The sequence below is a fragment of the Tachyglossus aculeatus genome, chromosome 24 (assembly GCF_015852505.1).
Source record: "Tachyglossus aculeatus isolate mTacAcu1 chromosome 24, mTacAcu1.pri, whole genome shotgun sequence".
NCBI lineage: Eukaryota > Metazoa > Chordata > Mammalia > Monotremata > Tachyglossidae > Tachyglossus > Tachyglossus aculeatus.
The window spans coordinates 13,431,541-13,575,719 of record NC_052089.1 but is presented as its reverse complement, the minus strand read 5'-3'; the positions used below and the strand labels follow the sequence as shown (position 1 = coordinate 13,575,719).

General features: G+C 38.8%; 1 long non-coding RNA gene across 1 annotated transcript; it reads right to left on the bottom strand.

The window, feature by feature from the left end:
- Nucleotides 1-61,208: 61,208 nt before the first annotated feature.
- LOC119945277 lies at nucleotides 61,209-143,065 on the bottom strand. Its single transcript, XR_005456163.1, has 4 exons — nucleotides 142,987-143,065; nucleotides 136,070-136,231; nucleotides 62,749-62,839; nucleotides 61,209-61,337 (listed from the first exon to the last, which is right to left on the bottom strand). It is a non-coding gene; the product is annotated as an uncharacterized LOC119945277 (long non-coding RNA).
- Nucleotides 143,066-144,179: the final 1,114 nt, after the last annotated feature.

The following is a 144,179-nucleotide window of genomic DNA, read 5'->3' as shown; positions in this document are numbered from 1 at the left end:
GAAGACACCTTTAAGGATGTTCTGAGGTTGACAGAGAAGAATAGAAGTAGAAAGAACCACTAAAGATAGCTTGATAAGGTATAACAGAAACATTTTAGGTTTATAGTGATGTGTGACCTCAGAAAATATGGCATAACAAGGGAGAATTTGGTGGAAGAGCAGCAACCTAACATACAGTGATCAAGAATCTGACAATTCTTTGAGAAGAGGATTCAAGAATATCAGCATTAGTGCCATCACTGCTGATAAAAAAAACATGCCTGTACAACAGGAGGTTGAAGGTAAATGTACCTTGTGTGGAAGGCCATGTTAGTCACACTTTGGCCACATATGGACGTGATTTTCCAGCAATCATTTAATCTTTGAATGTAAACTAGCTAGTACACTAATAAAGTTAGAAACCTTGAGTGCTAGAAGGTTTTGTTCAAATTAAATTATTTGATGAAAATTGCATGTTGTTCGGTAACCTAAAACTATTGTTCTTCTGAAGTATTAGGTATCTGCCATAGTGTAGGACATTGGGCTGTGGAAAGTTGTGGAAGTACACCTGTAGATCCTTCTTCTATTTACAAAAGGGAGAATGGAATAAAAAGAAGGGGAAGGTGAGTTTTCCCCTCTCAACTTTGCTCTTCTTCTCTGTGCTTTCCCTTTTTTTTTGAAGGGGAAATCAATTAAAGTAATGGAAGTATAGTCCATTTACACTTAAAGTTCTGCACGTGAGAGCTCTCCAGTGATCACAGGCTGCAATTTTACTTACTTCCCAAGTATAGCTTCCAACAAATGCTTCACATAGAAGTTCATTTTTGTCAAATACATTATTCTTCCCTAAGTGGTTTTTTTATGAGGCCGAAAAAGAAAAAAAATGAACAGAAGCCACTAAAAGGCAGAAAAATTACAAAGAGGATACCTAGGATGAATTTTTAAACAAATTATTCCAGGGAAAAAGAGGATCGTGAGTTCATTCCTATCAGTGACTTCTACTTTCGCCTCATCATGCCAGTCCTACCGTGGCTACATAATCTACTCCCTCTGCATCTACTCTTAGTACGGGGAGAGATTTTGAGGAAATTCATAATAATCAACGTAAAACTCATCCAACAGGTTTTTCCATCCTCTTTTGTCCCTTGCAATCTACTCTTTTAAATAGTGGTATTATACTAATAGTGGTATTGGCTGTGGTAAGTTTACAATTTGTATTCGGTTTGTCTCACTGATTAGATTGTAATGGACTGTGTCTTTTCATTTTCTCTATGTTAGCAAGCCCCTAGCACATAGCAGCATATAACAGTGGAAAGAGCATGGGCTTTAGGAGTCAGATGACATGGGTTCTAATCCTGGCTCTGTCACTTGTCTGCTGTGTGACCTTGGGAAAGCCACTTAACTTCTCTGTGACTCAGTTACCTATCTGTAGAATGGGGATTAAGACTGTAAGCCCTGCCTGGGACAACCTGATTACTTTGTATATACCCCAGCACTAGAACAGTGCTGGTACATAATAAGCACTTAACAAATACCATAATAATAATAATAATAATAATAATAACATAGCTCTGCCCACAAGAGATGTTTAGCACATATTGTTGTTATTGATAAAGATAATAAAACAATTCTCTGGGCAAGAAGAAGGCAATGACAGCTTTGGGGATAGGACTGAATATAGAATACAGAATACAGAATATAGAATCTCTCTGAATACAGAGAGATCTTCTGCTCACTCCCCCAACCCCAGCCCTATAATGTATAATAATAATAATGGTATTTGTTAAGTGCTTACTATGTGCCAGCTACTGTACTAAGTGCTGAGATGGATACAAGCAAATCGGGTTGGACACAGTCCCTGTCCCACGTGGGGTTCGCAGTCTCGATCCCCATTTTACAGATGAGGAAACTGAGGCAAAGAGAAGTGAAGTGACTTGCCCAAGGTCATACAGCAGACAAGTTGCGGAACCAGGATTAGTACTTATTACCTTCTACTCCCAGGCCTATGCTTTATCCACTGTGCCATGCTGCTTCTCGCTTCTGCCTCTGTATCCTGACTTACTTGCCTCAATAGCCAGTGGGGAAAGAAGGGACAGAAAGAACAGAAAGGATAAGGCCCCAGGCTCCAATCTGACTCCTTCAAAACAACCTTTCCCTCATATTTTACCACAGGTAATTCCAACTTCCTCCTTATCCTTCAGCTGTTTGGGCTTTGGTTTCTTATTTCTCCTCAGTGAACACTGCATCCTACCCCTTCTTTACAACAGGATTTTTATAATCTCTCCACAACCACAGCTATTTTAAACATATTCAGTTTTCCCCAAGGGATACAATGGGAACTTTCCTTCAATCTGTCATTTACGTCATTGACCTCTCTCCCTTCCAATCAATCCAAACTGATGCCACCGAAAAACAATTTATCTCTTTTCTTTTCCATCACTCTTTTTGACAGGATTCCTTAACCAGCCACCTTACACTGTAACAGTTTTCCCTCATTTTAGGACTCTTCACCATGCCATTATGGAATTGTGGGGCTAAGGTTGAAAAAATATGGAGACTTGAACTAAATGTCTCCATATTTTTTTTCAACCTGAGCCCCACAAAATCGTTACAGCGTAACAACCTTTCCTCATTTTAGGACTCTTCACCATGCCATTATGGGCATGTAGGGCTCAGGTTGAAAAAACATGGAGACATCTATGGAACACATACTCACTGTAATTCTGGAATCACTATAATCCTGGAATATTTAGAGTTATAGTTTATTAAGATATTTTAAATACTTACTTTATTATTTGGCCTGTCATGGCAAGAAGAAATTGTATGCATCAAATCATGCAAAAATACATACACAGGATAAAATTGATATTTAATTTGGTATGCATAATGAAATTCCATTTATGACAATGAAACCTCATGTTAATATTACATAAAAATAGTTTACAGAACATAGGCCTGTATACATCAATAAAAACCAGGAATTGCCTTGCTGCTTTTGTATTTTCTTAATCTTATAAATAGCTGCAAAGGAGTGAAATAAATTATATATCTCCTTCTAGAGCCTTTTTCCCTATGAACAACAGATGTTGTTTCCACAAATTAGTTTATAATTTCTTTCATAACTCAGTCAAAACAACCCTTCAATTTATAGTCAGGAAATAGATTTAGTGCTGCATATAATTCTTGTAATTATGTAACAAAACTGCACTTTGCTAGATGAAAACCTTGGCCATCAATCATTCAGTTTAGCGTTTGGGCAACTTAATCTTCTGTCACACCGGCTGTGCATGGTTAAACCACACTCACAGTGGATTTGCTAGATTTCCACAAGTGAAGCACAAACGATTAGCCTGAGAGATATCAGATTGCTCGGTCTCTAGCCAGCTACTTGGAGTTGATCTATATGACTGCAGCCATTATAAAAAGGCAAAAAAGTATTCTTTTTGTTTGGTATTCAAATATAAGGTAAAAGTGTAAATGATGGTAACAGAGATTCCTTTCCTTTCCTCTAACAGTGGGACCTATACTTAAAGGAATTTTAGAACTTGATAGGGAAAATCCTGAATTGTGCCTCAAAATAAAAGAGTAAATTTTCATGAGAGCAAATATTAAAAAAGAAATAATACTGAAAAAAAACTCAAGTACATCGTGGGAAAGATTAAATCAATCAGCAGACTATGAATTGTCCATCCAAAGAATCTTAAGTCTAATATTGGGACTGTTGGTTCTAATCTGTTTTTTCATATTCAGTCAGTCAACTTTACACTTCAATTTATGATAATATTAGTATGACTGAGATGTAGAGGTAGAGAATGATCTACATGTGCTTCATCAAGAAGCATGGAGAAGAAACATGGAAAAGCAACGTGGCCTAGTGGATAGAGCTTGGGCCTGGGAGTAAGAAGGACCTGGGTTCTAATGTGGCTCTGCCACTTGTCTGCTGTGTGATCTTGGGCAAGTCACTTCACTTCTCTATGCCTCATTTACCTCATATGTAGAACAGGGATTAAATCTGTGAAGCCCATGTGGTAAAGGGACTGTGTGCAACCTGATTACTTTGTTATCTACCCCAGTGCTTAACAGTGTTAAGCACATAGTGAGTGCTTAACAACAGCAACAACAAGCGAATAGAATGGATACATCCATCTCAGAGGATATGCAACAGCACACTACCATGGAAATGTCCACCCACTACCCATCTATTATATTTTAATACTAGCTTAGCATCTTGAATCTTGCTTAGAAAGAGCACTTTATTTGTAAATCACACTAATTCCTGCATTTCTCCACAGAGACAGCTAACCAGGTGCCAATTAGCATTTTAACAAGTAATGTCATAAAAGGTCACTATATTATGGGATTGCGGAAAATTCTGAAGACTTCATTAACACATGAACAATTATAAGAGGAACTTGATCTAAAGTTTAGTTCTCATCCTTGAAATACTGCGAGTTCTTGAACTTGGGAACCTGGTTAAGCTTCAGTCCTTACTAATAGTTGCACAATACTTTGGGGGGAAGATTGATGCTGTTAATAAACTAGTTTTCCATCATAGAGGATGAAAGAAAAATAAAGCATTGTGGATGTGTATTTCAGAATAAAGAAAGAAAAGCATGGAAACTGATTTACTTTGTATATATTATTCTCTGAATTGGGGAACAGCTCCATGTAGCCTACGTGGTGAAAGGGTAGATGCTGCCTTTTAGGCAACTACTGATCTGGGGTGTGTGTCAGAGCAAGACCTCTGACAGAGATTCTGTGGAAAATGATTCTAGAATTAAAGAACTATTTTTAGCACAGCAAGAAATGTATCATTAGCCTACTGCAGTTCTTTATGATTATAAAAAGATGAAGGCCTGCAAACATGTGCAACATACCATTCGATAGAGCTTGCAATTTGCAGTCAGTGTTTAAGCTACAAAAGCTTTGCAGAAATAAAGCATCTCAATTTATAGAATTAAATATGTCTCTATATAATCTCTTTGAACCACTAAATACTTAACACAGATATCTACAGGAGCATTTCCTCAACATCAAAACACAAAATAAATGTAACAGGACTTCAAAATATCATGATAATCATCATCTTCAAGAAGAAAGTGATAGCGTACTGGGGAGATTGCATCTTTCACTGATCTTGCTTGCCAGCAATGTTTTAGCCAGAGACCTCCTTCTAGAAAGGCTACTGAAAAGCCCTGCTGATCAATTCTTTCCTGGTTCAAAATATGGCTTCAAGCCATAATGCCAAAAACACAGAAGTGGGTCCGGGAGCAACACCAAGATCTCTATATGAATATAAAAATATGAATAATGCCATTTCTAGGTCAAACCAAAATGCAGTAAAAATGCCCGAGGATAGAGATGCTTCAGGAAACACTATGGAAGCTTTGCTCAGCAACCTCTAGAAATTATTTCTCTCCCTAAACTCCTCAAATCTCAGGCAGGACCAGTAGCAATTTCCATTTCTTTGAGTCCCCCTAACAACTATCTGGATTAGAAATTTCCACCAATTCATAAAATACCATAGATAACCATTCAATTCCCAGGGATGAAGCAGAGGGGTGTAATAAAACAAAAACCCTGCAGGATTGGTAAGGTTTTGTGCTTATTTGCCATGCTGTTACACGCCGTCAAATGATTAAACAATGGAACATGCTACCTAGAAATCTTTCAATAATAAGACTGAAGATAACTGACCATCTGTTCTGAAAACAGGAAATTAACCAGATTTATTTCTAGCTTTAAGATTTTGTGACGGTTGGTGTGGCTACACCAATCTTTCCCTTTTTGCTTTCAAAGACCACAGTGATTTCTGAAGCGATTCTTTGTTCTCCAGTCATCACACAGCAATGTTTGTGCCACCTACAGGCAAACGAGTTATGTATAAAACATAAAATTAGAAAGTATATCAGCTTACTTTCCCTGCAGGCTTTAAAGAACCTACAAGGTACTTTATTACATTTTCACCAAGTGATGGTAATATAATGAAAAACTAATCCTTTGTTATCTGCCAGCGGTAGACTACTCAATGGTCTCTTGAAAACTAGAGTGTTATGAGCTGTACGGCTATTTCAGCCTCTCACTTTTATGAAAGAATGTAATTACCTTGATTGTGCATAGTGGAATAATAAATGGGAAAAAAATAAATGGGAAAAGGCAAAAAAAGCAAAGCTTGGTACACCTGAATGAAAGTAATTTGCAGACCTTCTGTGATTTAAGTAAAACAAAATTGTGATATGGTTGACTTTTTTTGTTCTCCTATAATATGAAACTAAACTTCACACTTTTCAGGCTTCCAAAATTCCTTGAGTATAACAAATGTGGTTGAGTGTGTGTCAAGATACGGTTTGATCTGACAAGTTTTCAAATGTAAGCTATTATAAATTTCAAAGTAGGGGAAATGTATGAAAAAAATATATCTGCTCCTTGTTTAATCTAAATCAGACCAGGCAAGTTATAACTTGCTTGAACATTAAAATGCAAACTGTAGACCCTAATCCATGGTGTATTCTATTAAAAACAAGGAGAAAATTCTATTATGAGAAAGCCTGATTTTGAAGATTTAGTTTGACTTGAAATGGGATGAAACTCATAGATTGCTCCAGTTCTGTTCTCAAAGTTCTAATTACAAATAATAAAGCATCAGCCTATTAGTTAAACTTAAAATTTTAAGTAATACTAAAAGATAACTTCAGGGATGATTTTTTTTTTAAATCCATGTGCACAAGTTACATTGTAGTTACATGTGACTATACATCATGCACGCTTAGCCTTAAAAGGTCTCTGAAGTGATTTTCTCTTTTAATGAATGGGTCAGAATTCAATGTACAGTAATTTTATGGAGGTTTTACAGATAGGACTGTGTATGTGGTATATAATATTGCAATCTGCATTTTTTTTAAACAAATAAATTCTGCACAACTTCCTCATTGTTAAATGAGTCATAGATATTACTCAAACTCCTGTGAACAAAAGCTAAATGTGTGTCTCCCTCTAGAATATAAGCTCACGGTGGGCAGGAAACATGTCTACCAACTCAATCAATCACATTTATTGAGGGCTGTCTACAGAGCACTGTTCTAAGAACTAGAGAGAGTACAATATAATAAAGTAGGTCAAAACATTTCCTGCCCACAATGCGCTCACAGGTCTTTTATATGGTATTCTCCCAAGCACTTAGTACAGTGCTCTGCACATAGTAAGTGCTCAATAAATACCACTGATTGAACATACAGCTGAAAGGATGGTATCATAGAATTTCATTGTCATATACCCCATTTCCAAATTTATTCTTCAATATTTTTTATATGAGATTCCTTTCAATCTGTGGTTTTACCACATTAGAAATCTAAACAAGGAGTAGCTAGGCTTTGTAGATTTGATTCATTCCCTCACTCTCCAACCTACTTTACTACTCCAAACGTTTTATTATATTGTCAACTATCCATTAGATTCTGGTAGCCTACTTACCTCTGATAGATAATCCGAGAATGCAGTGAAAAGCGTACACCTATAGGGAATCCAAGGATTTTTTTTTCAGTCACAAAAAGCTTCCAAAAGGGGAATCCAGCTTTCTCTTGAGTTACGATACTTTTGGGGGTGAAGTTGAGTCTACATCTATGACACTTTGCTAGGGTTTCTCTTTTCTCTACCATCTCCTACTGCCTCTTACTTTAAAAATTCTACCAGTTTTTCTCTAGATTTCCTCCAGAGAGCTTGCTATGAAAATTTGAAAAAGTGTGAATTGCCATTTCTGGGTTAGACCAATGGTTCATGTAGCCTGCTATTTTTGAGAGTGGAAATGGTATGGTTGGAGGAAATCATCATCATCATCATCAATTGTATTTATTGAGTGCTTACTATGTGCAGAGCACTGTACTAAGCACTTGGGAAGTACAAATTGGCAACATATAGAGACAGTCCCTACCCAACAGTGAGCTCACAGTCTAAAAGGGGGAGACAGAGAACAAAACCAAACATACTAACAAAATAAAATAAATAGAATAGATATGTACAAATAAAATAAATAAATAAATAGAGTAATAAATATGTACAAACATATATACGTATATACAGGTGCTGTGGGGAAGGGAAGGAGGTAAGATGGGGGGATGGAGAGGGGGACGAGGGGAAGGGGGAAATGCATGCTGGTGACTTTTGTTGACATCTACTGATCTTAGTTGATACTAATTCCAATATAGGGAAATGTTCCCTCTAATATCTCTCTTTCCTTCTTATATCCTTACCTTTCTATCTACTAGTGAACTATGACTTTTTCCCACAGATTTATCCAAACCCTTTTAAACCTTGGCGATATAGTCAACACTGAAATTTTTATCTAGTGATAGAAGTAAACATGTTTGGAAATGATTGAGAGATGTTAGCTGATTTGGGAAGCATTTGGAACTAGAGTGAAACCAGAGACATTGAAGGTTTTCTTGCTACCAATTGAATTTATGAACCTTTCGCATGCTCAATTTGGAGGATCAAACCTCACAAGGCAAACTATTATGAAAAAGAAGTGCTACTTATGTGACAAAAACCTAATACTTTTTTGTCTTTCCATGCTGAACCATAACAAAGCAGTAGAAGTCAATCTTTCTAATATTACAAGATAAATTTAGATATTGATAAGACTAATGACCAAACAGAATCTAATATTTATCAACCCGATTTTAAGTTAGCTCCACATTCTTTGTCATTTGTAGTAAAAGGTAAAAGACAGTTTGGAAATTATGGCTTCTAAAACATCCATATATGGTCATTACAGTGATTCAATTTGAAAAAGGCTACTTTATATTAGATCACAATTCTTGTTAAAAGGACAGAATGTGGGATTTAAAGAAACCAAAAATAATGCCACTTTGAATGGAAAAAAAAAATTAAAAGCAATTTTTGATTATCAGTCATCTCACTTTTCCCTGGACTTGTTTTATTATTTAGATTGTTAGCCTATCCGGCAGGATCCATCTGTAAATCTATATTCCATTTTGTGTCTTGCATCTCCTCAGTGTTCAATAAAAATGCAGTTATGAAAACAATCAACACTGAAATTATTGAGAGACTAGAGTATCTAATAAGCATTTTAGTTCATGTGTGTATTGACCTGGCACTTATCACATTGACATATATATATATATATAGATATTTGACTGACAAATTCTAGGTGATAATTTTATGAATCCCACTATAGTGATAATGTAAGCAATAGTATTTATTGTGTACTGTATGCAGAACACTGTCTAAATACTGGGAGAAAATGAAAGGCCTAATAAATTCAGAGAGACCGTATTTTGACTATCATGCCCTTTGGGCCAAACACAGTGCATTACTCTCACCTATGTATTTCTCCCTAGCAGTTGGTACAGTGCTTGGTAATGAATATTCCTACTAGTTTTAGTTTACCTACTTTCAAAATGAAAGCCAATGAATTACAAATCAGCGCTGAGAAAAGGAACATAGGGAAACGGCTAAAATCTTGCCCTTCAGTTTTCTTTCACTTTACGGAGTCTCCCCAGCTAAGACTATGGTTTCAAAAATTCTGGGGCTTATACCATATTATGACCCTTTTAATTATTATCTTTAGTAGAAGATACATTGTCTTGAGAAGGAAATAAAAATAAAAAACCTATTCATTTAATGGCATTTTCTATTTTGTATTAATATTCCTATTTAGTTCAAGGGACCAAACACTAAATCATTTAGCATACTTCTAATTAGAGGAAGTCACTGTAGTTTGCATAAGCAAATGCTACAAATTTCCAGGGGCATCTGGAGATTCAGAGTCTACATATAGGATTAAACCTGTCAGATTTATTCTGAAAAGGAAAAAATCAGGATGGCAGTATGGCCTGAAACAAATATCAAGGAACAGGGAACCAGAGGACCTGGGTTCTAATCCTGGCTCCACCACTTGCCGGCTGGGAGGCCATGTTAAAATCATAACTTCACCTGCAAAATGAGAAATCAACTCCCCCTTCTAGACCGTGAGCCTGTTGTTGGGTAGGGACCGTCTCTATATGTTGCCAACTAGTACTTCCCAAGCGCTTAGTACAGTGCTCTGCACAGTAAGTGCTCAATAAATATGATTGAATGAATGAGTGAATGCATGTTTCTCTCTCACTTGGAACTAGAAATTCTATGTGATACAGGGACCGTGTACAACCTGGTTATCTTGTAACTACCCCAGCACTTAGCTTATAGTAAGCTCTTAACAAATAACACCATCATCACCATTATTATTATTATAAGAGTGTAAATTCCATCCTTCATACTCATCTGACATCTTTTATACAGCATGGCAGTGAATCTTCTTGTAATTTCAGGTACAGACCATTGTCTGTAAGTACTCCTATACTCTACTATTTCCCCTATCCCCAATCTTATTTGTCTCCCTATCCCTGTCTCCCCCAGTAGATTATAAACTCCTTGTGGTCAGGGATCAGGTCCATCAACTCTGTTGTATTGTGCTTCCCCAAGAGTAGAGTGAATTGCAGTGCACACAGTAAGCACTCAATAAATACAATTGATTGTTTAATGTGCCAGGTAGGGTCCTAGACACTGGGGTAAATGCAAATAGATTAGACACAGTCTCTGAACAACAAAAGGCTCAGTCTAAGGAGGAGGAAGAACAGATATTTTATTGCCATTCTACCGCTGAGGAATATAATAATAATAATAATGGCATTTATTAAGCGCTTACTATGTGCAAAGCACTGTTCTAAGAGCTGGAGCATGAAGTTCTTTAAGGGCAGGGATCACGTCTACTCATTCTTATTATGCGCTCCCAAATGTTTAGCAAAATGCCCTGCACACGGTAGCGTCTCAAAATATGGTTGATAGATTGCTTGATTAGCTAATATATCAGTTTTATGGATGTTTTTAATGAAATCAAAGTAATAATGGTAATAAATAGTTCTGCCATTTAAACATTACTTGAAATTTAATAGTGCCTAATGGTTCCCTGAATAAATGAACTAATAAGCACATATTACAATTTGATTTGAAACTTTCATTCAATATTATACAAGACATTCACTGCTCTGCTCTTTCATTTCTGCTGTGAACTACGAGATATATTAACATTTTAGGTAAATGAATGACAAATGTAATTAATAACACCAGTGCCATGACATTTCTTCAGAAGTGAAAATTTACCAACCAATTTGGAATCCAAAATGAAAGAGTTGGCAATTGTTAAACTAATACTGGCTTCCTTTAAAGTTGCCTGTTTAAGAATTTTGACTATTTCCTTTTTTCCTTAAAAAGGTTGTCAATGAAAAAATCTGCTGCTTTCTTTCATTTCAGTTTAACCATGTTACTATGCTAAACTGCATGTGAGTTTAAATGAAGGTCATCAATAAAAGCATAAGAGGTTTTCATGGTATATTTTGCTCTCCTAGAATGTGTTTGGATAATATTAATATCTAAATAATACTCCCCTAGGCTAGTTACAGAGCAAGAAGATTATCATATGTTATTTCTTGAGTAGGGGAGCTATAAATCTGAGAACATATCTTTGAGACTGATTTATCGAGTCCCACTGAGGAAAGAAACATACTTTACTAAATACATACTAGTACAAATGGAATCCATTCATTCTGAAGAAGGAGCAAATATAAAGCCCTCCTCCTACACTTCCTTCCTTCCATTGTCCCCAGCTCATATATGAAAATCTTCCAGAGGGGACTTGGCAAGGCAGACACAGATTGCCCTCCCATCGTCATTCCATACAGCCCAAAATTAGGCAGGGCTGACGAGCCCTGGGGAGCTTTCATGGTAGCAAATAGCAGTAGAGTCACTTCCCTCCCCTACAAACCCATTTGGTAGGCCAAAGGAAAGTCCATCCTCTGGGAAATGAGGCCTACAGAACGCGTGTGAGGGGGTGGGAGGAGGGAACGAGACTGTCCCTCCCTGCCCATGTATTGGCTACACGAGCTGAAAAAGGGAGGACAACACAGTACACACAGTTAATTCCCTTCCCTTCCTCTCCAATTCCCAGTTCAAGGAAGAATATAACCAATTATTTGTTGGCATAATAATGGCTGACCGCCACAAGCATCACATCTAATTTCATGTGTAGTTCCACCACTACCACCTTCATACAGCACTTAATATCAAATGCGAACTTAACAATACTTGACATCAAAGGGGAAGCAGCATTGTCTAATGGAAAGAGCATGGGTTTGGGAGTCAGAGGACCTGGGTTCTAATACCAGCTCTACAATTGCGCTTCTTCCCTTACTGTGTGATCTGCAGTGAAGTTGAGCCACATATGCTTCATTAATGATTATGCTGCAAGGCAGCAGCAGCCCACTGTTGGGTAGGGACTGTCTCTATATGTTGCCAACTTGTACTTCCCAAGCACTTAGTACAGTGCTCTGCACACAGTAAGCGCTCAATAAATATGATTGATTGACTGATTGATTATTTTCCAGCTCTTGTTCATTTAGGCCCAGGCCAGAATGCGGCTCCGTTCATCTCTGCTCTTTCTTGCTCTCCACCACCAACACCACCACCACGCCTTCTCGCACCAACCTACTACCACAGGAACACTTGCTGACTTTTCTGATTAAAGTAATTTTATTCTAATCTTCCACTCTTGCCCATACTATGTTTTTGATTTGCAGTTCTTCAGTACATAAGTCTTGGCCACCACTAGGTCAATAGTTCTTTTTATGAACTACAAGAAAGGTAGTTTTTTTCCTTGCCAATGAAAGAGAAACTGGGTAAAAATGGAGTGCTTCTGATAAAACTGATAAGAACCTCATTCCCAAAATGTATTTTTGGCATTTCTCTCTTCCAAATCTAAATGATCAGATATCACGTAGGCAAGCCCTTGAGGAGGCTATATTTAATTTTTTAGGTTTAACTTTAATTTGGATAAAGTAACTCTAACCTCTCTATCATGAGTGAAAATCTCAAAGAGACATGACTCCATTCCTATTCTCCCTCTTTACACTGGGAATACATACCGCAACAAAACCAATTTAAGCATTTTTCATTAGATTTTCACCTCAGGCCACACTCACTGTATCTGCGAAAAATACATTTTATATAAATATTGCCTCAAAACCAGCCGCTTTTCTTTACAGCAGAATGAATAGCAGGTGAACTCATTTGAGTTATTAATGGAGAAGTATCAAATAATTTTCTTGGCTTGCACTCAGAAGGGGAGCCCAAGATTTCTAATAGTTCTTTTGCAAAATCTGTAATAAATGACTCAATAGCAGATTTTATATAAAAGACATGTTCTCCCATGGGTCATTTTATAGGAATGCAATTCTCTCATTATTGTTTCTTTTGAAGACACTTTTGAGATTTATGTAGAGTTTCTTTGTTGAAAAGGTTTGGGGTTTCTGAGGCTTTGTTTCTTAATGGTTGTGTGCAATATAATTTGCTTTTCTCAAGTTTTGGAAATACTATCCAGTTTCTTAGAGTATTTTTCTGTATAAAAACAATAGTATAAATCAAAAACCATATCCCAGTGGTGCCTGCTTCATTTTTCTGAGCAAGTCTGATACCTCTTTTGCCTTCCTCCTTTTTTCTCTTTCCCTATACTGAGCCTCAGGGACTTCAACATTCACTACAGCCACCTAATTCTTCTCTTTACTGCAGACCTTTTGCTCCACCTCACCTCATTCACATACCAACCTGGAAATGTGCTAGTTTCATCATTAACTAGTCATTGTACCATTTCTAACTAACTGGCACCAATTCCAAAATAGGGTTTTCTCATCATAACCTCCTAACCTACCACTTCCCTAATCAATCAGTCATATTTATTGAACTTTTACCACATTTAGGCCACTGTACTAAACACATGGGAGAGTGAAGCCCACCAGGAGCTTACAGTCTAAAGTGATGAGGATAATAACATTCATTCATTCATTCAATCACATTTATATTAAATACATATTATACCTGTATGCAGAGCACTGTACTAAGTGCTTGGACAGTACAATATTTTTTAAGTGTTTATTAAGTGCCGAGCACTGGGGTAGACACAAGATAATCAGGTTGGACACAGTCCCTGTCCCAGTCGTGCAGTGTGGGTTATAACTGGGCTTAGCACTGGGGTAGATTTAATCAGATCAGATATAGTCTCTATCCCACATGGAGCTGCCAGTCTAAGGGACAGGCTTCTAATAATAATAATAATTATGGTATTTGTTAAATGCTTATGATGTGCCAAGCACTGTTCTAAGCACTGGGGTAGATACAGGGTAATCAGGTTGTCCCATGTGGGGCTCACATTTTGAATCCCCACTTTACAGATTAGGTAACTGAGGCACAGAGAAGTTATGTAACTTACCCAAGGTCACAAAGCAAACAAGTGGACGAGGTGGGATTAGAACCCATGTCCTTTGACTCCCTAGCCTGTGCTCTTTCCAGTAAGCCACACTACTTCATCAGCCTCCTGCAGACTCATGCTACATTTCCATGAAATTATTTTTCTTGTGAAAAATTTTCATAAAGATTATACAACTTTTTATTGCATTTTTCTTTATGAAATATACCTTAAACCTATAGGACTAACCTGGTCATTCCACCTGGCTTTATATGGAATTTTATGGCTTTCAGCCGGCCTATGTCCTGTCCTATACAGATATGGTAATGAATGGCTTCATTATAATAATAGTGATAAGTGTGGTACTTATGAACCACTTATTATGGGCTTCGTATTGGGATAGCTACAGGCCAACCAGATTGGACATGGTCCCTGACTCTGACAGGGCTCACACCCTAAGGAGGATAGATAATAGGTATCTAACCTCCACTTTATAAATGAGGAAATTGAGGTAACAAGAAGGTAAGTGACTTGCCCAAGGTCTTACAGCAGGCAAGTGACAGAAGTGAAATTAGAACCCAGTTCTCCTGACTTTCAGTCCTAGGTCACAAGAATTGTTATTTTAATAATAACAATTATGGTATTTGTTAAGTGCTTACAGTGTGCCTGGCACTGTAAGCTTAGTGGAAAGAGCTTGGCTTAGTGGAAAGAGCCCGGGCTTGGGAGTCAGTGGGCATGGGTTCTAATCCTGGCTCCGCCACTTCTCAGCTGTGTGACTTCGGGCAAGTCACTTCACTTCTCTGGGCCTCAGTTACCTCATCTGTAAAATGGGGATTGAGACTGTGAGCCCCACGTGGGACAACCTGATCACCTTGTATTCTCCCCAGCGCTTAGAACAGTGCTTTGCAATAGTAAGCGCTTAATAAATGCCATTATTATTATTATTATTATTATTCTCTGGGCCTCAGTTCCATCACCTGTAAATGTGGATGAAGACTGCCAGCCCCACGTGGGACAACCTGATTACCTTGTATCTACCCCAGTGCTTAGAACAGTGCTTGGCACATAGTAAGCACTTAACAAATACCATTATTATTATTATTATTATTATTATAATTAATAGGAGGGGAAACAAGTATTTAATCCTCATTTTACAGTTGCAGAACCTGAGACCCAGAAAAGTTAACTGACTTACCCAAGGTCAAACAGCAAGCAATTGGCAGAGCTGGGATAGAAACCCAGATCCTCTGCCTCTCAGAGGTCAATCTATCTACTAGGCTATGATTTTAGTAGAGCTTGGGAGATAGGGAAAGTGGGTATGAAGGAAGAGAGAGCTCCAGGCTGGAGCGAAGGATTGAGGAAAGGGCCAACAGGGAGAGATGCCAGAGCAAGACACAATTAGGTTGGTATTAGAGGAGTGACATATAGGGGCTCAGTTGTACTGAGAAAGGAGTGAAGAGATAGCTGATTGAGTGACTTTAAGGCTTAGGCGAGGAGGGTTTTTTTGTTTGTTTTTAATGGAGAGATGGGTGGACAACCACTGGAAGTTTTTGAGGAGTGGAACATATGCAGAACATATTTTTAGAAAAATTACCTTGGCAACAGTCCCGAGAGGGGAGAAGCAAGGAGGTCAGCAAGAAGGAGGCAGTAATCTAGATCGGATATTACAGAACTACTCGCCACAGTCTCTCCTGCCATTAGATGGAAAATTCCTCAATCTGCATTTCCCCCAGCACTTAGGAGTACACTCTGCTCAGTGTAGGTGGTGACAATACTCTCGGAACAGAGGTTGAAGTCTACTTATATATTGTATACAAAATGAAGAAGTTTTCCAAAATTCTCATCTGCTAAGGAGCTATCTCATTCTCCCTTAAAAATCCACCCCATCAAAATAATGGCCCTGAATTTTAGGATACCACATATCTTTCAAATTTTAATTAAAACAAGCTTGTGCTGGTGTAATGAGTCATTTCCCCCTAATCAAATTGCAAGCCTGGAAGTTTCAGGAATAGAGGGTGTTCTTAAAGATGTAAAGACATAATCTCTTCGGAGCTGTCATTTGTATTCTACAACATATAATCCTTTTCCTTTAAAGAAGATTAAGCATCTGGATTCTGTACAAAATGCAAAGTCTGGAAGCTGTTTCCCTTCTCCATATCATGCAATAGTTTGTCGTATATGGCACATTACCTTGATGTATTCACTGAGAAGGATGCAGACCTCATTTTTATCATTGTTTCTAAGAAAATGTATCTTATGCAGAAATGAATGGGACTAAAGGGAGTACAAGAGAATCAGGTTTGAGACCTACATAATTAGCAACCTACTTAACAATGTAAACTCTGAACAAAGTCGCTAAACAAATCCTTGATAGTGAGAACTATTTTGAGAAAAATACTGAGCAAAAGCCTTTGGTGAGGATAATGAATTTATGTCAAAATTGTTTTGGAAAAAATGAATTCAATAATATTTATTGAGCAACATCGTGCAGAGCACTGGACTAGGTTTTTGGGAGAGTACAATAAAAGAAAGACACACTGTTCTTACCTTTGAGGGACTAAGTCAGTTTTTGTCTATAGAAACTCCACAAAATCAGAATTTCATAACTTTTTTTCTCTCCTTATACTTTAACCCAAACTCACGTCCTGGTTAGTTAGAACATATCCAGATCACTGAAGGTCGTTCCAAACTGTTTTAGGAAACACACAAATATCTCGAGACTTTTTACCTTATCTTATACAAACTTCTAGCTGTTCTTGTTCACTTTATAACACGGTCCAAGAATTCTGGGATTTAGTAGTTCCCAAAGTATTCTGGGACCTATAGGACAGACACTGGGGAGCTGTACCCTTCAAGGTCACTCCCTATCAATCAATGGTATTTATTGAGCACTTACTTTGTGCAGGTCACTATACTAAGTGCTTGGGAGAGTCCAATACAACATAGTGGACACATTCCCTACCCACATAGTCAACCCAATCCTGTTGGCCCCTCCGACACAACATCGCTAAAATCTGCCCTTTCCTCTCCATCTAAACTACTACCACGTTAATGCAATCGCTCATCCTATCCTGCCTGGATTACTGCATCAGCCTCCTTGCTGACCTCCCAGCCTGCTGCCTCTCCCCCCTCCAGTCCATACCTCACTCTGCTGCCTGGATCATTTTTCTTCAGAAACATTCACGACATGTCACCCCACTCCTCAAAAAATTCCAGTGGTTGACCATCCATCTGTGCATTAATCAAAAACTCCTCACCACTGGCTTTAAAGCAGTCCATCACCTTGCCCCCTCCTACCTCTCCTCACTACTTGCCTAATATAAACCAGCCTGCACACTTCCCTCTAACGCTAAACTTTTCATTGTGCCTTGATCTCATCTATCTCACCACCGACCCCTTGCCCACAACCTCCCTCCTCAAATCTGACAATTACTCTCTCCCCCTTCAAAGCTTTATTGAAGACATAAGTCCTCCAGGAAGCCTTCCCTGATTTAACCCCCCTCCCTTCCTTTTCTCCCACTCCCTTCTGCATTGCCCTGATTTCCTCTCTTTGTTCTTCCCCCCTCCCAGCCCCACAGCACTCATGTACATATTCATTTATTTATTCATGTACATAATTCATTTATTTATATTAATGTCTGTCTCCCCCACTCTAGACTGTAAGCTCATTGAGGGCAGACAATGTGTCTGGTTATTTTCATATTGTACTCTCCCAAGTGCTTGGTGCAGTGCTCTGCACACAATAAATGCTCAATAAATATGACTGACAATGAATGAATGAACATGATTACAGTCGAGGTAGAAACAGATGTTAATATAAATAAGCAATTCATAATATATTTTCTCAGTTACTTGGGAAGGGGAAAAAATAATTTGGATGTTTCCTTGGGATGATGTCCCAACATCCCAACTGTGAAGAAAAATAATACATTTATCCTAGTAACTTCACTCTTTAGGCACATTACAAGCAGAACTCGTCATCTCATATTATTGTAATTTAAGGGAAAAAACAAATTTAAAGAGGATTACATTGTAGTGTTGCAAATTTTGAAGAAAAATCATGCTTGATCATTCTTTGTGCAGACTTGAAAGAAAACTTGCAGATGAAATAGTTCCATAAAAGGAAACTAATTGTCAGGAAAATGATTCATTATTCTAAATTAAACTCCCAGCTCTGGTAGAAATTATCATCTAACTGAAAGCATAAAAGTGGTGAAAGAGCACTGGAAGACACCCATAGCTAATTTCTAAGCATTTGGTTAAAAATAAACTTCAGTGCAAACAGTATTATCTATTCTATTTTTATTTACCTTTTATTCCGGTTGGAAACCGCAGCTTTTTTTGGCAATGAGTTCCTTTAAGTGATTTACATTACTCTTGAAAAATACCAACAAATCTTAAATCTGCAAATGCAAAATTGACTAAGAGAAGTGAAATATACAGAATTAAAAATTTAATTGAATTAGTCATCTTAGTTCAAACTCCGCAATCATCACTGAAAACTGTAGTAATACTGTTGAGTCCCTGGAGCTCTTAGAAGTCTAATATCTACTTTTTCAATCTTTCTATGAATACTCGGAGCCACTGTTCTTTGTGACGAAATCTTGCCAAAGGGCTTTGTAACCACATGCTTATTGAACCTTTCAAAGAGTTTCGGTAGATTAGTGTGGCCTATTTTCTTCTTCTATAAACATACCTTATTGATCCCTATGTTGAGATTTACTAAGTGTTCAGTGGTCTCATACTGAATCAAAGAGTCTACCAGTTGGCTAGTTTCTAATTCCCAAGTTCATCCCCTTAACAAACAAGAGTTATGGGGGTGATCCACCAGTCCTACTGTATGGATAGCATTAATAAATGATATGCTGCGCTCTCTTCTATGTTCGCTCAGAATCCTCAGATTCTGGCAAACAGCACTGAATTGCTTAAAAAGGCATTGGGAGGATTTGTATGAAGCAGAGGATACACACCCTGCAGGTATATGGATAGGGGAATTGTACTTTGGTGGGAAAATGATACCACTCCTGTCAAAAGAGCTCCACACCCTGCCCAGAGAAAACATGCATAACCTATAGAAATTAGTTTCTATAATTTATATTTCCCTATTAGTTGCAATATTTCTACCCTAGCATTTCTAACCAGGCTTCATTAAAGTGTAAAAGAGGGACTTCGTTGAACTGATATGTGGGTTGAGCAACCAATATACTGAAGGGGAAAAGCAGAGTTATTTTGTTTGGGTAAATTTTATTATGCTTCCCATCTGCTATAGTTAGTTAAAATGATCAGTTGTAGCAGTAACCTTAGTTAAGTGTAGGGGGGAAAGGAATGAAATTGTACTTCTGGAAATCTGAAGGAAAAGCCCAAATATACACAGTCCTTATTACTATGTTCTCTCAATAAAGAAACTTTCCCAATGTGGTCAAAGGGACTGTCTTAATCTAGGAAGAAGCATGGTCTAGTAGATAGAACACAAATCTGGGAGTTAGAAGGAACTGGGTTCTAGTCCTGGCTCTGCCACACCTGCTGTGTAACCTCTGGCAAGTCACTTCACTTCTCTGTGCCTTAGTTCCCTTGTCTGTAAAATGGGAATTAAGACAGTCTGCCCTATGTGGGACCGAGACTATGTCCAACCCAGTTTGTTGTATCTCTACCCTAGCACTTAGAACGGTGCCTGGTACACACTAAGCGCTTATCAGATACCCAATTATTATTATTATTATTATTTCACTTAATTAAATCATTAGCATTTCTTAACTACAGCTGGAACCACAACAGCTTGGACAAATAGCTAAAAAGATCAACGAGATTTACGTGGCTTCTCCACAATGTCCCAAGAAACTATATTGGTACAATAATATATAGATAAAACACAGCGCTCCAATAAACTTTTATCCAGGTTCTTTAGACTTTTGGCAGATTAGAATTGATAATTTTCTAGACTGCAAAAGATAGCACTAATTAGCTCAGTATATGCTATCTTAATTGGCCCTCCATCTCAGAGGCATTCAGGTATTCAAAAGGGTGTGTCTCAGATGCTCTTGTGGCTTTATAAACCACATTTAGATTAATTTCCTACATCCATGCAAAATGCACAGTTCTTTACCACAGGTCCTTCTCATCAACCTATTTCAATAGAGAAATCATTACTTAGCACTTCTAGTTCAAGTATGTAAAGTATGAAGTAGCACTCGGAGAAGCATGTAAATTCAACTAACTGCCCTAAAGAGAATTCCCTGTTTTGTGGCCTTGAACCCACACAAGGGTGAGAAAGTTCCATTATTCTCAAAGCTCGCCATGTTGAGAAGAGTTTTCTTCTTGAGGAATTCCTGAAGAGTATAATGCATACTTGGCCAACTCACAGCTAAATAGGCTGAATCAATTGCTTTCCCTTTCGTTTTAGGGCTATTTCCATAATCTGGAAATCTGAAACTGGTTTCCTAGACTTGTATCCTTCTCCCCACGAAGCAGTATGTTTCTCTATTTTGTGATAAATGGACTGAATCTATTTAACCAAAGAGGTGGGCAGAAGGAGCTGGAATTCAGGATTAAGGGGAAGGACCTCAACCCGCTTTTTGCTTGCTGAAATTTATTTGGATTTGCCTGACATAATTTTCCTGGAAAAATAATCACGAATAGAAACTGTAAAAAGCTACTGAAAATAAATATCTGTCAAAGTACATAAAATATTGAGCTAGGGTAATCTTTCTGATCAGCCTAATGTCAAGAGATCCCATGAGCCCTGCAGAATATAAATTGACAGCTGCATCAATATTTGACAAACAGCTTAGCTTGTGTGCTTTTTCACAAATGCAGTCTTGTAAAACAGTGGAATAGTCACCTTTAATCTAAGTGTCCCCTAAAGGAAAAGTAATTATACCCAAAGACTGCTTTTGAAACTTCAACGGAGCATTTGTTTTACTACTCCCATCAAATGGATAATTTTGGAATGATAAATTTAGGATTGACTTACTTAAATACATTCACCTTTTTAAAAATTTGTCATTATATTCTAGTTGGAGTACCCCAGGGGTCTCTGGACCTGTTGATATCCTTAACCCCTCAGAAAAATTTAGTTGTAAAGTTCCCTGGTGGCATTCTATCTCTTCTACTCTTTTGTTTTTTATTCTGAAATGAGTAAATCTTAATCCTTGTTTTCCAAGCTCAAAGAGGCCACTTTGCTATATACATTCTGGGCTTTCGAAGTAATCAGACTTCTGGAATTAATCATTTTAGCATACAATCTCATTTTAGGTCGGAAGAAGCCTCAAAAGATTTAACTTGGCATAGTTTATGTATTTATTTTTGGAGAAAATACACTTTCATAAGTGCATCACTAAATTCTAAGCTCAGTACAGCTGTCAGTCTTTGCCAGGGATTCCAAAACACAAATGAACTATGACAAGTCATTTACCTGGTAATTCAGTGTCAAAGTGTAGTAACATGACTGGGCTTTGCACACGAGTAGTTTTAAAGGCAATCAGAGTTAAAATGTAAATTCATAACATGTTTTGTATACCAGAATAAAATTGAGTGCAGCTATTGGCTTTTCCACTCATTTTTTACCTTTTCACTTGGAAAGAAAATAAAAGTCAAACATATGAGAATAAATGTTATGGTTGTGTAGTTAGAAATGAAAAACTGAAGAGGTGAACAGTAATGGGGTATTAAAAAACTGGACTTTTATTTGAGAAGCAGCATGACAAAGTGGATAGAGCACAGGCTTGGAAATGAGAAGATAATGGGTTCTAATGCCGTCTCTGTCACTTGTCTGCTGTGTGATCTTGGGCAAATCACTTCACTTCTCTGGTCCTCAGTTATCTCATCTGTAAAATGGGGACGGAGACTGTGAGCTTAGTAAAGCTCCTGGTGCATAATAAGCACTTAACAAATGCTATAATAATAATGTTAATAATGGTTTTAGGATATGACTGACCTTGTCTCAGTTTATTTTCTAATGAAAGCTTTTCTTAATTTAATAAGCTTTTTGCACTGGAACACTGGTTTTAGCTATTGCTTATTCAAAGCCTGAGTAGTAAATTTGCAGGCTAGTAACAAGAGCATTATGCACTAAGGAAACTGACAAGAAAACATTTTAATCCAAAGGTTAGTTGTTCCCAAAGTTAGGTGCCAGTGCACACCTGACAACTGATGAATGAACTGAAGCACTGCCAAACATTTTCACCAGCAACACAAAATTTAATTCTGTCTTTACATTCTGTTATTCATTCATTCATTCATTTAATCAAATTTATTGAGTGCTTACTGTGTGCAGAGCACTGTACTAAGCATTTGGGAAGTACAAGTTTGCAACATATAGAGACAGTCCCTACCCAACAGTGGGCTCAAATGTAGGCAGAACTATATCCAGAGATGCACAGATACACCCCATTGTGGGGTACGGACTGACTCTATATGTTGACAATCTGTACTTCCCAAGCACTTAGTACAGTGCTCTGCACACAGTAAGCGCTCAGTAAATGATAGAATGAATGAATGAATACACAAAATAGCAGAATAAAAAAATCACCAGGACCTTGGCTTGACAGGGTACAGTAACAACAGGCCATTGTTCCATATCAAGTTGAAAAGCAATAAAGCTATGTGGGGGTCCAACATTCTTCATGGCAGTGAGACAAACTTTCCATAGAAGATCCACTTAGCAGTTTTTGTCATTGGCATCTTTGAACCCTAGTCAATATCAGACAGCAGGAAAAATTGACCAAAAATATATTATAGTCTTCCTCTCTACTAGGAAAATGATGTTACTGACAGTGAACTTTATCTGAGAGCATGCAAGACGAAAAAGGCCAACATGGAGCCCATATTCCTGGACACACTACACACACAACAAAGGCTGCCCTTTCAGTCACATTTGATGGTCGATACTTACAATGCGTGGCACCTTTTGTGTTTTTGCCTCCTTATTTCTTGATTTTATGAAACTTCCAGTCCTCTGGACCTGATAGACTTGTAGCCTTTCTAAGATCTATAAATCCTACCTACAGGAATTCATTGATATTCCTCTTTTCTACCTTTATTTATTTTGTTCTGCACAAACCACACTCTTATACAGCTACCCTATCTTTCAGAGAGAAACTTTAAAGTAAATATTGAAATAAAACCCAGCAAGCAACACTATATAGGCAACTACACTTCTGTAGTTAGATCAACTGCTATTCTTCATTGCTGGTATATTCCAGAACCCCAGTGTTGAAATAGAATTGCTTAGTGTTTTGACCTTTTTATCCATAAACCATCGCTGATGTTTTAATCATGGTTTTCCTAGAGAGGCAATATCTAACTTGTTGGATGGAGTTAAAAGGAGAATATGAGAAACTTCTTTCATTTGTTCAGCTGACACTTTGCTAATTAGCTGATCAAGCATTGCTAATTTTATCCAAAGCAGAGATAACAAATGATGATTTTTTAAAATTGTACAAATAAGTAGAGTACCTGATTTCTTTATCAGGTATATATTCCGATTATAGTGTAGCTTCATCCTGTATTTTATAAAATGCTGAAATCCTAATGTCCCTAATATTATACAGCAAACCAGCTTTTTAACGTTCATTCCTGGGTTTGATCTTTGCCTTTGATTCCATAGTCTCTGGACTATGGAAAGAGTCACTCTAAAATAAAATTAGCATTTGTCAATTTTTTTTTCTTTTCATAATAAAAAGGATGTGAATCTTTAAAGTTATGAACACTAGAAATCTCCAAATAGCCATAAATGAAAGGTGGAATGTTTCCATTTTACATTTGTTAGTTTACTGAAGCATCCTAGACCCTATCCATAATTTTTACTTCCTCAACATATGGAAGATAACCCTAAAAAATACAATATAACATAGAGAGGAGTAAGCATCCTATAGAGAACAAATGTGCACAGGAAAACAGGATGTGCCTTTACCAACTCAATCTAATGTTTTTCAGTCTTCCCCTCCTAAATATACCCAAAACTAAATTAACTAAATTGAGGGAACTCTACTGAGAAACATGTGATACTGAATTTCACCTTTAAATTGTTGTTAAACTTTATCTGGGCCTACTGGCCCAGACCTGGGGATGAGGAGAAAATAATTCAAGACTTTATTTAGGGCTACTCCAGTAAATCAGGATACCAGATTCTAGGAGGGGCTGTCTTGTGTGGGATATATCCACAACTGTACAGCAGGAGTTGGGAACACACTCAGAATAGCTGCAGAATCTGTAAGATGTGACTTGAATGGCTGTTGGAATTAGCAAGCCATCTGATCTGCACACCTTTCCCTCTTTAGCCCTCTTTCTCAAGCTCCCATACTGGGACTTTATAGTTAATTTTTCAATATCAGTGCAAACCTGTCTGATCTCATCCTGAAATACAGCTAAAGTACAATGAACAATGCATGTCCACAACCACAATTCAGGATAACATCACTGAAATTATCATTGAAATATTATTGAAATGAAAGTGAGTCTATGAATGGAAAAGGTCAGCAAGCAATTGGAGATAACAGATAACTAAACTACACATATCCTAACTAAAGGAAATGTTTCAATCTGAAAATATTTTCTCAAACCTTGAGCAAATTCCAACTATTGATTTGGCATCAGTGTTTCTGACTGTCATTAATCGACTTATCCCAAACAACACACTTCTAAGATACACAAGTCCCTGCTAACGTAGTTTTTTAAACTATATTTGGAAGGGCTACAGAATGTTTTTGGGAATTGGTATCAAACGAGACATGTCATTATACTCTAAGGAAGGAATAATTAGTACTATTTCTGGAAGATCATTTTGTTCTCTGAAGCTTTTGCTAATAGTGCATTGCGCTTGCCTAATAAAGAAACATTTTTAGTCATCGTCTCTCTTCCATATGCCCTTTTTTCAAAAACCAACCTTGGTTTCAACGACAAATAAAATGCATTTTCCTCTTGTGATAGCCCATTGTAAAAGGAGGAGGAGCAGTCAGCTGTTGCATGGGGAGAGGCTATAACAAAAGTGCTAATTTTAGAATGAACTGTGGAAATCTCACCTTCACCCGCAAATTTCCAATGTCTTCTTCATAAGTGGCAAATTCATTGTCCTGGCAAGGAGCTTGGTTGACATTTTTGCTGCTATCATTGGCATGAAATCTCAGTCCCCTTTTTACAATGTAGAGTCAATTATTTTTTGAAATTCCTATAAAAAACTGCTTAAACTCAGTTCTTAGATGACAAGGTAAAGGGGAACCGTAGAAGGACAGTAAACGTAAAGCCTAAGAGGAGTATAAATTAAGATGTAACAATCTGACAGCAAATAATTAAATGAAAGTCATGGGTTAAGGCCAGGAGAGAATCTCAAGATAAATTTTAGTGAAAATATAGCATATCTATTGATTGGAAGAATTGACTTTGAGTCGTGTTGTTGAAAAATTCAGTTTTAACTTAACCTGCCTCACTGGCTATGACCAATCATTTCTTCTCTGGCTGAAACTAAGCCCCTTGGGGAAGGGTAGTAACTCTTACAGGTAAGATTTTCATGGGATTTTGTTAGTGAAAAAATTATCAAGGAATTTCTGTAAAACTTGAAAATTGGGCATATGGTTAACCTTTATACTACTGATGTTACCTACCAATTGTTTTTTCACTGCTGTGATACTGGAAAGTAAATAGTTCTTTGCCTCAAAATCATTTTGAGCCTGATTTAACAGTTGCAAGAACCTTGATAAGTTAATGTGAAATAGCAAATGATTGCATCATTTTTTTCCTCTTAAGAAAAGACATTTTTCTGGTTCCACATGTTGATTCCAATCATGACTAATAATGCCTCAGATATCTAAAATATTACTAATTCATTGGACATTTGCAGTTCTTGTTCTCTATGATTAGTGAGAGGCAGGTAGCAAGATCCCTGTTTCACAAAGATCTGCTTAGGAACTGCTTACAAGATGCTTACGTGATTCATTTTGAACTAGGGCTAAAACTCACAAAAAGTATGGACCATCCTGTGTTCAAATCAGCCAGGAACCCATTGCTAACTCTGCAAGAGCCTCAGTCACTATTGCTGAACTAGGCTTTCAAACAGGGTAATGGCTACAGTCAATGTTTCATCAACACTGAGTTAGAAAGAACTTTAAAAGAGGCTCATTTGATGCCACTGTAAATCTTGAGATAATTGCAGAAATACACAGAGCTATCTTGCTGCCCTGCCAGAACACATGATTTGAGGCTCTGCTTGGAAGAGTAGAAAAGCCTTAAAGGAAAATTATGCCAAACAAGCTTATCCTAGTGTCTCTTACCCCAGGCATATTTTGAGCAGAGACAAAATGACTCTTCCATATGGAAAATCTCTTCTAGCAGAGTCCCAGACAAGCAGGTCTCCTTCCACAGAGAAGGAGACCAGGAGAGGAGTCAGCAGGAGGGTTTATGAGAGTCCATCACTGAAAAATTTGCAGTTCCACTCAGGTTATGGTGGAGTGGAAAGTACCTTCTACAATGTCCCAGTGGCAGGGAAACAAGCCCCTTTAATCCTGGATCCTGTAATTTTTACTGACTTTCCAAAGCTTGTCTGAGAGGTATTCAAAGAACATTACTTTGGCTGTGACCTTGCCATCTAGTACTTTTATTTTAGTTTCTGTCTCTACTGCCTGATTTTAAGCCCCTTGAAGGTAGGGATCATGTCGACTAATTCTATTTAACTCCCTCAAGCACTTAATTACAGTGCTCTACCTACAGTATATGCTCAATAAGTATTATTTGTTGATTGATTGACAGGGGAACATCCAAAAGAAGAGTGAATAATTTACAATTATATCTAACTTCTACCTCCTAGAGCCTGTTGCTTTTAATATAGCACTTCAATACATGAAAAAAGATGATAGAAAAGATGACTCTTTTTAGAGAACACCTTGTCAAAGAACTACGCAGACAAAAAGAGTATCTTGAGTAATGTCCATATCCAGGCATCCCAATAATAGTTTCTAGCACTTCCTAGAAGCATCTTCTTTAACAGAGACATGATTAACAGAAATGATCTTATGACCAACCAGGAGAGCAATTTACCATAAAACAAGTAACCTGTAATTAAGAGGTTGTGATGGACCTTATTAAATACACATGTGGTTTATGCTTTTATAAACCAAATATATACAGTTTTAAAAATCAGGTTTTCCCAAAGCTCTAGAGAAGAGAAAAAGGAACCTTCTGAAAATTAAAAAATATGCACAATGTGAATATAAATACACCCAAGAGTTTCTACTTTTGGAGCACTAAAGTTTTAGAATTTGAAGCTGTGGCCCACAGATATTAATCTATAAAGTTGAATTGAATAGAAGATATTAAAATAGATTGAAGGGTCAGAATTGGAAAATATTTTTTTGTCTCTAATATAGTGTTTTTATTGACAAAGGATTGTGGACCCTAGGCTTCTTCCAGTTTACTGGCAGTGTCTGTGAAACAGCAGAGGTGCGGAGGGAAAGGGAAATGGGGAGGGAAAGGGAAATGGGGAGGGAAAGGGCAGAAAGGAATAAAGGGGATAATGCGGATGAGGGCAGAGATAAAGTTACTGTAAATTTATAAGTACGTGAGTTATATTGCAGCTAGTGAAGAAAACAAAATGAGGAGTGATGATCCTATACTAGGCACCACTGGTCTAGATTGGAAATTGACGAAGGCACGCTGACTATGGTAATTGGTGTGGCCTAAGTATATTCATAGAAATGTAACAATAACAATAGGAATATGGCTTAACTTGGGCAGGGAATGTGTCTACCAGCTCTGTTGTGTTGTATTTTCCCAAATGCACAGTACAGTGCACACAGTAAGCACTAAATACTTAATGTGCTTAAGCAGGAGAAAAATGCTTACAAATGTTTTAGCAAATAACTGAAAAGAGATGTCATGGGTATTTTTAGCTCACTGCTGTGTAATAATTGTCATTTTATTATTCATTTCACCAATCAGGGTTCCACCTATTAAGTTATCTTTCCTAAAAAGACTCTTGGAACCTCTAATATAGGTTAGAATGGATAGATTCTAGTAGACCAAGTTGACCTAACAGGGATCTGGGATAGTTTTGGAAACAGAGATTCTTTCTACAGTTTCCTATTTTATTGAAGAATTTGGATTGTCCCTTGGGAAATGTCCTCTCTTGTAATTGGCTACTGAATTATTCCCAGGTAAAAATTAAATCTGTGGATTTCTGTTTTTCAGAAGATGCTATTTATCTTTACCAATCAAAGAAGCATTTAATAATATTCATTGATTCCCATTTGTGTGCAGGCTATGCTAGATGTTTGGGAGTGTACAAGAGAAGTAAAATGCCTTATACTTGTCCTCAAGAAGCTTCCAATACATGAGGATCAAGAGATAAGTAAGCATACTCTGTGTTCCTTTTGTATTTCCTCAAGCACTTAATATAGTGCATCACACTCAATAAATGCCATTCCTATGAATGGTGAACTCAAACCCTTTTTTAAAATACTCAAAAGTCTAGGTTCTCCAATGCATATAAAATCTGGAGAAATAACTAGCATGGCATATTTCGTACAATAGTTTCACATGTATTGGAATTTCACAAGTCTTGGAGTTGAACCAATGTTAGTGATACTTCTGTTAAAGATATCACTTTGTCAGAGTCTAACATCTAGTACCTATTACCTTCATAGATGACTGAGTTGGCAAATTGAGGTCAGAAGTCTGGATTCTATTCCCATTCCCCTCTTGAATTCCTCAAACCACTATCACTTTTCACTTGAGATTATCAAAGCACTTTAGAAACATAAATGCATTAAACTTCCCAACAACAGGATAAAAGGCTATGGGTCCTGGAGCCACTGAACCCTTAGAGGAACTCTCATAATTGGTAGACATTTTAATCTGATGTGGAGCCAGAACATAGCTAGTTTTTCTGTGCTAGCACCTTCAGGAGCAGAGAGGATAGGTAGGATCGGCTGATGTAGGATAGAATAGATGGCATTAGCTCAGGGGCCTTCTATTAACTGCTTGTGCCCCTAGTCACAGATCACCTACTTACTCCTGGGAAAAGGAGTTCAGGATTAAGCCTTAGCTTATTTATCCTTTGGGCCTCAAGAGAAGGAGTCTGTAACTAGGTGTGGAATCTAGAAAAGGGGCAGAAAAGCCAATGGACGGCAGCAAAAAGCCATGTACAATAACACATTGTTTTCTCCTCATTTCACCTCAGGATTGCTCCCTCCAGACTTTGAGATTTGTTAGTAGGAAATGTAACATCCTTATGCTTCCTAGTTAAGGCTCCCAGCTCCAGGTCAGACCTGCTCTCTGGCAAGTGAATAAACTGAAAGAAGCAATGATCAAACAGGGCAAGATTTAGGAAAATATCATGTGTAATGAAGAGTAAAGGAATTACCCACTGGAGAAAAGAAATACATATTAACTCATAAATGAATCATGAGATATTTTAAATGTAATGAAGATCATTTCATAGCAATCAACAAGGAAAACACATGAGTAATGAATTCAGCAGAAGAAAAAAACAGTTTAAGGGGAAAAAATGATGAAATGGCCTATCAATAACCAGCAAATTCTGCCATGAGAGCCTGTTAAAATATTCAAGCCTAAATCTGATACCCAACTACCATAGATAATAGAATCAATCTGGCATTTAGATATGTAACAATGATCCACTGGAGCTCTTTTTCAACTTAAATAATCCCATTATTCCAAGAATAATCTATTTGTTTTAAGATGTTCAAAGAGAGAATGTCCACTTTTATGAAATCAAGAACCACAATGAAAATTAAAGTCACACATAATAATACAATCAAATCACAATGGGGATATGATTCAACATAATGATTACATTTTAGGAGAGTTTAAAGTTCCTGGTAGAAATTTTTCATAATAGCTTTTAAAAAAATAACCTGCAATTATAGGGAAGATCAAAGTGAATTCATCAGCTCTTAGAACAGTGCTTTGCACATAGTAAGTGCTTAATAAATGCCATTATTATTATTCATTCATTCATTCATTCAATCATATTTATTGAGTGCTTACTATGTGCAGAGCAGTGTACTAAGTGCTTGGGAAGTACAAGTTGGCAACATATATGCGGGGAATGGAAGCAAATTTAATTGCTTAAAATAGAATTCAATAAGATACTACCATAAACACCTTTGAAGTGATGATTTTCAATGAAGTTTCTAATAAACAATCCATAAAATGCTATTATCATTCAGTGATAATAGTTAAAACCTATTCCTTCAAATGCAAAATGAAATTTTTAGTAAAATACAAGTTTAACCTAAATTTATTCTGATTTTCATTTTGGGGATGAACTGAATCTCTCTCTCTCTCTCTCTCTCTCTTTATATATATATGTACAGTATATATATACTTGTATATATATATATATATATATATATACATATATACACACACAATCAAAATTCAAAAAAACTAGTACTCATGGACCAGAAATAGAATAGGTTTTGCTTAATTCTCAGACCAAGTTACAGCCCTGCTATTTTCAGCCTTGAGGGTACTTATTCAATTACTGCAGTTCTCAAACCAAGATACCACTTTCCCTCTTAGCACTTATACGTTCAATCCTAAGAAATGAGCAGGATCATGAATCCAATTTATTCATTGTGATTGAGACCCATACAGTGCTGGTGCCATTTACACACAGTAAAGAGAAAATAATTCCTGGTCTTCTTGAACATCATCTTGTAGCAACCAGATGACAGCAGTGTCATACAAATGCATGACAAATGTCCCTCTCATTAGATATACTGGCATTGAAAGACCAAAAAAAAGCATGCGGTCATCCTCTCCTGAATTGAAGAATTGGTAATTTGATATTTCAAATCTCAGTATATTGGAAAAATCTACCAGTTGAAAATAGGGATGGTATGCATTGTTTACAAATATACTACAGTGCCTATACTTATATAAGGATAATCTATTACCAACTATTTACATCTATAAATAAGTCCCAGTATTTATGAGTCATGAATTCTTCTTGTGGAATTATGCTCCCAGTTGGGATATAAAATGCTACAAGACTTGAGTATGAATCTGTGTGTGTTGCATTTAGAAAAGACCTGTTAGGCTTACAGAAACTATTTGACCCTTTCAGGTTTCCATTAAGACTGATGTTCTACAGGAAGAAAAAGGTGAAAATTCAGGGCAGCACTTGGGTTAGATAGGTGAAGTTAGACAAAAAATATTCAAATGAATTATTTTCATGGTAAAACATTTACCCTGGGTTTATCTTAATTAAGTCATTAAGCACTGGATTTTTCCTTCCTCGACTAAGCCATCATTTCTCCGCCTCCCTCACCTTTCTGCATCAACCTTCCACTTGGATTTGTATCCTCTGTTCACCTCCCCCTCAGTTCTTCACTCCATAGAAACCACCCTCTCAAAAGTCCTTGCCAAATCCAACAACCTATATTCTAACCTAATCCTCCTCAACCTCTCAGCTGTCTTCGACAATATCGACCCCACCCTTCTCCTGGAAACATTATCGAACCTCAGCTTCAATGACACTGTCTAGTCCTTGTTCTCCTCGTATCTCTGTGGCCGCCCAATCTCAGCCTCTTTTTCAGGACTTTCCTCTGACTCCCATCCTTTAACTGTGGGAGTCCTTCAAGACTCACTTCTGGTTCCCTTCTATTTGCCTTCTACACCTACTCCCTTGAAAAACTCATTTCATCATCATCATCACCAATCGTATTTATTGAGCGCTTACTGTGTGCAGAGCACTGTACTAAGCGCTTGGGAAGTACAAGTTTGCAACAATGGCTTTCATGGCTTCAACTACTACCTCTACTCAGATGATTCCCAATTTCACATCTCCAGTTCACCCCCCTCTCCTTCTTTATGGTCTCACATTTCCTCCTGCTTTCAAGACATCTCTACTGGGATGTCCCCCTGACACCTCAAAGTTAACACGACCAAAACAGAACTCCTTATCTTCCCACCCAAACCCTATCCTCCCCTTGATTTTCCTGTCACTGTAGATAGCACCACCATCCTTCCTGTTTCACAAGCCTGTAACTTTGGTGTTATCCTTGACTCTTCTCCCTCATTCAAACCACATATTCAGTCAATCACTAAATCCTGTCAGTTCAAACTTCACAACATCCTCCATCCAAACTGTTACATTAATCCAAGCACACACCCTAAGCCACCTTATTACCAAAGCAGCCTACTTGCTGACCTCCCTGCCTCCTGTTTCTTCCCCATTCCAGTCCTTATGTCACTCTGCTGCCCAGATCATTTTTCTACAGAAATATTCAGTCCATACTTCCCCACTCCTCAAGAACCTCCGATGGCTACCCATCCACTTCTTCATCAAACAGAAACTCCTCACCATAGACTTTGAAGAATTCAATCACCTTGCCCCCTCCTACCTTACCTTGCTGTACTCCTATTATATACTAGACCACACACTACGGTCCTCTAATGACAACCTACACACTGTACCTTGCTCTCATCAATCTCACTGATTACCTCTCACCCACTTCCTGCCTATGGCCTGGAACACCCTTCCACTTCATAGCCAACAGACCAATACCCTCTCCACCTTGGAACACTTATTGAAGGCATATCTTCTCCAAATGGCCTTTCCTAAGACCCCATTTCTTCTTTTCCCACTCCCTTCTACATCACCCTGATTAGTTCCCTTTATTCACCCCTCCCTCAGCCCCTCAGCACTTACACACATATCCATAATTTGTTCATATTAATGTCTGTCTCCCCCCTAGACTGTGAGCTTGTTGTGGACAGGGAATGTGTCTATCAACTGTTATATTGTACTCTCCCAAGAGCTTAGTACAGTGCTCTGTATACAGTAAGCACTCAGTAACTATGATTGATTGATTCTTATGTACATATGTGCAAGTTTTTTTTAATGTCTGTCTCCCCCTCTAGACTGAAAGCTCCTGGCGGGCAGGGAACTTTGGTGTATTGCACTCTTCCAGCTCTTACTACAGTGCTCTGCAGACAGTATGCCCTCAGATATGATTGATTGATTGATCACCACAAGAGAGCAAGGACAAAGTGGCAGCTTTCAGTATCCCATTCCTCCAAAACTAGAGTGTAAATCACACCACCCAGAAGACCATTTAACACTGGCATTCTCCTCAATTTAGAGTGCCCTCCTGTTCTCTCCAAAGCAATGAAGCAACAGCATGACTTCTGTAACTTTTATAACATGGGGATTCTGGTACCAATGGCTGTTGTAACTCTGAACAGCCTTGTGCAGGTGACAAGGAATGTGAAACTGTAACACTATGGAATTTTTAATGATTCTTTCTGTTTCACCTTTCCTCTGTGTGTGTGTGTGTGTGTGTGTGTGTGTGTGTGTGTGCGTGTGAATAGTCCAACCACCCTTGTTCTTAGATTGTGAGACTCTTGAACACCAAGGACATTGTCTATTTTTAACCTGTGAACTTTTTTCTAGCCCTTAGTAAGCATAGTAATAATGATGGCATTTGTTAAGCGCTTACTATGTGCCAAGCACTGTTCTAAGTGCTGGGGGAGAAAGAAAGTTACCAGGTTGCCCCAGATGGGGCTCACAGTCTTAATCCCCATTTTCCAGATTGAGGTAACAGGCACAGAGAAGTGACGAGACTTACCCAAAGTCACACAGCTGACAAGTGGCGAAACTGGGATTAGAACCGAAGACCTCTGGCTCCCAAGCCCAGGCTTTTTCCACTAAGCCACACTGCTTCTAAAGGCCACGATAGAACCCCATGTGGGGTTCACAGTCTCAATCCCCATTTTACAGGTGAGGTAACTGAGGCATAGAGAAGTGGAGTGATTTGGCCAAGGTCACACAGCTAACAAGTGGTGGAGCCGGGATTAGAACGCATTACCCTCTAACTCCCAGGCCAGTGCTCTATCAACGACTTCATGCTGCTCTTCAATATAGCCAAAGTGTTATAGAAGAAATAATAATAATAATAATAATAATAATTTTGGTAGTTGTTAAATACTTACTTTGTGCAAAGCACTGTTCTAAGCGCTGGGGAGGATACAAGGTGATCAGGTTGTCCCACGTGGGGCTCACAATCTTAATCCCCATTTTACAGATGAGGTAACTGAGGCCCAGAGAAGTGAAGTGACTTGCCCAAAGTCTCGCAGCTGACAACTGGCAGAGCTGGGATTTGAACCCATGACCTCTGACTCCAAAACCCGGGCTCTTTCCACTGAGCCACGCTGCTTCTCCTAGCCTTGTCAAGAAAACATTTCACCACTGAACATGACACATCTCCATTTTTACATACCGCTCTGGGGTGCTGAAATAATTACAAAAATTAATCTCACCCAGAAAATTAGAGAAATTGTTAGTAGTATTTATTTGTTTTTCCCCAGGCTTTTGTTAGTTCTAAATACGGTATGAAGGAAAGTCAACTAATTCTGGTAAATATAAGAGATTATTAAATTTAATCTCATTTGGTATTTTAGGACTGTGTATATTTCAGAAGGCCAACAGAATTCATAACCTGTTTGTCAGTCTCATTCCTTCACAAATAGAATATGTCAATAAGGCCCTAGAAAAATGCAAGGAATCCATTACGCTAGTAAATTATTTTCCTCTGATATGCTTTGAGGCTGAAAAACAGTCAGATTGATGGAATTATTTCACTTTTTTCATACAAAATCTATCATTTGTTCATTATATCACCAGCCTCTTCTTAGGTTTTGGAACCCTGGGGCAAGATGTTACATTACAAAGACCAAAAAGCAGTGCTATGTTGGAAGGGAGTTAACAGACATTCATCAAAGCTGCCTGGAGAGGGGCACATTAACTCAAAATGTAAATGTCCACATCTTGGTCAAAATGAAATACACCAAAATGGTGATTTTCAACATCAAGAATGAAAGGTCATTCCATAGAGTCATTTAGATTTTTGATGCAGTTCCAGTTGGTTTATATCATTATCAATGTTCAGTGCCTCTGGATAAAGCAGAGATTTGAAATTTTGGAAAATCTACATATTCATTAGAAATATATTTTGATGGATATGATTTTACTCAAAGCAAGATACATAAATTTGAGATTTTAGCACATTTGCCTGTGTCAAAAATTCCATTAGTGTTCTCCCCACTGTCCTTTAGTTTTTAAAATTCTCATTGTTACACAGAGTAGCTCTTTGTATTCTGGCACTTCAGTATGGAAGTGCATTGTGCTTTGTAGTCCAAATACAGCAGTAAATCTTTTGTAAATCACTCTGAAGTCAACACACCTGCAAGCATTCTGCTTAGTCCAGAAAAATTATATTTGATTCAACCACCTTCTGTCCAACTCCTCTTCCTACTTCCACTCCCCTTTCACTCAAAGATATGCTAATCACAAATATATCACTGCATCAAAACAGGAAGATGGACAAGGTTAGAGTATATTTAACTATCTTTAAGTTAATATATGATTCTTATTTGATTAGCTCTAATCGTTCTCCTCCAGACTTATTTTCTAGCCATAACAGGTGAACTCAAATGAGCTACCTGAATCAGGGGTGTTTATTGATCGCTTACTGTGTCCAGATCACTGAACTAAGCCCCACAGCACTTATGTACATATCTATATTTTATGAACATTAATCCCCCTCTAGATGGTAATCTTCTTGTGGGCAACGATCATGTCTACCAACTCTTTAACACTGTATTCTCCCAAGCCCTTAGTACAATGCTCTGCACACAGCAAATGCTCGATATCACTGATTGATTGACAGAAAGGCAATTGGGATAGTACCACACAACACTGGTAGACTTCCCTGCCTGTAAGGTGTTTACATTCTAGAGGGGTAATCTGATTTTAATTTTAAAATGTAATTTATTTTGCTTAAATTAATAATACTGTAGGAGGTAGTGAGAGTAGGGAAATGGTATATCCTACTGTTGGCAGGGTAGTCATGTTAGCTGAAGCTATAGTGATGATCAGGAAGATTCTCAACAGAAACAAGAACTGAGCCTCAATTCTTAGACTTCAGGGTTGAGAGCCTGTGGGAGGAATTGATTATTGTATCTGGGGCCAGAATAAGATTATGACCAGAGAAATTAATTACACTGCTAGTGCCGTGCAGTTTTCTTTTTTGCAAACCCTTCCCTCTGCCAGTTATTTTCCTTCTGGAACACAGAATTCAATGACCAAGTGGATGGGAAGGGGTGCAGTACATTGCAAAGTGCTTGGGCATTATTTGTCCACTTTAGCCAGATATAGGCAGACCTGGGTTTAGAATCCAGGTCCCCTGATTGCCAGAGCATTATTCTTTCTTCTGGAACAATGGCAGTTCTGAATAAATGGTTTCTCCAGTTTGTTGTTTCCTGCTGCCCAGAAGGCATTATATGGGAGCAAAGCAATCATATGATCAATTCCTTAGATTTTACAAATAGCACTCTAAACTTCAGCCTATCCCCAGTCACTTTAGAAGCATCGTGGTTCAGTGGAAAGAGCACGGGCTTTGGAGTCAGAGATCATGAGTTCGAATCCTGGCTCTGCCACATGTCTGCTGTGTGACCTTGGGCAAGTCACTTAACTTCTCTGAGCCTCAGTTACCTTATCTGTAAAATGGGGATTAAGGCTGTGAGCCCCACGTGGGACAACCTGATCACCTTGTATCCCCCAGCGCTTAGAACAGTGCTTTCCACATAGTAAGCGCTTAACAAATGCCATCATTATTAGTATTATTATTATTATTTCTCCATTAAAGAAGCCACTTGCCCAAAGATCATGGCCCTCTAGGGGGCCCTGCAGCCAAACTAATAGCATTCAATAAATCCCACCTCATTATCTGCATCTGCAATACTTCTGGGCCCATTCAATAATACCCCACTCAGGATCATGGAAGAAGGGAACATGCTGTGCAAATTCTGGAGGAGGTGTTTGAACTGGCCCCTGCCTCGCTTTACCTACCACCAATCCTGCCACCAAATGATGAATACTTGAAATATGGTTCTGTGTGCCTTATTTAGACCTCTCCCCTGCCCTCTGCTTCTGCATACTTACACACACACATGCACACACAAATACACACACACAAACACATACGTAACTCTCCATCCATGGAACCCTCCACTCTCATTAGAGGAACTCGTTAGTACTAACAAAACAGCATTCTCTCAGGCCTCTGGCCATCTCCAATCTGCTTCTCATTTTGTAATGGTGTTGGGAGTGCTACAGAGTGAAAGGGATCCAATAGGCAAGAGGCACTTTGGGAAAGAAAGAGAACACAGATTGTCTGGCGAAACCATAGACCGCCAATGACTTAAATCAACTCCAATTCCTCCCATCACTCCCTATAACCCAAAAACTGTAAGCACGTGAAAGGGTTTTCTAAACATCAGAAATTTAGATTCAATGGCCAGTTGCATTAAGAAATGTGACTGGTTCCAGATTATGTTTATAACTAACTTTGGCAATTTGGGGGTTCAAATCTGGGCCCTACAGCTTCACTGCAATCCCTTAAGCCTAATACATATTTCTGTGGCAGACATCCAGGATTATAAATCCCAATTTGTAGCTCAATGGCAATCTCAAGAACATTTTATTAATCCCATTATGTACATTTATGCAGTATAGACAGCATAAAATATTGAACTGGGGTCTTCTAATTCAAGTTTAGTCATAATTGCTTTCTGACAGTTAATTAGTTGTCAGTGATAACCTATCCATGCATGCACGATGACTCCACAGTGAATCTTCAGCAGCCAGTTGGGAACCTCTTTTCATAATTAATGTTTTAAAATTGATAATAGAAACTGCAACTTTAAACAAAATACTCTAGAAAAGAGTTGATAAACATTAAATTATATATATGTGAGTATGTATCTATATATAGATACATATATAATTCTTACTATATGTACACATTTCTGGTGAAATGTTTAGGAGAATGTCAGGAAGTCACCTACCTATAGTACAAAAAGAAAAAAAGATTAACAGTATCTTAATAACCAAGCCATTATCAGCATCCCTGACTCAGAGATAATGATAAGAAGGGTGAACTATCATCGATTCAGAATCTATCTTCTGTCTGGGGGATGGAACAAGTAAAATTATTGGCAAAGTGTTACAAGTAGCCTGTGCAAATTTCAAAAGAAATATTTGTTTGTGATAGTGCTAATTTAATTCTCTGTATTTCTGGTGCATAAGATGTTCACTGATTAGTTTACAAACTTAGGGGTAGTATTAGAGCCTCATTTCTCTTAGTTTTCTGTTTTATTCTGTGTTACATGCTCCATTTTTTTAAGTGTTGCACTCTTTTTTTTTTAAAGGCTGTGCCAAGTATTTCATCAACCTTAAAGACAAAGACTCTCCAATTCAAGAGCTTCCAAGGTTAATCTAGACATCCTGATGCTGAACAAAAAATTATGATGTCCAGTAGGAGGCACAGGTGCCACAGCAAGTGATTAAATTACTACAGACCAGAACCCATCAGGTTTTCGTGGTTTCCAGATATTCTCCAAGTTGTCCTTCATTCTGTTTTCATTTTTTTACGGTATCTGTTAAGCATTTACTATGTGCTAGTCACTATCCTAAGCACTGGGGGAGATACAAGCTAATCAGGATGGACACAGTCCATTTCCCATAAGGGGTTCACAGTCTTAATCCCCATTTTACAAATGAGGCACAGAAAGTAAAGTGACTTGCCCAAGATCACATTTAGTGGAAGAGCCAGGATTAGAACCCAAATTCTCTAACTCCCAAACTCATGCTCTTTTCACTAGCTCATGCTGGGAAGGGTTCAGGGTCCCATCTGCTTCCCGAAACATTTACTTTAAGGACTAAGGGAAGAAAATGCCCAAACAGGTAACACTTTTGCAACTGCTTGAATTCATAACTTTTTCCTTATGGCTGAGCTTATCAAAAGCCTACTTTCCTTATGGCTGTACTTATGGAAAACCTCCTTCATATATCTCCAAGGAAGAATCACTGGCATAAATATCACCTTTGAGTCATATGCTTATTTTTCAGTTCTTTCTCCTTCAGAAACAGCCTCAGCATAGTTCTCCTTTAGAAAGCGGTAAAACCTGATTTTAGATTTTTACATGGTAATATGTCTACCTAGTTCAAAGTAGCCATTCAGGTTCACATTTGGGATAACATTTGCAACTTTATTCTAGGGCAACAACAGCTGAAAGATATTTTCCTTAAAATGAATGTGAAAATTTAAATTTTTCATGAAGTTTTTTCAGTTTCATTTTTGGGGATAGCACCTTAAGAAAATGCAAAAAATAGTGTAAACTGATACCTTATGCCTCTAAAGTAGCTGCTGAACATTTGACCATATATGCTCAGTAAAAGACTAAAGCAGAGAACATTAAGGAACTTGCAGTAGCTGCTATTTTTTTCTTTTTTTTCAAACCTTCTGTGGCAATTGTTTTATATGAATGTACTCACTATTTGTCAAATAGGAATAAGTATGGTGTAGCTAAAAGAGCATGTGTTTGGAAGCCAGAGGGCCTTGGTTCTATTTCCAGCTCTGCCACATGCCTGCTAGATGATCTTGGGTGAATCACTTAACTTCTTTGTACCTCAGTTTCATCATCTGTAAAATGGGGGTTTTACACCTGTTCTCCTATTTAGACTGTGAGCCCAATGAGGGACAGAGATCTATCATCTAGCACTGACTAAAGCACCTAGCATGGCATCCATTACATAGTAATCACTTACCAAATATCACTACTGTAAAATAAGTGAATGAATCAATTGATGTTATTCATCCAATGTGTCCATAGACAGAGCACTGAGGCCTTTGAGAACAGAATAAATATAGACAAAATCCTTGCCCTGAAGGAGTTCACACTGTAGTGAGGGAGACAGACATTAAAATAATTTACAGGTAAGGGAACAAACAGAGTACCAGACTATGTACAATGGTGCTGTGGGTATAGAGTGAGGTAAGTACCTAAGTGCTTGGGGGGAAAGTGAATTTGGTTGAAGAAAAAAAGTAACATTTAAAAATTTTTGAAGTCAAAATAATAACAAAGGGCTTTTCAGCCCGATCCTCATTCAGGGATCACTGGCATCACTGGCGAATCTGGAAAACCAACAAAAGTAAGAGAACATGGAATCTCCAGAAACTTGGATCTGCCCTTAACTGTGTATAGGTTTGTAAAGTTATTTAAGTTGTTTGAGTTATGTCTATAAAATGCTTATAATGTTTATAATGTCTATGAAAGCGAAATAAGAATACTTACAGACCTGTTGGGAAATAATGCAAAGCTGGGAATTAGACACAGTCTCTGTCCCTCAGGGATTTCACAAGTGTCAGAGACTGCGGAAGAGAAACGGAAGTGTTGGGAGTTAAAGATGACAGCCTAAATGGACAGAATTTTCTGATTTGTAAATATTAATTCATTGCCTTTGTATCTGTATTTTAACCCTAATAAGTTCTGCTCCCAGAAACATCACCTCTAATAATAAAAATAGTAATAGTTTTTATTCACCACAATCTGGGGGCCATTCACTATACTAAGTGCTCGAGAAAGTACAGTAAAAAGTGCTCTATTTCCTACTCGCAAGGACTTTATATTCTAATAGGAAATATGGGCAAGAAATGTATTTTCAGCTAGAGTAAGCATTAAAAGTAACAGAACCTACAATTAGAGCCCTGTCTCATGTCCTGCTCAACAAGTGCCCATTATCCTTTTATTCCGAGGGCAAAAGCACTGTAAGATTGTATATCCATTTTTTATTAATATTTTATCAGTCCCTACATAGTCAAATTTCAAAAACAATCTGGGGCATAGCCACCAGGGCATGTGCATTTCACAGACTCATGATCAGAAAATTACTGATGCTCCACTGTTCCTAGTAGCCAAAAGGGCTTTCATGCTGCAGCCATATGTTCCTTCTCAACAAAACAAATCAGTTTTGAAATAAGGCTATTCAAATGTTTCATCATCCAAATTTATTCCCCACAGACTACACACAATTTAAAATCTCCCTTTCCAACTGAGTTCCCTCCAAAATACCCCTTTCCATTTCACAATATTGGGTTCTCAATACTTTGGTACAAGAGGTTTGAAAGGAAAAAGTCTCAATAATAACCAAACTGGTATTGCCTAAAGTTGCTGAAACTTAGTGACCTCTGTAGACCCTCCGTTATTGTGACTGGACTGGGCGAATAGGAAAAATTGTTCTTTGTCCCATTTTCTTTAGGGATTTTAAGCAGGTAGAAGTTGCTGTGGGTGAAATATATTGAACTGCTTGACTAGTGGACTGGAAATTAAAGGACAAACACATTGTAATTCAAAGGATAACAGCCATATGACACTAGAAGTAATTATAATTACGGAAATATCCCCTGTATGATATATGCTTTCCTTAATCTAAATAAACCACACATCCATCCTTCATGAATATATATTATTAATAATCATAATTATATGGTTTGATAATATAGTATTACAGGTAAAATGAATTGAGATTTACGCCATAATTACTTTGTATAGTAAATCATCTCATAATTGATTTTCTGGAAATTTATAAACTAATATTCTTCTTTTATTTTTACTGCTTGCCTATAAAGTAATTGCATAATTAATAATTATAGAAGTGGCAGGTTAATTTTACTTTGAGGAAATTTACAAATGAATCAAATCAGTGGAAAAGTAATATTTCACAATTTTCAAATTCCTAATACATTTGTAGTCACATAAATATTGCAGAAGAACGCAACAAGTTACATTTGACCATGGTCCTTTCATAACCTGAAGTCATGATCATGGTCAGGATATTTTTTTCTCAAAATTTTGCTTAATGGTTGAGAGCAGCTGAAATCTTCCACTCCCTTCCCCTGCCTCCAACTCAAGAAAGGGGATCAAACCTGACCATATCACAGAAAATTCCTAAGTGGAAATGCTCTTCAAAGACTTTAATATTACAGTGTAGGTCAATGACATTTGAAATTTAACCAAAATTTACAATACATTCATTATAGTATTCATTAAGCATTTAGTGTATGTGAAGCACTGTACTAACCACTGGGATAGATATAAGTTGATCAGGTTGGACACAATCCCTGTACCACATGGGACTCACAGTCAAAAGGAGACTGGCCTTGAAATTGCATTTTACAGATGATGAAACTGAGGCACAGAAATGTTAAGTGACTTTCCCAAAGTAACAGCAGGCAAGTGGGAGAACCAGAATTAGAACCCAGGTCCTCTGACTCCAAAACCCAGGCTTTTCCATTAGGCCACGCTTCTTCTCAATGAGACACCTTGCCCCACCACTATAATGTGGTTTAGTGACATACAATGGGGAAAACAGCACTGAAAGGAGAATGTATCTAAGATGATATTTTTACGTAATTTTGCATAAGGTAGGAAGAAAAATATTCCCCTTTAGTTATAGAAAAGAGAGATAAGTGAAATATAACTATCTAAATACCACAATTGCACCATGAGGAATAGTAGATCTGAATAACACAGGCAACTAAGTGGTAGATTGCATACCAGCCCATACTTGGCAAACCCTATGCTTACCTGAGGATCTCTGCTAGTGAGACACAGAAGGGTATTATCACTGAACGCTGATTGGGTAGCACAATCTTCAATTATCAATCAATAGTTGAATTTACTGAGTACTTACCCAGTGCAGAGTACTGTACTAATTTCTTGTGAGAGCACGAAATAGTTAGAAAACTTGATCCCTGCTCTCAGGGGCTTCCAATCTTGAAAGGGAGCCCAGATGCTTAAATCATCAGGAGTTTAGGTCAGGAAAGGACTAGAAAGCACAGAAGATTCTGTTCAACCTGGATATTACCATCTCTCTCTATTTGGCTTCCTATCCTTGCTGACTGTTCCAACTGGCTCCACCCTCCAGTATGGAAGGGAGCTTGAAGAGGGGGACTTAAACCAAAGAGAGAGCTTAGATATCTGGGGTGGAAGCAAAGGGTAGTGGGAGAGATTGAACTAGGGCCCTAGCCTGTTTTTTTTCCTGGCTAGGGAGACTAAAGGACTAGCTTTTTCCTCTCAGCACCAGTATAATAATAATAATGATGGCATTTGTTAAGTGCTTACTATGTGCAAAGCACTGTTCTAAGCACTGGTGGGATACAAGGTGATTAGGTTGTCCCACGTGGTGCTTAATTCCCATTTTACAGATCAGGTAACTGGGGCTCAGAGAAGTTAAGTGACTTGCCCAAGGTCACACAGCTGACAATTGGCAGAGCCGGGATTAGAACCCATGATCTCTGACTCCCAAGCCCGTGCTCTTTCCACTGAGCCACGAGTATCCTTCCCTTCTTCCATCTTCTTGTCCATTCAACAGCCATGTCAATTTTTTGCAATTTTAATACAATTCCCTGATGTTTGTTTACCAATTGACAACCTCACTATCCCTTAGAGAAGGAGCGTGGCTCAGTGTAAAGAGCATGGGCTTGGGAGTCAGAGGTCATGGGTTCTAATCCTGGTTCCACCACTTGTCTGCTGTGTGACTTTGGGCAAGTCACTTAACTCCCCTGTGCCTCAGTTACCTCATCTGTAAAAAGGGGATTAAGACTGTGAGCCCCACATGGGACAACCTGATTACCTTGTATCTCCCCCAGCGCTTAAGACAGGGCTAGGCACATAGTAAGCGCCTAACAAATACCATCATTATTATTGTGCTTTCTGCATGATTTAGACCCATGAAGTCCAAAATGAAGTCCAACTTGTGAGGTAGTGACACTTAATTGACTCAACGTAAGTTCTTTACTGCAGACAATAATCTTCAAAATATCCAAGGAGCCAAAACTGATAAGGCAAATAACTTTACTCAGATAAGATAATGTAATGAAAACAAACATAAAATTATCATCAGTAATCTAATTAAAAATCCCTTTGAGGGGTGTTTTTTCTGTTTGTGAACTCAATCCCCTTGGTGAACTCACAATCTATTTTCAGATGTTCAAAATAAGAAATTTGGTTTATTTTAGTACACTCCAGAAACAAAACTGCAAATTGATTAATCACCCAGTAGTTTTGAATAGAATTAAACACATTTTTCAGGAGTTAGAACCCTAACTTTCTTCAACTTGTATAGTCTTACTTGTTCAGAGTTTTTATCTTTTTTGTGTTCTGATCTTAGCAACTTTTTTATGGTTTTGGATAAGTGTTTACTACGTACCAGGCACTGTTCCAAGTACTGGCTAGATACAAGGTAATCAGGCTGGACACAGTCCATGTCCTATGTGGGGCTCACAGTTTTAATCCCATTTTACAGATGAGGAAACTGAGGTACAGAGAAGTTAAGTGACTTCCTCAAGGTCAAACAGCAGACAAATGGCAAAGCCGGTCCTTCTGACTCCCAGGCTCTATATACTAGGCCATGCTGTTTCTTACAGGTCATGCTACTTCTCACTTATCATCACTCGATAACTGTGAAATTATTGTTGAAGTCAGTGAATAAAAATTACAGTATTTATAATTTTATGGAGCCTTTGTTTTATTTTCTACAAAACGGGTTAAAGTTAAGAAACCTAAATGAAACTTTTTGTGGTCAGATTTGGTAAATACATTAAAAGAATATTATAACAGAATTTATGAAAAATCCAACAGACAAAACTTATGATACAGAATTGAAGGCTCTCAAATATCAGTTTTAAATCTAAATGGAGTCTCCTATTTTAAGTAGATAACAGTCACTGTAATGAACATATACTTGTTTCAATATAGTTTTTTTATTTATGTTCAAAAGGAGTGAAGATTTTTCTCAATAATTTTGTGAAAAATTTAAGATGGCTTTGATCTTAAGAAAATAGTTCTTCTTTGTCTCCTATTGGGGTGCTATTATGTCAATTTAGATTAAAGCCACCGTGTGAAAAGAAAAGCTCTGTTCAGTTTAATACCACATTTGATTATTTCTTTACCCTGCAATCCAAAGAACTACTGAGACAAACTCAATGGAAATGAGAAAGGTTTTGGAGGTTTTACACCTCAAAATATTTCTCAATGAAAAGTACTCAAGAATTAAATATGCTGGATCCCTGTGAAATGTATTCTTCATTTTCCTTCATTTTGCAGATCACCAAATACCCTTCCACAGTGTGGAGACCGGTAGCCACAGATGGGGAATCTAGAGATAGATGCATCAACTTTAACAATTCTCCCCCAATCACAATCCACTGCAGTTAGTATCAGTTCACTCTTAGCTGAATTTTTGAGTTGAAAATATAGTTTAACAATGTCAATCAGTTGTATTATTCAATATCCGCATACACTGGTGCCTGCCTTATGAAACCCTTAAGTCAAAGGCAAAGATAATCAATCGCCAACCTAATGCCTTGTCTTCATCTTGAAGCACAGCAAAATTTTATCACCCCTGTTTCTGCAAAGCCTACAAATCTATATGTTACTAATGTATTCATAAAATGCAAGTCATTTTGCTTTCAATAAATAGTAAAATGAAAGTAACTGTTTCCAGCTTAGTCGTATGTCTGTATGATGGCAGGCTTTTTTTCTTTCCAATTATACATTTTTTTTAAATTAATTTTTTTAAAAGGCAAAGTTCCAAAAAATGGAAATTACCGATAAGGATTTTCTCACTGATGCGTCACTTTCCTTCCATGAAGCAATTCATTTTAAACTGCTCCAATCTATATAGTTGGAACACTTTGGACATGTTTGTCAGGTCTTTGATTTTTCATTCTCTGAAAACATAGCAGACAGATGGTGCAAACAAAGCTCATTAATAATTGGAAGATATTGCGAACAATTGATTCACTCCTAAATATTTTTATGAAATTTCTATCCTAAGGACATTTCATTAAATGAGAATAATTAACAAAGTAATTAAAACTCATTATGCTTTATGCAAATTCTAATGTGAATTTACTACTACTTATAAAAAACTCAAAGCTGCACTCTAATTTATACTCCAATTTCACTGAACTTTTCAGAAGCCGTGGTGCTGAATTTTACTTTCTTCAGGTTTAAATGATTAGTAACCCAGGTGTGAGCTGAAAATGTAAATGTTATGAAAATAGATTCCCCACTTTTTTAATGTTATCCTTCCTATTTGAACTGTGAGCCCCATGTGGGTCCTGATTATCTTTCATCCTATCCCAACGCTTAGTACAATTCTAGGCCCATAGTAAGCATTTAATAAATACCACAATTATTATTGTTATTGTTTTTCAATAGTGTTAGTTAAGTGCTTACTATGTGGTAGGCACCGTATTAAGTGCCGAGGTAGATACAGGCTAATCAGGTTGAGCACAGTCCATATTCCACATGGGGCTCACTGTCTTAATCCCCATTTTAAAGATAAGTAATTGAGGCACAGAAAGTGGTGGAGCAGGAATTAGAATACAGATCGTTCTAACTCATGCTCTATTCACTAGGCTACACTTCTTGTAATTACTCAATTAAATTTTACAACAAGTTTGACTTCCAGCCCTCACTGCAGGCTGAAACATGATGACTAAATTAGCTGGTATATTTTGGAATCATGAACAATTAGTGATTGGAAAATATTTCATTAAAATATTCTCAAAGAATGTTCCTCTGAAAACCTCCAAAGCACCAGCAACATTTTTGTGGCTATACTTTCCCGAAATTCTGTTAATAATGATGGACAATTTAGAGTTTGTGGTATAGAGAAGAATTGGAACTTGAACTACTTGAAAAAGAAATTTCCAAAGGCAACTTACCATTGGATTGCTACCATATCAGTATCTTTCCTACTTTTTTTCAGGAATGTAGTAGTTTCTACAGCACACTAGCACTGTATTCATGAGAGCCAGGGGCAGCAGGAGAACTTCGGGCTGAATATGGTCTAGTTGCACTTGAAGATCTTTGGGGTTCCACTTCCCTACGTTATTATTACTATTATTTATTATATTCGTTAAGCACTTACTATATGTCAAGCACTCTTCTAAGCACTGGGTTTGATACCAATTAATCAGTTCAGACCAAGTCCCTGATCTACACGGGGCTCACGGCCTAAGTGCTCAAATGTCATTAGAGACCTACCTGCTTATTTGAGGAGGGCAAAAATGGAAATAGGAACAAGTCATGCAAGGGAAGTTAAAACACATATTTAGCTGAGAATATTGATGGGAGTCAAAAAAGTGGAACAAGTTAGGAAGAAGAGATATATATGTAAGAATAGAACAATCAGGATGAAGCACCCAAGTGAAATTCTGATCTTCATCTAGTAAGTGTGGCAGATACCAGTGAAAATGTTGTAGGCATCAGAGTTAAATGAATGGAAATACTTATAGCAGAAAACCCACCAAGTGGTATTGTTTTAGCTGAAGGAGAAAAGGATGCCTCAGGTCTAGGATATTTTTCAAACATTTCAAATACTGAAAACTTGAGGCCAGAAACCATTTGCATAGACTAGTGAGTGCCCTCTACAAGCACTCAATAACAGTTTGTTTTTACTGCTGATATTGTTATTGTTTAACTTTAATTTGTGTTATGTTGCCTTCATTGTGTTTGAACACTATTTCTTTGTTCTATGGGTCTGTTTGCTATGAAGCGATTTCCTTCTATTTACCCCAGTACTAAACACAGTGCTTTCCATGAAGTAAAAACTTGATAAATGTTAATAGAAATAGTAATAACTACACTGGCAACTGCAATGGAGGCAGAGTGTATTTAGATCTTTGTGGAAATTCCAAATATTTGAAATTTTCTAGTACTGGATTGGTAATGGGAGAGGGGAAATGGCATCAAGATGCTACTTTGGGGTGTTCTGACATTTAATCAGTCGTCATTTCTGTGTTTGTCATTTTCTAACCAGTAGAGTGCTCTATACACAGTAAGTGCTTAATAAATACCACTGATTGATTGATAGACATGACTCAATTTCTATTCTTTATTCCCAAGTACCTAGCACAAGCCTTTGCAATTAGTAGGTGCTCAGTTCATGTCAGTGATGAAGGATAAACAGAAATAGTAGAGGACATATGTTCAATGTTCAACTGGTAGCTCCTAATGGATGGAAAAATAGGCATAAGGTAAATTTCCAGCTAAAACAGGACATACATTCATGCATTCATTCATTTAATCATATTTATTGAGTTTACTGTGGGCAAAGCACTGTACTAAGTGCTTGGGAGAGTACAAAACAACAAACAAACACATTCCCTGCCCATAACAAGCTCACATCTGACCTACTAACCACACAAGAAAAAGGAGTTTTATCTTATACTTGAATTCCTGGAGTTGGGGGTATAAACTAAAAAAAAATGTGGAGAGCAGCACTTTTTCAGTAGTGATGGCTTGGATTGTGTTAGAAAAAATCTTGGCAGTTGTAATCTTCTAAAATGAAGATTCAGAAGGGGTCATAAAATGACTAGATTTCAGCACCTAATCTAGGAGTATATTCTCTGCCAATTTCCAGTTTACTGAGACAATGAGGGACTTTAAATTGTTCTCAACTTTGACTAGACAGGCTAAAGCAGAAGATTTAGTAGGGAAATTAGAAAAAAAGGAATACACTGGCAGTTATCATACCAATTGGAAAACCACACGATCCTTTAGGTAACAGAAATGTGAGGGGAACTTGTACCAGTGAAGCCTAGTGGACAGAACACTGGACTCAGGGTAAGAAGGTTCCGGGTTCTAGTCACAGCTCTGCCACTTGTCTACCGTGTGACCTTGGGTCAGTCATTTTACTTCTCTGTGCCTCAGTTCCCTCATCTGTAAAATGGAGATTAAGACTGTGAGCCCCATGTGTGACATGGACTGTGTCAAACTGAATAGGTTGTATCTATTCCAGTGCTTAGAACACTGCCTGGCACATAGCAAGTGCTTAACAAATACTATCATCATTATTACTATTATTATTACTTGTTCATACTAATGTGTATCTATATGTATTGTCACACTGTTCTACTCTTCTCAGTTACACTTTCAGTTTATTGCACTTTCCTCCATTTTTAAAATGGAACAACTGCAGGTAAACCATCACACATTTCCATCCAGACACAAGAATTCACACTCATTAAACATTTGCCTCCTGCAAGTTAAAACATGTTTTAAGAGAGGGACCAAGCATTAGCATATCAATGCCTTTACTGTGTGGAAATGGCACATAAGAGGCCAAACAGGGTCTCTTAGATGATAGCTAAAAATAAACTGCTCTTTGCTCTCAGATGGCCACAACATGTCATTGTGTGTCTTTCAGGGTTATGAATGGAGAGATAACCACACTGGAAAATTCATTCATTCATTCTTTCGTATTTATTGAGCCCTTACTGTGTGCAGAGCACTGTACTGAAAATATGAAGAAAATATGAAAATATGAAGAAAATATGAAATTACTGAATAATCAACAGATAAAAGAATGAAAATTAATTTGGGAATGTCTTTTGTAAGAAATGGTAGAATTAGGAGTGAAATGGGGGAAAGAGATTTAGTGATATGAAGTAGGTTGGCTGTTTCATGAAATAGAAGTCAGTGGCACTGGGTTGAAGATGGCTGAGTTGTGAGGAAGTTTTGGTTCCAAGGTTCAAAGAATGAGCCTTCCTCTCTTAACATATGGACAGACCTTGATGACTAACACTGTGGGGGACATCTGAATGCAGCAACTAAAATGAAGTATGTTTTATTTGGCTAGAATTGAGGGTGGAAGCAGGTAGTGCAGCAAAGAATTGTTTGTGGGGGCTGAAGGAGAAAGAAAATTTTGAGAAGAGTTTGTAATTAATCTAATGAGAATTGCTGGCAGGGTTTGATGAGAGGATTTGAGCAAAGAAGTTCAATTGTTAGAAGGGTAAGTAATCAAATGGCATAAATACATCTGCCTGATAGAATTTGATCAATTTTTTAATCAAAACAAATAGATTTTTGAGCTATGACACTGAATACATGGTAAATATAAAGTCCATGCTAAAAATCAATCCTCTCTTTTCAACGTCTGCTTCATTTTCCAAAGCAAGTATATTAGGAAAATTCAATAAAATCATAAAATCCCTGGCAGGGGAGGTCCCTTGTAGAAAAAATTTGATCAATCCTGTTGCCTTCGATCAACACAGCTCTTAAACCACCATAGACAGATGAGAACCATTATAAGTAAAAGCCTCAGCAGTCCTGACGTGAGGTGAGCACAAGTCTGTGGGAGCAGAGACTGTCTGAAGACACACAGGGCCAGGAATGGAAGCTGGATTTTTTTGTTGCTCTTTTTCACGGTATTTGCTAAACACTTATTAAGTGCCAGGCACTGTACTAAACACTGGGACAGATACGAGATAACCAGGTTGGACACAATCCATGTCCCACATGGGGCTCCATTCTTTATCCCCATTTTACAGATGAAGCAACTGAGGAACAGAGAGGTCAATGGCTTGCCTTAGGTCATACAGCAGATAAGAGGCAGAGCTGGGATTAGAACTCAGGTCCTCCGACTCCCGGGCCAGCGGTCTTTTCACTTGGCCCTGCTGCTTCTCCTGAACCCATGACTCTGAGATTGGGTCCCAGAACAGGAACCCTGAGACCAGGACAATAAAGAAATTCTAAGGCTGAACACAGAATTGAGGAGGTTAGGCTTCAGATAACCGGAGGCCCAGGCTCAAACAAAAAAGCTTTGACCATGGAACTAAACATATTTCAACCAAATGCGGGAGACCAGTATGTGGGATTGACTATAGAATGATAATGAACCATATTGCTCAAACAAAGATGACAGTTTAACAGCTAATATCTTCCATTCTCCCAGTATCTCCCAAATGATAAAAAATCAGTTCACCCTGAATGAGCAGACTCTGGTATGCCCCAGAATCTGATAAAAACATGTATTTATTTTAAAAACCTGTATTCTCCCAATCCAATAATCAGCCCAAATGGAAATCTGCATATAATTGAACATGAGTAAAATGATCACTGGAAAGGAAGTAAGAGTTTCATATGATAAGGGAAACAACTTGCTCAGATAAAGAACAGAGGATGGACAATCCATGAATATTCAAATTGCATTTTGTACTAATGAAGCTGATGATTTTGTGGGACCATCTCACTGTCATCCAGAAATCTTTCATTACTTATCAACGCTATCAGACAATATGCAAATAAGGCTATTGTAGTTTGTTTCTCTAAGGTATGAAAATACATCCGGTTCGGGTTTAATTATACCTATTTCAGACATTTATTTTGTTTATTTAGTTCTTCCAGTTTTTACATTATTATATATTCAGAAACAAACGTTAAGTCTTGGATTCAAGAAAAGCAGTTTGGCCTAGTGAGAAGCAGTGTGGCCTAGTGCAAAGAGCAGTCAGTCGGTCAGTCAATTGTATTTATTGACCGCTTAATGTGTGCTGAGCACTGTACTAAGCACTTGGGAGAGTACAGCAAAACAATATAACAGACACACTTCCTGACCATAATGAGTCTAGAGGCTTAAATGCCATTCAATCAGAACAGTGACAGTCTGTGTCCTACCCGGGGTTCATGGTCTAAGGGGAAGAGAGAAGACGTATTTAATTCCAATTTTACCGATGAGGAAACTGAGACAGAGTAGAGATAAGAGACTTGCCCAAGTTCCCACAGCAGGCCAGTTGCAAGAGCGAGGATTAGAACCCACACCTCTTTACTCACCATCTTGTGCTCTTTCCACGAGTCAATCCTGCTTCTTATGCTTAGTCTCAACTGGGTATCATTTCCTCCAGGACCTTGCTCTGTAGACACTAGATGTTTAATAAGTGTTACTAATGCCATTACTATAACTCATCAAATACACCTACTCAACTATCCCTTGGCCAGTCTGATTTTGGAAGAAGATGTGATTGCAACTCCGAATCTACCAGCAGAAAGTCTTAAGTGACTCACAAGTTTAGTCTTTTCTCAATCAATTTGAAATCCATCTGGAAAATCATTTCTTTCATCCAAATGAAGGCTATCTTTAAGCTCTCGGCCAGCGTCCATACTTTCTTTCAACTTCTGGGCCCCACTCTCTGAGGTGTTCATGAGGCTCCATTGCATCTCTCTCCCAAATACATGGCTCTTGGCTCTCTTTTCTAGGTACTCCTTTTTCAGGCAATTCCATATCTCCAGATCCATGTTGTTGCAGTGTCCAAAAAACTTCAGGATATTCTGCTCTTTGTGACATTGCTTGAGCAGGTTGATTAATATGTTGCATTATATTAGCATTTAGTAAATGCTTACTATGTGCAAAGCACTGTTCTAAGCGCTTTGGAGGTTACAAGGTGATCAGGTTGTCCCAAGGGGAGCTCACAGTCCCCCAATTTTACAGATGAGGTAACTGAGGCACAGAGAAGTGAAATGATTTGTTCAAAGTCACACAGCTGACAATTGGCGGAGCTGGGATTTGAACCCACGACCTCTGACTCCAAAGCCCGTGCTCTTTTCACTGAGTCACACTGCTTCTCTATTCTGCATTCTTTAGTTTGCAGGTGTGGAGGTAAATCTGGGTGCATCTTGCAGACCAAACACAGACCTAGGAGTCAGAGGACCTGGGTTCCAAATCCCAGTTCCACCTCGTGTCTGCTGTGTCATCTTGGGCAAGTCACTTGACTTCTGATGCTCAATTCTCTAATTTGTAAAATAGGGATTAAGACTGTGAGCCCCATGTGGGACATGGACTGTGTCCATCCTGATTATCTTGTATCTAGCCCAGTGCTTAGTAGAGTGCCTGGCACACAGTAAGTGCTTAATGAACGCCATTAAAAAAAAAAAGCTTCTGGTACAAGAGGCACCGTAAACCACTCAGTCCAGCTGGGGTAATTTTACAAGGCCTCTGTTCAAAACTGATCGTTTTTCACACAAGTATATGTTTTTAAATAAATGGCCATAATAATAATAATAAAAATAATAATAGTATTTGTTAAGCGCTTACAATGTGCCAAGCACTTTTCTAAGAATTAGGATAGCAACAAAACATGCAGATCAGACAAAGTCCCTGTCACACATGGGGCTCACAGACTAAAGTAGCAGACTAGCAGGGAAGCACAGATTTTGAATCCTGTTTTCCAAATGAGGAAACTGAGGCACAGAGCTAAGAAGCTCACGAATCAAATCTAAATCCTAGACCTCATGAGAATGGCTTCCAATAAATATATGCAAAACTACTACATCTGTTAAGCAGTCTTGTTAATCTGTGGGGTTTACTGATTACTGGTTACTGTATGAGAAGTTCCAAAAAACAGCAATTTTCCTCTGCAGTAATATAAACAACAATAGTTTGAAATCTATCTACTTTACTGTGATTTCTCTATGGAAACAGAGAAATAGAAAATCAAACAATTAATGCCTCCAAATAGGCATATTTCCAGATATTAACTTTGTGTAGAAAATACAATTTTACAGCTTTTTAATGTGCTTTAATTACAGAAATTACACAAGCTGCACTATTCACAATATGCTACAGTCCCACTTAAAATGAGTTTATATAAAATTACGGTAATGTATGTTCCATGCCTAGGCAGCTAATTTCACTCTACTCTTTCCCCTTTCTTCAAATTAGCTTTTATTTCACAAATCTGAAGCAGGAATTTTTGTTAGCTGCACAGAATCAGCCACTACCGTACCAAGCACATTAAACTAATGGTAAATACACAAAGTTGTGGCCCTTTGTGTTTGACAGGAGGATCCAGGGAACCTAATCCACTTGTGCCAGGGTCTGCCCACTCTTCTCCCCCACATCCCCACCACCCCAAAAAAATCAGGACCCAGATTTCCCTACTCTGCTCAGGTAAAAGGTGTCCTTAGCTAGGGCCCTACATTGTTACTTGCAGTATCTGTGTTTTATTTTCCTCTTACTATCATTGTCTCCTGAGAAGCTCTAACTCTCTCCTGTATGCCATTATTTAAACACTTAGGCTTCTAATTAACTCTTAAATTATCTGTCATTTTTCCCCATTATCATTCTTTCTTCCTTCAGTGTATTTTAAAGATATCACCACTGAATTTTAATACTGCTATTACTTACAGAGCTTTCTCACTTCAAGGTACCACTGAAAAGTTTTCCTTGGCTTAAGCAATTCAGTTCCCTTTCCTCTGAAGCGTTTTGACTGATTTGAAAAGTGATTCTACCCCAGTTCAATTAAACAGAAAAAGGCAGACATAAATATGGACAATGGCCCTTGAAATCTGCTAGCATTGGATGCCTTTTTGATGAGTTTGAAAAGGGACTGTACATATTTGCCCAACAAATCTAAATGAAATCCATTATTAGCGATCAATGTTTACACTGCTCTGATCAGAATAATCCCAGTTTTTGCATTGTTTTGCTAAATTATTTGGATTTTTTATGGCATTTGTTAAGTAATTACTATTTGCCAGGCACTACACTAAACTCTGGGGTAGATATCGGTTAATCAGGTTGGACGCTGTCCCTGTCCCACATAGGGCTCACAGTCCTAATCCCCTTTTTACAGATGACGTACCAGAGGCCCCAAAGAAATTAACTGATTTGTCCAAGGTCACACAGCAGACAAATGATGGAGTCAGGGTGAGAATACAAGTTCTTCTGACTTCCAATCTCATACTCTGTACACCAGGCAACACTGCTTCTCTGGGATCATAGGAAAGTTTTAATTAATTCATTTGTTATTTTTTATGAAAAACTATACTTCATTTAATGATACTTTTTTGCTTACAGTCTACATTTTTAGAACCTATTAAGAGTTCTAGCTGGAGTATAGCTCTACAGAAAAGCAGCGTGGCTCAGTGGAAAGAGCATGGGCTTGGGAGTCAGAGGTCATGGGTTCTAATCCTGGTTCCACCACTTGTCTGCTGTGTGACTTTGGGCAAGTCACTTAACTTCCCTATGCCTCAGTTACCTCCTCTGTAAAATGGGGAAATGAGCCTCATGTGGAACAACCTGATTACCTTGTATTCCGTCCCCCCCCAGCGCTTAGAACAGTGCTTGGCACATAGTAAGCACATCATTATTATTATTAGAAGAAATATGATACAAATAATGTTGTGCTTCCTTTGGAAAACTTCATAATGCATTTCCATTTTTCAATTTTTATGTTTTACAAAGTGAAGATATTTGCTTATGAGAGCTAGGTCATACATTACCTTGTGAGTGTTTCATATGTGTACACATGGGAAAAGGAAATTTTTTTCTATTTGTCTGTTGTTTTACAGTGTTCACAATTCTTCAGGTTATCTTAGCAAAGCTACTCTAGGCCCAGGGTTTGAGAAACTGCATAAGAACTATCGCTGACACCAATGATGTTGTACCATGAGGAATATTTACTGAGTTTAAGGGAAGCACAATGCAAGGATCTGATAGTTTTTGTTGTTTCCCCCTGCTTCCTTTAAGAGATTACATTTCTATAGTAAATGCAAATCAGATTAATCAATTAAAGATATTTATTGAGGTCTTACTGCATGCAGAGCACTTTATTAAGTGCTTGGAAGAGTATAATACAACAGAATTGGGAGACTTGTTCCCTGCCCACAAGGAGTTTCAGTCTAGACAAGGAGTTTACAATCTACGGTCAGAAATACTTTATGCAAGTACACATTTCAAGTTGTTGAGAAAAATACTATTTTGCATGTGTAAACAACTGCATGCTTTTAATGGATAAAGTGAAACAAATAAAATTAGCAGCCAGTCTTCTATGTTTCCAAAGATCAAAGGGCACAACACAAATGTTTTTGATGCACCCTTGTGGATTTCTTAGAGCATTTAACTTACAAAGAAAAACAAAACAAAGATTTTTTAAATATTTGAAATGGAATAGCCATTGAACTTATAGAAGTATCACTCCATAGAGACATTCATAGGAAGGGAGCTCTCTTAAAACTGTAGTCAAATCTTCTATCTTTCAATCTGCACTTTCAGCATAGGTATGATTTATGTACCACCTTTTATTACTGAATTTGCTTTATGGTTCTAACGAAGTTCTTGTTCTACCATTCTGAATAACTTTCTACAGTGGCCTAACAGGTACTAGTTTTCCTTATAACCTGAATTCATTTATACTAATTTGCAAATTTAAAAAGAAAAGCTGTCTATGAAAATCAGAGTTGGCATGCCACTTCCCAAGTGTCATCAAATTTCTCCTTACATGCATCTTTTATAGTCAATTTCTCCTTTTCCATACATATTTTAGTGAGAAAATGTTTGCCATCAATATTAAAATATGAATTATCTCCATAGCCGCATACACAGCTTACCAAATGATATCAAATCCTATCCATTATACAGCAGTTTAATAGCCTAGATCATTTTTTCATTCATATTTTAATATGAAGTTTCTCTCCCTAGTGGGCCCCCAAAAAGAACTAAGACTTTCAAAATCCCATCCCCACATTCCTTTTGTCATCAAGAAAGCAAGTAGAAGTTGACAGCTGATTATAGCCTACTTTTCAGTTCAAGCAATATGGATTGTCAATTTGGTGGAAGACAACCAAGATCATATATCACAATAAGCGCTCAATAAATATGATTGAATGAATGAATGAATTAATATATCAGGCTGCCCCAGGATAACCTACAAGAACGTGGGGATTTTCATTGGACATGATAGGATTTCTGCTACCTCACCAGTACACTGGCAAATAGTTCCCTGAGAGACAAAAAAACCCCTAAAAAACCTTATAAGAAGTCAGCAGAACCTTAGGAGATTACAAGGCCAAGCAGAGAAAAGGGTCATTGGTCATGCTGAAGGATGGCCTGGTAAACTGAACCCCTGAAGTGCATTACCCCAAATTTGGACATCTGTTCCTGGGGTTTTGTTTGCAGAAATCACAGCTCCACACCTGCCCACCTCTCTAGGTCTGATTATCAGCCAGATTGTACTCCATCATTATTTTGGCATTTATTAACCTGCTTTCTGGTATGTAGGCTCTGTACTAAAATTTGGGATAAATACAAGATCAACAATTCATATGTAAGCCCATCCCATAAAGATTCACAACCTAAAATGGTGACTGGGGGAAGGAAGGGTATCAGCAGTAGGCACACAAGGCAAGATAAAGGGGATAAATTAAGCAAAAATAATATACGAGCCAAATATTAAATTGTTCCAAGCACTCAGCACACAGTAAGCACTCAATAAATATGATTGATTGATTGATGGACAATAACATTAAGAGTTCTGATACATTTTCCCCTCTAGGCTGTAAAATCCTTATGGGAAGGGAACATATCTACCAACTCTGTTGTAGTGTGCTCTCCCAGGCACTTAATACAGTGCTCTGCACACAAGAGGTGCTTAAAAAATACTACGGATTGATTGATTTTCTGTTTGAGAATGTTTTCACTGCTTTCACTCCCTAACTCCTCCTTTTCCTTTTAACAGTTAAGTGAAGGAAAAGGGAAGGTGTACAAGCTGAAAAACGAGTTCATATCTCAATTTTCAACCAAAATAATCTGAACTAGGTATCTGGGGATCATATTCTACATCACAGGGCAAGTCAGGCACACGGATGATAAAATCCTGGGCAGTAGCCAGTTCAGCAGCACTGCAGGCACGAGGCCGCAGCACATCCAAACAGTCCTGTAATGATAGCTGAAATGATGTAACTGGAGGCAGGACAGACTGAAAAAATCATTTGAAGCAGTACTCTCTTCTCTACTAATTTTTTCACTCTTTGATATTATGTCCCCTGAAAAACCACCCCCAGGCACTAGTCTAGAAAATTAGTGCATTAATTACAGCAATAGGGACTGACATTAAGTAACAACTTAAGCTGATTAAAATAAATGGTAGTCTAAGTGCTGCCCTGCTGGGGAAGATGGAGTGGAATAAATATGGTGTGTTCTATATGGCAGAAGATTTAAACAGAAATAAAAACCCTTTACCTCTTCTTTCCTTTCTAAGTGACTCAACCTAGCAGATGTTGACTGCTGAGAAGCAATAGACCAGATGGGACTGAGAAGCAGCATGACCTCTGAGAAGCACTGTAGCCTAGTAGGTATTAATGTCCACAATACCCCACATATTCAATCCATCACTAAATCCCGTCCATCCCCCCCCGCACAACATTGCTAAAATCCACCCCTTCCTCTCCAACCAAACTGCTACCACATTAATACAATCACTCATTCTATCCTGCCTGGATTACTGCATCAGTCTCCTTGCTGACCTCCTGTCTCTCCCCACTCTAGTCCATACTTCACTTTGCTGCCCGGACCATTTTTCTACAAAAATATGCAGGAAATGTCACCCCGCTCCTCAAAAAACTGCAGTGGTTGCCCATCCACATCTGCATCAAGCAAAAACTCCTCACTTTTGGCTTTAAAACACCTTATCATCTTGCCCCCTCCTACCTTACCTCACTTCTCTCCTTCCACAACCCAGCCTACACACTTTTCTCCTCTAGTGCTACATTTCTCACTGTGCCTTGATCTCGCCTTTCACCGCCGACCCCTAGCCCATGTCCTGCCTCTGCCCTGGAACGTCCTCCCTTTTCTAATCCAACACACAATTACTCTCCTTCAATTCAAAGCCTTATTGAAGGCACATCTCACACAGAGGTCTTCCCAGACTAAACCCCACTTTTCCTCATCTCCCACTCACTTCTGCATCACCGTTACTTGCTCCCTTTGCTCTTCCTCCCAGCCTACAGCACTTATGTACATATCTGTAATTTTATTTATTTGTATTGCTGTCTGTCTCCCCCACTCTAGACTATAAGCCCATTTTTTTGCCAGGGAATGTGACTGTTTATTGCTGTATTGTACTCCCCCAAGTGCTTAGTACAGTGCTCCGCACACGGTAAGGGCTCAATAAATACGAATGAATGAATGAATAGTAAATGCTTAACAAATGCCATTAAAAAAATAAATAGGTCAAACTGGGTTGCAAGAAACAGCATGATAGCAAAGATAAGAACAGTGCTTTCCTCCTAATTAATGAACGAGATGAATTAATGTAGAAAGGCTAAAAAGGCCTATACAATCCTGCACTAGAGTTTGCAGTCAGAAGCTGTATTATGGATGGGACTCAGCTTCTCCTTGCCTCTGGGAGAATAGCGGTTGCTCCCACCATAGGATTGACAGAAGAAATAATTTCCCTCCACCCTCCCCAGTAACCAAGAAAAGAAGAGAAACTATCCCAGTAGTGGGTGGCAAGAAAACACCACTAAAATGTAGTAAAGCAGCTGTTTCTGTTGGGAGTAGAGAGGAATGTCTTGGGGTACCACAACTAGGTCGATGTCTCATCTCATTCCAAATAGGCTTTTTTGAACCTCTCCCACTCCATCTCTTCCCTGCTCCGCTTAAAACATTTGCCACCTTATTCCCATTGAGACTTTGAAATTGTTTTCACATTCCCCCTGGATCCCGTGAGCTCCTTCCCACACCTGGTACTCCCAAATCCAGAAGTCACCCCTCATACTTCTTCAAGTGTCTCTTCTTCCCACTGAACCTGGTATCATTTTTTTTTTCATCTCTGCCATAGAGAGCCCAGTCTCTTTTCTAGCTTCAGGTCATGAGATCTCCATAGCATCAGGGACCAGGCCACGTTGGTAGGGCAGTCTGGGAGAGGAATATACCTGCCCTCCCCTTCTTTGGAAAACTTGGGCCCACCCTGGTTGCCACGTGTATGCGATTCCAAGAACTCCATCCTCTCAGGCCTCCATGCCTCTCTGGTCTGGCCTGCTTCCTGGCCTGTGGATTAGAAACAGCGTGGCATAGCAGCGTGGCTCAGTGGAAAGAGCCCAGGCTTTGGAGTCAGAGGTCATGGGTTCAAATCCCGCCTCTGCCAACTGTCAGCTGTGTGACTTCGGGCAACTCACTTCATTTCTCTGTGCCTCAGTGACCTCATCTGGAAAATGGGGATTAAGACTGTGAGCCTACCCTGGGACAACCTGATCACCTTGTAACCACCCCAGCACTTAGAACAGTGTTTTGCACTTAGTAAGTGCTTAATAAATGCCATCATCATTATTATTATTATTATAGCAGCATGGCTCAGTGGAAAGAGCCTGGGCTTTGGAGTCAGAGGTCATCGGTTCAAATCCCGGCTCCGCCACTTGTCAGCTGTGTGACTTTGGGCAAGTCACTTCACTTCTCTAGGCCTCAGTTCCTTCATCTGTAAAATGGGGATTAAGACGGTGAGCCCCCCGTGGGACAACCTGATCAACTCGTAAACTCCCCAGCGCTTAGAACAGTGCTTTGCACATAGTAAGCACTTAATAAATGCCATCATTAAATTCAATTAAATAGTGGATACAGCACAGGCCTGGGAGTCAGAAGATCATGTCTGCCACATGTCTGCTCTGCCACATGTCTGCTGTGTGACCTTGAGCAAGTCATTTCACTACTCTGGACCCCAGTTTCCGCATCTGTAAAATGGGGATTAAGAGTGTATGCCCTATGTGGGACAGGGACTGTGTCCAACCTGACTAACATATCTATCCCAGTGCTTAGAACAGTGCTTGGCATGTAGTAAGTGCTTAACAAGTACCAAAATTATTATTATTATCATTCAGAGAATCTACACTGTAAACGTGTTGTGGGCAGAGAACATCTCCACCAACTTTGTTATATTGTGCTCTCCCAAGCACTTACAGTCTTCATCCCCATTTTACAGCTGAGGTATCTGAGGCCCAGAGAAGTGAAGTGACTTGCCCAAAGTCACCCAGCTGACAAGAGGTGGAGTCGGGATTTGAACCCACGACCTCGGACTCCAAAGCCCAGGATCTTTCCACTGAGCCACGCTGCTTCCCATATAGAACTTCCTATATGAATTACAATGGGACCTTTAATTTCTCAGTGTCATGGAGAAAAAAAATGTGAAACAAAAAAGTCAGTGCTCTGAACACAGTAAGTGCTCAATAAATGTGTCTGATTGGAGAGATTCTGCAGTTTTGGAAGGAGCTGGCTGGGATGAGGTATTTGAGGAACACAAAACGGTGGATGTGAATTTGGGGGTGTGAGGAGGGATACATAGGAGTCACAGAGAAATGGGAGAGTGATTGGCAAAGCTGCGGCTGGGGGAAGGGGGGAATGGTAGGAGAGAAGGGAAGGAATATTTATCAACAGTATTAAAGATTCAGGACATTGTGTGATGATGACACTATTTTCCTAGAAAAGTGTAAACTATTTCAGACCCTTTACCAAATGCTCTGTAATAAGTGATAAACTGTACATATAAACTGGAACCATCATATCCCTGCATCCAGTAACCACAGTGGAACATTTTAAATTGCTCAGTGACAGTATTCAGGCTTTAGATCTCTCTAGCTGGGGGAGGGGGCCCTAAAGGAGCGAACAAGTACAAAGATTCAGTTTTACATCCTATTAAAAATACAGCTAGAATTGCCAAATTAAAACATTTTTCTTTGATGCCAATACATACAAAAGAGAGGAATACTTTAGATTTCTCACGTCAAAAGAGAGTAGTTGCCAATTTAGATTAGCCGACAGCAGTGTTTCCGAATTTACATTTCAGAATCTTAAACTGTAGATTTCGGGAACAATGATAAAACATATCACTTCGAAGTACTCATTCATATGGGTATTTATATTTATAAATCACATTTTGTAATTGCACCTAGATAAGCTAATATACAAAACTATTTCATTTTAATTCAAGCTCATTCTCATTGAAAGTATTCAGCCTTGTTCAAGTAACAATCAACTATGCACATATTAATGTAGCAAAATTTGCACTGTGTTTTGTCTCACTGCTTAATTAATTAAGTACAATGGACTAAGAATGTGTTGCAATCTGGAACACAGTAATTTACTACGTGAAACATTACATGGTCTTTATTGCACAGACTACTTACAGATACTCAAAAAAATCAAGTTTTATAAATGAAGTGTTTTGATTTTATGGAAATAAAAATAAACAATTGGAAGGATGGAGTGTCCAGTGGAAAGAACATAGGCTTGTCAGAGGACTTGGGTTCTAATCCCAGCTCCATCAACTTGTCTTCAGGGTGACCTTGGGAAAGTCAATTAATTTCTCTGTGCCTCAGTTATATCGTGTTAAATGAGGATGAGAGTTGAGAGCCCCATGTGGGACATAAAACGTGTTCAACCTGATTGTCTTGCATCCATTCCAGTGCTTACTACAGTGCCTGGCATGTAGTTAAGTGCTTAAAAACCATCAAAAAGAAGTATGCTCCAGAATATTAGAATGACTTCTTTTTGAAGTGAGAACATTTTTTTATGAAATTCAAGGTAGCATATGCTCTGTTCATTATACATTCAGAATTTATTTCTCGGAAACCACTTTTTTCAGATTATCAGATCTGAACTTGTTTTCAATGACTGTTTTCGTTTCACATTTTTTTTCTCCATGACACTGAGAAATTAAAGGTCCCATTGTAATTCACATAGGAAATTCTATATGGGAAGCAGCGTGGCTCAGTGGAAAGATCCCGGGCTTTGGAGTCAGAGGTCATGGGTTCAAATCTCGACTCCACCACTTGTCAGCTGGGTGACTTTGGGCAAGTCACTTCACTTCTCTGGGCCTCAGATACCTCAGCTGTAAAATGGGGATGAAGACTGTGGGCCCCCCATGGGACAACCTGATCACCTTGTAACCTCCCCAGTGCTTAGAACAGTGCCTTGCACATAGTAAGTGTTTAATAAATGCCATTTTAAAAAAAGCTCTAAGGGCGGTGGGTGGGTGGGGATGTCAGAATTATTTGGGCCTCACCTGTGTGTATCAGAAATGGGATCTTCTTTTTTTATAGTACCACATGCCATGCCCAAGGGAGAACTGAAATAATTCACCCCATTCAGAAGTCCTGCGGAAGAGACAGGAGACAATGAATCTAACTTTCCAGCCTAGAATTAGGTGGAGTCAATCAAGACTTGCCTGAGTGCTATTGTACTGAAACTAGCTCCAATTCACATAGAAAGGAGACTTTTATATTCCAAAACCCATTCCGATTCAGCCAGAGTGACTTTAGGGATAGGCTCTCGTATTTAGGCACTATTCTTGCCTAGATTTCAGAGCAGGCTCTTAAAGGTTAGGAACTTAAATAACCAGTGGGTATTTATAATGAAATACCGGAGGGAAGGTTAGGGATGTAGAAGCTAGGGATTCTACATGCACTACATGCTTTAGAAGCAGCATGCAGACATAAATCACGGTCCTGGGAGTCAGAAGGTCATGGGTTCAAATCCTGGCTCTGCCACATGTCTGCTATGTGACCTTGGTCCAGTCACTTAACTTCACTGTGCCTCAGTTACCTCATCTCTAAAATGGGGATTGAGACTGTGAGCCTCATGTGGGACAAGGGACTGTGTTCATCCTGATTTGCTTGTATCCACTCCAGCACTTAGTAACGTGCCTGGAACATATTAAGTGCTGAACAAATACCGCAATTACTATCATTATTACTTTCCCAATGCTTATGACTTAAATGACTTTTTCTTCATCATGTACTGGGAGATATTGCACCCATTAATTGTTCTAACTACAAGGAAAGATAATGAATTAACATGGAAAACTACCAATGATGGGTACAGAATTGCAGACTATTCCACCCTATAATAATTTTATTTTCTACTAGGAGAGAGAAGAGTCCTTTCAGCTACCTCTACATCAATTACACAAAGGAAATGTGTAATGGAAAGGTGGTCTGTGCACTTCTTGCATACAATACTGTTCTTTCCCATTACCCAGGGGAAAAATGGAACTGATGATCACTGGAGAGAGTTACTTCAGATGGAATCATTAAAAAGACTTTAGCCAAAGTCATTATCAGGCTCATCCTGTCAGAATTTTGCTTACCATTGGACTTGGTTATTTAGATAAATGGTGGGCATTGGCTCTGAAAATGGAATGGTGATGACAAAATGGCCTCTGTTATTATATCATAAAGAATGGTTATGAAGTGCCATTAGAGTAACAGTTTGAACTAAATAAGTTTGATGGATCATTGCATTCAACATGTCATTGTAGAAAACCTGAAACGCAGGAATATAGCGTAACATTTCCTAGAGATCTTTTGAGCTGTCCAGGCTTGCAGGATATTAAATAATTGTTCCTAATGATATGTTTCTAACTCTGATAAAGTCTGAAGAAGAATACTATTCATGAGGGGGAGTGGTTATGGACAAGGACAAGTGTGACAACATTAGGAAGACTGGGTTGGTATTTTAAGAAAGAAAACTAAAAAACTAAATGTCAGGAACACAGATTTTGAAAAATTATCCAGGGGATTGGAGGGTTGGGGGGGCAGAAAGGTGGAATAATTAGACTGTGCTCTCCTTTATTGTGATGAATTCTATAATCATGTTCGCAATGTACAATTGGTAAGCCTATGTGTGGTCTGTGTGATTTTCTCTATTGAACCACTGGAGAACTGGGGCAAATGCATCCTTGCTTTGCCCCCCCACCCCCCACCCAACATGTCACTCAAGGAGGTCCATTTCAGGGTAGTGCCTGCTTCCTGGGAAAGTTTAAAAGGTAGTGGGTGTGTTCCCCTTTGTGCTATATTATCTGGAAAGATATCCAAGAAGGGCTAGCCCACTACTGAGTGCCTAACACCATCCTCAGTGCCTGTTCCTCAGAATAGGCTGAACCACCATTTTTCCTATACCCTAGCCGGGCCAAATTATCCAGGGGGAATTATAAGCTCCTGAGATAAATTGTTTAATTAATTAATGTTGGTATTTGCTAAGCACTTACTATGTGCCGAGCACTGTTTTAAGTGCTGGGGGGAATAGAAGGTAATCAAGGTTGCCTCACGTGGGGCTCACAGTCTTAATCCCCATTTCACAGATGAAGAAACTGAGGCACAGAGAAGTTAAGTGACTTGCCCAAAGTCATACAGCTGACAAGTGGCAGAGCCAGGATTAGAAACTGAGCTTGCACAAGGTCACCCAGCAGGCAAGTGGTGGAGCCAGAATTAGAACCTCCATCCTCTGACTCCCAAGCCTGTGCTTTTTTCCACTAAGCCATGCTCCTTCTCCAGTTAGGTTGTTCCTTAAGAAAATCTTAAGAAACCACAGTAGAATAAAATGGCAAACCATAGAGAAAGTTTGGTTAAGGCTGATACAATAGTAGAACTGTTCTCACATCTTAGACATTTAATATTTCGGGGAAGTATGAGAAGAGTAGGACTAGAGAATGTAACCTGCATTTTGGATAACCTCTACTCCAGGCTGACAGGTGGAAATTGTGAGACTCATCCTTATAGAAAGTCATCAGGATTCAGGCCCTTCCTTTGTTCCAAAAGCAAAGATCTTCACTATTGCCCATGCATGCAGTGTACTTTCTACTGCCCACATCCAAACACGCATCTTCTTTCCATCCAGAAGAACTAATTTCAGGATTTAATTTTCAGCGTTTGAATTTAATGTGGAAAAACGTGCTTATTTATGCCATGACAGGAGGTTCCTTGGTGCAGGCAGAAATCTACACTTCCCCTCCTAGTAGCAAGTGACAGCTCATAGTGTGGTTTGGGAGTGAGGCCTAGGCTGAAGTGACTGGTTTGCACTTCGATGGGAAGCAGCATGGCCTAGTGAATAGGGCATAGGCCCGGAGGTCAGAAGGATCAGTGTTCTAATCCCAGCTCTGTCACTTGTCTGGTGTCTGCTATGTGACCTTGGGCAAGTCACTTAACTTCTCTGTGCATCAATTACCTCATCTGTAAAATGGAGATTAAGAGTGTTAGCCCCATGTGGGAAACGGACTGTGTTGAACCAGATTAGCTTGTATCTACCTTAGTGCTTAGAAGAGTGCTTGACACATAGTAAGCACTTAGTAAATACCATTGCTATTATTATTCTATTTATTGTAACTACCCCTCACATTTCTTCACTGCCTATGACAAAACCCTGACTGGCTGACAGAGAAGCTTTGGAGAAGACCTGAAATCTGATGCATGGAGAATGATTTTCTGCTGAAAATAGGCGTAAGAGCACCATAGTAAGCACTTGGGACAATACAATATAACATTATAAAAGAATTGGTAGGCACATACCTTCCCCCAAGGAGCTTACAGTCCAGAGGGAAGTCTGATTCTTCTAATGAAGAATCAAGGAGTAAACTCCTTGAAAGCAGGAACTGTCTACCACCTCTGTTGTACTGCACTCTCCTAAGTGCTTAATACAGTGCTCTGTACACAGTAAGCACTCAAAAAATATCATTGATTGAGGAAACTGTCCACTCTTTAGATTTTCAGGTTTTTAAATACCCTGTAGGAGCTCAAATGATAAAACAGGTCTCACTACTGTGATACATTTTCAACTTGGTATTTACATGTTAACCACAGAGTGATATTTGAAGGAAAAACCGTATTGAAGACTTGGGGAAGATTACACTCATGATAGTTATAAACAGCTACATAAGTAAGTTTACACTATCTAAATCTTGATCAGAAATGAATTAGAATATGCTCCAATCCCCTTTACCTCATTTCCTTCCTGGATTTTGGAACAGTCCTCATTTGTAAAATCATAATGACCTATTTTATATTCCCTAAGAGAATGTATAAAAACATAGAATGACAAATCTTCACTTTTTAACAAACATTAAAGTGTGAGAACAGCAAGGTAGAGTTAGTGCTTTTAAAACTGTCATTTGAAAACCTCTCTTTGGGGGTGGTGATGGCCTGACACACTGAACCTCTAGAAGCCAACCAGTGGGAGAGAGAAACAGCCGATTTCCCTCAAAAATAGAGAACTAAGACAGCATTTTCAAAGGTAAAGGACACGTCAATGGGAATCAACCTCCTTACATTGAACAGATCCAAGAGGTAAGTATAAAAAAGGGAGATGGAGATTTCCTACGGGCTCAGAATCAACAGGGGCACTCATTGGTTGAAAAGTGATGGTCTAAGAAGGAAAGAAATAGGATTGGAAGCTCTGATGCCTCTATTCTATTTCCAGACTAAAACTAACCCTTGCAAGACTCAGGAAAGGTTTCCACCTGAAACTTAGAAATTACATTAAATGTAGGATAAGTTAAATGACCTTAAGCTTAGCAAAGACAATATTGAGTTCCCAGTAGTTATTTAGAGGATTAATGAGATAATAGTTGTGACATTATTAAGTATTAAGTATTAGGTATAATAAATAAAATATGATCTGATGAAGACCTTTATGGAAAAACACAAATTTCTAAATTTCTGATACCAATAGAAGGTATTTCCTATGAATTTCCCTATTCAGGAGCTACTAAATATGAAAGATAAGTTCCCTTTTCATTAGTTTCATTCTTCTATTAAATGCATAGAAATCCATATCTCAGTCCATACAAAGAATCCTTTCAAATGAAATTATCTCTCCTCCGAGAGCCAAATACAAACCAATTTAAGCATACTGAACCATCTGTGGTTATATTAATATTCTAAGTTAAATTATAAAGAATATCCTTTCTTGCATTAATTAATTTAGGGCTTTCCTTGATGATGAAAGAAGATAAGGGAGGTGTGATTTGAAGAAACTATATAGTCCTGTTGGAGAGAAAATGAGACAGAGGAGGGAAATGGGGAAGAAGGAGAATGAGAAGGAGAGGTGGAGGAAGAAATGAAGAAAAACATTTGCAAGGTTGCATGTGGGTAGCATTTCAAGTACAAGAGAAAGCAGTGTTGCCTAGTGGAGAGAGCTTGGGCCTGGGAGACAAAAGACCTCATTCTAGTCTTCACTCTGCCACTTGTTTGCTCTGTAACCTTGGGCTAGTCACTTAACTTCTCTGTACCTCAGTTATCTCATCTGTAAAATGGGGATTAAGACCATTAGCCCCATACGGGAGAGTGTCCACCCTAATTATCTGCGTCAACCTCAGTACCTAATACAGTGCCTGGCACAAATTAAATGCTTCACAAATACCATTAAAAAATTATGAATATCTATACATGCATCTGCAAGTGCACGCACACACACGCACAGACACACAACATGGGATTTTGAAAACAATGCAGCACACCAAGTACCTAAGCCTTCTTTTCATTCACCCTTCTCCTCAACACGTTATCTGACCTTGGCTTCACAGACTCCGTCCTCTCCTGGTTCTCCTCTTATCTCTCCGGTCGTTCTTTCTCAGTCTCTTTTGCAGGCTCCTCCTCCCCCTCCCATCCTCTTACTGTGGGGGTTCCCCAAGGTTCAGTGCTTGGTCCCCTTCTGTTCTCAATATACACTCACTCCCTTGGTGACCTCATTCGCTCCCACGGCTTCAACTATCATCTCTACGCTGATGACACCCAGATCTACATCTCTGCCCCTGCTCTCTCCCCCTCCCTCCAGGCTCGCATCTCCTCCTGCCTTCAGGACATCTCCATCTGGATGTCCGCCCGCCACCTAAAGCTCAACATGTCGAAGACTGAGCTCCTTGTCTTCCCTCCCAAACCTTGTCCTCTCCCTGACTTTCCCATCTCTGTTGACGGCACTACCACCCTTCCCGTCTCACAAGCCCGCAACCTTGGTGTCATCCTCGACTCCGCTCTCTCATTCACCCCTCACATCCAAGCCGTCACCAAAACCTGCCGGTCTCAGCTCCGCAACATTGCCAAGACCCGCCCTTTCCTCTCCATCCAAACCGCTACCCTGCTAATTCAAGCTCTCATCCTATCCCGTCTGGACTACTGCACTAGCCTTCTCTCTGATCTCCCATCCTCGTGTCTCTCTCCACTTCAATCCATACTTCATGCTGCTGCCCGGATTATCTTTGTCCAGAAACGCTCTGGACATATTACTCCCCTCCTCAAAAACCTCCAATGGCTACCGATCAATCTGCGCATCAAGCAGAAACTCCTCACCCTGGGCTTCAAGGCTCTCCATCACCTCGCCCCCTCCTACCTCACCTCCCTTCTCTCCTTCTACTGCCCAGCCCGCACCCTCCGCTCCTCCACCACTAATCTCCTCACTGTACCTCGCTCTCACCTGTCCCGCCATCGACCCCCGGCCCACGTCATCCCCCGGGCCTGGAATGCCCTCCCTCTGCCCATCCGCCGCGCTAGCTCTCTTCCTCCCTTCAAGGCCCTGCTGAGAGCTCACCTCCTCCAGGAGGCCTTCCCAGACTGAGCCCCTTCTTTCCTCTCCCCCTCGTCCCCCTCTCCATCCCCCCGTCTTACCTCCTTCCCTTCCCCACAGCACCTGTATATATGTATATATGGTTGTACATATTTATTACTCTATTTATTTATTTATTTATTTATTTTACTTGTACACTTCTATCCTACTTATTTTATTTTGTTGGTATGTTTGGTTCTGTTCTCTGTCTCCCCCTTTTAGACTGTGAGCCCACTGTTGGGTAGGGACTGTCTCTATGTGATGCCAATTTGTACTTCCCAAGCGCTTAGTACAGTGCTCTGCACATAGTAAGCGCTCAATAAATACGATTGATTGATTGATTGATTTTGGTAGAAGTTTCACAGCAATTAGAGTAATGATGCACTAAGCATATTGTATTGCTTATGTTAAGGGACTATTTTCTGTATGCTTAATATTTCAGTTAGTTAAAGCACATGCTTCAGGGACTGATAATGACAGAAGGTGAACTGAGGAGCAAAAGCAGTGATTTCTATCATTTTCAAGTGATTTAGAAATGATTTGCCTTTATTTGTGTGAAGGCTAGAAATAGGATGCTTAGAACATTACTTCCTTTATTTTATTTGACACATTCCTATTGTACTTTAATGTGCAATTTGGATAATTCAGTTATACCTAACCAGAGTCCCTTTAGGGAGCATTAGCTAATTATAATAATTTTATAATCATTTCTCAAATTCAATCAGTGTATTTAATCTCTTACTAACCTACTGTGGGAATTATTGTTTTCTACTCATTAAGAAACATATTTTTTCTTTAATAAAAGTATTTACGCTAGTCATTCCATATAAAATAACTCCACCTATTGAAGATAAATCAGTTTAAAAGCTATAATGATTTTTTAGTGAAGTGTAGCGCAAGTATATAAACTGGAAATAGAAGAGTATTTTGGAAAGTTTTGCAAAAGATCAAGCCCAAAATATTCTCATTTCAAGGCAAAGGGTGGTGCCACATTTTGCAAATGTAAGAGTTGTCATGGCAACTTGGAATAGTTTCTATCTTAAGACACTAATCTTAAACTTTAACACTGCATAGAATTGCAGTAATTAATTTTGAATGAATTATTTGTTATAAGTGCATTTATTAAGATGTCATCCTAAATATCAGTTATAAAATCAGTTTGCAAAATCAGTTTAACCTTCCATTTACTTCTGCTTTGTATATTTAAAATAGACATCATTATCATATAGTAAGTGTCTCCTGGATGCAGAGCACTAAATTAGGTATTTGGGAAAATGCAATAGAAGTAAAGAATATTATTCCTTAGCTTACAATATAATGGTATATTTTGACAATATAACCAGGCTTGAGTATATGCACAAGTAAACAATGTTTTCAATATTGTAGATAGAATGTACATAAAAGCAGAGTGGCTTGGTGGAAAGAGCATGGGCTTGGGATTCAGAGGTCAGGGGTTCTAATCCTGGCTCTGCCACTGATCAGCTATGTGACTTTGGGCAAGTTACTTAACTTCTCTGTACCTCAGTGATCTCATCTGTAAAATGGGGATTAAGACTATGAGTCCTACGTGGGACAACCTCGTTACCTTGTATGTACCCCAGCACTTAGAACAGTGCTTGGCACATAGTAAGCACTTAGCAAATACCATCATCATCATTATTATTATTAACCCTATATTCCAGGGAAATGGGAGTTTATAACTTACACTGAGTATACATTTTTACTGGCAGGCATGCTTCTTTTCAAGTATAAGAAGAATCACTCTGTTCCTATGTGTGTCTGAATCAGAGAATACGCTGGCCAGCGTATGTCAACAGTCAGTCTCTGGATGTGAGGTGAATTGGGGGGAAAAAAAAGGATTTGCTGCTGTGAATTCTGCTAAAGAAAGTAAAACGGGAATAGGTGGTTTGTTTTTTTTTAAATAAAAAAATCCCTGTAGAGGTACATGGCTATTGGGAAAACTTCCAACACTCCCAGGTGAGACTGCATCTGGGCTGAAGCAGCATACAGAGATAAAATATCTAATTTTCCTGGTCTTTTAATAAATATTTCCATTTTGGCCTGCTTTTCTTCCTGATTACATTGTAAGCTCCTCCATGGTATGAAACAAATCTCATGCCTCTGTTCAGAACTCAAAGTATTTAGTTCAGTACTCTGCACAGAATAGGAGCCTAATTGAGGATTGAAATGATAATGATAATTTGTTGGGAAAAATATTCTACTTAAGAAAGAGGGTAAGTAGGAGAAACTGAATGTAGGACTGAGTTAAGTCAATGGTTCATCCAGTCCAGACTTGTTCTTAAATGTCTACATTTCCCCCTAGAAACTATTTTGGATTTTTTGACAATAATTTTATCACTACTATCTTGATACCATAAAATCTTTATTAAAGCAAAACATATAGCACAGACAGTTGGATACATGGAAAATATAATGGGTATCAAGTGTTAGAACAGAAGCAGGTGAACGGACATTTGAAATAGTGTGACCTACTGGAAAAAGTGTGGGTCTAGAAGTGACATGACCTGGGTTCTAGTCCTGACTCTGTTATTTGAATGCTGTGTGATCTTGGGAAAGTCACTGAACTTCTCTGTGCCTCAGTTTCCTCATCTGGACAATGGGGATTCAATACTTAGACTGTGAGCCCTAGGTGGGACAGTGAATGTGTCTGCCCTGATTACTTCGCATTTTGATACCCCAAAACAGTGCTTGACACAAATACCATTAACAACCCCCACACTAAACAAAGGGATGAAAATACATAAATTATATCTGGGATATCAAAGCCAGACATTCTGTTGACTGATATTAAAAATCTTTTTTCAATTTCAAATTCCCCTTTGCAGCAAAACAAACAAAATGCTTATTCCAAGAATGGATTACTGAATATTTGGGATTCGTATGCTCTTAGAAAATGGAAAATTCTAAATATTTTCAATTTATTGTATGACTCTAAGATGACTTTGCTATGACTTACAGAATAAGATTGCTAATTATATAATTGCAACATCAATCATGATTGTTGAACATTTTGCATTACACAGGAGGTAATATGGTTATAAAGTGTCCTTTATACGCTGTACAAGGTTAATAATCACAGGTGCTAATCCTCACGACTGAACACATAAAATGGATTAAAATTAAAAGAATTCCCTCTTGTGGGGCATAGACTGTGTCCAACATTGTTATCTTGCATATAACCCAGCACTTAGTACATTGCTTGACATTTAGTAAGTACTTCAAATACTATAATTGTTATTATTGTTGAAATGGAAAATTAGCCTCCTTGATTGGTTCCGATGGCAGTCAAAAATTTGCTCCAGCCTGTAAACTATCCCTAAAACACCTATGTATCTTCCACAGCTATTAAAATTGAGAATTTAACTTGAAGCATTTATTTCATCTTTAACCTCAAGGAACTTATATAAGGAAATTTCCTTGAAATCATGATTTACCCATTTTTCAAGTTCAATGGAAAACTGTATAGTGAAAAGTCAGGATTCAATTAGACTGTACTGTTTACTTCGACAAACAAAATATACCTTGAGATGGATGAAGCAAAGGGAATAGATATCAATCATTTTCTTATAGGAAAGAGTTGAAACAATTTATATCCTGCAATAATTCAAATTAGTATAAACACATAAAACAAGTAGGTCTAATAAAACCATCGTTCACCCATTTCCTTTCAACTGCATTGAGGCAAAAAGTGGAACTGTGTCAATATTATCACTTGGCTTTGAAACACAAATAAATTCAGTTCATCCAAATACCCCATGAAATTGCTTTAAATGAGGAGAATCTACATCTGGGATTGGGGAAGAGGGTTCTTATTAACTTACACCTATCGCAGAACACCATGCTCTGCACACAGTAAGCACTCAATAGATAGGATTGAATGAATGAGTACATGGATATGGTCAGCTTCTGACAACAATTTCCATCTTTCAGCTAAGTTGCAGTGCATTACGACTTACTCATTACAGCTCATGTTTGACAAACTCTGATAAAAATCATCGTAAGATTATGGTAATTGAAAAGAAACACTGGGTTTTGTGCAACAGAAAGGAGGAAATTACTCAGGAACCATATGCCAACACTGCTTCCATTTCGTTGAAGCTGCTGATGGGCATTTCTGTGTGATTCTAATGAATGAGCTGGAAGTCAGTCCTACAATTATCAAAACTTGAAAGCAGCCTTCATAATATGTTGATGTTGCAACAAACTGATCTTGATATATAATTTCAGGGGTTTTTTTTAAAGTATGGAGACAAAATAAGCTGTGTAAACAAGTCTGTGCTATTATGTAAATGCTTGTCAACCTGAACCACTGCCAAGTTTTTTCAGAATTGCTTTCACAATTCCCACCAGTTTGCAGAAAGAGCTTCAACTCCATCGGCCTCCCAGAGGTACCATTCTGACTCTGTGAGGTATGGGAATCCTAATAGGTTTTTGTCCTTCCACCAGTGCAGACCTTAGTCAGTCCATGAGGATGTTCACTAGCAAAAGCTGCTAAAAATGGAGGAACTGCTAAAAAAATGACATTTACCAATGTTTCACCAACTTCTGGCCTTACCTCTAAATAATGAATAATAATAATGACGATATTTGTTAGGCGTTTACTATGTGTCAGACACTGTTATAAGTTCTGGAGTGGGTTACAAGCAAATTGGGTTGGACACAGTGCCTGTCCCACATGGGGCTCAGTCTCAATCCCCATTTTACAGATGAGGTAACCGAGGCCCAGAGAAGTGAAGTGTTTTGCCCAAGGTCACACAACAGACAAGTGGCAGAGCTAGGATTAAAACGATTACATGGCCATGGAGATACCGTTCTCATGTGGCAGTAAGGAGGAAATTTCAGAAGGAACACTTGGGAAGAATTAGAATCCTTTGAGTCTCCATTCCGTCACTTGAAGGGAGTTCTCAGTTGCCAGTTACATTTCAGTATCACACTTCTACTGCAAAGACAAATATATGCTCTTTCTAGCTGAGTATCACACTTATGCTGAAAAGACATGTATATATTCTTTCTAGCCAGTTACTACCTCACCATATGTACAGTGGCAAAAATTGGTTTTCATAATCCTCTCAAATATCAAGTATGGTACACGGCTTATGGGAATCATAGAAATTCTGAGTACGTGAGGTAAACAGGAAAAAAAGACTTACATGAAGTGTTACTTAATGGCCATTTGAAGTCCTTCCTTCATCATTTAGGCAAAAGTCATGCCTTCTACTTTCAAGGAGTGAAAAGACTGTGATCTTCAATTATTATATGATGTGATGAAGGATGAAAAGTCACCAAAGGGAGGTGGGATGCATCTTTCAGTCTGAAGAAGACTCAATCGCTGAATTTGTATCTTGTCTTCAGCGGAAGCCCTTGTGAGTCAGCACACTGTCTTTGAATACATAATATTCAGACCCCAGTACGCAGACTATGCCTCTCTCTCCTTTTGGGTTACTCTAGACTGTAAGCTAGTTAGTCTCCTTGAGAGACTTACAGCCACCCCGTAATTCAACGGGGATACCAACCTATCATATCAACCTGAGATACCCATCCTATAAAATGAGTACCAAAGGGACTCTCGATGTCTTGCCTCACTCTGAAAATCAACTTGTTAGATTCTACTTGGAGAAGCAGTGTGGCTCAGTGTAAAGAGCAGGGGCTTTGGAATCAGAGGTCATGGGTTCAAATCCCGGTTCCGCCAACTGTCAGCTGTGTGACTTTGGGCAAGTAACTTAACTTCTCCATGCCTCAGTTACCTCATCTGTAAAATGGGGATTAAAGCTGTGAGCTCCCCGTGGGACAACCTGATCACCTTGTAACCTCCCCAGCACTTAGAACAGTGCTTTGCACATAGTAAGCGCTTAACAAATACCATCATTATTATTATTATTACTAGTTAATCTCTTCAGGCAAGACTGACTTCAGATGGTAGACTTTTAGACTGTGAGCCCACTGTTGGGTTGGGACTGTCTCTATATGTTGCCAATTTGCACTTCCCAAGCGCTTAGTGCAGTGCTCTGCACACAGTAAGTGCTCAATAAATACGATTGATGATGATGATGATGATGGTACATAAGCGAAGAGTCATTTCAGGGTGCAAATCAAATCGGGTGGCAACCCGGTGTAACAAAGGTGAACGCAAGACTGTAACATCAGAAGGGGCAGCAGTGTGGTGAGGGTGGCAGGGAAGCAAATGTGATAGCCTGGGAGGGCAGAAGGGTGGTGGGTGGGCTGTCATGCTGGCCTAAGGTCAGAGGGATCAAGCCGCCATTCCCGGGGAGAGTACACAGTGTAACAGAATGACATCATAGAGTACAAAGCATGCAAGCCCACTGTAATGATATTGTAGGGAATGGCAAAACATACGCCATGATACCTTCCATATAATTACATTTTTAAGGACTATAGCCCAAGTGTACCATGAGTAATGCCTGTATACAATAGCTAAGAAGCAAGAGAAAAAAACTAATGTCAAAAAAATGAAGTGACTGAATAAACAAGTAATTGGGTATCAAATGGAAGAATAGATAACAGACGTTATCTAATAAATACTGTAACCGAGAAGTCGGGCAAATACACAGACTCAAATGAAAAACTTCACTTTACCCTGCAACTACCAATGCTTGACTCAGTCATTATCAAAGAACCTTAATGAGACTTAAGTGGAAGGAGGTACAAACAACTCCACATAGGCTTTTTTTAACCCTTCATACAAAAGTGATATAAAAAATTCCCAAATCTCCTGTGGATTGTTTCAAATTTACTCAGGGAACAGTAGAATGGATCTTTATCTAAATCCTTTGCTGATTACTTTCTGCTCTTACTCTCCTTAGCACCGAATTTTACATTCACCTACAATTCCCTGCCTCTTAAATAAGCTAGGACTATATTTCTCTTTAAACCATAAATTGCGACTGTAACTGAGTTACGATGAATTCAGTTACATGACTGATCCTACTCGTAGTGGTGAAACAATGTACATTTTTTATAAAGACTGTCAGAGACAATCCCACAGCATGAAAGGTAGTTTACACTTGGAATTGATTTACTTCAAGGGATTATTCTTCAGACGCGACATGAACTCAGAGATAAAGAGGAATGTCCAATGGTCTCACTCAAAATTTCTTCAGTGTCAGAAGAAATAAACTGCCCCTATCACCAGAGAGAAACTCAAAGTTCAACCCTCTGCTTTTATCTCCGAAATGGGGAAAGCAGCCCAAAAACAGCAATCTACAAGGACTAACTATGCTTAGAATGATTATGCTATTAAACATAAAATAGCATTATTTATGAAAGAGTAAATTGATATACTCCTGGGATTAATAGTGATTAATTATAATACCTAATTCACTTGTGTTAAAAAATCAGAATTATTGATCAGCATAATTAGGTTTAAAATGAGTCTTTTCTTATTAAAAGGGTTTTTAATATATATATTTGTGCACATAATGATAAAGCCATTTTAGAATGATATGCAGTATAGAGTTCCTTTCTTAAACTGATCTTAAATCTTCCACTGACAAGATATGGGTGTACTTGCTACAGCAATCCTAATACCTAAACTACGATAGAAAAGGATATCTGTTGCTAACTGCACTCTTGTCTAAAAATAAGAATAGTGTAATAAATGTCAGAAGATACAACCATAATTCAAAAGTTCTGAACATTTACCAGGAAAATGATTTTTTCATTTTACATATGGTTTTCCTATCAACTTTGGATTGGGGAGTCACATATGTTTCCAAATGTTGTAGACAATGATCCAGTGTCCGACTTCTCTGACATTACTGTCTTCCTTAAAAATTGCTGAGGTTTGCAATGCAGGCACACCTTGAAGGATAGAGACTGTGTCCAACCTAGGGCCATGTACTTGCTGTGTGACCATGAGCAAATTGCTTACCTTCTCTGTGCCTCAGTTATCTCATTTGTAAAACAGGGATTAATTAATACACTGTGAGCCTCATGGGGGGCAGGGACAGTGCCCAAGACAATTAGCTTGTATTATAATAATAATGATGATGATGATGGTATTTGTTAAGCACTTACTATGTGCCAAGCACTGTTCTAAGCACTGGGGTAGACACAAGGTGATCGGGTTGTCCCACGTAGGGCTCACAGTCTTGATCCCCATTCTACAGATGAGGTAACTGAGGCCTCGAAAAGTTAAGTGACTTGCCAAAGGTCCCACAGTGGCAGCAGAATTCGAACCCATGGCCTCTGACTCCCAAGCTCGGCTCTTTCCACTAAGCCATGCTGCTTCTCTTTTATCTACTCCAGCGCTTAATACACTGCCTGGCACAATAGTAAGTGCTTTACAAACACCAGTCAGAAAAAAAGAACTTATTATCTTGCATATACTCCAACATAACCATAGAGCTGGGCATATAGTGCTTAAATGCCACAAATATTATTATTTAAATATGTTTAATAGTTTTCTCTCTGGGGCATGTCTTACAAATTTAAGGTGCAAGCCTCCTGTTGCTTTAAAAATGCATCTACAGTCATTTATCATAGAGAATAATTTTGTGATGACAAAAAAGTAGCGCTTCAGTACTTGCGCACTGAATTAATTACTCTGGCATTTTCATAGGGTTGATTTCTGTACTTAACAGTTTCCGTTCTTATTGCTCTTTTTTATTTTGGATTTTAAAGGGACAACTATCTATTTCTCATGCACATTAAACACCTATCTGCTCTACTGTGAAGTCTGAAACTGCAAGATCAAGAACTATTAAAGTGAAAAAGAATTTTGGTTTCAATTGGGGCTGAACCTTTCTGGTGTTGAATATGTATATGATAATGCATACACAAATTCAACATTTTTCAGGAATCAACTCCTAAAACTGGCAATATGTTTACAACTGTTTATTCAACAGGAGATTCATGTGATCATATACACAAGCAAATATTTAAGAAATTCATTTCCCACATCAATGGAGCATGGCTAGGTGATGTTTCACAGCTTTTGGTATCAAAGCACACTTTTTTTCCCTATGTTAGTGGAGAAACTGTACCGTCAATGGATATAAATTCAGTCAGAACACAACCACACAAAAGACATAGAAGTTCAATTAAAAGTTATTACATTCATGATGGAAATAGTGTTTGTAAGAGAAAATCTGAGTCAATAGAATCATAAACAGTGAAATAGATCTCAGAAAGTGCAGTAAACTTTTTTTGGGGGAAGGGTGTTATTCTATGTCTTGAAAAAAACAGTGCTACAAAAAATGTAATGTCCTTTTCAGTTAAAAAGCTAAAACTGAAATTCTAAGCTGTTTATAACAGTGTTTGGGGAGTAATAGTGTTTTCTTCAGATTTTGCTTTGGGCTTCAGCAGTTTTTGTACTCTGGCTTCTGGAGTTCAGAAATCTATTATACAGCAAAAGCTAGTCCTGGGTATACAGCAAAAAGATCTTGTATTTAATTTCAATGTGGCTAAAATATATCATCTGAGAAAGAGGATCATAACTCAACCAACTAGATAAGATACTTAATCTAAGACCATTTTTCACATTAAATTGGACAACTCTGCTTCACTTGGATGGGTTCAGTTTAAAAGGCTTTCATTAAAGCTATTACCCATATATTCCTGTAGATATCCCCAGGTTTTAATTATTATACTACTAAAGGTAAAAACAATCTTTTTATTCATTTAATCCTTATATGTAACTAAAGCAGCAGGTATCCATGATCATATGACTCTCCAAACATTATACTCTGCTACCTTTTGAACCTGATTCTGGTATCTCCATCCACAGAGAACACCTGCTTTAAAAGCTGCCAAAATCCAGGAACACAGTGGGCCAGAGTGGATTTTAAAGAATCACATGCCAGAGAGGGGACTTGTAGGGAAGACCAATTACAATTTTCCATATTCTGAGACTTCATCTGGGAAACAATTTTTATTTCAAAATCAACGCCAAATTTCTGTTTAAAATAGAAAACCCACAAATGAAAATCTTTTCTGAGTTATGGATACCTAGCTAGCTGGAATCAAATGTACTTGACAATAAAGCCCAGGAATATTTATGCAAAACATGTGAAACTAATTCCATGGTCTTTCTGGGGCAATCAAAAATCACCTGGGATTCGCTAAAGGCCACACAAGCATTTTTTACCCTCTCTTTCCCTGCTTTCTCAACCCCAGTCATAAATAGGGTTCACAAATTGATTTCTTAGCCAATCATTTCTTCCAGCACCAGTCTTTTTTTCAGAAGAGCTAATTCGAAGATGACAACACATAATCAAATAGTTTATTTCCCCATTCCAATGAAGAAGCAGTTTCCACTTAGAATCTTCAGCAATATAATTATACAATATTCTTTATAAAGGAATCTCAGAATCTCTCCAAAGATGATTAAAATTTAGGGTAAGAATTTTATTAAAATCCATACTCCTTAACAAGCATTGCAATTAAAATGTAAAAAGTCAAAATAAAAATAATTTCTTGGCTGTTCTGAATTGGGGGATAGTAAAGTTGAAATCTTCCTTTTGTTTATAGCCTCACTGTCATGCCCCATTGAAAGCAAACAAGAATCCTAGAATGAGGTACCATATTTGCTACATTCAAGCAGAAACAATTAGTGAAGCAGTTTAACAAACAAAATAGGAGGATCCAAAAGGAAATGAATATAACCTTATAATCAAGGTGCTTTACAGTTTCATTTTTTAAACTAAAAGGTTTAGACAAGTAATATAAGTATGATTTTTAAGTTTTAAAATTCCTACCCCAATTATCCGGACTCTAATCATCTAGCCCCTGTCTTTATCCACTGGCTGTCAGAAACTGAGAAAAGAAGCAGACATTGAGCTACAGCAATAATCAATCAATAGTATGCAGAGCACTGTACCAAGTCCTTGGGTGAGTATACAAGAAGCAAAACACATATTCCCTGTCACCAAGGAGTTTACACTTTAATGGGAGACAAAAACACAGGTGTTTGATATGTTCTGAGATGAACAAAATCTCATAACTGTACATCAGGCAATATACAGAATCAGCAGGATGGGGTGTGGCAGATTTAAAGAAACAATCAGATAAAGACAGATCTTTAGAGACCCTAAGAAGCAATAGGTAAAATTAGTACACAATATAAACCATTTAACATGGGAATGCACCCACAGCACTATTGGTAAATTATATCTGAGAACTCGCAGTTTGAACTGGGTATGGCCATTGGTCAATTAGTTAAGAAGTAATGGGTGTAGCTGTTGAGCAACTACATTGAGATGCAGTGTGGCTTAATGGCAAGAGCCTGGGCTTGGGAGTCAGAGGCCATGGGTTCTAATCCTGATTCCGCCACTTGTCAGCTGTGTGACTTTGGGTGAGTCACTTTGCTTCTCTGGGCCTCAGTTACCTCATCTGTAAAATAGGGATTAAGACTGTGAGCCCCACGTGGAACAACCTGATTACCTTGTGTCTCCCCAGCACTTAGAACAGTGCTTGGCACATAGTAAGTGCTTAACAAATACCATCATCATCATCATCATCATTGGTTATAGTGGTCTTGCAGATACTTTCCAAAATCATTAGTCCCACATAATGTATTTTTCATCCTACCAGACTGTAAACTCCTTGAGGCCTGGGATCATGTCCACCAACTGCATTTTACTCTCCCAAGTGTTCAGTACAATGCTCTGCACAAAATAAGCTTTCAAATATCATGGATTGATTCATCTACGCAGCTTCAATTTCCAAGTATTAGTCATATCTCACTAATCCTCCATCTCTTCAGCACTCCTTCTCTTCATCCTGTTCCCAGATCACCAGGCCTTGAGAATCTCAAAACCTGCCTGTAGAAAGCACTCACTCTCAAACTAAGGCTTCTGTGAATGCCAAACACACAAACGAGGGACAGAGTAGATTGTGTGGCACCACTACCCAATTCTTAGTAGATTGACTGCTAAAGTGATTTGAGAACAAGTTCCACGGTTCTTGGCACTGAGAATACAACCATTAACAGCTAAATTCCATACTCAGTTAAATCATCTTTCTGGGCAAACCTTAGTCTCTGCCAATTTTCTGAAGTCAAAAGTCCCCATATCCAGTTAAGGAGCTTCTGCAGGAAGAAAAGAGTAAAGCTCAAAGACTCCTTGAATAGAAAGCAAACACCTTTTCCCAGCATAAGACATACCTGTCTTCTGGAAAAAAAAGACAATATATAAACATATATATGTATATAAATGCACATATATGTGTATATTTATGTATGTGTGTGTGTGTGTGTGCAAATATATATATTTGTACACTAAACTTGCTAATGATTCCAAGGATTCACTGTGGAATGGCTCTCAGTCTTCAACTTTTTAGGTCTAGGGTTGGGTCTAGAGTTAATCTTATCTGACAAATAACTAATGAACATAAGCATCCCCTTATATTAATAAGGTTTTATTTGCTAAATTAATTTTCCTGTCACCTAGGACTATGTAGAGCAGGCATTCAAACACAAAAGGGTATTCTACATCTTAGCAGGGTGAGTCATGGTACTGTATACTACATTTGTTCCACAAGAACTGACAGCCCAATCCAAAAGTGTTCAGAAATCCCTACAGCATGTCCAATTATGTTCGAGTGATCAAATGAAGGTGGGTAAAATTAAATTCTCCTACCTTTTGTGTTAAAAAGGGTTTGTAAGGAGCATCCCCAGTACAGTTCAGGAATGGGTGGCCATCCAGAGAGGAGGACTAGTGATAACTGATCAATGCAAAGTTGCTTCAGGAATCCCATTATCTTTCTCTCTGATCAGTACCTCAATGCAGTTCCTAATTAGGATCAGTAATCAGCAAATTTTTTTTTAAAGACAATTGCTTGAAGTAGCCATACAGAATTTGCTTTCTATGTTTATAAATATTTTATAAATAGAGGCACCAGTAAGTCTGATTATGACAGGCACCAAAAGATAAGAGAAAGCAAGCCATATCCTTTTCTTAGAAAATAAATGTCCTTTTTTCACTTTCAGTGGCCTTGTTTCCAAAGAAAGAGAATATTACCAATCTCCTTATAATTAAGAACACATTGAATTTGAAATAGATAATGATAATAATGGTGGTATTTATCATTATTATTAATAATAATAATGGTATTTTTAAGTGCTTACTATGTGCCAACCACTTACTGAATACTATAATTAATGATTAATTAGGAGCAGGTAACCCTCATATTGCTCTTGGAAAAATAGGCCTGGGGATGTACAGCAAACTGGTCGTGGGATGAGAAAGTAGATGAACTTCCACTTTCCTTCCTTCAAGTTCCTTACACTATCCACCCTACCCTTCTGGGTGTTTTTTTCCTGAGTGCTGCTTTGAACCATTCATCTGGTTCTGCAAAATTCATGCTGTATTTCCCCGTGTGTTACATCATCAAAAGCAATAAAAATTATTCAGGTGGAATCCAGCTGACAATCTAGTAGATGATGGATGAGCGTAATGAAATTCACCCCAGATTTCCAATAGCTTCTGACTTGCTTGTGACTTGCCAATAGTTGTGAGTGTTTCTGATTTTTTTTTTAATCAAGCAAGTCAATATAAATATCTCCCCAAAATAATCAGGGTCATTTGGCTATTTATCTGTTTTTCCATTCCCCCAATCATATTTAGGCTCTTCAGAGCTATAGCTTGGGGAAAGGAATTCATAATAAAAAAGCAGTGCAGTTATCAATAATACATCACAATAGGCCCTAGGAGGTGTAAAGAGAGTAGTTTATAATGCCATAAATACTCCAGGCTTTATTCTCTGAGTTCATGCTGTAAATTTTGCATGGGCATTTGGAACTCCATTAGAACCATGTGCTGTGGACAACTTCTAATAGTTAATTAATATTTCTGTTGGCAACATCTCCAAGGTTCTTTTCATTCGGGAGAAAGAGTAAATTAAATATATGATGCTAATGATATAGAATACAAACTGAATGGAGCTGTGGAGCATTATTAAAATACATTTTGCATTATCATTTGAATGAAAAGAAAATATCAGGGAAGTCCATCTGAATTTTAGTGTAATATAAAGAAGAATCCCTTACTATTTAAGTAATGGAATGGATTATCATATAAGATTAGGGAATATATTTCTAAGAAGGGATTGGAATGTTATGAGGGATTTTCATCTGTTTGTCAAGGCTAGATCAATACTGCCTGAAAACGGGGAGTTTGCCTCAATAACCACATGATCCCCTTGCAGTTTTATAATGCAAAGAAGAAAAAAATGTAAAAAATTATCATTTACCTACTCATACTTAATCTCTGCACGCACTGAGATAGTCTTGCATGTATTCATCTAATTCAGTCAATACAGATTAGCTCATTCATTCATTCATTCATTCAATCATATTTATTGAGCTCTTACTGTGTGCAGAACACTGTACTAAGCACTTGGGAAGTACCAGTTGGCAACAGAGATGGTCCCTACCCAACAACGGGCTCACAGTCTAGAAGGAGGAGACAGACAACAAAACAAAACATGTGGACAGGTGTCAAGTTGTCAGAATAAATAGGATTATAGCTATATTGCTATGTGCCAAGCATTCTGCTAAGTGCTGGGGTAGTTACAAAATAATCAGGTTGGACACAATCCTGTCCCAAATGGGGCTCACAGGCCAAGCAGGGAAGAGAACAGCAATTTCCTCCCCATTTCACAGATGAGGAAACTAGAGCACAGAGACTTCAAATGGCTTGCCCAAGGTGACACAGCAGGCAGGTGTTGCCATCGGGAAGCAATTCCAGGCCCAGTTCTCTTTCCAGTAGGCAACACTGCTTATCTTTAATACTGGGGAGGGAACCGGAGCTGGGAGTGGGAGAAGAAGTAGTCTACCTTCGTCCCTTCAAATTTGGGGGAGCTCCAAGCCACGGGAACCAGGTTTCAGCTCAACGTCCCCCACTGCAATGAGAAGAGTTTCTCCTCGGGGCTGGCAGCCGGCGGGAACAGGGTGGGTCTTCCCTTCTTTGAGTGGCTCTTCAGGGTCGGGAGAGCTCTGGTCATGTCCTGTGCATACGTTCACAAACTGCTTCCTAACTCACTTTCCCAGGCCAGATATAATAATGATAATGTTGGTATTTGTTAAGTGCTTACTATGTGCCAAGGACTGTTCCAAGCACTGGGGGAGATACAAGGTGATCAGGTTGTCCCACAGTCTTCATCCGTAGTTTATCCATAGAGTTTCTACCTCCCCCCTAGACTGTGAACCCCATGTGGGACAGGGATTGTGTCCAACCTGATTGTCTTGTATCTACCCCAGTACAGTTCTTAGCAGAAATTAAGCACTTAACCAATAGAAACAACATGGGTTAGTAAGAAATAGTGTTTGTTCCCTAGTGGAAAGAACATGGGTCTGGGAATCAGAGGACCCGGGTTCTAATCCCACCTCCGCCAATTGCCTGGTGGCGTGACCTTGGACAAGTAACAACTTTTCATTGTCTCAGTTGCCTCACCTCTAAAATGGGGATTGAACACCTGTTCTCTCTCCTACTTGGATCTGTGAGCCCCAATATGGGATGGGAACTTGTGTCACTCCTAACTGACTTGAGAAGCAGCGTGGCTCAGTGGAAAGATCCCGGGCTTTGGAGTCAGAGGTCAGGGGTTCAAATCCCGGCTCCACCACTTGTCATCTGTGTGACTTTGGGTAAGTCACTTCACTTCTCAGGGCCTCAGTTACCTCATCTGTAAAATGGGGATTAAGACTGTGAGCCCCCCATGGGACAACCTGATCACCTGGTAACCTCCCCAGCACTTAGAACAGTGCTTTGCACATAGTAAGCGCTTAATAAATGCCATCATTATTATTATTATTCTCTATCCCAGTGTTTAGAACATAGTAAGCATAAATACCATAAAAAGAGCACAATTATTTTTAGAACACTTGAGTCTTGAGGAAAACAATAAAAACTTGAATTTCCCCACTCCCCAACCCCATGTGAGTTCAAGACTGTTCAGGAGGGTGGAAGGTAGAGTAAGAGGAGAAGAGAACAGGAGAGGGATGAGGAGGCACCAGGTGACAAACTGCAGAGCAAAGAGCTCCCTAAACGTTGGTTGCCCAAGGTATTTGCAGCGCAGCCCAAATAATTAACCAGGCTGATAAGGAAATGCAAATCTTTTTGAATAATGTGACAGTGTTTTGTTCTTTATTCTCTTTTGTCCCTTCGAGAAATTATGCTAATTCCTTAGCTCAATCATGGAAGAGGTTGGGGGAGGTGGATCAAATCAACAAACAATGCTGAGCATCATTTAAACGGTGTGGAATGCTGGCAGCAATCGAGAAGATTGTTTTAAAAAACTCAGTTAATTAAGTCATTGAATAATAGACCTTTTGTGTTCCTGTAGTGCAATAACATTTTCATTTAAAATATTTATTAAGCACTTTTTGTTATCATTTACATTCAAGGATTTCAAAGAAAATGTCAACAATAATGTGTTTTTCTAAATTATCTTTTCCCATTATGACTTACTGTAGACTCTATTTTACTCATCCGCTTAAAATAACACTTGCTTCTAGGAAGGTAATAAAAGGAAATGATGTAGGACTTACTCTCATTCTCTTGTGATATTTCTTTCCCCAGATGACAACATCAAGGCTTCAGAAAATGCAACCCCGTGCTTAGTTTTATGTGGTGACTACTATCATAGTCATTTTAATGCAATCACATTATTTACCATCTGTTCTTTGTTTAGCCAAAATTGATTTTCTATATAGTTCATTTGGACACTTGAGACAAATAAGCTATTTATTTCTGTCAGTTTTATGTCTCAGCTTCTTGAATTTTAAGAAGTATTTTTCATAGGAAAATATGTTTTCAAATATTCTCTAACGCAATATATTTCTGAATAATGGCACCTTGTTTTATTGCTCCTTTTAAAAGAGGGAATTGCTTCTGTTCTTTGTTCCTTTTCAAGGTCTTACATCATAGGGGAAGAAAGCTTTCAAAAGATTTAATATTGTAGTTGAAAATTAACTTTGACATATCTTAGAAAAGGCTTTCTCTTAGAAGAAAGATATCTACAGGTAGCTATTAACTTCCATTAAAATTAATAAAAAATGCAGGAGAGGGCTTGGAGTCTACCTCGGGAGTCATAAGAGCTGTCCAGGCCAGTCAAGTCAGCAGAGAGTCACTGTTTAGTTCTGGGAGAACTACACAATGGGAGGAAATTGAAGAAAATAATCAGAAGGACCTGGGTTCTAATTCCAGCTCTGCCATTTGTCTCCTGTGTGACCTTGGGCAAGACAGTTAACTTCTCTGTGCCTCAGTTACCTCATCGGTAAAATGGGGATTAAGACTGTGAGCCTAATGTAGGATACATTGTGTGTCCAACCTGATTATCTTGTACCTACCCCAGCGCTTAGAACAGTGCCTGGCACATAGTAAAGTGTTTAAGAAATACCATAAAAAAAGAAAAAGAAAAAGAATGAACACCAGAAGCAGTGTGGCCTAGGGGACAAAACATGGGCCTGATAGAGGACCTGGGTTCTAGTCCTGGCTCTGTCAGTTGCCTGATGTGTGACCTTGAGCAAGTCACTTCCCTTTGTCTTTTTTTTCCTCAAATGGAAAATGAGGATTCAATACCCGTTCGGACTACTAGACTGTGAACCCCAAGTGGGTCCGGGACTTTGTCCAACCTGATTAACTTCTATCTACTCCAGTGCTTAACACATAGTAAGCCCTTAAATATAATGATAACAATAACAATAATGATATCATCACTGATTTGGAACTCCAGCATATTGAAAGTCCACTCTGAGAGAATTCAACATTGATGCAAACGCACAAAATCCAGCCCAAACTGCATTCAAAATGCCCCTGTCTTTTTACCACAACCAAGTCTTCAAAAAATGAATCATGAACAGAATGAACCTGTACAAGTGGACATTTCATCTTTTACAACACAGAAGACAGACATTCAGCATGGTGGTTTCTTTTTATATCATATAAAACCCAAATCCCTCATAAAAAGTGACATGATTAATGCTTCACACATTCATCTTATTAAAGTGCTGGAAATTGTAAACATGATTTCTCGGCTCAATAGAAATTGATAAAAAGTATTCCTCAGAAACCATTCTTTAGAACAGAAAAGATACTGCAAAGAAATTGATGACTTTCTTTAAGCTTCTCAGACCATCAGACTACACTTAATCTCTCAATCTTAGTACACTGTTTTCTGTTAATGCTTTCAGTCAATCAATGATATAATCATTGTCAGTGTTTTCCCTCTTACAGTGATGCAATTTTTTTTTAATCCTTTACTGTGAAAAATGTCATCTACCCTTGTACATCATGGAAGAGGAGCAATCTCAGAGAAGGTGTGATCTGGGTGATATGCTTTAATTTGGCTCCAGTAATAAATATTCCTAAAAATATTAGAATACAGATTATAGTGTTTTTCATGAAATTCTTATGATGCACTTTCACCCTAAATTCTCTGCCTGAACTCCAACTCGGAAGTTTTAAGGTGGCCTTACAAATGTTAACCTGTGTTTAATTCACTTAAGTAGCTTGCAAGCGAATGAATAGTTCACATTTGCTAATGTGCTCTTCAGATTTGCTCTTCTCATATTATATTTATATTGATCAGAATTTCCCAACACTTCTTGTTTCAGAACTGTAATTGAATGTTTTTAAATTCTCTATGAATCTTCCATTCTTTTAATTTGAAATTTCTATCTATTCCTTTTGAAGTAGAGTGGTAAATTGGTGTTATAAGTTGTTGGGTATAATTATATTATGGATGTGGTATAACTGGAATAAAAATTGAGAAGGGGTATAGCCTAGTGGAAAGAGCACGGGGCCTGGGAATCAGCGGACCTGAATTCTAACCCCAACTCCACCATTTGTCTGCTGTGTGACCTTGGACAAGTCACTTCACTTCTCTATTCCTCAGTTACCTCATCTGTAAAATGGGGATTAAGACCGTGGCCCTGTGTGGAACAGGGACTGTGTCCAATGTGATTAACTTGTTTCTACCCAATTGTCTAGTACAGTGACTGACATGTAGTAAATGCTTAAATACCACTAAAATTTTCTTTTAAAAATGAAAACAACTGATTGTGAATCATCTATCAAATAATAATGGTATTCGTTAAGCGCTTTCTATGCACCAGGCACTGTACTAAGCACTGGGTTGGATACAAGCAAATTGGGTTGGGCACAAACAAAAAGAATGATGCCTGCGTCAATTCAGTGCACTCTGACTGGAAAGTCTTCTTCACTGATTTTAATTTAGCTTCTTAAAATGTGACATTCAAACTTGAAGCTACTTTTCCTAGTGGGGCACAATCTCTGGCATTAATATAGGTTATAGCTATCTCATGGTGGCATTATTGTTTTAGCAATTCTTGGCAGGCAGTCCGCTAGATGCCAACAGTGCGTACAATACATCAAAATCTCAGAAAGCTTGACACTTGCCATACGCTAGGAATACCAGCTTGCTGTGTGAAAAATCAGAAATGGAGTGATTCATAGAACTGAACATTTGAGAAGATGGCAATGCAAAATAGAGAAATGAAAACATCACCTGGCACTAAGAACAACAAGGTACATCAGGGAACAATCATGAATTTAACATAGGTTGGAAGAGATGAGTTGCACATCAGTTTTATCAGTCATACTTGTTTACATCCATAGAATTGCATCCTTAGTGACTAATCTGTGAGCTCCCAAAGGACAGCAAGCTTATGCTCGCCTCCCTCTCCTTCCTTCTCTCCTTTCCCTCTCTCCCCTGTGGGAATGATTTATGCTCTTCAAATATCTTGCCTGGATGCCCTGGAAGATGTGTCACAGCCACATCCCTGAATAGCATGCAGAAGTGGAGTCTTTGAACATGAAAATTGATGCCCCATCCTCTCTGCCCCCTAACCCAAGTATGGGGAATGAATATCTAGAAAACCAGGGTTATCTTGATCTCGTTATCAAAGGATATTCTCTTGGAATATGGCCACTTCTAATTCCTTGGTACTTCAAGGCCACTACCTTAAGAAATCAGGAGATTTCAAGGCAAGGTGAATCCGCTGAGGAAGAGATTCTTTTCAATCAAAATTCCTCGGAATCAGAGCATATAGCTGCAGCTTTCTGGAAAAAGAAAGTATAATCCAGATCTATGCAACTTATGTCAGGCTACATCCCTTATTAGATTGAAAACTCCTGGAAGGTGGGACTTGCCTTTTACTTTTATTTTATGTGCTCATGTTGAATACAATGCTTTACATACTAGGTGCTCATAAATAGCATTGAATGCACAGGCTTGACAACAGACTTGCACGTATACTTCTTGAGTTCGGACTTGCAAGCTGATTCCAGGGGTGAGGATGCATGCTGATAGCCAAAGTTTGATCTGATGAATTGGAAGTGGGAGAAAGGAAGCATGATTGCAGAGTCAAATAAAATGTCTTTATCTACTACATTGGTGTGTGGATTATGCGAGTCTTTATGGTTTTTTTATGGCATTTGTTAAACGCTTATTAAGTGTCAGGCACTGCACTAAGTGCTGGGGTAGATACAAGTTAAGCAGGCTGAAAAGAACATAGGAAAGCCTTTAACTTGATCAATTAACCAATTGGATTTATTGAGCACTTTGTGTGCTAATTACTGTACTAATTACTTGGGAGAGTAAAATACAAGAGCTGGTAGACCAGTTCCCTGAGAAGCAGCATGGCATAATGGATAGAGATGGACCTGGGAAGCCGAAGGTTCTGAGTTCTAATCCTGATTCCAGCACTAGTCTGCTGTGTGACCTTGGGCAAGTCACTTTACTTCTCTGGGCTTCCATTCCCTCATCTGTAAAATGGGAACTGAGACTGTCGAACAGTCAGTACGGGCCTGAGAATCAGAGGCCCTGGGTTCTAATCCTGGCTCTGTCATGTAACTGCTGTGTGATCTTGGGCAAACCACTTAAGTTCTCTGTGCTTCAGTTCCCTCATATGCAAAATGGGGATAAAATACTCATTTTCCCACCTAGATTGTGAGCCCCATGCGGGTTTTTTTATCATAATAATAATAACAATAATAGTGATAGTGGTATTTGTTAAGCAATTACTATGTCAAGGAATTAAACCAGTGAACTTCTACAGTGTAAGAATTTTAAGGAGGGTATTTCATTTAACTGCTGCAGGAGAGGATGCTGATGTTTACAAGATTAATTATATAGCACTTTATTGTCATCATGTAGGGGAAGAGCTATTATGGGATTTCATAATTGAATTTATTTAAATCAAGATGTTAACTTCCACCATCCACATCCTTGAAACACTTTCTCCCGCTTCAAGCTGACCCTATCAATATTTCGCTCATGTTCTCAAATTCTCAAGTTAAATTTTAAGAACTGACAGCAAAAGCCTTAAGTAGACATCAGTGTTAAGAGCATAAATGAATGCTTGATTGATGCAAGCTTTAGAAGCAATGCAATTATTTTTGTCTGTCTTAAGCAACTATTAAAGTAATTCATACACTAGTCAAAATGAATGCCAAGAAGTTAGGGTGTTTTTGGACAGCAGCTCAGTGCAAATCTAATGAAATGGGTACCACCCTCCGTTCATCTATGCCCCATCCTGAATGCTGAGGCAAAAAGCAGCTCACCTCAATGCAGCCCTATTGGTGAGCATACCTGTGATCAGGGGAGCAATGACTGCAGTGTACAGTGGCATTCCTGCCACCAGTAACTAAGCTACCAAGACTTGCTGCAGTTAGTTCCTAATAACATAGACTGAAGAGGCTCTGGCTCTGGTGGCTTGGAGTAATTCACGCTTGTAAGATGTTCAGGACAGACTTAAAGATCCTAAGGTCCCAGTTGCAGGTGCCACTGAGTAAATGTGGGGTGGAAATGTTTCTAGTAAAAGGGGAGGAGAGGGTTGTTCAGTCTGACAGCTATACCTGATCCCAGTGCGGTATCCATGAACCGAGACCCATCCTACCCAGTTTTTTCCTTACCGAATTCCCTAATCGATAGCAGCTCTCTATGGGTTCCCAAAACCCAAGGCAGAGCTGGGATTCCCCCTAGTGCCTTGTGATTCAGGACTCCAGCCTCTCTGACCTCCTGGCACTGAAGCGTTATATCATCTAAGGAATTCTCAAGAATCCTCTAGTTTAAATAAGACGCTTTTATTCATCATTTCTCATTTTAAGTGACTATATATGGCAGAAGAAGAAGGAGGGCCAAGCATGATGCCGTGTCATTAGGGAGCAGCATGGCCACTATTAGTAGGAAGAGTCTGGGTCTGGGCATCAGAGGACCTGGGTTTTAATCCCAACTCTACCTCTTACCTACTCCGACACCTTGGGTAAATCACTTCTGTGCCTCAGTTTCCTTACCTGTAACATGGGGATTAAATATTTGTTCTTTCTCCGCCAACTGAGAATCCAGTGTAGACAGGGATTGTTTCTGACCTGATTATTCTATATCTACAACAGTGCTTACCACATAATATGAAGGCAATGTGTTTAGGAAGCTGGAGAGTTTGTAGTAGTTTTGGTCCTGCCTAGAGTGCTGGAGAGACTGAAAACTATTCCTATGCAGTATAAATGAACCGATTTGGAACGTAGCCTATTATTTAGGAATTTTGGTTAACTTTTCCTGTTATTCATCCTCCCCTGCAGACAACAGGGAGGCCTGCAAATCCCAAATCCATATGTTAACAAATCCATGGAAGAAATCTAGACAAAAATCAGGTCTGATAAATACAAGATTCCATATTTTGCTTTCCTAAGATGCTTCAGGAAAGTTATGGCCTATAAAACTACTGACTTTGTTTCCTTTTTTACACAAATTCAGTAAAACAGCAATAAAAAATGCTGGTTTTCCTCATTGTGTGATTGCCTATGCAAGAAAAATTAAAGCAATAGATAAAAAACCACAATCCCCATTTGGTCCCACAGAATGAATGTGGAAGTGCCTATCAGCTATATAATTGTGTCGGGAATGAAATCGGGAGTGAAGGTCTAATTCATACTTGAATTAGTACCAATGTTTACCAATGCAGCAGTTGCCATTTTTGGAAAAATAATGCATAGCTTCCCCATTCCTGAAAATAACAGGAGTAAGTCTATACAGCAGTGACTCTAATATTTAAATGTTTACTAGGTGCCAAACATTTGGCTAAAAACTGGGGAAGTTAAAGATAATCCAATCTGACACAGAAGTGCACCACATGGGGCTAACAATCTAAGAGATAGACAGAGCAGATATTTAATCCCATTTTACAGATGGAAAAACTAAGCGGTTTGAATAACTTGAATAACATAGCAGGTCTGTGGCAATGCTGGGCCTAGAAGAATACAATTAGACTTTCAAATCCACATTTGAAATGAGAACGAGTTCTTTTTCCAAGTTGTTAATTATCCAGATCCTTGATTCCCTTCCTCCTCTCTAGTTCCGCCTTTTTACAATTTAATAATAAAAACAACAATAATAATAATACTTGTTAAGCACTTATCATGTGCCAAGCACTGTTCTAAGCACTGGGGTAGATACAAGTTAATCAGGTTGGGTTTAACTTTCTCACATGGGGCCTGCAGTCTAAATCCCCATTTGAAAATGAGGTAATTCAGGTCCAGAGAAGTGAAATGACTTGTCCAAGGTCACACAGCAGACATGTGCCAGTCCAGAATAAAAACCCAGGTCCTTCTGACTTCCAGGGCTGTGCTCTATCAATCAAGCCATGCTGCTTCTCATTTCATTTCCTATTTGCCCCAACTGAGGTTTGAGCAGATACAAAGGAAGAAAATGAAACCTATGCAAAGGTATTTTTGCTTCTTCTTATTAACTCTGCAGGATAGTGTGGTGTACACAGTCCTAAAAAGTGCAATTTCACCTTCAAAGAAAGCTCAATAATAATGATAATAATAGTAATAATAATGATACTGATTAAACACTATGTGCCAGACACTGTATTAAGAGCTGGGATAGACACAAAACAGTAGGGTTGGACACAGTCCATGTCCCACATGGGGCTCACAGTCTTAATCTTCATTTTACAAATGAGGCAACTGAGGCACAGAGAATGTAAGTGACTTGCCCAAGGACACAGAGCACATACGTGGCAGAGCTGGGACTAGAACCCAGGTCTTTCTGACTCCAGGCCCTTGATCTATCCACTAGGACATGCGGCTTTTCATCTTAATCCCTTAGAAAAGTTTATCTATAAAAGTGTTGTGTGTTTAGGGGCCCTCACATGGGGCTCCTGAGGCTCTAGACCCCAGGCACACATTACTGCACACACCAAAGCTGGGATCCGGGGCGTGCTTAGGACAGGCTAAAATGGAGCCTTTCCATTTTCATTTTCATTGGAGCCTTTCCATTACTCATTGGCAGTATACTGGCCACGCCATTTAAGTTTTCTCCTCTCCTGCTACTCACTTCCACCTAATCTTCCTTTCTGATAATCCTGACAGAAGTAACTGTGGCTTAATTATCCTCCAAGCCTACTTAGAGAATCCTGGTACTTCCCATCTAGGCCAAAAGTGAAATGAAGGCTTATCAAGCAAAATACGTAAGACTTGGGAAATGCTTTTGGTCTAGATTATTACCATGATTTAGGCCAAAATATCATCAGAGTCTGAAAGAGGCAGCATGTATTTTTGAAAGTTTGAATCATCTGGATCATTTTGCAAGTGCAAACACAGTCTTTGTATATCTTTTCCTGAAATACCCTGGTAGAGCAGACACCACATAGATTATGATGTAAGCATGAGCCATATTTAAGGCAAACTCAGAAATGCACTGCAGCAAAAAGACAAATTTGGCAGGTTAATTACTCTTCAGAGACTCTCAATAACTGAACATTTCATACTATCAAAGGTATTTAATGCATGTGCATATCTATAAAATAAGCTTGGTATTGTGACTATACTATACTCAAGACTATATGTTTGCTATCAACTACGTGACAGGCCACTCAAAATTTCTGCACTGTGTGTTTGGTGATATGTAAAGATATAGTTGCCATCCTGGTACACTGGTCACAACCGACCTCTCCTGGTGGTACGTAACTGTTTTAGGGGAGTGGGAAGGCAGAAGGGGTCCCATTGTGGCCAGCTCAAGTGGCTAGCCACCATTCATTTCCTGTACGGTCCTCCTTGCCCAAGCCTAACAGACCAGTTACTGCTAAAGTAGACTAGCTACCAGTTATTTAGATCATCCCATTGAGGAGGTCATGGGAAGCAGTATGGCCTACTGGTTAGAGCACTAGCCTGAGAGTCCGAAGGACCTCGGTTCTATTCCTAGCTCCGCCACTTGTCTGCAGTGTGACCTTGGGTAAAGTCACTTTACTTCTCTGTGCCTCAGTCACCTCATCTGCAAAATGGGGATTACGACTGCATGCCTCAAGTGAGACATGGACTGTGTCCAACTTGATTAGCTTGTATCTAACCCAGCACTTAGATCAGTGCCTGGAACATGATACGTATATAGCTATAATTCTATTTCTTCTGATGGTATTCACACCTGTCATTTTGTTTTGTTGTCTGTCTCCCCCTTATTGACTGTGAGCCCATTGTTTGGTAGGGACCGTCTCTATATGTTGCTGATTTGGACTTCCCAAGCGCTTAGTACAGTGCTCTGCACAGAGTAAGCGCTCAATAAATGTGATTTAATGAATGAATGAATAACACAACAAATACCATAAAAAAGATGTCAGTAAGCAACCACACTCCCAAGAACTGCCATCTATTAAGCTACCCTGGTTAGCCATCTGTCCTTGAAGGAGGGACAGGCCAGACTCAATCCTGCTCAAAAGTTGAATCAGGAGGTAGCCTGTCAAGCCAGTGTGTTTCCTCGGGAGCTCAAATGCATGCCTAAAGTAGGGAATTAGACCAATTACAATGATGTATCTGAAGATGTTGTGGCCCTATGTACTAGCCCTAGAGGTTAAGGTGCATGAAATAGCTGTGGGGATGTACAGTGCTGGATAAACTAAAGAAAAAAGCTCTTGACTTCATGTTAAGAGCCCTGGTTTTTCTCTAAACTCCATCTTGGGCTATCTTTCTGATCTTGGGAGGGCAATAACTTCTTTGTGCATCAATTTCTCATCTTATCTCATCTTTAGAGAAGCAGCGTGGCTCAGTGGAAAGAGCCCGGGCTTTGGAGTCAGAGGTCATGGGTTCAAATTCCAGCTCCGCCAATTGTCAGTTGTGTGACTTTGGGCAAGACACTTAATTTCTCTGGGCCTCAGTTACCTCATCTGTAAAATGGGGATTAAGACTGTGAGCCCCTAGTGGGACAACCTGATCACCTTGTAACCTCCCCAGTGCTTAGAACATAGTAAGTGCTTAATAGATGCCATTATTATTATTATTATTATTGTTATATCTCATAGAAGATATATATTACTAACATTTGAATATATCAATAAGTGATATCTGTTATACCTCACAAGAATAAACTTAAAAATAACTGTAAAAGTTAAAATCATGTTATATCTATGCAAGATATTTACACGTTTTCTAGTCAAAGCTTTGATTTTCAGAAAATCATGTCAATAATAAAGCTTAAAGTGCAGGGATTCAAATTTGTCATCCTAAATGCAGAATACTGCCTATTTGCCATCTATGCCGTCCAATTCCATTTAATTTAAATCCATTCTGAGACTTTTGAAAGTTTACCTCCCTGAAACTTCAAGTATGTTGACATCGGAACTGCCAGTGAAATGGCAGATGACAAATTTTGAGAAGAGTTAGTCTGCTGTAGGAAACCCAGAGAAGTTTTTTTTTAGAATTTTTTTTTAAAAAGAAGGTGATCTTGGAAAAGCCATAAGGCATATGTGACTCAAAAAAATCAGTGCTGCCAAAGTACACATACTCAAATTTCAAGTAACTAGCAGCTTACAGAATGTTTGACAGTGGAAAACATCAAGAGAATTGAGCATTCTTGTTAATGCAGAACTTAATTAGGAGTGATGTCAAGAGTGAGAAAGTCAGTGGACATGCTAATGAATGGACAAGAATATAATAATAACAATTGGAACATGATCTGATTGCAAGTTTCTGACAAAGTATTGCATAGAATGAAAGAGGGAGGCAAAGAGAGGGAGACATGCATAGGGAAATATAGAGAGAGGAAGCGAGGAAGGGAAGGAAGGGAAAGAAGAGAAGGAAAGGAAGAAAGGAGATTAGGAAGGAAGAGGAAGAGCAGGAAGGGAAGGAAGAGGAAGAGAAGAAAGGGAAGGAAGAGAAGGAAGAGAAGGAAGGGAAGGAAGGGAAGGAAGTAAGCTTCAATTATAATTTAAAAGCTAGGACACCTTTCCAGTTGTACCTAACCCACTACAACCTTTCAAAATTGGGGTGGTTGGTGTGAGTGCTAGAAATCATTAGCTAAAGGATTGCTACCAGCAAACATCCATTCTGGACTGAAGTGGCTAACTGAATCGTTTCTGTCTGTGGATTTCACTACTTACCTGTTTGTAGAGGCTTGTCACGCAACATTTAGCTACTATACTATTATATTAATATCTGTCTCCCCCTCAGGACTGTAAGCTCACTGTGGGCAGAGAATGTGTCTGTTTCTCTTTGTATTGTACTCTCCCAAGTGATTAGTACAGTGTTCCAGAAAAAGTAAGTGCTCAATAAAAACCATTGAATTCATGAATGAAAAAAAATGCAAAGGTTCACTGGTTTTAATTTTCACACTTTAACTGATTTGAAGTATCAATGTCAATTGGTCAAAAATCCTACTGAAGATAGAATTGAAAGAAAAGCACTAGCAAAATTCAGAAAAATTTTTTCCATTTGAAGTACTCTATTTTATAGCTTTGGGGAAATTTTTCATTCTGCTGGAATTTAGTCAACTTTGATTACAACATTCCGAGTTACAATCTATTGAGCTTGATTCCCCCCCCAACCCCTGCCGCCATTTGGAAAGGCAAATAAATTTACCCAGTTGGAATTAAACGGGACAATAGTGCATGAACTAAATATTCTCATTCCAAGTAATCCCAGCCAGAGGAATTTGCATTCTTTTTAAAACAGGGAAGAATTGGACTCTGTATGCAATATTACCTCTGTCAGTTATCTCTAAAAATATTCTTGAGTTCAATAACAAATTTGAAATATTTTGCCTCCGTTTGAATTCTATTACTCAGCCGATTATGCCTCGGTATCCTAAACAAGACACTTTTGAGGAAGGAGATAGAAAAGAGGAAAAGAAAATGATAATGGGAAATATGGTAAAACTATCAGAAAAATGAGTCAATAAAATGTCCTAAGGGGTGATATTATTAACTGTTCTATGTGAGATATACGGTACAGTATTTCTCCTTATATTCTTGACATTTATATGCTTTTCATTGACTACTCTAATGGGTTTTAAGTCAGTAAAATGAAAAAACAATTGACTTTTATTCAATATGTATGGAAATAAGATGTATTTGTGGCAAAAGCCTCTGGGAAATGTATGGCCCCTATCTTGCAGATATATTTTCATGGTATAATGAGGCATAAATTGCTAGTATTTGCAATTCAATATAGCAGCAGATTGAAATAATCAAATAGATAAAAGAAAAGATGCTGCCTATATTTCATCAAATTCTGCAAAAAAACCTAAATATTGTTCACTAACTTTCAAATGCTAATACTTCCATAATACCCATACTATCCATTGTGTCACAAATTTGAATTGAAATGATATATTTAGACTATCCAAGTTGTCAGAATAACAAAAATGATTTGCAAAGCCGCTCCTTAAAATGAAAAAGTAAAAGTAATTAGGCTTATTTCAAATCCTATAGACCAAAAAAATGATTTTTGCTTTTTTTTCTTCAATAAATCTTGGCTCCACATTGTCTTCTCCATTTCTAAAACTATAACACAATCAGTAGCATCATCAGCATTAACTTTGTTCAGAGCTCTAAACCAGAAACTTTGGGGAATATGATAAAAATAAGAAAATATGGACCCTGCTCTCAAGGAGTTTACAGTCTAATAGGAGCATACGTTGTATGCATACAGTAGGCACATGAATGAACACGAAAACAATTGAAAAAGCAAAACTAACAAAGGAATAAAATGGAATGGACAGCGATAAACATGACTTCTAAGAATAGTTGATGGGACAAACTGTTCAGGGAAAGAAAGTCTTCTGGACAAAGTGGCTTTTTTAGGAGAGCATTGAAAATGAGCAGGGATCTAGCTTGGGGAATTTGAGTAAGCAGTTTATAAGTCAGCGATGTCAGAGGAAAGGAAAAATTGGGTGTATACTGTTGAATGACTCATTTTGGTGAAAGATTTAGCCAGCTAGAAGTAAAAAAGTCAAATGTTCTATTTTCTGAGCATAAAATTTTAAGATTATGTTTTCTTACAAATATAAAACATTGCCAAATTTTAAAAATGCCTATGTATCCAATAGTTGGCCAAATCTGAAGAATAAATTCCTTTATTGACCAACATTCTTCGTTATTTTAACAATGTTTTGCTCATGATACTTGTGGCTGCACATCTGTAAAACCTGCATTGAAATTCTAGGTAGATACTGTGATTTTGATCCAAGGTTCTCCAAGTCCATTCCAAACAGAAATTAATTATGCCTCCACACACCTCTTGAGATAGATAAGCATTAATTATAATCCTGTTTTACAGATGGATAATGGTCTAAGGTGACCAAGTGTTAGCAGGAAATAAAATCCAGTTGACCTTATTAAAGCTGCATGACTTTTCAATTGAAAACTTGAAGGACAAATGCAATGTTCTTGCTTTGAGCTCACACATTAACTAGGCCTTATACACATTTTTCCCCATACTAAACTTGAAGATAGTGTTGTAAGAAAGTACTCAACCAGGTGCTGAGGATCTAAATGAAATGTGCAGAGGTCAAATGATAAAGTAGTGGGCTATGCTACAGTCTGTATTTAGTTTTTCCTGAAAATATAGGTTTTGGTGAGAACTCCGGTCACTTTGTTTCAGTCAACTTTTGTAACCTAGTGACATGGTGAAATATTCCACAGGGAGCAATTAATAAGAGAGAGATGGGCAAACATGGAAAGGAAGGAGAAGTTAATAAACAGGGGCAAGATCAATGAAAAGATTCAAGATAAAGTTTAGGAGTATTCATTTTGGACACATTTTTCTTGAAAAGCCACAGTTTCCTAAGACTGGCTGGAATAGTGTGATCATTTATCTTGTATTCCATGACTTTAGTAAATGAAAACTTTGAGAAATTCTCTCCTTCTAAATATGGCATAATACTTGAATATTTCAGTTCTGAGTTTACAACGAAGACAACCAAACTCGGATCAATTCATCTGCTTCCAAATATTTTCCCTTGGTCGCCTTGGATATAAATACCTCCAACAGCAGCAAGTAGCAGTTGAATTTTCCAGGTCCAGTAATATTACTTTTACTTAAATAAACTCAGAAAAATGCAACGGGACTAGTCAAAGCAAACTGGTTTGAGGCAGTGTTCAACCCCAAAACCAATGCTTCCCAGGCTCACTAGAGGTTTGGGGCAGACGGGTCTACTGATTGACAAGAAACAGAGCTGATTTTCAATTCCCCCTCTAGACTGTTAGCTCCTTGTAGGCAGGGCGTGCATCTAACAACTCTATTATATTGTATTTTCCCAAGTGCTTAGTACAGTGTTCTGCACACAGTAAGTGCTCACGTCAGCCATTGATTCCCACTCAGACATACCTTTTCCACTCTTCCTCTAAATAAATAAAATAGCTCACATATAGAAAAATGCATATAAGGAGCTTAAACGTATCCCCATTGGATATCCATAATGTCAACTTAACTGAATTACAAGATCTGCAATGTGCAGAATGCTCTTCGATCTGCAACAGCACCATTTCTTCAAGTGCATGCATATACAGAGGCAGCCCAAGAGGACAACTGGATCGAAGGCATCGGTATTGACAATGGCTTCCTAGCCCTACGAACAGGGACAGTGCTTTGCACACAGTAAGCGTTCAATAAATATGATGTAATGAAAGAATGAGTAATGAAGGAGTTTCACTCTTGTTTTCGTGAACAGAAAAATTCTCCCTTTTGTATTGTCTATGTACTGGCTAATTTTACAAAGAGAACTGCATTAATTGTCACACATCACTCTAAACTTTAAAGTTCTGGACAAATGATGACTAAATGCATGAACTCTTATTCTTTTATGCATTTAAAATCATTTTATGCTACAAACTCTGTATATGTGATATTGCCTGAAAGTCACAAATAGGCTAAATTGAAAACAGGCCGAGGCTCAGTGTTGGAGGGTATATTGATCCTATCTCAGGCTATAAAGTCACATTTGTCCACTTATGTGGAACTTCATCATCAGAAACTTCACCCTTCAATATGAAGGCCAGTTATCTATATAAAATTGTCCAGCAGAAGATGCAGATTTAGAAATTCAACATCAAAAGGAGACTTTTATTTAATTTTGTGAAAGATAGAGGACATGAAACACGTGGGCACTAAAAGGTTTGAAGTCAAAGTAGTTTAACAAAACCTCAGATCATTTGTACATTTAATGGATATTGGCAACTCCAAGGGTTTTCATATTTCTTCATGTTCTTTTTCTCAAACTTGTCAAAACTGAACTAAATCAATCTTAATACAATGTAGTTTGTAAATATGGAGAAATCTGGTACTAAAGCCATAAAGTTAAAAAAAAAACTGTTTATGTTTGCTTTTTTCTCCTCAATTGAGCTATGCCAAGTATTCCATGAACTGCATGCTATTAGGGAAATTGCTTGGAACTTTCCAAGCAATTTGGGGTTGGTGGGTGAGAGAAATCAAGGATTCCAAATACAACAATACAGAAATAATCTCTCTTAATTTGGTACATTACACTCCAAGTAGGATTAATAGGCCGTCAGCCCTCACATTTGTTAGAATATCTTGACATTTAATTTATCATATTTGAGCTTCCTACCAAAGGTGAGATCAACACATCTCCTTCAATTCATCTTGTGATGTGCGTGAAATGGCAAGTTGGGTTTTTTTCCCATTTAGTCAAGGAACAGTTAATATATTTTTATAGAAATCTAATGACTGTTTTAGCAGCACTGACTGTTGAATAGGAAATGGAACGTTTCAGTAACTTCTTTATTAAGGACTGCCCTTCAGCTTTTATAAATCTGTTCTATTAATGAAATAGAATACTTAATAATTCAAGGATTATAATAGTCATTTATAAATGGTGTGCATGCCCACTGTCAGGGGGCAGAGGAAACTAGTAAAAGTTAGAATTTTAGCACCGCTTATTCACTTTGAAAATATCTATCTAAATATTTCTGGTCAGCTATCTCATGTCTGAGATCATCTTCCCACTCCTCAAAATCCTGAAATGGCTGCCCATCCATGACTGTGGTTCCCTGACAGATTGGCGCATTTTGTGCTATGACACATTAATCAGGCAAAATCCTTCACGTTTATCTGGTAATCAAGTGGTTTATAGCAGCTTCTGATTGACTGTCAATAGTTTATAGTGGAACGGGGGAAGAGAGAAGTGGTACTTTCTTTGAAACTCTAGAGAAAGGGACATAGGCCGACTTTGTTGGGCGCACAGATCAGGTAGTGCTCCACTTTGATCTAGGGGGAATACTATCCACCCAGAATGCAGGTATCCAGGAGGGGCTGTGTACGCAAGGAGCAGACTTCTCACCAAAGCAGGTCTGTCCTGATTTCCCAAAAAGGATCATGCCCACCCAGGATATTTCTTTCCATATCCTCCCAACTCTTCCCTGGGCTGCTACCCCTCCAGGGAACTGAGAGGCCTCTCTGGCAAGGGTTGGGGATGGAATCTACCCAGTGTGGTTGGAGAGTGGAGTATCCACTTGAGACACACATGGGAGGACAGCTCCCAGGCCAACATCAGACTATGCCATAAAACTGGCAGATGACAATCACAGGGGAGATGGCACCGTTTCGGCTTATAGTTCAAGCCCTTCTACTAGGGATAGGTACATCTGTTAGGAGTCCAGACACATTCATAATCCAAACAATGACTCTTATGCAAATCACACCCCCATCGTGTCTCTATCAATGTGTCATGCAGAAACTTCACCCCATAAGCTTTAAGGCAATTTGTTAGCAAGCACACTCTCTCATGCTTGCTCTCGCTTTCTCTCTCTCTCCCACACACACCCCCTACAACAGAGCCTGCACACAGCATTCCTCTAACACCAACCTACTTACTGGGCCTCCCTCTCACCTCTCACCATCGAACCAGGCTAACACCCTCCCTCCTGCCTAGAATTTCCCCTTCCTTCATACCTGACTGTACAGAAATCTCCTTATCTTCAAAATCCCTACTAAAATCTCATCTCTTCTGGGAAAACTTCCCTGATTAATTCTTCAGTTCCCCATCCTAAATACTCAAGCACATACATATCCTTATACTCGGTCGCTTCCTCCACAAGATTGTTAGCTCTCTGAGAAGAGGGATTGTGTCTATAGACTACTGTCCTCTTCTAAGCACTTACTACAGTGCTGTGCACACAGTAATCTGTTATCTCCAGGCCAGTCAATTGAATTTGATTGGTCAGAATCCTTCATGTATATCTAGTGCAGCATAGTTGGGTTGCAGAAAGGATTAACATTCCCGGACTGCTTGTTGGTAATCATACCTAACTGTTTAAGCTTTTTAATCCTATGCTGGACATCAAACAATTTCAAGGTTATATCCTTAAATACTCCATCCATGATTTTGGTATAAAAAGCAGGGAGCAAAACAGACACCATGAAAAAACTTCACTTAACATGAATCGGGCCTTCAGTGTATTATGTTTAGGTTCTGCAAACATGTACAATTGAAAAGGATCCAGCAAAGACCAAACTGACACCCCCTTCCCTGCCCCGCATGATTAAGGAGGCAGGAAAGAAAGTGGATGAAAGAAGGGGGACATATACTAAGAGCCGTCCCCTGGAATGCTGACCTAAACCTGGAGCTTAGAAGTTGTGGCAGTGGCAGAAAAAGGGCACATTAGCACAGACACACATGACCACCTACACTCTCATGGCACCCTTAGGCATTTGGCTGGGCATACCACTATTTGTCCTGCTCGGAGTGGTACCTGGAGAGTTTCCAGTACTCCACCAATCTCAACTATGGGAGGGAGAGTCAAGCAGAAGCATATCTATTCCATTCCCACCTTGTGGAAGGCAATCTGCTACACGTCAAAATTCACCTGTGATGGGCAGCAGTGGCATGGGAGAGAGTTGAGGGCGAAGACTCACATTTACTGCACAGAAGGAGGCAGTGGTAAACCACTTCTGTATTTTTACCAAGAAAACTCTATGGATACACTACCAGAACGATTGCAGGTGGAGGTGGGGCATTCTGCGGGAGATGTGTCCTTGGCGTCATTATGGTTGGAGACAACTCAATGGCATGAGACAAGACGCGACCATTATTTGTCTGAATAAGCAGCAGCTGAACAAAAATTTACAAAATCCTTGTGAGGGCAATTTGGGGCAGTGTGGCTAGTACCAAGAGTTCGGAGAACCAGGTTCTAGCCCCTGTGCTACCAGCTGGCTTCTGAGGGACTTTGGAAAAAATCATCTAATCTCTCTGTGCCTGTTGGCTCATCTGTAAAGTAAGAATAAAATACTTGTTCTCCCTCCCTCTTGGACTAAGTGCTCCATCAGGTCTGTGCCTGATTTGCCTGCACTCTTTCTATTGGGCCATGCTGCCTTCCTTAGCACAGTGTTTACCACAAAGCAAGTATGTAATAAATACCACCATTATCATCCACTGTATTCTGCAGCTTTTCTGTAAACTTGTTCCTCCCCTGCCTTTTCTAAAAAAGCTGGTCTGATCAGAGTAATTTGCCAAAATGTTGACTATAAATGAAAGAGTGTTTAGTTTTGAAGGAGTAAACGAAAATTTATGCAAAAAATACAAAATCAGTTCTACAAAAACAACACATATTTTTAACAGTGACATTTCATTATCCATTCCATAAATTAACAAATGGTAAGGAATAAATAGCAAAAATGATTAAGTACTATGTAGAGGATTAAACTTGTTAGGTTCTACTGCTGTAAATAACTGCTAATATAACTACAAAAGAAAAAATGAATTGGATTTAGTTTTAAAAGAAAAAATGAATTGGATTTAGTTTTAGAGATGTCTACATTTCAAAGCCCAGAGTCTAGTCAATTTTTTTTTTCTTACTCCATTATTTCCTTTGCAGGAGGTGCATTCCAACTCTGTTGGAATTACTGTAATTCAAGGCCTGAGCAATTTGAAAAATGCAGCAACTTTTACTGGTAGAGTCAAGTAAGAAGCTCTGTTTAGTCACCCTAGAAGCATGCAACACCTCAAAACATAGCCAGAATGGGGACCCAGAATAGCAGAAAGGTTCTGAACTTTCCCAGCATCAGAACTTCATGAACATATGGGTGCTGTTTTTTGAGGGAAGCAGGCAAAAACCCACTTAGGATGTGAGAGGTGTCAGAGTCTTAAGGATATAATTTAGGAGAGCCACAAACTAACTCATTGCAAGAACTCAAAAAACAGTTTCAGCTCCTCTGTCTCCCGTGTTAAAACCTGGAAAAAGCACGCTAATTTTCAACTAACTGGACCAAAACCTTTTGGAAATAAGAGTAAAAGTGGCAGGTCACGTTGCTGGCTGCTCCTAAACTATTTATTTGTGTATTCATACTCATGCCAGTCTCCCCTTCTAGATTGTAAACTCTGACTTTCCTATCACTGTAGACAGCAGCACCACCATGCCTGTCTCACAAGCCCATAACCTTGACATTATCCTTGACCACTTTGTCACTCAACATATATGTTCAATCCGTCACTAAATCCTAATGGTTCCACCTTCACAACATTGTTAAAATTTGCCCTTTCCTCTCCATCCAAACTGCTACCATGTTAACACAGTCACTCATCCTATCCCATATGGATTACTGCATCAGCATCCTTTCTGACCTCCCAGCCTCCTATCTCTCCCCAGTCCAGGCCAAATTTCACTCTGCTGCCTGGATCATTTTTCTATAAAAACATTAATGACATGTCACCCCATTCCTAAAAAACTTCAGTGTTTGTATATCCACCTCCACATCAAACAAAAACTCCTTGCTTCACTCTTTCCTCAAGCCCACACACTTCTCTCCTCTAGTGCTAACCTTCTCACTGTGCCTCTATCTTGCCTGTCTCACCACCAACCTTCGGCCCATGTCCTGCCTATGGCCTGGAACACCCTCCCTCCTCAAATCCCCGCCTTTCAAAGCCTTATTGAAGACACAACTCCTCCAAAAGGCCTTCCCAGACTAAGCCACCACTTTTCCTCATCTCCCACTTCCTTCTGCATCTCCCTGACTTGCTCCCTTTGCTGTCCCCCCAACTCAGCTTCACAGCACTTACGTACATAGCTGTAATATTTTTTATTTGTATTGATGTCTGTCTCCCCACCTCTAGACTGTAAGCTCATTGTGGGCAGGAAATGGGACTGTTTATTGTTGTATTGTACTCTCCCAAGTGCTTAGTACTGTGCTGTCCTGTGCTCAATAAATGACTGAATGAATGAATAACATCACAAAGAGAATGTGTCTGCTAATTCTGTTTTACTGTAGTCTCCCAAGTGCTTAGTACAGTGCTAGGTACATAGTAAATGCTCAATAAATGCCACTGAATGATTGCTCCTGCACCTACCTCTGTGTCTGACGCCTCTGCCTGCACCTCCTGACTGCCACCAAAACCACATAGGCCTTCCTGCCTTTTACCCACCTCGCCACTCATGACCTGTTTATTTGCTTGAATAGAATATCACAGGACCAACTAATTGTGTACAATAGTTTAAACCCGTAGATGAGACATACCTAAACTATTTCAATTTGTCCTTCCCCCTTTCTCCCACATCACATAATTGAAGAAGTAAGAGATGAAATTTGGGCAACAAAGTACCAATAATGAGACAAATATGTTATCCAAATTTGATATTTTCATCTTCAGTCAAACACCTAGTATAGTGCTTTGGACAAAGTGCTCAATAAATACCATGGATGATAATCAGTAAAAGCATCCCCACCCTGCACTGTTTCTCTTCAAAGATCTGAAGGGAAGGTATTCGAGAAGAGGTACCACCAAATTTCAAAAGAAAACTGACCATAATGTCTTTTGCAATATCCAACTGCTTCTTTGTTCTCATTCCCAAAAGGGATCGTGCATGCCTTTCATGCCTGGAGCTTCAAATCAGGACACTATATCTGGAGGCTGTCACACACATTGATATTTGAGATCAATAACTTCGAGTTAATTGAAGATTTAAGCAGCAGAACTTAAAAAGCATGTTTTTGTTACATATTTCATCTAATACAGTTTCAGATTCTGTCATCAATTATCTTCAGAAATTCAGCTGTGGGGATGAAATCTTTTTAACAACTAAGGCTTTAGATTCCAGCTAAACTTTGGTTAGAAAACTGACAATATGGTCTTCATTTTACTGGTATTTGTAAAGTATTTACTTTTGTTTCAAGTACTTCCCTTAGCTTTGGGGTAGGTACAAGTTTAGCAGGTTGGACAGTCAACCAGATGGGGTTGACCGTCTAAGTTGGAGGGAGGGTGATTTAATTCTCATTTATAGTTGAGGTAACTGAAGCACAGAGATATTAAGTCATTTGCCCAAGGTCACACAGCAAGCAACTAGAAGAGCCAGGATTAAAACCGCAGGTCTCGACTCCCATGCCCATGCTCTTTCTACTAAGCCATGCTGCTTCTCAATTAGCCATTTTGCTAACTTACATTTTTTGTGTGTAACACGTATGTCTTTTGCAAACAAACAGTTCCAACGTACCTAATGAAGGACAGTTCTGAGGAAAAAGTTGGGTTCACCCTCCTCTATAGAGAGCTACCATCTTCAGAGAGGCATGATTTGTTTTTGGACTATCAATCAGTTAGTCTTTAGTCTCCAAATCTTCCTGGAGCACAAGTGACTGATTGATGACCCTAATCAGCAAAAGCACTTTGTTACATCATTGGCTCTATGACATTCCATATTCATCAGTGACATACATACAAATCCATCAATCAATCAATTGTATTTATTGAGCGCTTACTGTGTGCAGAGCACTGTACTAGGCACTTGGGAAGTACAAGTTGGCAACATATAGAGACGGTCCCTATCCAACAGTGGGCTCACAGTCTAGAAGGGGGAGACAGAGAACAAAACAAAACACATTAACAAAATAAAATAAATAGAATAAATATGTACCAGTGACAGAGGTGAAAGCTGTCACTGAATTCTGTTACCTAGGTAGCACATTTTCTGTCAAATCATGTGGAGACAAGAAGTAACAACCAGAATCAAGAAGCCCAGTGTATTCTATGGTATTATGTGACACCAACGTATTCAAATTCAGACTAAACTGAAGGCATAAAAGGCAACTGTAATTTCTAACTTCCTTTGTGGATTTATGACCTGAACTTACCTGAGACACCACATTTAACTTTTAGAGCAGTCCACTAATGCCACCTCAATGCAACAATTGGAAAGTAGTAAAAGAGGATACTCAATTGCAGTCTTAGAACGGTCAGACTCTCAGGATGGAAGCAATACTGCTCTGTGACTTTTAAGTCACATTTCTGCTCTATAGGTGGTAATTCCTGCCTATCTCTACCTTAAATGGAAGTCGTGAGAACAAAAATGTCCTCTGTGAAAAGGCTTGGGAATTAAAACGCTATATAAAGTCAAAGTACTTTTATTTCCCCACACTGGATGCGACACAAGGAAACAACTGGCCCGAAACAAGATACCCAATTTAAAGTTTCTCTTATTCCTATCCTGTTTTGGGTTATCCCTTTTAAATTCACTATAAGAGTTACAATGAAGCCAAACTGTAAATGAGGTGTCCCAATAATGGGCATCTGGAAGACAGTAAAACAAGACAGGAATGGATAATCAGAATTAGGGAATATCATGACATCAAGGGAGAGAAAAAACAAACAAACAGGCATTGTGGGAAACAAGTGTAAAAATGCATCAAGGGGCAACATCTATGTGAATTCAATGCTAACCATAAATTAGTCTTATTAACCTACTCTCTCACATATACAGAAATCACTGGGAGTAGAGTCTTTTTCAAAGCAAATGTTAGCTATATGAAAGTTTTTTTAATATCATACCTGCATAATAGAGTATGAATTGTAATATATAATACAAATTATTATAATCCTGGTTGCAGTGGGGCATGGAAGCTTACATTCCTCACGCTCGCCCCACAATTCCAGGCTTTGCCTTTTATGGAATATGAAAATTTCCACCTGAAAAATCCATGTGCCTACCTCTTCATCACTGTCACATCTATTCTGCTTTGGAATTCCAGTCTACAACTATGCTGTTTTCAATATTAACTGAAATACTTATTAGCGTTGAATTTTAAATCAAGATGATCAGGAATAGCTGTGTGTTCTTATAATATCTTATAAATGGTATCTTGCAATACATATGTCATTAAAATTTGAAATTAAGGTCCTAGAGAAAATTACTCAGGAATAGAAATTGGCAGATTCTGTCAGCTTTTCATTAGTACATTTCCAGACTCACAAATTTGGGTTTGTAAGGTAAAATGGATGTTCTGCATTTTTCATGATTTAGCCTGAATTAATAGGGTGGAGTAATAGTTTGTTTTCAAAATTCACACATAGACAAATGAACTGGAAATGCATATGCTTGACATTTCTCAATATTATACACAGTCACTAACACCTGGATACAGATATGGGTTATGTAACTACAACAAGACTCAAGATGCTCCAAAGCAATCTATGGAGCAGTTAACTCTACGTCATGATTTTGGATGTCATCTATGTTTGAAGCAATAATTTTGACTTGTTATCCACACTAAGAGGTCTGTGGATATAAACTAGGTGATAGAAGAACAACACTTTATTGATTCTAGAACCATTCATAAAAAACAGTAGGGACACCACTTGGGGCTCCTGTTTTTTTCTGGGAATTACACTACCTGAGGAGTATTGTTATTTTATGTAATTGTTTGTGAAATTGCACTCTGAAATACAAGCTCAGAGCCCTCTGGAATAAATACTTCAACTGGAAGGCTATCAGTAGATAGCATTTACGTGATTTGAAATTCAATAACTTGTGAATACAACTAATAATAATAAGAGATAGAATATAAATAGCCTGATTTGTGAGTATGGAGTTCATTGCACACTGTGGAAAGATAATGGCTTCTTTGAAAATCCTGGAAGACTATTTCTTAAAGGTGCACATGATACATTTATATTCACCATAGAGAGGTAATACGTAGGAGTGTACATATACTCATATATATATATATATATATATTTGTATTGCAATCTATTGTCTATCTATTGTCAATGACCAGTGGAGAATATAATCACATTTTCAGAACTACTGGAGAAGCAGCTAGGCCAAGTGGAAAAAGCACAAGCCTAAGAATCAGAGGACCTGGGTTCTTCTAATAATCCCAGCTCTGCCTGTTGCTTGCTGTAACTTCTTAGGCAAGTCACTTACTTTGTCTCATCATGTGCTATCCAGTCATCAACTCATCTATAAAACGGGGATTAAATCCTTCTCCCTCCAATTTAGACTACATCCCATGTACTTCGTCCTACCTGGTTAACTCCTATCTTCCACAGCACATAGAACAGTGGCTGACACACAATAAGCACTTAAAATAGTAATAATAAAAAACAATAACTGTAAATTAAGATAATTCCAGTTTACAGTTAATTTACATACACAGTCAACTCCACATATACTTTTACTTATTAATAACTTACTATAATTTATTAATAATTTTCCTTATTCATAACTTCATAACTGGCCAAGTTGTTTAATCATGTTTGCCATATGCAGAGATTTTTCAGAATTTTTCATGAACAGCTGAAAATACAACAATTCCAGCCACAGGAAGTATGCCTTTTTGTAAGAAAAGACATGAATACAATATTGAAATCACCCACCTGCAAACACATTTTATCCACTGATCATACACTTACTAGTACTCACAACAGGAGAGGGAATCCTATGTTAGAGAGGAATAAGAAGGGACAGAGGGTTTTTAAAAGAGGTGATTTGCTTCTCCCACTAACAAATAGCTGTTCAGAACCAACTGATTCCAGGATTCATTAATTCAATCAATATTTACTGAGCACTGCTGTGTACAGAGCACTCTACTAAGCACTTGGGAGAGTGCAATAAACGGACACATTCCCTGCCCACAACCACCTTCAATACAAATATTAATGAAGAATCATAAACTTTCCTCTCACAGGCTTAAAAGTCACTGGAATAGGAGATAGGCAGAAGCAGAAGCCCACGAGGCCCAAAGCATCTATAACCAATGGTATTTATTAAGTGCTTTCTGTGCGCAATCAATCAGTGGTGTTCATTGAGCACTTTTTAGGTGCAGGGCACTGTATTCAACACTTAAGGAAAATTCAACAGATAGACATGACCCCTGCATATAAAGAGCTTAGAGTCTAAAGGACTGTAACAGAGAGTCCTGAGGTCTAGAGAGTTGACCAATGCACTCACCAGCCTCTCACTGAAGAACAGAGAGTGAAGGTCAAGCCCTTAGCTTGTACTTCCCAAGCGCTTAGTACAGTGCTCTGCACACAGTAAGCACTCAATAAATAAAATTGAATGAATGAAAGCCAGGTTCTTAAGGTTCTCAAGTTTTTTTCCAGGAAAATTTCCAGATGAATTTGTGTTCCCCTTACATGTCTGAGTCTAAGAAACCAGCTAGCTGCAATGCCATGAGCCTTACTATGATTGCACAGCATTGAAAGTGACTCCAATGCTAAGGTCACCCTTGTTACACGGGCTGAAATGCCTCCCACACTTTGCACAGCTTAAAGCCACCCCTCCAGTCCCTCTCTCTTGAAAACTTAAAATAAACTTTGAAATATGGCATATGGTAATGATGCTAAAACCCACTTTTGATCATTTGTCTTTTAAAACTGTTTTATTCGGTACTAGATTCTGCTCATGCCCTTAAATTGGTAATTAGAATTTATATACCAATCTAAAAATAAAAGATGCATTCCTATTATCTATGAGGCTGTGTATTAGAGAAAGAGAGGAAGATAGAGGCCAAGAGAGAGCGGATAGGAGGGGGAACATTATTCATCAGTTTAAGACACTTCTTGCTGGTAAAAAGAAAAGTATTAAAGATTAATGTATTTAAAGACTTAAATATAAATTATTCCAATGAAGAAATCAGAATACCTAGCACTTAGTGGCTATACTGTAGAATTGGGAGCAGTTGTACCAATCTTTAGATTTTGTAGGGAAGCAGCAGCTTTAACTGATGAGCGTGGGGCTGGTAGTCAGAAGAACCTGGGTTCTAATCCTGCCTAAATACTTGTCTTCTGTGTGACCTTGGCCAAGTCACTTCACTTTATTGTGCCTTAATTCCCTCATCTGCAAAATGACTGTGAGCCCCACGTGGGATATGGACTGTGTCCAACCAGATTAGTATGTATCCACCCCAGTGCTTAGTACAGTGCTTGACACATAGTAAGCAGTGTGGGGAAGCAGCATGGCTCAGTGGAAAGAGCACGGGCTTTGGAGCCAGAGGTCAGGGGTTCAAATCCCGGCTCCGCCACTTGTCAGCTGTGTGACTTTGGGAGAGTCACTTAACTTCTCTGTGCCTCAGTTACCTCCTCTGTAAAATGGGGATTAAGACTGTGAGTCCCCCGTGGGACAACCTGATCACCTTGTAACCTCCCCAGTGCTTAGAACAGTGCTTTGCACATAATAAGCACTTAATAAAAGCCATCATCATTAGTAGTAGTAGTAAGCACTTAACTAAGAGCACATAAAAAATAGCACCAAACTGGTAGTCATTTAGATTATATCTGAGCCTTCTCTCCTATCCTGGAGTGCCTCTATTTTAGGTCCCATGGTATAAAATGGTCCCAGTCATAGGAAACAGCATGACCTAGTGGATGGAGCATGGGCCTGGGAGTAAGAAGGACCTGAGTTCTAATTCAGGCTCTGTCACTTGTCTGCTGTGTGACCTTAGGCAAGTCACTTAACTTTTCTGTGCCTCCGTTTCCTCATCTGTAAAATGGGAATTGAGACTGTGAGCCCTATGTGGGATGGGGACTGTGTCCTGATTACCTGATTATCTCTTATCTGCCCCAGCAGTTAGAAGAGAAAGTAATGCTTAACAAATACTCGATGATGATTATTATTATAAAATGAGTACCATAGGGAAGAACTAGTGCACTAAAAGAGTTGCCAAGAGTACCTGAGAATCATGCCACTTCTCATTCTGGAATTAGAGGACTGGTAGGAATGACCAGGGCAGATGATGGTCACAGAATATCTGAGGCAGAACACCAGAAATCCCTCAGCACAGTGATAAACTTCATGCTTCATGCTTCTGCCTGGATTATCTTTGTCCAGAAACGCTCTGGGCATATCACTCCCCTCCTCAAAAATCTCCAGTGGCTACCAATCAATCTGCGCATCAGGCAGAAACTCCTCACCCTGGGCTTCAAGGCTCTCCATCACCTCGCCCCCTCCTACCTCATCTCCCTTCTCTCCTTCTACAGCCCAGTCCGCACCCTCCACTCCTCCACCGCTGATCTCCTCACCGTACCTCGCTCTCGCCTGTCCCGCCATCGACCCCCGGCCCACGTCATCCCCCGGGCCTGGAATGCCCTCCCTCTGTCCATCCGCCAAGCTAGCTCTCTTCCTCCCTTCAAGGCCCTGCTGAGAGCTCACCTCCTCCAGGAGGCCTTCCCAGACTGAGCCCCTTCCTTCCTCTCCCCCTCGTCCCCCTCTCCATCCCCCCATCTTACCTCCCTTCCTTCCCCACAGCACCTGTATATATGTATATATGTTTGTACATATTTTTTGACTCTATTTATTTATTTATTTATTTAATTTATTTGTACATATCTATTCTATTTATTTTATTTTGTTAGTATGTTTGGTCTCTGTCTCCCCCTTTTAGACTGTGAGCCCACTGTTGGGTAGGGACTGTCTCTATATGTTGCCAATTTGTACTTCCCAAGCGCTTAGTACAGTGCTCTGCACATAGTAAACGCTCAATAAATACGATTGATGATGATGATGATGATAAGCTATCATTAAGTTTGACACTCGAGTGGATTAATAAGGGTTATAACATCTTATCTACCTTCCTTTGGAAACCAGGGGGACAGAATGTCTATTTTTAAAGTTGTATTTAGTAGAAATAGTATTTATTTGGCATTTACTCGGTGTAAAGCACTGAATGAAGCACTGGGAAAACATACACAAGTTAAGAACTAGACATGCCTGGCCTCCAAGAGACTTAAAATTTGAGAATATTGTAGTTTTCAAGACTACGAGCCTTTACTACAACTTGTGGTCTGGTGGGAAAAGCATGGACCTAAGAGCCAGAAAACCTGAGTTCTAATCTCAGCTCTTTCACTTGCTTGCTGTGTGACCTTAGGCAACTCATTTAACTTCTCTGTGCCTCAATTTCCTTAACTGCAAAATGGAGACTCAATACTTGTGCATCTTCCTACTTAGGCTGTGAGCCTCATCTGGGACCTGATTAACTTGTATCTACCCCAGCGCTTAGAACGGTGATTGGCACAGAGTAAGTGCTTAAAAAATACCAGTTTTACAAGTTGCCAATGCTGAAACTTTAATTGTGCAAAACATATTTTACTAAATCACTCCTGCAAGATATGTCAGTGCACCCTTCTTGTCAATAGAGAAAATAGGTTGTCCTACTTACTTAGAGAAGCAGTGTGGCTCAGTGGAAAGAGCCCAGGCTTGGGAGTCAGAGGTCATGGGTTCTAATCCCTGCTCTGCCACTTGTCAACTGTGTGACTTTGGGCAAGTCACTTCACTTCTCTGTGCCTCAGTTACCTCATCTGTAAAATGAGGATTAAGACTGTGAGCCCCACGTGGGACAACCTGATCACCTTGTATCCCCCTCCAGTGCTTAGAACAGTGCTTGGAACATAGTAAGTGCTTAACAAATACCAACATTACTATAATATTTCATTTTCACACTTTTTTTAAGAATTATTCTTTAAGGAAGTTAGTGTAGCTTGCATATTTATATTTTTCATACAGCAATGCTTATTGAAACTGGCCAGTAATTGCAGTAATACAAAACCTGAGGGCACTACATACATATTTTAAATACATATATCCGGGAAAATTACTCACTGATAAAATTCCTATTGTTAGTAGAGTAGCTTTGAACATAGAAAAGGAAGCTAACTAAAGAGAAGCCCCTATGACATCTTTTCTAAGACTCAAGTCTAAGGGGTGAACAGCAAATTTTTAAAGTGGCTGAGAGAAGGGTGATTTGAGAAAAGCAAATTAATTGGACAACAAACAGTATGAACTGGGGGTATTAGGCCAAATGTTGATATATATTCCATTATTTTTTAAAAAAAAATCCCATATGTCACCGCAGAAAGAGTTTTAGCTAATGATGAGCTCCCTTCTCCCACCTTGAGCTTTTGGGAATGCTACAAATTATGTGTGGGAGTTGTAGAGGAGCTCTTGAGAGGAAACATTCTGCCTCTGCCCCTGTTTCTTGCTTTTTATGTTTAATCCTGACTCTGGCACAGAATAACTTCCTGGGAGGCAGAAATGTCCTTCCCTCTCCTTAGCAACTCTCCAGAGAGTACACTGAAGAAATTTCAGAGAACAAGCAATACCAACCATGATGCAGGTGCTTCACTGCTGACACAACTGCCAAATTGCCCCCAACTAATACACAAGTCGATTTGTGCCCAAGCTCTGTCAGGGCAACACAAACTTGGCATTAGGCCCTGTGCTTCCAGAGTAGGAGTGGATACTTTATTCCACCGCATCATTAAATTGCTGAGGGAATTCTCCCTGGGATTATAGTAGCCGGCTTTTCCTCTTCATTGGCAGAAATGAAGGAGTCACAGAATCAGATAATGTTGCTGTTGGTAGCAACAGAACAGAACCAGAACCACACTGATATAAAGGCTCTAAACCTTTTAAAATCTCAAAGGGTTAGATGAGCTATTGTTTAAGGGATAGGTAAGATAACAAATTTCCTAGTGGCCAAAGGACTTTCTAGGAATAAACTAAGCAGGGAAAGATGAGTATGTATTAATACAAAAGGAGTGAAAAATGAAGGGACCTATTATAATCCTCCCACATCCATCAGGCAATTGCTTCCCTGAAAGATAGTTAACATCTATCTGAAGCTTAATCTGCATTAGTGAAAAAGATGACAGCTTCCCATTTGATTAGTAATAATTTTATACTTTCCAGGCACTTGCAAATTTTCTCTTTGTAGTTATTTCTAGTTATTTGGATATGTTCCCTATTACAATGTTCTTTTTGTATAACTGAAAGTATCTGGCTATAGCTTTAGTAGACAGTGGACCAGGTACAGAGTCAATATCACAGCACTAAGTGAGAATAGACTACTGTACTCTTCCTCCTATTTAGACTGTAAACCCTATGTTCCTCTCTAGACTGTAAACTCATTGTGGGACAATAATGTGTCTTCCAATTGTTGTATTTTACTTTCCTCCATGCATGGTAGGGTGCTCTGCACAACAGTAACTACTGAAATACCACTGGCTGATGGATGTGGGAAAGTGATGGTGTCCAACATGATAAACTTGTATCTACCCCAATACTGAGAACACTGTTAGACACATGGAAAGCACTTACACATAATAATAATAGTAACAGTAGAGAAGGGTACCTCTCAAGGAGAAGCGCTGGATATACCTTCTTTGAAAAAGCTTTCCTTCTTCAGAACTGCAAATGTCAAGGGTTAGATTTGCAGTCAGAACAAATCACCAAGAGCAGGTCTTTTCAATCTGCCCAGGGACACGTGTGAGCATTTAATGGTGCTATACTTGCACCAGAAAAAATAATTTAGGCCCCACTAGCAGCACATATGCTCCCACAATGATGACTGCAATGAGGAAAAGGAAGATTTTTTCCAAAGATTTTCCAAACTCATTGCAGGATTCCCAATGTCAGGTAAACTAGTTATGGCGATTTTTAATTTAAATTTGATAGTGAGACCCACACAGGGAATAATATAATCAGGCAGCATGGAATTGGGAAACTCTACAAAAATGTCTTATTTTTGCTGAGGAGTCAGACACAAGCCTCATGATCACCAACTTCCACTTGCCACAGAAGAAAAACAACCTAAAGTAGAATAATAGCAGGACTACTGTTTATTATCTTCCAAGCTCACATTGATTATACAATCACTGCTTAGCAAAGTGGCCTCAAAACTACTGAGACATACATAAGTGTGCTTCTAAGGGCCATAAAGGCAGGGAAGGAGGTAGAATGTTTTCCATTCTCAGGATTTTAGTGGGGAGGGGTGGGAATGGAGCTCATCATTGGCCCTAATTCGTTCAACATAGTCATCTCTGTTTTGCCAACGATACGCTTTGTCCACAGTGTTTGCTGATATTAACTTTACTGATCAAAAAAAACATACTTCTGACCACGCAATACAGTTTTCTCCAGTGACTTTCACAGTGCCAGTTTGGGTGCATGGATGCAGTTAGAAATAGTTTGTAACATCATCTTCATTTTCATCACTACTCTTTCTGGTTAATTTGTCCTACCTGCTTTCCTTGAAGATCATATGCTGACATCTTTTCTGCCCATAAGATCCACTGAAGTTGAGGGTCTCTACTTGTTTGGGATAATTCCAAATGGAGAAATGAGAGAGAGAAGGAGATATCTATATACCTTTATATATATAGATACATGTGTCTTTACATATAAAGAGAGATCCATTTGCTTTGCCTGGGTCTACTCTGCAGGCAAAGTGATCTCTTTCAAAAGTATTCATTTCAAATAGAAATGTCTGTATGGGCAACACTTGTGTCTTTAGAATACAAGAAGTTTTCTTTATTCTGCAGACAGGAAAATTGTTTTCAGATCTCCTTTTTAAAAAAAATAAAATTTACTCTTGGCTGACTCAGTGACCTGTAATCCAGGTAGATGAAGCCTAAATTAAACCTGAAATGATGAAACATAGTTTTATAATGCTTTCTAATCTGCTTGAAAATTACCACCTGGAGAAAATTTAGCTGCAATCATCTAGTTTGGGTACATTAGCTTTGTCCATTCTCTTTCTCCTCAATCTTTTTTCCTCCCCCCACCTCACTTTCTCTACTCACTAATCAAATGCAGTTTTTCATCTCCAACTTGGGAAACTCAATTTAGTAACTTTTTAAATAATGACATTGAAGTTTCTAAGCCTCCAGGCTGTAACTTATAATTATCTGCCTATTCAGACAGCATTAACTAAACATCAAATTCAAAGTCATATGCATCATACCTGATTGTCACTCCATCAGATTAGTCTTTTGTGTATATATAAGCTTAATTTTTGTTGACAGGGCTAAATTGGGATTTAACTTGCAGCAGGAGCAGGAGTACATTTAAATGTAAATTTGCTTTTTCAGTGATAGATATTTCAGAATTTAGCATGGGAAATGTGAATCTAATCAAGGTATTTGCACACACAATTTCCTGTGCAAAACAATCACACAAGTAATTTAGCAAGCAGGTTATTTCCATCAAATTGCAAACGTTTTTCTGCATACAGCTATATGAGGAACGTTGGCATGCATAAAACTTGAAAGTAGAAGAGCATGTGTAAAGGAAAAAAAAAGGAAAAACTTAATGTATGAGTAATGTGAGAGTTCCTGAGAAAACATTATTCAATTAGCAATGCATACAATCTCATTCCCAAAGAACACATTGAAGTGAGTCCAGCAATTGAAAGCCTCCGGCAATTGCAATTTTAAAAGGATAATACCCTAATAAGTGGCATGATTGGAAAATGCTATTAATTTGGTTGTTTGGAAACATCAGACAACCTGAGAATATAAGCTAGGAATGATTCCATTAGCCATATTTACTGGCTCTGCTTTTTCCCTGAAACTATAACAAAGGAGGTCAGTGTGTTTAGTTTTCAAGGGAAGTTAGCAATGGTTTTGATGGTATTTTTACCACATATTGAGTAGAAGCCTACTTTATTTGAATTTATTAAGAGCCTACTGGGGAAATTGGATGATTTTAGAATTGTGTCCTGTACATAATGTCAACTGACTATGAAAACTCAGTGAATTTTAATTTCTGGTAAAATCAGAGTTGAAGAGTGATTCTCTGTCAGCCTCCTTACTTGCCTTTCCTGTTTCAGTCTACTTTACATACACCTACTTTTTTAATGGTTTCAAAATCAAAATTTGGAAAATATTAGCTCCAAACCTGAAAACCCTCCAATAGGTCCCCATTTTTCTTTGCACTAACCTACAAATCTTAACTACTGGCTTTAAAGCTCTCCACTACCTCCCTCCTATGCACTCTTTCCATGTATATGGAAAACAGGGAGAGAAAGACAGAGAGAGGAAAGAAGAAAAACAAAAAGGAAGGAAAGAAAAAAGGAGGATGAATATATGAGAACCTATTACCAAACACGTATCTACAAACTTAGTTTTGTGAATTAATTTAGCTTCAATCAAATGCCCATCTTTTTCTAAGGATTCTAGTAATTAGGGACACCTGAAGAACAATTACACCCTGGTCGTTAAATTCACCCTGCAATACATGTTTCAATATAAATTGTCCCAAAAATCAATTTCTATATACTATTTTCATGAAACTGGATGATTTCATTAGACTATTTTAGAACATAGTTTTTAGATATTACATAAATTGCATATAATAAAATTGAGAAACACTGTTACAATTTTTAAGAGGTTGCCATTGATGACCGAGTCTTTTCTATATATAGTCTTCCTCGATAACAAAAAATGTTCTAGGAACAAATCATCCTATTTCAGTTCCAAAGCACAGACAGCCAAAGGTATAATGAAATTTCCTCCTTCAGTATTCTCCCAAATTTCTTGGATCATATCAAAATGTATTTATAAAGACACAGTGTGAGATTTCTAATGGTGATGGAGTATGTGCACTTACTGTAACTTCCTGTTCACCACAGTAATTATAGTAGAGCCCACTGAAACATGCCCTCTCCTTCTGTGAGAAACGCCAGGTGTTGTAATGTCTCTTCTGCTGGAATTAACATGCTGCACTGCCAAATCATTGATTTCCCTCAGGTATTTTGCAGGAACCACCTTGTCTTCATCCTTGCAGCTACTTTTTGACTATTAGGGTTATAGAACCTATAGTGAAATGCTTTTTGGGCACTTTGGGCGTGACTCTTACCTTCCTCCTGCTCACTCCACTACTGCCTTTACCTCTCTACTTCTCTCAAGACTTCAATCAAAGCTTCAATCAAAATAGAAATGGAGCAGTAACCAAATATACTTTCATCCTGATAGCCTTTACAAGTCAGTGTGAAAATAACACATCACTGGGAAAATCAAATTTTGAAAGATAGGATTTATATTGTGTGTCATCATCCACCCTTAAGGACTGTGTTAGAGATACTCCTTTTCCTACGCGGAACTCAAAATATAGGCTGTATGGAGAAAAAGAATATTTAATCTCCATTTTGCAGATGAGGAAATTGAGGCAGAGATATTAAGTGGGTTGTTCAAGGTCATATAGCATGCTGTTGGCAGAGCAGGTCTCCTTCCTCCCAGGACCATGTTCTTTTAAGCAGGCCACATGTTTTTGTTGATGATTAAAGGAAAAAGATTCAAAGTTATCCAGCATTCTTGGGGAATGGGAGGCACAGATTACTCAAATATGTAAGTATTAAGCAATATGCTTAAAGAAGCAGAATAGCTTAGGGCAAACAGTCAGAGGATCCAGGTTCTAATCCCTCCTTGACACTTGCCTGATGTGTGACCTTGGTCAAATCACTTCTCTAGGACTCATTTACTGCATCAGTAAAATGGGGATTAAATCCTCTTCCCGCTGATTTAGACTGTGAGCCCTGTGGGACGAGGGCACTGTCCAACTTGATTATCTTATGTCTACCCCAGAGCTTAGAAAAGTGCATGAAGCATAGCAAGGGCTTAACAAATACCATCTTCATTTATTTTTTGAGTGGTATTTGTTAAGTGGTTACTACGTGCCAGGCACTGTACTAAGCACAGGGGTAGATACAAGCTAATCAGGTTGGATACAGTCGATGAAGTCCATGTACCACTTGCAGCTCACAATCTTAATGAAGTAACTGAGGCACAGAGGAGTGATGTGACTTGCCCAAATTCACACAGGAGACAAGTGTCAGAGCCGGGGTTAGAACCCAGGTCCTTCTTACTTCCAGGCCTGTGCTTCATCCACTAGGCCATACTTCTTCTCTAATTGTTATCATAATTGTATGCATGTAATAATCCTGGGACTAGAATTCTAAAATCCCATCTCTTCAAAACCGTTACAAATACGTTGTAGTGTTAGAATATTTTTGAAAGCTGCTATAAATGACTCTTGGGATACAATGGGGCTTTTGATATCTTTAAAAGGGATCGATATTCACACAGGAATTTAATGCAGAGAAGAACAGAAAATTCATAGAAAAGGGGTACCTTAAGGAAAGTTCCAAGTCTCCCAACAGTTTATCTAAATTTCTCCCATAAATGTTTTACTTGAAAAAAGTAACAAGAAGGATTACTCACCCCAAGACACAATGGTATACCTTTCCAGAGACACTAAATCTGGTACCAAATGATGAAAGAAACAAAAGAGCAATAACCTCAACCCAAGATACTTTTTAAAGATCTCACCCCAGAACACCTGAGGAAAAAAATGCCTTCTGGAAAGTGCAGTCTCTGAAGAAACTGTATTATTTCTAGTTCCTGTTTAGAAGCAGAAAATGTCCTTTGCCTTCTGGGATATGTAATTTTTTATGGAATATTTCATACACCTCTTCCTGTTAGTCTTTTACCTTCTTTCCTGAAAAAGATTTTCATGTTCACAAGACAGTATAGCCCAATAACAAGATGGCTGAATGCTGGGGCCGTGGGGTGGAGAAATCACAAAGGACTTGAGTACTGCCTATCTAGGAGCCTCATACTCTCTCTTCATATTTTCCAAGACAGCACAAAAATTCGTTTTCTCTGCCACTTACATAAATGAACTTGGAATCTTCCAGACAAGATTAAAATACCAATAAACAGACATAATAAATTGGACACAAGCAGGCTTGAATAACAGGCAGAGTATAAGAGAAATACTCCATTATTATTCTGAACTTCACTCACAGATATTTAGGAAACATAACAATGTGATAAAGGAATTGGAAAGGAAAGAAAATCCTAGGATAGAAAGAGGTCATTCATTAGATTTAGATTTATCTGCAATCACTCCATAATCAATGTGTCCATGGGAAACTAAGTCCTACAAACAGCATCTTCCATCACGGTCAGTCTAAGGAAGTCAAGCATTCATTTTGGACTAGAAGATGTCTATTTGTAGCAAAAGAATAGATGGGGAAATTGGATTTTTAAATGCATAATTTGCAATTCTGTTGTGACTCGATAATCAGAAATTGCTTCTTGAAAGTTTGCCTTTGAAGCCATTACTTTTCCCTAAGGGTTTTTCTTCTGTCTAATTAATGAAAAATTCAAGACGATAAATAAAAATATTTTTCCTTTGTGGTTATCATATTTGTATCAAAAATGAAGATAAAGTGCCTATATTTAGCACCTTTCTTCTGAAAAAGATTCCAAAGTTCTTTATTCAATATTTACAGTGTAATCTCAAATTATTTTACACTGAAGCATATCCATCCCTAGAGTTTAGTTTAGAAATTCAAACAATAGCTTAATTCTTTATCTAAACACATTAAAGAAGGAATTTCCAGTGGCATATTTTTTCCCCTCTAAATGGGAGTTTTCCCTGTGATACTGGACAACTATCTTCCACCTTTACAGAAAAGTGCCACTGAAATTTCAGAAGTAAGGAGTCTGTTTCCTCCTCCTATCTCCACTGGGAGGGGAAGAGGTGGGTCCAGGGAAGAGATGGTTTTTGCAGACACCCAGGCTGACCTGGTAGTGAATCAGGAAGCACGGAAGCAAGGCAGGAGAGCAGGGAAAGAGAAAGGGGATCAAAGACCAAAGGCAGATATTTTTCAACTTTCCAGATACGAACAACAGCAGCTAAAAAAGCAAAATCATCAATCAGTCAATGCAGGGTATGCAAGTCTATATTGGAAATACAAGAGTGCTTAAGTATAGGTGTGCAAGAGGATTGAAGTGGTATTCAGGAGGACATGAACTGGGGGGAGAAGAAAAAATAATCGGGAAAATCCTCCTGGAGAAGGTCAGTTTTCACGATAATGATAATAATAATAATGGCATTTGTTAAGTGTTTCTATGTACAAAGCACTGTTCTAAGCGCTGGGGGGATACAAGGTGATCAGGTTGTCCCATGTGGGGCTCACAGTCTTAATCCCCATTTTACAGATGAGGGAACTGAGGCCCAGAGAAGTGAAGTGACTTGCACAAAGTCACACAGCTGACAATTGGCAGAGTGGGGATTTGAACCCAAGACCTCTGACTCCAAAGCCTGTGCTCTTTCCACTGAGCCACGCTGCTTCTCACAAGGGTTTTTAAGATAGAGAAGGCTCTGATTTTACAATAAAACTTTCCTATTCTGCTTCCCAAAGGAGCTGCTTCTAGTAGCTGGTGTATTGTAAGATGCTTCATCATGACTGGTGTTTGTTGAGCACTTACTGTTTGCAGAGCCTTATGCTAAGCATTTCGGGCAGTACGATAGACACAATACACATGTTTACAGTTCTCAACGTGGTGTGCATAGACTAGTCTTCCACATAGCCCCTGTCCCAGGATAAACTTGAATAGCCAGTTTTAAAGCAAGAGTACATGATAGCTAACCCTGTTGTTCACATAATAACCATCATTCGTCAATCAAGAGCATTTATTGAGCGCTTAATGGGTACAGAGCACTGTACTAAGCAGTTCCAAGATCACAGCAGAACTAATGTAGATGATTCCTGTCCTAAAGGAAAGTGTAACCTCAATGTGGACAAGGAACATGTCTGCCAAATCTGTTGCATTCTCTCCCAAACAGTACGGTGCTCTGCTTACTGTAAGCACTCAACAGGACAGTGCTAAGCTCTTAGGACAGTGCTCTGCACACAGTAAGTGCTCAATAAATACAATTTAATGAATACACACCATTGATTAAGATGAAGTAGCTTACACTACACATACTACTAGGATCAGCTCCCTTGGGAAGCAGAATAGGGAGGCTGTATTGTAAAATCAGTGCCATCCTTATCTTCAAATCCTTTCTGAAAAACCACCTCCCCCAGGAGGCTTTCCCTGAATAATTTTTCTTCTTCCTAGGTAATGACCTCAAATACCATCTCAGTTCTTAATGCACTCTTGTACCTTTAGTAGCATTTCTGCATGTATAGACTTGTCTTTTAAACACTTATACAACTAAATATCCATCATTCCATTCCATTCTATTTCCTATCTGTGGTCCCCAATGCAGCATGGCCCCATTGCAAGAGCACGGGCTTGGGAGTCATGGGCCATTCGTCTGCACTTTTCTGCTGTGTGACCCTGGGCAAGTCACTTAACTTCTCTGTGCCTCAGTTACCTCATCTGCAAAATGGGGATTAAGACTGTGAGCCCATGTGGGACAACCTGATAAACTTGTATCTATCCCAATGCTTAGAACACTGCATGGCAAATAATAAGCGCATAACAAATACCATAATAATAATAATAATATAATAGTAACTCCTAGAGGGTAGACAGTGCTTTCTAATAGTTGTATTCTCCAAAGCACTCAGTACAATTTTCTATACATAATTGGCAATTAATAAGTACTAATTATGAGAATTGCCTTGACTGTAAGTTCCTTGGGTGAAAGGATGGCATCTAATCACATCTACCTTAAGTCCCCCAATTGCCTAGAAAAGTGCTCTGTGACCATGAAGTATTCAATAATTCATTTGATGAGAGCCATTTACACCTACAAGGTCAACAGATTTAATGTAAAAAGTAGGGCATACATGGAGAAAAAGAGTGGGTTAGAAACCTTGTTTGCATGTTTGGGAATGCTTTTACTTGTATCCTTCAGTTGTAAATCAGAGAAGTGTTATTTTTCTCTGTGTTTGTTGTTAGAACTCATATCCTGCCGCCTTCTTAGACTTTGGATCTGTAGTGTCTCATAGGGAAGAGAGCTAGTCATGAATCATCATAAGTTTATTCTGCAGCATCTGTGCTTTCTTTGGAAGTCCTCCAACAGTGTATTAGTCTGTGCCTGCTTAGTTTGCAAAATTTCAGGCCAAGAAAGTATGATTCTAGGCTAAATGACTTCCGCTAATTTAGCTAACATTTCTCCTAACTTTCTCTTGTCTGTGTGATTAGTAGTAGTCATAGGATGAGTCTTTATTAAGTTTTATTATTAATCAATCATATTTATTGAGTGCTTACTCTGTGCAGAGCACTGTACTAAGCACTAGGAAGAGTACAATATAACAAAGTTGATAGTCACTTTCCCTGCACATAAACAGATTGGATAAAGTCCCACTCCTATTTGGTCCTCACAATCTAAATGGGGGTAAATTGACAGAATAATAACTCTGACAAGCAAATATAAATATCAACACCAAACTGAACCATTAAAACAAAGAATCTAAGTACAGTAAGCAATCCTCTCCCTTCCTAGGGCTTCAGGAACAGCCTTTATTTATGTATTACTGCAGTTTCCCCAGCACTGAAACGGTTGTCAAAGTGGATTCACACCTGATAGGAGACAGAGAGGGTGGATTCACCTTGAGCATCTACAGGGACCCCAGATGTCCTGGTTTTATAAGGGGTCTGGGCCAAATGAGTCTATACTAGTGCTCATCCCCACTTCCTGCATGGCAATGAAGTTCTCCTCTCTCCTTATTCTGGTGGAAGGTAGTGAGGTCAGTTACACAAACTGAGTACTGAATTCATTATTGCTTCTTGTGTGCCAAACCTTGGTGTGATACCTATAAATTATACTAATGCTTCAGGCAAACACTTTGGAAATAACCAGTTATCTTGGACCAGGGTGTTTTAGAAGATCTGAATTATTTGGATTATTTGCATGCTTTGATGCAGCCATATAGTTGTTGAGTTTATATAGAAAATCGTAAAGGAAATATAGGAATGAATAGTACTCTCAAAAATGTATTTACTGAATACTGCATGACCCTCAACCCATTTGTAAAGTTTGTTGTGCGCTTTCCCAAGTTAAATCAGAATTTCAAATACACATTCTGACATAGCATCCAAATATCAAAACTTTTAATAGTTAGACTCTGCAAAAAATATGCAGTCCTAAGACATTATACCATCCAATCAAAGCACATTTTCCTTATGAAGCAATATCACACTACATCACAACTTAAAGTACATGCTTAATCAAAGTGCAATCAACATTAAAATCCAATTTGCTGTAATTATGCCATTATTTATAAAGCAGTGCAGATTATTCAGTTAGTACTTACCTGTACCCATTGCCCAGTGAGCTTAAAATACTGTCAAACTGGTCAGCTACTACACTGCCATGTTTATACAACCACTTGAACCCATATCATAAGGAATAAGATTCATCATTCATTAAATGAAAGCATGCTTATTGATTCTAGAAGAACTGGATGGCTTGACATTTAACATTTTCAGCTCAGTTGTAATTCAGTTGTAATGAAACAAGCATTAAATAAACTGCTTGCCTATCCAGAGAACCATGTTACTTCAATTATACTCAAGTTGATTGTGGCCAATTTAGCAATAATTAGTAATTTACCAGGTCAAGGACCTCACTCATATAGATACATGCTTGTAAAATGGTCTCTGGTTTTCTGCAGAAGAGAACTTAGTGTGAAATAAACAGAAGGAAAACAATGCTTAAATGGTGCCAGTCAGTTTACACTTATTTTTCCAATTACTTTATCCAGAAATCAACCAGTTGAAAAGTAGTTCATCTTGAATTTTTAAAAAAGATTTATTGATTGATATCAGTACAGTGTTCCTGATCATTTACATAAATTAAAGCAGTGAACCTGTTTTCTTCTGAACCTTAATGCTCTTTTTTATTCCATCATTAAGCCTATTTGTATTTGAAATGTAATTGTACTTCTAAATAACAATACTTCAAAAAAAATCAGTAGTCACTTTGGAATATAAAAATAATTAAATCCTCAGCAATTTTTTTCTCATAGCAGAACCAGAAAATTAACTACTTAAGCATACCTAGAAATATCCCTCAGAAAGGATGATTAACTTGTACATGTACAAGAATGAGATTGAAATGTGAGTTTCTGCTTCTCTCAGAAATGTCTTTAAAAATAGAAGAGGCATAGATACATACATGGCTGCATTTGTGATGCATTTGTGATGCCATGCGTGAGGACCACATAATGTCTTCCATTCATTCATTCAATTGTATTTATTGAGCGCTTACAGTCTGGAAAGGCCTCCTGGAGCAGATGAGCGCTCAGTAGGGCTTTGAAGGGAGGAAGAGAGCTAGCTTGGCGGATGTGCAGAGGGAGGGCATTCCAGGCCAGGGGAAGGATGTGGGCCAGGGGTTGATGGCGGGACAGGCGAGAATGAGGTACAGTGAGGAGGTTAGTGGCAGAGGAGCAGAGGGTGCGGGCTGGGCTGTAGAAGGAGAGAAGGGAGGTGAGTTAGGAGGGGGAGAGGTGATGGAGAGCCTTGAAGCTGAGAGCACAGGGTAGCAGATCTCAAGGATAAGCTATTGGAGGGGTAGAGGAAGCAGCCATGAAGCCCGTAGCTATGGATAATAAAAGGAATTATGGCAGGGATGTTCTGGAATTTAAAGGTGCACTCTTAAACCCTTGTTATTCAGCCCCCCCAACCCCCCTGAACACTTATGTACATATGTGTAATTTATTTTAATGTTTCTGTCACCCTTTAGGCTTTAAGCTCCATAATAATGACACTTACAGTATCTGTTGCGCACTTAGTATGTGTCAGGCACCGTTTTAAGTGCTGGGGTAGGTACAAGCAAATTGGGTTGGACACAATCCCTGTCCCACAAAGGGCTCACAATCTTAATCCCCGTTTTACAGATGAGATGACTGAGGCACAGAGAAGTGAGGTGACTTGACAAAGGCCACACAGCAGAGTGAGAGTCAGGAAAAGAACCAATCAATCAATCAATCAATCATTTATTGAGCACTTACTGTGTGCAGAGCACTGTATTAAGCACTTGGGAAGTACAAGATGGCAATATATAGAGACAGTCCAGTCACCTTCCGCTCTGAACTGGTCCATCAACTGTTGAATTCTACTCTTCCAAGGATTAAGTAGTGCTCTGCCACAATAAGGGCTCAATGGAGACCATTCATTGATGGTCGCATTCAGTGTTGAAAGGGTTAGCCAAGAGGTTTTAAGAATTTGGCTTTGTGACCTTGGGCAAGTCATAAAACTTCCCTGTGCTTCAGTTTCCTTGTCTGTAAAATGGAGATTAAATTCCAAGCGCTTAGTACAGTGTTCTGCACACAGTAAGTGTTCAATAAATACGATTGAATGAATGAATATATGTTCCCCCTCCTATTTATACTGTGAGCGCTGTGTGGGACAGGGACTGTATTTGTTTTATCATCTTGTACTTACTCCATTGCTTAGTACAGTGCTTGACACAGTAAGCACTTACAAAATACTACAATTATCATCTACATGATTATTTAATTTAGTCTTTTCTGAAGACATTAAGGGTGATAACTTCATACAGATTAGGTTTTTGTAGCAGACAGATTAGAAAATCTCAATTAAATTGAAGTGATCATAATGTTTTAAGTAGGTTTTCCAGGCAGTTGAAGATCTTCATAAAGTTCTGTTAGGGAAAGCTCAGGAATAAGGAGCACAAGAGACAAAATGTGGGGGTGAGGAAAACAAGGGTAGAAAGTGGAGGAGAGAACAGAGCTGAGTGATCCCAATCTTCCTATCCTGAATTCATTAAGTACTAGATTTAAACATTACCCCAAATTGTGTTCCTATTCTGAAAAATCTGAGAGCCTGGGAAGGTAACATTCTATTCTTCTGAGTCAAAAACGTGACTCAATATGGCATTGTGTTCTCCAAAAATATAACTACAGCTTTTTCTTCAAAGTTGGAAGCTAATTTTGACAGACAAGTGCATTTTTAATTTCACCCAAAACATGTAGGAATTACAATTATCAAAGAAATACACATTTCCATTCAGTCTAAATAACTGGGGTGAGGTGAGAGAGGGCAAAATGTCTGAAAATGAGAAGCTACCCTGGGGACAGTGCAACATTAAAAGTGAAAATAAAATACACTGAATCTCTCAAATAATAGTAATAATAATGGCATTTATTAAGCGCTATCAGCAAAGCAATGTTCTAAATGCTGGATCTGTAATGACATCATCATCATCATCATCAATCATATTTATTGAGCACTTACTGTGTTCAGAGCACTGTACTAAGCGCTTGGGAAGTACAAATTGGCAACATATAGAGACAGTCCCTGCCCAACAGTGGGCTCACAGTCTAAAAGGGGGAGACAGAGAACAAAACCAAACATACTAACAAAATAAAATAAATAGAATAGACATGTACAAATAAAATAAATAAATAAATAAATAGAGTAATAAATGACATCTGTAGTTCATTTATATTTACCTAATTAGAGCATCAATTAGGGTTTTTTATTGTTTTCACATGGTAAACTTGATGTAATCTAAATTTCTGGAGTTTTTAAATTGAAATACATATATCAGTTTTGCTCTCTATTCCCAGTTTTCATATGATGCTTGCATTTTGCCCACATACCAATACCCAGTTAATGCTAAGATCAGAAAAATATAAGCATGGTGGACTGTCAGAGAACTTTTCTTTAAGGTTGATCAGTTTGTCATTTTACTCAAAATACTGTCAGCTGGAAATTTCATGATCCAAAGGTAGCAAGGTGATAGCTGGGTCATCGGGCTTGTTCATCAAAAACAGACAACTAGAAAAGCTAGTGTACTAGGGATTGGTGTAAGAAGAACTACCAAAGTGTTGGCACTGAAACCACAAAGATAACTGATTTGCTATACAAATGAGACTACTGATATTTCAAATCTGAAAACACTGACAACTTAAGTGGTCTTCATGGACTCTTTATTTACAATTTGCTTTGTAGCAAAAAAAAAAGAAGAAAAAAAGATGCATTTTAAAGTGTAGCACCACACAGGGGAGATCTAGCAATAGGTAAAAGAGTTTGTTCTTTTTTAACTGTGATTTTTCACTCCCAATGATTTAATCCTTTATAAATGAACAGGTAATCTAGTTAACTAAGGTATTAATCTTTATTTTTGCTAGAAATATGGACCACAACAGAATTCCCACTGAATCTTGCAAGTTAAGAAGGAAGGTATGCATTCCTGAAGTTCTTCATGCAATATTTTTCTGGGATAACAAGATGGAAAAATTATAGAGGAAGCTAGAAAAATAGAGTTGAAGAGGAGAGACAGCAAAGCAGTGTTTTTTCCAAACCAATTCTGACTCATCTCCCCTTACACACTGTATAATTGAACACCAGGAGATCATTTTGAAAAGATTTTTGTATAGCATTGGCAGATAAAAGTGTGCACTGAACCATTTTCTCTTTTTTTTCCCCAAGCCCAAAGATCTTCACACACTCAAATTTTCAATAAAATGAAATTGTGGCTATTATCCAAATTTAATTTGAACAATTCTTCATAGCAGTATGTATACTAAAATGAATTGAAACCTAACTGAATATTTGATGAAAGAATGTGTCTTTAAAGTGTAGGTTCAGCACATATCAGTCACTAAAAATAGCCTATGGGTAATGAAACCTTCCTAAAAAACTGGTGTGAGTTCCCTGAATAGCCTGTTGATTATTCAAATTTATTGTAAGTCACACCATGTGGAGTATAATGAGAAATGCCTGGAAAGCAAAGGAAATACAATCACCTTCCTCTTCCTTTCATTTGTTGGCACATTTCAGGAAAGTACCCGATATAACATGCCAGTTAGGATGTAGTTTAATGATTAATCCGACATTTCATAATTGCCCAAAAATAGAAAACATGACTAGGAGGGATGGTTCATACCGCTGGCAGTTCTGAAAGATTGTCTGTGAGAATATAGGGAGCTTGTGATGAACTTCCCACTAATCCCTGACATATCATCACCCAGAAAGTGGAGCCATTAAACTGTAAGCTCCTTGAGGGAGGGGATTGTGCTTACCAACTTCAAGGTACTGTTCTCTCACAAGCACTTAGTACAGTCCTCTGAACATAGCACTCAATAAATGCCACTGTTTGATAACATCACCCAGAAGATGGAACCAATAGACTGTCAATTCCATGAGGGCAGAGATGTACTTGTACTTTCCCGAGAGCTTAGTACAATGTGCTTAGTACAGTGCTCTGCACATAGTAAGCGCTCAATAAATACGATTGATGATGATGATGATGATGATGCTCTGCATACAAATAGTACTTGATAAATACCACTTATTGATGAATTGAGCTAGATGGGGTTCATGGTCATGAGGCAGTATCAAACCTAGGGAAGGAGCAAGAAGGAAACTATGGCTTCCCATGCTTTGTTATGCTATCTCAAATTAACCTTGGATTCTCCACTACAGTCTTCATCCCCATTTTACAGATGAGGTCACTGAGGCTCAGAGAAGTTAAGTGACTCGCCTAAGTAGACAAAATAGTAATAATAATGGTATTTGTTAAGCACATACTATGTGCCAAGCACTGTTCTAAACGCTGGCACCGTTCTAAGTGCTGTTGTGGTGGAGCTGGGATTAGAACCCATAACGATGGTATTTGTTAAGCGCTTACTATTTGCCAAGCACTGTTCTAATCACTGGGGTAGATACAAATTGATCAGGTTGTGCCACATGGGGCTCAGTCTTAATCCCCTTTTTACAGATGAGATAACTGAGGCACAGAGAAGTTAAGTGATGTGCCCAAAGTCACAAAGCTGACAAGTGGTGGAGCCAGGATTAGAACCCATGACTGCTGATTCCCAAGCTGCTGAGCCACGCTGCTTCTCAGTGCTTGGCACATAGTAAGCGCTTAATAAAAGCCATCATTATTATTATTATTTTCTCCCCATCCCAGTAGCCTTTTGACAATCCACAAGGCCGGCTTGTTTCTTTTTAACTGCCACTCCCATTTCCCCCCCACCTAAAAAAGTAGCATTAATAATAATAATAATAATGGTATTTGTTAAGTGCTTACTATGTGCCAGGCACTGAGAAGCAGCGTGGCTCAGCAGCTTGGGAATCAGCAGTCATGGGTTCTAATCCTGGCTCCACCACTTGTCAGCTGTGTGACTTTGGGCACATCACTTAAGGGGGAATACAAGGTAATTAGGTTATCCCATGTGGGACTCACAGTCTTCATCCCCATTTTACAGATGAGGAATCTGAGACACAGAGAATAATAATAATAATAATGGTATTTAAGTGCTTACTATGTGCCAGGCACTGTACGAAGCACTGGGGACATACAAGGTAATCAGGTTGTCCCATGTGGGGCTCATAGTCCTCACCCCATTTTATAGGCACAGAGAAGTGAAGTGACTTGCCCAAAGTCACACAGCTGATAAGTGGTGGTGCCAGGATTAGAACCCACAACCGCTGATTCCCAAGCCCGGGCTCTTTCCACTAAACCACTGTCTCCCAGCTGACTCCGCTTATCTGGTTCACCTTGTGGGCAGGGAATGGGATGTTATATTGCACTCTCCCAAGTTCCTAGTACAGTAAGTGCTCAATAAATACGATTAATAATAATAAGGATTGTCTCTATCGGTTGCCGAATTGTACTTCCAAGCGCTTAGTACAGTGCTCTACACACAGTAAGTGCTCAATAAATACGATTGATTGATTGTTAGCATGGGTTAATTCTATCATGAGCGTAAATTGGGGTTATTTCAGCCTAAACTTGGTTTCTCAGAGTTCCACAAGCAGCAAATCCTGGCACAACTGAATGACCTCGCACAAATGAATGATCGGGCTGATTTACAAATAGCTTGATAATTTGAAAGCCTTCTAGAGCTGTAAATATTTACTTCGCAAACCTCTACTTCACTAGTTTAGGTTGAGAAACAGTGTAGGCTAGCGGACAGGGCATGGCCCTGGGTGTCAAAATACTTGGGTTCTAATCTTGACTCTGGCACTTTTCTGCTGTGTGACCTTGGGCAAGAAACTTAACTTCTTTGTGACTCGGTTACCTCATTTGTAAAATGGTGATTAAGACCATGAGCCCCATGTAGGATATGGACCATGCTCAACCTGATTAGCTTGTATCTACCCTGACACTCAGTACTGTGCCTGGTGGATAGTAAATGCTTAACATATACTATAAAGAAAACTCTCAATTTGTTTTACTAATTAAAACCTGATTTTAAATTTGCTGGTTTGGGGGCTGTTGGTGCTGGTGGTTGAGCGGGGTGGGAGGGGGCTATAGTTCTATAATTAATAGAGCATTCATTTTGTGAATTATCACCTCTAAATTCATATCTAACATTTCAAAGAAAACAAGCATTGGTATCTATCACATTACCAAAGTTTAAATTGTTAATTTTCATGACAGGCATTCAAAATTTCTTCCTTTTAATCAAACTCTAAAGATAAATTGGAAAAGCTTCTTCCTCTATCTCAGTAAAGTCCACTGGGCCTTATTAGCTCTCTCCATTGATTGCTGGTCAAAGTTACTAATTCCCTTACTGCCTTGGGTGATGTTGCAATTATTGTGGTCAGAAATTTTTCTCCTAGTTTGATGGTACATAGCAAAGCAGCCCCAAATTCCACCAAGAGAGGAACTTCCCTGGATTCTAACAGCAACCTATAATCATCTGTACAAAACTGTGACAGGTTGAAAGTCACTGACAAGTTTCAGTTCCTAGATTAATATAATTTGCTTATTTAATGTAACAAGTTTCTTTTGCCTGCAAAACATTTCAGAGCTATTTTCTAATCCTGATAGGTTAATTAACTAGAAATCATGATATGATCAGGGGTACTTGGCAATTAAATCTGTTCTATTTCATTTTGATCACATACCACCTGCATTCTATTTGAAAAGACTTTTTGTAACACTTTTACTACCAGTTTTATGATCGTCCCACGCATGCATTCATACTGTTCTCTGAACTCAGGGGAAACTAGCAGCATTAGAGAATCCTTGTATTATTGTTGCTGCGGTGTCTTTGAAGCAAACTTCATGGAGATCAATTTCCCCTAAAAACTTTTTTCTAAATGCTTGAAACTGGATTTTGTGAGGAACCAGGTTACCTTATTCTATGAGTACAATATTCTCTTTATGTACTGGAATGAACCTCTTGTTAGGGAAAAGCCCTTGCAATGAATGCTACTGTAATTATCATTGACAGAACATTTATTTTGTGCATGACCCCTTCCAAATTCACTTCCAACATTTCCAAGAAAACAAATGTTGGTGTGTTTGTCACATTGTCAAATTTTCAATTGTCTATTTCTGTGTGTTACCGTGGATTGAAATTGCCCTCCTCTTTATCACAGTCTAAAGATAAATTGAAAAAGCCGGTCATTTTAATCATTACAGGAAACTGTAGCATTTTTTCTTTCTTTGTCTCAATCTTGGTAATAATCCTTCCACCTTCATGATTTTAAAAGGAGCAAAAATCATTTAAATTAATGAAGTTTTTTACTCATTTACAAAATGCCCCATTCATTCATAGGAATAAAAATACATTGTCCACCCAGTCCCCTTTATTCTGGAATAGTCACAGTGAGCAGGGCACATTGAATTATAAAGTCTCAGTGCCTTAATAGGAATGACGTTCAAGTGTCTTTACATTCATTAAGCTGTCATTTTTAAAGTCACCATGGACTTTCAGAGAAAACCCAGTGAAAGGTTCCAGAATCCCAGGCCAGGTTCTCAATCTCGTTAATGGTTCAGACAGAGAGTTGTGCAAATGCATGGCATGTCATCAAGTCAACATTCATGACAATGCAGTCTCAGGCACTTTCATTCCTTCATTCAATCGTATTTATTGAGCACTTACTGTGTGCAGAGCACTGTACTAAGCGCTTGGGAAGTACAAGTTGGCAACATATAGAGTCGGTCCCTACCAAAAACGGGCACTTCAAAACAAAGACTCTCTTTGCCTATGAATTACCTGAAAATTAACCTCGACATTGGGTCTTTTTATTTCAGTTATTCAGTGGCAGAAAATCTAGCCAGCTTTCAGTCAGTCAGTCCTCCCTCAACAACAGCCATCTCGGAGCCTTGGCTGAGGAAAGTGGTTGCTGTTGGAATATTTGCCGTCCTGACTCAGAATTAAAATGAAGAAAATTGAAAAGTGGGGCACAGAGTGATAACTACCCCCGACCTCTAAGCTGAAGAGATAGACTGTATTAAAAACAAAACAAAACAAAAAAAAAAAACAGACTGGCTAAGATGAGAGGTGTAAATCAAGATGGGAGGATGTGTCAATGTTTATTTCCCCTACTTAACCAAGACGCTCATAAATCAAAGAAATATGTATCTTCCTCAAAGGAATTCAAGACTTGGTCCTCTAGAAACTTTCTGTTCTGTTCTGTTTCAGCCAGGCAGTCAGTCATATTTATTGAGAACTTACTGTATGCAGAGCTCTGTACTAAGCACTTGGGAGAAGACAATGTAACAATAGACATATTTCCTATCCACAGCGAGAAGCGTGTGGACTGGGTTGTAGTAGGAGAGTTGTGAGGTGAATTAGGAGGAGGCGAGGTGACTAAGTGCTTTGAAGCCAATGGTGAGGAGTTTCTGTTTGCTGTGGAGGTGGATGAGTGGTTACTGGGGGTTCTTGAGGAGAGGGGAAACATGAGCTGAACATTTCTGTAGAAAAATGATCCAGACAGCAGAGTGACAAATGGACTCCAGTGGGGAGAGGCAGGAGGCTGGGATGTCAGCAAGGAGCCTAATACAATTTGGATGGAGAGGAAAGGGCAGATTTTAGCAATGTTGTGAAGGTGGAACCAAGAGAATTTAGTGAGGGATTATTATGTGGGTTGAATGAGAGGGACAAGTCAAGGATAATACCAAGGTTATGGGCTTGTGAGATGGGAAGGATGGTGGTACTGTCTACAGTGATGGGAAAACCAGGGGGAGGAGAGGGTTTCCAGGGTATGAAAATGTACAATGGCGATCTCTATGCTACTTTGTTTTGCATATTAGATGGCAAAATGCCAAAGATTCAGCAGTGATTCCACCACCAGAAGACAGCTCAGTCATTTTCAGTTTTGAAGAGGCGCTATATAGTATTGGGGATTCCAGCCAACAGAGATGACTGGCTACAGAATTATTTCATGGGAAAAATCTGAAAGAAGGTCACTAGAAGGAAAAATAATGAAGTTGAAGTACCACAACAAAGATAGAGGAGTCTGGCCTAGTGGAAAGAGCACAGGGTCCTCGGTTCTAGTCTTCGCTCTTCCACTTGTCTGCTGTGTCACCTAGGGAAAGTCACTGAACTTCTCTCCAGCTTATCTTCCTCATATGTAAAAATGGGCTTTAGATATATGTTTCTTCCTTCAATTTAGACTGTGAACCCCAAGTGGGACAGAGATCATGTCCGATCTTATATTTTATCTACCCCAGTGCTTACCCCAGTACCCAGTAGAATGTGTGTCACACAATAAATGCATACTAAATTAAGAACCACATTCAAGGCCAACATCTCCCAGAGACAAGCAAAAAAGCCTGCTAATCTCAACCTAATGCTCTTCAGTGCTTCTATACCCATTTATGATGAGAATAAGCTCAACTTTTGTTAGGTTGGAACAAGACTACTAGCACATAAGAGGGTGAAATATGTGGATTCTGCACTTTGTTATCTTTTCCTCAGCTTTGTCCTATACAGACTCAGCCAGTGAGGGAGCTCAATAAATATTACTTCGTGAAAATGGTTATTGCCATTCTCATACAAGAATACCGGTGGATGATTATATTAACAGCTGTGCTAGAAGCCCTGAGAAATTCAGGTGACAGTTGTCTTGTAATCACTGAAGCAAAGAAGACCAGAAAATATAAATTTAATTCAAAGCTTAATTATGCTATAAAAATGTTAGCCATCTTTATTTCTTACGTGCCATTTAGCTTATTGATCGAACTACACAGGATGAAAATTTACTAGAAAATGAAGATGTGTTCATACCTTCATTTCACATTTGGGTAATGATCTCCTGACCCAATAATGTGATCCAGAAATGTCCAAAGCTTCTACAGGGTACATCTTGTGTCCCGGGTGCAGCTCAGAATGGAGTTGATTTCTCCAGGCAAATATTAATAAAATCTGCATCTTTCATTTAAGGATAAACTGAAAAACATTGGATACTCCATTTGGTTATTATAACTGATACACTGAGGAAAATACAAATCTGTTACCATATTGCTTCTGATGGGAAGATACATTCTAAACGTTTTTAGAAATTAAAAATATTGTACAGACGTGAACTCGGTCTCCAGCCCTTAATTTGCCCACTGACAATTCTCTACGCCAGGGCAGCCAACCTAGAATTTTCTTAGATGTCCCTTCGGCAAGGAGGGCACTAGGGGAAAACTGAAAAAGAGCTATTTCCTTACAGGTTCTCAGGGCAAAACAGGGTAGTGCTTAACTCCCATGTTCTACAAGCTCCTCCTTTAGACTGTACGCTTCTTGTGAGCAGAGAACGTGTTTACCATCTCTGTTGTACTGAACTCTCCCAAGCGTTTAGTACACAGCCCTGCACACAGTAAGCTCTCTATAAATTCCACCAATTGATAAGTAATGTTGAAAGAAGGAATATGTTTTAAATTTCCAGTATTAGAACACTAGATCTGCAACAAGGTGTAATAATTGGACTTTCATTCCCACATTCCTCAATTCAGAGAAAAACTCCAAATTCAGTTAAAAAAAATCCCAAACCAATTTTTATTTTATTTGCATTTTTACTTCACCATTTCAATCATGTATACTGGGAGTTTAGTAATCCATTCAATTATCTACCATATTCTATGCCAGAAAATTCTGAAGGTACCTGAAGGCGGCGTATTTTAAAAGAAAAGAGTCAATAATATTTGTTCATTCATTCATTCATTCAATCATATTTATGGAGTGCTTACTGTGCGCACAGCACTGTACTAAGCGCTTGGGAAGTACAAGTTGGCAACATATAGAGATGGTCCCTACCCAACAGTGGGCTCACTGTTAACGCATCAAGCCTGCAACTTCTTGTTTGCAGAACTAATTATTAAACAGACATATATTCTACAGTCAACATATAAATAAGAAAAATTTCAGCTCAGTCAGTGTCTTCACATTTAAGTTGACGACAAAGTGATTACATTTCTGATGATTTTCTGTTTGACGCTCCATTTGAGCTTGTTTGTTTTGAAACGTCAGTGAACTAGGAGAGAGCATCAAACCATCTCAAATTAAACATCAAGAAGAAAATTTTCAATGCATTCCAACTGTCAAAGTTTTTAAAAATTTCAAATCCAGTTATCCACAAATGCAATGGGGAAAAAGATTCGTAGATATAGTTCAGTGAAAAGCCCCTTTTCCTAAGGGGTCAAACTGGGTCTGGATTCCCCTCCATGGGGTACACCACAGGAACAGGACCCTGATTGACCTCGACTCTGTTACAACCCTAGGGCTAAAGCAGGAAACATCCTGAAAATTAATAAACTAACTCCTGTCTCTCCTGGAATACCTGCTGCAGCAGCACCCAATGGTAAAGCCTTCAATGAATCAATCGATCATATTTATTGAGCACTTTTTTATGGTATTTGTTAAGCATTTACTATTTGCCAGACACTATACTAAGTCCTGAGGTAGATACAAACTGATCAGATTGGACACAGCCCCTGTCCCACGTGGGGCTCACAGTCTTAATCCCCATTTCACAGATGAGATAACTGAGACACAGAGAAGTAAATTTAGTGACTTACCCAAGGTCACGCAGCAGGCAAGTGGCTTAGCACATAAGCTATAATTGTATTTATTGTAATGGTTTTGACACCTTTCTACATGTTTTGTTTTGTTGTCTGTCTTCCCCTTCTAGACTGTGAGCCTGTTGATGGGTAGGGACTGTCTCTATCTGTTGCCGACGTGTACTTCCCAAGCTCTTAGTACAGTGCTCTGCACACAGTAAGCGCTCAATAAATACGACGGAATGAATGATTAGACCCCAGGACCTTCTGATTCTGAGGCCCCTGACTTAGGCACTAGATCACATTACTTTTCTTACTGCACTTCCTGTGTGCAGAGCACTGTACTAAGAGGTTGGGAGAGTATACCCTAACAGAGTTGGTGGACAGGATCCCCGGGATAGATGCTCTAGTCCAACAGATACAAATGGGATGTCAGCTGGGGTAGGTAAAGCTCTATTCACTGCAGTAGGGTGGCTGAACAAATGAAATTCTCTTCTCAAACACTCAGTTGTATTTAATAAGCATCTACTGTGTGAATACAGCACAGGCCTGGACATCAGAAGGACCTGGGTTCTAATCCTAGCTCCACCACTTGTGTGCCATGTGACCCTAAGCAAGTCACTGCACTTTTCTGTGCCTCAGTTACCTCATCTGTAAAATGGGATTAAAACTGTAAACCTCAAGTGAGGCATGGGCTGGGTCCAACCTATCTTGTGCTTAGAACAGTGTCTGGCATGTTCATTCATTCATTCATTCAATTTATTAAATTGTATTTATTGAGCGCTTACTGTGTGTTGCAGAGCATTGTACTAGCACATAGTAAGTGCTTAACAAACACCGTTTAAAAAAAATTCAGAGAACTGTACTCCGAACTAGGAAAAAACAATAGAGGAGAAAGGCATGATCCCTGTCCACAAGGTTCTTAACAGTCTACGACTGATTTGGTTTGTGATTTAACTTTTGAGTTCAGAACATAAAAATCTGTGAAATGCCATACTGACCAAACAAATAACCTACTACTCAGTCAGTAGAGGATTGTGATGGTGCCACCTTCACAACATAGCTAAAATAATAATACTAATAATAATGGTATTTGTTAAGCGCTTACTATGTGACAAGCACTGTTCTAAGCACTGGGGTAGATACAAGGTAATCAGGTTGTCCTACATGGGGCTCACAGTCTTAATCCCCAATTTGTAGATGAGGTAACTGAAGCACAGAGAAGTGAAGTAGCTCGTCCAAGGTCACACAGCAGATAAGTGGCGGAGCCAGGATTAGAACCCATGTCCTCTGACTCTTTGTGCAGAGACACTCTGGATGTTACTCCCCTCCTTAAAAATCTCCAGTGGCTGCCAGTCAACCTAGGCATCAAGCAAAAACTCCTCACTCTCGGCTTCAAGGCTCTCCATCACCTCGCCCCCTCCTACCTCACCTCCCATCTCTCCTTCTCCAGCCCAGCCCGCACCCTCCACTCCTCTGCTGCTAACCTCCTCACTGTACCTCATTATCGCCTGTCCCACCATCGACCCCCGGCCCATGTACTTCCCGGGGCCTGGAATGCCCTCCCTCCGCACATCCGCCAAGCTAGCTCTCTTCCCCCCTTCAAGCTCACCTCCTCCAAGAGGCCTTCCCAGACTGAGCCCCCATTTTCCTCTCCTCCTCCCCATTCCCCCCGCCTCCTTCCCCTCCCCACAGCACCTGTGCATATGTGTGTACAGATTTATTACTCTATTTATTTTACTTGTACATATTTACTATTCTGTTTATTTTGTTAATGATCTGCATCTAGCTTTACTTCTATGTATTCTGATGACTTGACACCTGTCCACATGTTTTGTTTTGTTGTCTGTCTCCCCTTTCTAGACTGTGAGCCTGTTGTTGGGTAGGGACCGGCTCTATATGTTGCCAACTTGTACTTTCCAAGCGCTTAGTACAGTGCTCTGCACACAGTAAGAGCTCAATAAATATGATTGAATGAATGACTCTCTAGTCCATGCTCTTTCCATTAAGCCACTTGGCTTATCTGCCCTTTACTCTCCAACCAATCACTCATTCTATCCTGCCTAGATTACATCCTCAGCCTCCTTGCTTACCTATCAACCTCCTGCCTCTCCCCACTCCAGTCCATACTTCATTTCGCTGCTCGGATCATCTCTGTACAGAAACATTCAGGTCATTTCACCCCCCTTCCTCAAAAATCTCCAGAGGTTAGCTATCCACCTCTATATCATACAAAAACTCCTCACCATTGGCATTAAAGCACTCCATCACTTTGCCCCCTCCTCCTCACCTCGCTTCCCTCCTTCTACAACCGAGCCCACATACTTCACTCCTCTAGTGCAAACCCAGGTCCTTCTGATGTCTGGATCTCCCTTCTCACCACCGACTGACCCCTGGCCCACGTTCTGCCTCTGGCCTGGAAAGCCCTCCCTCCTAAATCCGCAAGACAATGACTCTCCCCACCTTCAAAGCCTTATTGAAGGCACAGCTCCTCCAAGAAGCCTTCCCAGACTAAGCCCCTCTTTTCCTCATCTCCCACTCCCTTCTCACTCTGACTTGCTCCGTTTCCCCTGCCCCAGCCTCACAGCACTTATGTATATATCTTTAATTTTATTTATTTATATTGATGTCTTTCTGCCCCTCTCTAGATTGTAAACTCATTGTGGGTAGGGATTGCCACTGTTAATTGTTTTATTGTCCTTTCCCAAGTGCTTAATACAGTGCTCTATACACAAATATGCAGTTTAAATTAAGTGCTTATAAGCACAAATAAGCACTTAAATACCATTGAATGAATGAATGAATAATTCTCCCTCCCATCCATCCTCCTAGTACATATCCAGTAATCACAGATTATCCTTGAATTTATCTTAAAATTTATGTTAGAACATGACCTAGGTGAAATGACATGGCCACCTCATATTTCATATTCAACTACTTGGTCAAAGTCCAAATTGAATATAATGTTTTATGACAAAACATTCTCAGGACTAATTAATTCTGAGAATTGCTTAGTGATCATGCAGGGCCTGCTTGTATCATTTGCCTGATCAACACCAATGGAGACCTTCAATTTATGAGTGTACTGGCTTTTTGGTGAGGAACTCATTACTGGAATACCCTGAAAACTTATGTAAATGAATTCCAATTCTCCTATTACTAGTTTACATGCCCATCAAAAATAACAGGTTGCAATTCATTAATTCTCCTTTACAAATCCGTTTGAATTTTGCATGCATGCTCTAACTTGTTCTCTTTCAGAGTTTCTCGGTGACATTTGTTGTCTCACATTCTTGTTGGTTTCATTAATTTAATTTTTTCTAATTACATATTCAGTTAACTTGAAATATATATTTGATCCCCTGGTGCCTTTCTGTCGGAAATTCACAGGTATATTTGAAGTGAGGAGTACTGAGTACTGCTTCAGTCAGTCAATCATATTTATTAAGTGCTTACTCTGTGGAGAGCACTGTACTAAGCAGTTGGGAAAGTACAATATATCAGATCTTCTAGATTGTGACCCCGTTGTTGGGTAGGGACCATCTCTGTATGTTGCCGATTTGTACTTCTCAAGCACTAAGTACAGTGCTCTGCACACAGTAAGTGCTCAATAATTACGATTGAGTGAATGAATGAATGAATACATTCCCTGCCCACAATGAGCTTACAGTCTAAGTGGGGAGGCAGGCATTAATACAAATAAATTAAAGATATACACGTAAGTTATGTGGGGCTGGGAGGGGGGATGAATAAAGGGAGCAAATGAAGCCAACGCAGAAGGGAATTGAAGAAAAGGAAAAGAAGGCTTAGTTAGGGAAGGTCTCTTGAAGGAGATGTGCCTTCAATGAGGCTTTGATGGTGGGGAAAGCAACTGTCCACCAGACATGAGGAGGGAGGGCATTCCAGGCCAGAGGTAGGATGTGAGCAAGAAGTCGGAGGTAAGATAGATGAGGCTGAGGTACAGTGAGAAGGATAGAAGTATACGTCTCCCTTTTTCATGCCATAAGAACACATGGAGCTTAGCATTCAACTTGAAATACCTTATTCCTTCAGGACCCTCTTGCATGCTAGTCATGGCAGTAGGCAACGGTGGAGATACTTGGCCTCTCCAATCCAAACTTGCATGATTTGAAGAGAAATACCCCCTATTTAATCCATTAGGCTTAGGGGGCCAAAAAGGCATTTCCGCATATGTAGAATGGAACATAGAATAAAGTGTAGCCCTTCGTTTATGCAATAGAATGGTTTAACCCCTAGAAACCCACAAGTTTTCAAGAATTAACTAGAAAAGCCAGAAGTGATAAACTGGCAACCAGCTAGCTTCTCATTAGTCAAGGTACAATAAGCGCTAAGTACAGTGCTGTGCACACAGTAAGCGCTCAAGAAATATGATTTAATGAATGAATGAATGAATCTTACAGTCACCTGGTTTGGTCAAAGTGATATCCTAATCCTTTTTTAAGAATAACTTTTCACTGCATCAAATTAGTGCCCAACAAAAATTTCCACCTAAATGTTTTGGGAGCATAAGAGAAGACCCTGCTACCAGACAATCAGAGGAAGATCCTGAGGAGAAGATGGAGGCAGACAAAGTGAAGATGAAATCAGAAATTTGGGAACTGGAGGAGACATACTGCTTCCCAAAAGCATTAAGAATATCAGTCCCAAAAATCAGTATCTTATCTAGAGTACCAGGAATGGGAAATGTGGTTCAGCTTCCAGCAAATCCCATTTTGTGGTGAGATTATTTCCTAAGGATATTATATGGCAATTTAGTGTTTCCTGGTGTTGTATATGGGTAATGAATTATTAAAGGTCACATGAATAGTGATTGCAGTAGATACTGTTTCCTGTATTAAGTGCTTTTGCTGGACAGAGAGGGGTGTTTGGTATAGTTGGACAGTTAAACTGACTGACAGGAATACATCAGGTTTTCTTGGTAATCATATTACAATAGATGCCTTTACAGAGGCTGAGTATTTCAATTCATAAATCAGCTCCCCAGAAGTGCCTCTGCTGCCTCATTGTTGACTGCTGCTCATTCTTTGTTAAGGAGTTCACTGTTCATTCAATCATATTTATTGAGTACTTACTGTGTGCAGAGCACTGTACTTAGTGCTAGGGAAGTACAAATCGGCAACATATAGAGATGGTCCTTACCCAACAACAGGCTCTTCATGGTCTCAACCTCCTGTGGGTAACGTTTACAGTCGTTGCCACAATGATGAATAATCAGTGATGACACTGAAATGGCACTCAGGTCTCAAGAGCTACCGTGGTACAAAGCCTCTATGACTTCATTTATTGCCTGTTGCTCTAGCAATGAATGATGTCATAAAGGCTGAGAAGCTTGGGAAGCAAAGGCTCTGAGCATAACAGAGATAGGGAGCGAGAGACAGGAAACTAATAGTTAAATATGGCACATATTCACTACTTCAGGGCTTGCGGTTTTTCTTTGCGCTTCTCAATGGCGCCAAGTAGCCTACATCTCGAATTGCAAGGCAGAATCTTACTTGAAGATGAAGGCAATTTAAGCTTGCTTCAATGAAATCCTTTTATTTTCAGTATTAGTAATTAATGACTCAGAAGTGGTTCATCACCAAATTACTGTGCTTAATTTATAATTCTATCCAATTGCATTGTCATTTCCAAATCCTCCCCAAATCACTGGACTGACTTCCATCCCTACAAATTCACTCTTACGGCTGTCTTCCACCCCCAAAACTCTACTATTCTTCCCTTGTTTCCTCCTATGCCCACAATCCCCATTGACTCTTTCCTCAAACTCCTTCATGAAGTCCCCAATATGACACCTCCACTCTCTCCATCCTCTAATGATTTCTCAAACTACCATGTTGGAACAATTGAAACCATCAGGAGCACGGCCTAGTGGATAGATCATGGACCTGGGAATCTGACGGTCCTAGATTCTAATCCTGGCTCTGCCATTTGCCTGCTGTGTGACCTTGGGCAAGTTACTTAACTTTTCTGTGCCTCAGTTATTTCATCTGTACAATGTGGAAGACTGCGAACCCCATGTGGGACATGGACTGTGTCTAACCTGATTAGCTTGTATCCCTTGACTCCATGGCTCCCTTCAGTTATCACCCCCTCGTCCTCCTACCATTCCTCTCCAAATTCCCTGAGAAAGATGGCTACACCCATTGTTTCAAGCACCTCTCCATCAATTCTCTCCTTGAACCCCTCCAATCTGGTTTCTGTCCCCTTCACACCACAGAAACCACCCTCTCAAAGGTCACAGATGAGCTCCTTCTTGCCAATTTCAACAGCCTCTATGCCATCCTAATCTTTCTTAACCTCTCAGCTGTCTTAGACACTGTTAACCACTACTT